Genomic DNA, 140,798 nt, shown 5'->3' on the forward strand with positions numbered 1-140,798 from the left:
GCTGGGGAGGATGCTGGGACCTCGCTCGGGGTTGCTGGGCCCCGTGCGCGCGCTGGTGAGGTGCCAGGTACAATTTGGTAAGCCGCTTGGAGCACGCGCTGGGGTTCGTGTGTGTGCTGGGGAAGTGCCAGGGATTATTTGGTGTGACGCTCGAACACTGCACGGGGTCACTGGGCCCCATGCACACGCTGGGGAGGTGCCAGCGACCTTTTGGCGAGCTACTGGGACTCCACGCGGGTTCGCTGGGGCGCATGCCCGTGTTGGTGCCGTGCCAGGGACCATTTGGCGATCCGCTGGGACTCAACACCTGGTCGCTGAGATCCGTGCGCACTCTGGGGATGTGCCAGGGACCATTTACGAGCTGCTGGGACTCCGCGTGAAGTCACTGGGGCCCGTGCGGGTGCTGGTGAGGTGGCAGGGACTATTCCACGATCCTCTGGGACGTTGCGCGAGGTTGCTTGATCACCTACGCTCGCTGGGGAGGTGCCAAGGACCATTTGCCGAGCCGCTGGGATACCACGCGAAGTCGCTGGTGCCCGTGTGCTTGCTGGGGAGGTGCCAGGGACCACTTGGCATGCCGCTGGGGGCCTGTGCGGGGTCGCTGGGGCCCGTACGCGTGTCGGTGAAGTGCCAGGGACGGTTTAGCGAGCTTTGGAACCCCGCGTGGGGTCGCTGGTACACGTGTGTGTGCTGTTGAGGTGCCAGACACCATTTCGCAAGGCACCGGGATCCCGCGCGTTGTCGCTGGACACCTTGAGCACGCTGTGGAAGTGCTAAGGACCATTTGGCGAGCCTCTTGGTCACCGCATTGTGTCGCAGTGACCAGTGTGCGTGTTGCGGAGGTGCCAGAGACAGTTTGGCGAGCCGCTGGGACCCCGTGTGGGGTCGCTAGTGTTAATGCACGTACTGGGGAGGCACCAGGGACGGATTGGAGAGCCGATGAGACCCCGTGTGGGGTCGCTGGGGACCGTGCGTGTGCTGGTGAGGTGCTAGGGACTATTCAACGAGCCTCTGGGACCTTGCGCTAGGTCGCTGGAGCACCTGCGCTCGCTGGGGAGGTGTCAGAGACCATTTGGCGAGCCGCTGGGATACCACGCGATGTCGCTGGCACCCCTGCGCGTGCTGGTAAGGTGCCAGGGACAGTTTGGCAAGCCGCCTGGTCCACGTGTTTGGTCGCTGGATCCCCTGCCTTGCTGGGGAGGGGCCAGGGACCATTTGGCGAGCCGCTGGGACACCACAGGATGTCCCTGGGGCCCCTGTGCATGCTGGGGAGGTGCCAAGGACAGTTTGGCAAGCCGCCTGGACCACGCGCGGGGTCGCTAGGCCCTGTGCGCACGCTGGTGCTGTGTCAGGGACCTTTAGGCAGGCCGCTGGGACTCCACGCCTGGTCGCCTGGAGGTGCCAGGGACCATCTGGCCAGCCAATGGGACCATGCGCGTGGTCTCTGGGGCCCGTGTGTGTGCTGGGGAGGTGCCAGGGATCATTTGGCGAGCCGGTGAGACCCTGCGCGAAGTCGCCTGGGACTGTGCACGCTAGGGATGTGCCATGTACCATTTGCAAGCCGTTGGGACACCGCGCGATGTCGCTGGTGCCTGTGCGTGCACTTGGGATGTGCCAGGGACCCTTTGGCGAGCGTCTGGGTCCCAGCGCGAGGTCGCTGGAGCCCCTGAGCTCACAGGGGAGGTGCCAGGGACCATTTGGCGAGCCACTGGGACCCCGTGCGATGTCGCTGGAGCCCCTGCTCTCACTGGGGAGGTGCCAGGGACCATTTGTCGAGCCGCTGGGACTCCACGCGGGTTCGCTGGGGCGCATGCCCGTGTTGGTGCCGTGCCAGGGACCATTTGGCGATCCGCTGGGACTCAACACCTGGTCGCTGAGATCCGTGCGCGCGCTGGGGATGTGCCAGGGACCATTTACGAGCTGCTGGGACACCACGGAATGTCGCTGGGGCCCCTGCGCGTGCTGGTGAAGTGCCAGTGACAGTTTGGCAGGCCGCTGGGCTCCACGCCTGGTCGCTGGGGTCCGTGCGCGTGCTGGGGATGTGCCAGGGACCATTTGCGAGTTGCTAGGACCCCATGTGAATTCATTGAGGCCCGTGCGATCGCTTGGGAGGTGCCAGGGACCTTTTGGCGAGCTGCTGGGACTCCACGCGGGGTCGCTGGGCCCTGTGCACGCGCTGGGGAGGTTCAAGGGACATTTTGGCGAGCCGCTGGGATACCACGTGGGGTCGCTGGGGCTTGTTTGAGCACTGGGGAGGGGCCAGGGACCATTTGTTGAGCCGCTGGGAGCCCGAGTGGGGTTGCTGTGCCCCGTGCGTGTTCTGGGGATGTGCCAGGGACCGTTTGGCATCCTGCTGGGACACCTAACGGGGTCGCTTGGCCCAGTGCGCGTGCTAGGGTGGTGCCAGGGACTGTTTGCCGAGCGGCTGGGACCCAACACGATGTCGCTGGGGCCCGTGCGCGTGCTGGGGAGGTGCCAGGGACCATTTGGCGATCCACTGGGACCCCGCGCGAAGTCGCTGGTGCCCGTGCGCTTGCTGGGGAGGTGCCAGGGACCGCTTGGCATGCCGCTGGGGGCCTGCGCGGGGTCGCTGGGGCCCGTACGCGTGTCGGTGAAGTGCCAGGGACGGTTTAGCGAGCTTTGGAACCCCGCGTGGGGTCGCTGGTACACGTGTGTGTGCTGTTGAGGTGCCAGGGACCATTTCGCAAGGCACCGGGATCCCGCGCGTTGTCGCTGGGCACGTTGAGCACGCTGTGGAAGTGCTAGGGACCATTTGGCGAGCCTCTTGGTCACCGCATTGTGTCGCAGTGACCAGTGTGCGTGTTGCGGAGGTGCCAGAGACAGTTTGGCGAGCCGCTGGGACCCCGTGTGGGGTCGCTAGTGTGAATGCACGTACTGGGGAGGCACCAGGGACGGATTGGAGAGCCGATGAGACCCCGTGTGGGGTCACTAGTGTCAATGCACGCACTGGGGAGGTGCCAGGGACCGTTTGGTGAGCCGCTGGGACTTCGCGCGGGGTCGCTGGGCCCCTTGAGCACGCTGTGGAAGTGCCAGGGACCATTTGGCGAGCCGCTCGACCCCGCGTGTGGTCGCTGGGCCCAGTGCGCATGCTGGGGAGGGACCAAGGACATTTTGGCAAGCCGCTGAGCACGCTGTGGAAGTGCCAGGGACACTTTGGTGAGCCGCTGGGACCCCACGCGGGGTCTCTGGGGTCCGTGCTCGCGCTGGGGAGGTGCCAGGGACCGTTTGGCGAGCCGCTGGGACACCGCTTTGGGTCTCTGGGCCTCGTGCGTGTGCTCGTGATGTGCTAGGGACCTTTTGGGGAGCCCTGGGACTATACGCCTGGTAACTTGGGCCCAATGCGCGCACTGGGGAGGTGCCAAGGACCATTTGGAGAGCCGCTGGAACATCGCGCAGTGTCACTGGGCCGCGTGTGTGCGCTGGGGAGTGGCCAGGGACCATTTGGCGAGCCGCTGGGACCCCGCTCGGGGTTGCTGGGCCCTGTGCATGCTCTGGTTAAGAGCCAGGGACCATTCTGGGATCCGCTGTGACCCCGCACGAGGTCGCTGGTGCCTGTGCGAGTGCTGGTGAGGAGCCAGGTACCATTTGGCGAGCTGCTGGGACACTGCACGAAGTCGCTGTGGCCCGTGCGCATGCTGTGGATGTGCCAGGGACCAATTGGTGAGCCTCTGGGACACCACGCGAGGTCAGTGTGCCCAGTGCGTGCGCTTGGGAGGTACAAGGGACCATTTAGCGAGCCGCTGGGACCCTGCTCGAAGTCGCTGGGGCCCTTGCGCGTGCTGGGGATGTGCCAGGGACAATTTGGCTAACCGCTGGGAACCCTTGCGAAGTTGCTGGCGCCCGTGCCCACTCTTGAGATGTACCAGGGACCATTTGCGAGCTGCTGGGACCATGCTCGTGGTTGCTGGGCTCTGTGCGCGCGATGGGTAGGAGCCAAGGACCATTTGGAGAGCCGCTGGAACCTCGCGCAGTGTCGCTGGGACGCGTGTGTGCGCTGGGGAGTGGCCAGGGACCATTTGGCGAGCCTCTGGGACCTCGCGCGGGGTCGCGGGGTCGCTGGGCCTTGTGCGTGAGCTGGGGAGTGGCCAGGGTTCATTTGGAAAGCTGCTGGGACCCCGCGCGAAGTTGCTGGGGCTCTGGCGCGCACTGGGGATGTGCTAGTGACTATTTGCGAGATGCTGGGACCCCGCGAAAAGTTGCTGGGGCCCGTGCGTGCACTGGAGATGTGTCAGGGACCATTTGACGAGCCACTGTACCCCCGTGTTGGGTCTCTGAGCCCCATGCGTGCGCTGGGGAGGAGCCCGGCACCATTTGACGAGCCACTTGGACCCCACGCGGGATCGCTGGGACCAGTGCGTGCACCGGGTAGGTACCAGGGACCATTTGGCGAGCCGCTGGGACCCTGCTCGATGTCGCTGGGGCACGTGTGATCTGGGGAGTGGGCAGGTACCATTTAGCGAGCCGCTGGGACCCCGCTCGGGGTTGATGTGGCCTGTGCGCACTTTGGGGAGGGGCCAGGGACCATTTGTGATCCGCTGGGACCCCGCGCGTGTTTGCTGGGCCCTGTGCAAGGTCTGGGTAAGAGCCTGTGCGAGTGCTGGTGAGGTGCCTGGGACCATTTACAGAGCAGCTGGGACCCCGCGCGTGGTTGCTGGGCCCTGTGCATGGTCTGGGTAAGAGCCAGGGACCATTCTGGGATCCGCTGTGACCCCGCACGAGGTCGCTGGTGCCTGTGCGAGTGCTGGTGAGGTGCCTGGGACCATTTGGAGAGCAGCTGGGACCCTGTGTGGGGTCGTTGTGCCCAGTGTGCGCGCTGGTGAGGAGCCAGGTACCATTTGGCGAGCTGCTGGGACACTGCACGAAGTCGCTGTGGCCCGTGCGCGTGCTGTGGATGTGCCAGGGACCATTTGGCGAGCCTCTGGGACCCCGCTTGGAGTCGCTGGAGCTTGTGCGAGTGCTGGGGATGTGGCAGGGATCATTTGGCAAGCCTCTGGGACACCACGCAAGGTCACTGGGCCCAGTGCGTGCGTTTGGGAGGTACCAGGGACCATTTGGAGAACCGCTGGGACCACGTGCGGGGTCGCTGGGCTCAATGCGCGCGTTGGGGAGGGGCCAGGGACCATTCGGCGAGCCTCTGGGACCCCGACTAGGGTCGCTGTACCCAGTGTGCGCGCAGGGGAGGAGCCAGGTACCATTTGGCGAGCTGCTGGGACCCTGCACGAAGTCGCTGTAGCCCGTGCGCGTGCTGTGGACGTACCAGGGACCATTTGGCGAGCCGCTGGAACCCCGTGCTTTTTCACTTGGCCGTGTGCGTGCGCTGGGGAGTGGCCAGGGACCATTTGGTGAGCCTCTGGGACACCACGCGAGGTCAGTGGGCCCAGTGCGTGCACTTGGGAGGTACCAGGGACCATTTGGAGAGCCGCTGGAACATCGCGCAGTGTCACTGGGCCGCGTGTGTGCGCTGGGGAGTGGCCAGGGACCATTTGGCGAGCCGCTGGGACCCCGCTCGGGGTTGCTGGGCCCTGTGCATGCTCTGGTTAAGAGCCAGGGACCATTCTGGGATCCGCTGTGACCCCGCACGAGGTCGCTGGTGCCTGTGCGAGTGCTGGTGAGGAGCCAGGTACCATTTGGCGAGCTGCTGGGACACTGCACGAAGTCGCTGTGGCCCGTGCGCATGCTGTGGATGTGCCAGGGACCAATTGGTGAGCCTCTGGGACACCACGCGAGGTCAGTGTGCCCAGTGCGTGCGCTTGGGAGGTACCAGGGACTATTTGGAGAACCGCTGGGACCACGTGCAGGGTCACTGGGCCCAATGCGCGTGATGGGGAGGTGCCAGGATCCATTTGGCAAGCCGCTGGGACCTGCGCGGGGTCGCTGGGACCCGTGCGCACACTGGGGCGGGGCCAGGGACCATTTAGCGTGCCGTAGGGACCCTACGTGAGGTCGCTGGGCCCCATGCGTATGCTGGTGAGGTGCCAGGGACCATGTACCGAGCTACTGGGACCCCGGGCGCGCGCTGGGGAGGGGCAAGGGAGCATTTGCGTGCCGCTGGGACCCTGCACGAAGTCGCTGGGGAGTGGCCAGGGACCATTTGGCGAGCCTCTGGGACCCCGCTTGGGGTCGCGGGGTCGCTGGGCCTTGTGCGTGCAGTGGGGAGTGGACAGGTTTCATTTGGAAAGCTGCTGGGACCCCGCACGAAGTTGCTGGGGCTCGTGCACTCACTGGGGATGTGCCAGTGACTATTTGCGAGATGCTGGGAACCCGCGCAAAGTCGCTGGAGCCCGTGCATGCACTGGAGATGTGCCAGGGACCATTTGCGAGGTGCTGGGACCCCGCGCGCAGTTGTTGGGCCCTGTGCGCGACTTGGGGAGGAGCCAGGCACCATTTGACGAGCCACTTGGACCCCGTGGGGGATCGCTGGGACCAATGCGTGCGCTGGGCAGGTACCAGTGACCATTTGGCGAGCTGCTGGGAACCCGCTCGAAGTTGCTGAAGCCTGTGCGAGTGTTGGGGATGTGGCAGGGATCATTTGGCAAGCCTCTGGGACACCACGCAAGGTCACTGGGCCCAGTGCGTGCGTTTGGGAGGTACCAGGGACCATTTGGAGAACCGCTGGGACCACGTGCGGGGTCGCTGGGCTCAATGCGCGCGTTGGGGAGGGGCCAGGGACCATTCGGCGAGCCTCTGGGACCCCGACTAGGGTCGCTGTACCCAGTGTGCGCGCAGGGGAGGAGCCAGGTACCATTTGGCGAGCTGCTGGGACCCTGCACGAAGTTGCTGTAGCCCGTGCGCGTGCTGTGGACGTACCAGGGACCATTTGGCGAGCCGCTGGAACCCCGCACTTTTTCGCTTGGCCATGTGCGTGCGCTGGGGAGTGGCCAGGGACCATTTGGTGAGCCGATGGAATCCTGCATGGGGTCGCGGGGTCGCTGGGCCCTGTGTGTGAGCTGGGGAGTGGCCAGGGTTCATTTGGAAAGCTGCTGGGACCCCGCGCGAAGTTGCTGGGGCTCTGGCGCGCACTGGGGATGTGCTAGTGACTATTTGCGAGATGCTGGTCTTCAGGGAACCAGGGAGAGAGGCAGATAGATAAGTTCCTGCTTTTTGTAATTTTAACCACTACATTTGGTGACATTGTAAGGTGGTGTTTGAATTGGCTGAGTTTGTGTGTGATTAGTACCAGGTGAGTGGCTAAATTGATTAGCAGTTGATTTTGCTATTTGATTGGTTTCCACACAGTTTAGTTGGTTCTTTTGCCAAGCAGGGGTAACAACATTTATTCAAGCAGCTTATTTTAGCGCCAGCACGAAGCGCCAGCCAACAGAAGAGCCTCAACAAAAGAGCCGGGAGTCTAGCTGTGGGAGTCCAGCGAGGGGAGGCCTGCGCTGAGACGCTGTTCGACTAGATCCGAACCTCCCAGCGCTCTGGAAGAAGCCATCTACTAGTCAGGTCTGTATCCTCCACCCCACTGCTCCTACTGTGCCTTTTGTCTTGCTTGTCCTGCTATGACTGTCTCTCACATCCCTGTTCTGTCCTCCCGTCCTCGTCCTCTGCCCTCCCTCCGCTGTTGCTCCTCCAACCCCTCCAACCCCTCTAACCTCATTTCTCTGCCTCTCCCCCCCTCCCGCACACTCTCTGGTGCACTCTGGAACTGTCACTCTTCTGCTAACAAAGCTGATTTCATCTCTGCCTTTGCCTCCCACCTCTCGCTCGATTTCCTTGCTCTCACTGAAACCTGGCTGTCCCCTGATAACACTGTTACTCCTGCTGCCCTGTCCTCTCTCTACGTCCTGTCCCATACCCCGCGTCTCACCGGACGGGGAGGTGGGACGGGTCTTCTCCTCTCTCCCTCCTTACTCTTTTCTGTCCCCTCTGATCTCACCTCCCTCTCTGTCACTACCTTTGAATTTCATGCAGTCCAACTAACCTCTCCCTGTCAACTCCTGCTCATTGTTTTGTACCGCCCCCCTGGGCCTCTCACTCACTTTCTGGATGAACTCGACTATCTACTCTCCTCCCTCCCCTCTCTGTCTACCCCGACTGTCCTGTTGGGTGACTTCAACATCCATCTCTCCAACCCCAGCCACTCTGCTGGATTCCTCCCTCTCCTTCACTCCTTCGACTTCTGTCTCTCTCCGTCCCCTCCTACCCACAAAGCTGGCCGTCAACTGGACCTCACCTTCTCCAGGGCCTGCTGCCCCTCCAACCTCTCTGTCACCCCCCTGGACCTCTCTGATCACTATTTCATCTCTTTTTCTCTGTCTCTCCCCCCTCTCCCTGCTCCTCCTACCCCCACTGTCACCTCTCGCCGTAACCTCCGCTCTCTCTCCCCCTCTGTCCTTGCCTCCACTGCTCTCTCTCACCTCCCTCCTATCGACTCCTTTTCACAACTCTCCGTAGACTCTGCTACCTCCACCCTCTTCTCCTCACTCACCTCCTCCCTCGACTCCCTCTGTCCCCTCACCTCCCGACCCGCTCGCCCCTCCCCTCCCCATCCCTGGCTCTCCTCTGTGCTCCGCTCGGCAAGAATCACACTGCGATCTGCTGAAAAGAAATGGAAGAGAACCAAACTCCCTGCTGCCCTAGACCTTTACCGCACTCTTCTCTCCTCCTTCTCCTCTACTCTCTCCTCTGCTAAATGTGCTTATTTCCAATCTGTAATCCAAGCCTCCACTAACAACCCACGTAAACTATTCTCTACCTTCTCCTCCCTCCTAAACCCTCCCCCCCCTCCTCCTCCCTCCTCTATCTCCCCTGACGACTTTGCCTCCTTCTTCTCTTCTAAAATCTCAGATATCCGCAAACTCTTTAACACCTCTCCCTCCCCCGCACCCCCTCCTGCTCCAACCCCTACACCCACTACATCCCCTACTAACTCGCCCTCCCTCTCCACCTTCTTGCCCCTCTCAGACTCTGACCTCTCCTCCCTGCTCCAGGGTCACAAACCCACCACGTGTGCCTTGGACCCCCTCCCCACTCACCTCTTTCAAGCTGCTGCTCCTGCTCTACTCCCCTTCATCTCCTCCCTCCTCAACACCTCTCTACTTTCTGGCATCTTCCCCTCTGCCTTCAAAAAAGCCTCTATCACTCCCCTCCTCAAAAAACCTACCCTCGACCCCACCTCCATCCAGAGCTACCGTCCTGTCTCCCTCCTACCCTTCCTCTCCAAAACCCTCGAGCGGACTGTACACCGCCAGCTCTCTGCTTTCCTGTCCAACCACTCTCTGCTTGACCCTCTCCAATCTGGCTTCCGCTCTGCTCACTCCACTGAAACCGCCCTTCTCTCTGTCACCAACTCACTTAAGTGTGCCCGAGCTGCCTCTCTCTCCTCTGTCCTAATTCTCCTCGACCTCTCTGCTGCCTTTGACACTGTTGATCACTCTATTCTACTATCATCTCTTGCTGACCTGGGGATCTCTGGCACTGCTCTGGCCTGGTTCTCCTCCTACCTCTCCAACCGCACTTACCAGGTAACCTGGCGTGGAGCAACCTCCACACCTCACCCTCTCTGGACTGGAGTCCCCCAAGGGTCAGTCTTGGGTCCTCTCCTGTTCTCTCTCTACACCCGCTCCCTGGGCCCCCTCATCGCATCCTATGGTTTCTCATACCATTTCTATGCTGATGATGCTCAGATTTTCCTCTCCTTCCCCACCTCTGACTCCACCATCTCCTCCCGTATCTCTACCTGTCTGTCTGCTATTTCCTCCTGGATGCACTCGCATCACCTCAAACTCAACCTCTCTAAATCTGACCTCCTTTTCTTTCCCTCCTCCTCCCCCTCCTCTGATCTCTCTATCTCTGTTCCTCTGGAATCTACCACACTCTCTCCCTCTTCCTCAGCTAAAAACCTTGGAGTCACCCTGGACCCCTGCCTCTCTTATTCCCAGCACATCTCCACTCTGGCACGCACTTGCAGATTCTTCCTGAGCAACATCCGAAGAATCCGACCCTTCCTCACCAACTATGCTACCCAGCTCCTGGTCCAGGCCCTGGTACTCTCCCGCCTAGACTACTGCAACTCCCTCCTGGCTGGCCTCCCTGCGTCTGCCACCCGTCCGCTCCAGCTCATCCAGAACTCTGCTGCTCGCCTGGTGTTCTCTCTACCTCGCTTCGCCCACGCTACTCCACTACTCCGCTCGCTCCACTGGCTCCCGATCACCGCTCGCATCCAGTTCAAGACTCTTGTACTAGCCTACAGATGCCTTGATCAGACTGCACCCAGCTACCTCCAGACCCTCATCTCTCCCTACACCCCCACTCGACCTCTCCGCTCCGCCTGCACTAGAAGACTGGCTCTACCTCCGCTACGCTCCCCTGCCTCCCGAGCCCGCTCCTTCTCCACCCTTGCTCCGCAGTGGTGGAACGACCTTCCTACAGATGTCAGGACTGCCCAGTCCCTGACCACATTCCGGCGCCTCCTTAAGACTCACCTCTTCAAACAGCACCTGTAGAACTCCTCTGTTGTATCCTGGGACACTATCACCCTTCATTTAAATATGCTTTATTTTGCTCTTATCTGCCCCCTATTTTACTGCATTTAATCCTGTACCTCAGAATATTGTAATCTCCCAAGTGTTTAATCTGTAGTATTTTGTACTTAATCATATCCTGATGTAACTATCACTACTTAATCATATCCTGATGTAACTTTCACTATTATCTGCTGTATTATTGAATTGTGGTTTGTCACACTTGAGAATTATTGTATTTCTTGTTCTTATTGTATGACTTATATTGTAACACTTGAATGTATTTGTATTTGCTTGCGATTGTAAGTCGCCCTGGATAAGGGCGTCTGCTAAGAAATAAATAATAATAATAATGCTGGGACCCCGCGAAAAGTTGCTGGGGCCCGTGCGTGCACTGGAGATGTGTCAGGGACCATTTGATGAGCCACTGTGACCCCGTGTTGGGTCTCTGAGCCCCATGCCTGCGCTGGGGAGGAGCCCGGCACCATTTGACGAGCCACTTGGACCCCACGCGGGATCGCTGGGACCAGTGCGTGCACCGGGCAGGTACCAGGGACCATTTGGCGAACCGCTGGGACCCTGCTCGAAGTCGCTGGGGCCTTGCGCATGCTGGGGATGTGCCCGGGATCATTTGGCGAGCCTCTGCGACCCTGTGCGAGGTCGCTGGGGCACGTGTGATCTGGGGAGGGGGCAGGTACCATTTAGCGAGCCGCTGGGACCCCGCTCGAGGTTGATGTGGCCTGTGCGCACGTTGGGGAGGGGCCAGGGACCATTTGTGATCTTCTGGGACCCCGCACGTGGTTGCTGGGCCCTGTGCATGGTCTGGGTAAGAGCCAGGGACCATTCTGGGATCCGCTGTGACCCCGCACGAGGTAGCTGGTGCCTGTGCGAGTGCTGGTGAGGTGCCTGGGACCATTTAGGGAGCAGCTGGGACCCTGTGCGGGGTCGTTGTGCCCAGTGTGCGCACTGGGGAGGAGCCAGGTACCATTTGGTGAGCCTATTGGACACCATGCGTTGTCAGTGGGCCCAGTGCGTGCACTTGGGAGGTACCAGGGACCATTTGGAGAACCACTGGGACCACGTGCAGGGTCACTGGGCCGAATGCGCGTGATGGGGAGGTGCCAGGATCCATTTGGCAAGCCGCTGGGACCTGCGCGGGGTCGCTGGGACCCGTGCGCACGCTGGGGCGGGGCCAGGGACCATTTAGCGTGCCGTAGGGACCCTACGTGAGGTCGCTGGGCCCCATGCGTGTGCTGGTGAGGTGCCAGGGACCATGTGCCGAGCTACTGGGACCCCTGGCGCGCGCTGGGGAGGGGCAAGGGAGCATTTGCGAGCCGCTTGGACCCCATGCGGGGTCGCAGGGCCCCGTACTTGTGCAGGGGCGGTGCCAGGTACCATTTGGCGAGCCATTGGGAACCCTTGCGAAGTTGCTGGCGCCCGTGCCCACTCTTGAGATGTACCAGGGACCATTTGCGAGCTGCTGGGACCATGCTCGTGCGTGCGCTGGGGAGTGGCCAGGGACCATTTGGCAAGCCACTGGGACACATCTTTGCGTCTCTGGGCCTCGTGCGTGTGCTCGTAATGTGCAAGGGACCTTTTGGGGAGCCCTTTGACTCTACGCCTGGTAACTGGCGCCCAATGCGCGTGCTGCGGAGGTGCCAAGGACCATTTTGAGAGCTGCTGGAACCTCGTGCAGTGTCGCTGGGCCGCGTGTGTGCGCTGGGGAGTGGCCAGGGACCATTTGGCGAGCCACTAGGACCCCGCGTTAGGTCTCTGGGTCCCATGCGTGTGCTGCGGAGGTGCCAGGGACCATTTGGCGAGCCGCTGGAAGCCCGCGCGGGGTCGCAGGGTCGCTGGGCCATGTGCGTGTGCTGGGGAGTGGCCAGGGTCCATTTGGTGAGCCGCTCCAACCAGACGCGGGGTCTCTGGGCCCCGTGCGCTCGCTGGGGAAGAGCCAGCCACCATTTGACGAGCCACTTGGACCCCACGTGGGATCGCTGGGACCAGTGCATGCACTGGGCAGGTACAAGGGACCATTTAGCGAGCCACTGGGACCCTGCTCGAAGTCGCTGGGGCCCTTGCGCGTGCTGGGGATGTGCAAGGGACAATTTGGCTAGCCGCTGGGAACCCTTGCAAAGTTGCTGGCACCCGTGCCCACTCTTGAGATGTACCAGGGACCATTTGCGAGCTGCTGGGACCATGCTCGTGGTTCCTGGGCCCTGTGCGCGCGATGGGTAGGAGCCAAGGACCATTTGGAGAGCCGCTGGAACCTCGCGCAGTGTCGCTGGGCCGCGTGTGTGCGCTGGGGAGTGGCCAGGGACCATTTGGCGAGCCACTGGGACCCCGTGTTGGGTCTCTGGGCCCCATGCGTGTGCTGCGGAGGTGCCAGGGTCCATTTGGCGATCCGCTGGAAGCCCGCGCGGTGTTGCAGGGTCGTTGGGCCCTGTGCGTGTGCTGGGGAGTCGCCAGGGACCATTTGCGAGGTGCTGGGACCCCGCGCGCAGTTGTTGGGCCCTGTGCGCGACTTGGGGAGGAGCCAGGCACCATTTGACGAGCCACTTGGACCCCGTGGTGGATCGCTGGGACCAATGCGTGCGCTGGGCAGGTACCAGTGACCATTTGGCGAGCTGCTGGGAACCCGCTCGATGTCGCTTGAGCCTGTGCGAGTGCTGGGGACGTGGCAGGGATCATTTGGCAAGCCTCTGGGACACCACGCAAGGTCACTGGGCCCAGTGCGTGCGTTTGGGAGGTACCAGGGACCATTTGGAGAACCGCTGGGACCACGTGCGGGGTCGCTGGGCTCAATGCGCGCGTTGGGGAGGGGCCAGGGACCATTCGGCGAGCCTCTGGGACCCTGACTAGGGTCGCTGTACCCAGTGTGCGCGCAGGGGAGGAGCCAGGTACCATTTGGCGAGCTGCTGGGACCTTGCACGAAGTCGCTGTAGCCCGTGCGCGTGCTGTGGACGTACCAGGGACCATTTGGCGAGCCGCTGGAACCCCGCACTTTTTCGCTTGGCCATGTGCGTGCGCTGGGGAGTGGCCAGGGACCATTTGGTGAGCCGATGGAATCCTCCGTGGGGTCGCGGGGTCGCTGGGCCCTGTGTGTGAGCTGGGGAGTGGCCAGGGTTCATTTGGAAAGCTGCTGGGACCCCGTGCGAAGTTGCTGGGGCTCTGGCGCGCACTGGGGATGTGCTAGTGACTATTTGCGAGATGCTGGGACCCCGCGAAAAGTTGCTGGGGCCCGTGCGTGCACTGGAGATGTGTCAGGGACCATTTGATGAGCCACTGTGACCCCGTGTTGGGTCTCTGAGCCCCATGCGTGCGCTGGAGAGGAGCCCGGCACCATTTGACGAGCCACTTGGACCTCACGCGGGATTGCTGGGACCAGTGCGTGCACTGGGCAGGTACAGGACCATTTAGCGAGCCGCTGGGACCCTGCTCGAAGTCGCTGGGGCCCTTGCGCGTGCTGGGGATGTGCCAGGGACAATTTGGCTAGCCGCTGGGAACCCTTGCAAAGTTGCTGGCACCCGTGCCCACTCTTGAGATGTACCAGTGACCATTTGCGAGCTGCTGGGACCATGCTCGTGGTTGCTGAGCCCTGTGCGCGCGATGGGTAGGAGCCAGGGACCATTTGGAGAGCCGCTGGAACCTCGCGCAGTGTCGCTGGGCCGCGTGTGTGCGCTGGGGAGTGGCCAGGGACCATTTGGCGAGCCACTGGGACCCCGCGTTGGGTCTCTGGGCCCCATGCGTGTGCTGCGGAGGTGCCAGGTACCATTTGGCGAGCTGCTGGGACCCTGCACGAAGTCGCTGTAGCCCGTGCGCGTGCTGTGGACGTACCAGGGACCATTTGGCGAGCCGCTGGAACCCCACGCTTTTTCGCTTGGCCATGTGCGTGCGCTGGGGAGTGGCCAGGGACCATTTGGTGAGCCGATGGAATCCTCCGTGGGGTCGCGGGGTCGCTGGGCCCTGTGTGTGAGCTGGGGAGGGGCCAGGGACCATTTGGCGAGCCGCTGGAACCCTGCGCGGGGTCGCGGGGTCGCTGGGCCCTGTGCGTGTGCTGGGGAGTGGCCAGGGTCCATTTGGTGAGCCGCTCCAACCAGATGCGGGGTCTCTGGGCCCCGTGCGCTCGCTGGGGAAGAGCCAGCCACCATTTGACGAGCCACTTGGACCCCACGCGGGATCGCTGGGACCAGTGCGTGCACTGGGCATGTACAAGGGACCATTTAGCGAGCCGCTTGGACCCTGCTCGAAGTCGCTGGGGCCCTTGCGCGTGCTGGGGATGTGCCAGGGACAATTTGGCTAGCCGCTGGGAACCCTTGCAAAGTTGCTGGCACCCGTGCCCACTCTTGAGATGTACCAGGGACCATTTGCGAGCTGCTGGGACCATGCTCGTGGTTGCTGGGCCCTGTGCGCGCGATGGGTAGGAGCCAAGGACCATTTGGAGAGCCGCTGGAACCGCGCGCAGTGTCCCTGGGCCGCGTGTGTGCGCTGGGGAGTGGCCAGGGACCATTTGGCGAGCCACTGGGACCCCGCATTGGGTATCTGGGCCCCATGCGTGTGCTGCGGAGGTGCCAGGGACCATTTGGCGACCCGCTGGAAGCCCGCGCGGGGTCGCGGGGTCGTTGGGCCCTGTGCGTGTGCTGGGGAGTCGCCAGGGTCCATTTGGCGAGCCGCTCCGACCAGACGCGGGGTCCCTGGGGCCGGTGCGCGCGGTGGGAGGTGCCAGGGATCATTTGGCGAGCCGCAGGGACCCCTGCTCGGGGACAATGGGCCCCGTGCGCTCGCTGGGGAAGAGCCAGCCACCATTTGACGAGCCACTTGGACCCCACGCGGGATCGCTGGGACCAGTGCGTGCACTGGGCAGGTACCAGGGACCATTTGGCGAGCCTCTGGGACCCTGCGTGGGGTCGTGGGGTCGCTGGGCCTTGTGCGTGCAGTGGGGAGTGGACAGGGTTCATTTGGAAAGCTGCTGGGACCCAGCGCGAAGTTGCTTGGGCTCGTGCACACACTGGGGATGTGCCAGTGACTATTTGCGAGATGCTGGGAACCCGCGCAAAGTCGCTGGGGCCCGTGCGTGCACTGGAGTTGTGCCAGGGACCATTTGCGAGGTGCTGGGGCCCCGCGCGCAGTTGTTGGGCCCTGTGCGCGACTTGGGGAGGAGCCAGGCACCATTTGACGAGCCACTTGGACCTGGATCGCTGGGACCAATGCGTGCGCTGGGCAGGTACCAGTGACCATTTGGCGAGCTGCTGGGAACCCGCTCGAAGTCGCTGGAGCCTGTGCGAGTGCTGGGGATGTGGCAGGGATCATTTGGCAAGCCTCTGGGACACCACGCAAGGTCACTGGGCCCAGTGCGTGCGTTTGGGAGGTCCCAGGGACCATTTGGAGAACCGCTGGGACCACATGCGGGGTCGCTGGGCCCAATGCGCGCGTTGGGGTGGGGCCAGGGACCATTCGGCGAACCTCTGGGACCCCGCGCAGGGACGCTGTGCCCAGTGTGCGCGCAGGGGAGGAGCCAGCTACCATTTGGTGAGCTGCTGGGACCTTGCACGAAGTCGCTGTGGCCCGTGCTCGTGCTGTGGACTTGCCAGGGACCATTTGGCGAGCGGCTGGAACCCCGCGCTTTTTCGCTTGGCCGCGTCCGTGCGCTGGGGAGTGGCCTGGGACCATTTGGTGAGCTGCTGTAATCCCGCGTGGGGTCGCGGGTTAGCTGGGCCCTGTGCGTGAGCTGGGGAGTGGCCAGGGTTCATTTGGAAAGCTGCTGGGACCCCGCGCGAAGTTGCTGGGGCTCTGGCGCGCACTGGGGATGTGCTAGTGACTATTTGCGAGATGCTGGGACCCCGCGAAAAGTTGCTGGGGCCTGTGCGTGCACTGGAGATGTGCCAGGGACCATTTGCGAGGTGCTGGGACCCCGAGCGCGGTTGCTGGGCCCTGTGCATGCGCTGGGGAGGAGCCAGGCACCATTTGACGAGCGACTGTGACCCCGTGTTGGGTCTCTGAGCCCCATGCGTGCGCTGGGGAGGAGCCAGGCACCATTTGACGAGCCACTTGGACCCCACGCGGGATCGCTGGGACCAGTGAGTGCACCGGGCAGGTACCAGGGACCATTTGGCGAGCCGCTGGGACCCTGCTCGAAGTCGCTGGGGTCTTGCGCATGCTGGGGATGTGGCAGGGATCATTTGGCGAGCCTCTGCGACGCTGTGCGAGGTCACTGGGGCACATGTGATCTGGGGATGGGGCAGGTACCATTTAGCGAGCCGCTGGGACCCCGCTCGGGGTTGATGTGGCCTGTGCGCACGTTGGGGAGGGGCCAGGGACCATTTGTGATCCTCTGGGTTCCCGCGCGTGGTTGCTGGGCCCTGTGCATGGTCTGGGTAAGAGCCAGGGACCATTCTGGGATCCGCTGTGACCCCACACGAGGTCGCTGGTGCCTCTGCGAGTGCTGGTGAGGTGCCTGGGACCATTTGGAGAGCAGCTGGGACCCTGTGCGGGGTCGCTGTGCCCAGTGTGCGCGCAGGGGAGAAGCCAGGTACCATTTGGCGAGCTGCTGGGACCCTGCACGAAGTCGCTGTGGCCAATGAGCGAGCTGTGGACGTGCCAGGGACCATTTGGCGAGCCGCTGGAACCCCGCGCTTTTTCGCTTGCCCGCGTGCGTGCACTGGGGAGTGGCCAGGGACCATTTGGTGAGCCGCTGGAATCCCGCGTGGGGTCGCGGGGTAGCTGGGCCCTGTGTGTGAGCTGGGGAGTGGCCAGGGTTCATTTGGAAAGCTGCTGGGACCCCGGGCGAAGTTGCTGTGGCTCTGGCGCGCAATGGGGATGTGCTAGTGACTATTTGCGAGATGCTGGGACCCTGAGAAAAGTTGCTGGGGCCCGTGTGTGCACTGGAGATGTGCCAGGGACCATTTGCGAGATGCTGGGACCCCGTGCGCGGTTGCTAGGCCCTGTGCATGCGCTGGGGAGGAGCCAGGCACCATTTGACGAGTCAATGTGACCCCGTGTTGGGTCTCTGAGCCCCATGCGTGCGCTGGGGAGGAGCCAGGCACCATTTGACGAGCCACTTGGACCCCACGCGGGATCGCTGGGACCAGTGAGTGCACCGGGCAGGTACCAGGGACCATTTGGCGAGCCGCTGGGACCCTGCTCGAAGTCGCTGGGGTCTTGCGCATGCTGGGGATGTGCCCGGGATCATTTGGCGAGCCTCTGCGACCCTGTGCGAGGTCGCTCGGTCACGTGTGATCTGGGGAGGGGCCAGGGACAATTCTGGGATCCGCTGTGACCCCGCACGAGGTCGCTGGTGCCTGTGCGAGTGCTGGTGAGGTGCCTGGGACCATTTGGAGAGCAGCTGGGACCCTGTGCGGGGTCGCTGTGCCCAGTGTGCGTGCTGGGGATGTGCCTGGGACCATTTGCGAGCCGCTAGGACCCCACTTGAAGTCTCTGGGGCCCGTGTGCGTGCTGGGAAGGTGCCAGAGACCATCTGGCCAGCCAATCAGACCACGCTCGGAGTCACTGGGCCCCGTACGCACGCTGCGGAGGTGCCTGGGACCTTTTGGCAAGCCGCTGGGACTCCACGTGGGGTCGCTGGGCCCTGTGCACGCGCTGGGGAGGTGCAAGGGACCATTTGGTGAGCCTCTGGGACCCCGCGTGGGTCGCTGGGTCCTGTTCGTGCGCTTGGGAGAGGCCAGGGAACATTTGGCATGCCCTGGGACCCCGATCGAAGTCACTGGGGCCCGTTCGCACGGTTGGGAGGTGCCAGGGACCATTTGGCGAGCCGCTGGAACCCCACACAAAGTCGCTGGGACCAGTGCGCATGCTGGGGAGGTGCCAGGGACCATTTGCGAGCTACTAGGACCCCGCGCATGGTGGCTAGGCTCTGTGCGTGTGCTGGGTATGAGCCAGGGACCATTTGGCGAGCCGCTGGGATATCACGCGATGTCGCTGGGGCCCCTGCGTGTGCTGGTGAGGAGCCAGGGATAGTTTGTCAAGCTGTCTGGACCATGAGTGTGGTCGCTGGAGCCTCTGTCTTGCTGGGGAGGTGCCATGGACCATTTGGCGAGCCACTGGGACACCACGGGATGTTGCTGGGGCCCCTGCGTGTGCTGGTGAAGTGCCAGGGACAGTTTGGCAAGCCACCTGGAGCACGCGTGGGTTCACCAGGCCCCGTGCGCACACTGGTGAGATGTCAGGGACCTTTAGGCAGGCCGCTGGGACTCCACGCCTGGTTGCCGGGGCCCGTGCGGGCGCTGGGGATGTGATAGGCACCATTTGCGAGCCGCTAGGACCCCACTTGAAGTCTCTGGGGCCCGTGCGCGTGCTGGGGAGGTGCCAGGGACCATCTGGCCAGCCAATCAGACCACGCGCGGAGTCACTGGGCCCCGTACGCACGCTGCGGAGGTGCCAGGGACCATTTGGTGAGCCTCTGGGACCACACGTGGAGTCGCTGGGCCCTGTTCACACGCTGGGGAGGGGCCAGGGAATATTTGGCAAGCTGCTGGGACCCCGATCGAAGTCACTGTGGCCCGTGCGCGTGCTGTGAATGTGCCAGGGACCATTTGGCGAGGCTCTGGGACCCCACGCAAAGCCGCAGGGGCCCATGCGCGTGCTGGGGATGTGCCAGGGACTGTTTGGCGAGCCGCTGGGAACCCCTGCGAAGTCGCTGGGCCCCGTGTGCACGCTTGGGAGGGGCCAGGGACCATTTGGGAAGTGGCTGGGACCCCGCGGAAAGTCGCTGGGGCCCGTGTGAGCGCTGGGGATGTGCCAGGGACCATTTGCAAGCCACTACGACCCCGCTTGAAGTCTCTGGGGGCAGTGCGCGTGCTGGGAAGGTGCCAGGGAACATTTGGCGAGCCTCTGGGACCCCGGGTGAAGTCGCTGGGCCCCGTGCTCACGCTTGGGATGGGCCAGGGACAATTTGGGAAGCCGCTGGAACCCCACGGAAAGTCGCTGGGGCCCTTGTGAGCGCTTGGGATGTGCCAGGGACCATTTGCAAGCCGCTAGGACACCGCTTGAAGTCGCTGGAGACCGTGCACGTGCTGGGGAGGTGCCAGGGACCATTTGCGAGCTGCTAGGACCCCGCGCGCGGTTGCTGGACTCTGTGCGCGTGCTGGGTAGGAGCCAGGGACCATTTGGCGAGCCGCTGGGACACCGCACGGGGTCGCTGGGGCCTTTGAGCGTGCTGGTGAGGTGACAGGGACTTTTCAATGAGCCGCTGGGACCTTGCGCGAGGTAGCTGGATCAGCTGCAGCTGGTATAACTCAGCATTTCTTCTTGTTACAAGAGAATTCTTCTTCTTTTAAGAATCTCAAGAAATCACTTTTAGTAGTGTAGGACCCCGCGCATGGTTGCTGGGCTCTGTGCGCGTGCTGTGTAGGAGCCAGGGACCATTTGGGAAGCCGCTGGGACCCCGCGGAAAGTCGCTGGGGCCCTTGTGAGTGCTGGGGATGTGCTAGGGACCATTTGAGAGCCTCTAGGACACCACTTGAAGTCACTGGGGTTCATGCACGCGCTGGGGAGGTTCCAGGGACCATTTGGTGTGATGCTGGGACCTGGCGCCGGGTTGCTGGGCGCCGGGTTGCTGTGCCCCGTGCGCACGCTGGTGAGGTGCCAGGTACAATTTGGGAAGCCGCTTGGACGACACGCAAGGTCGCTGGAGCCCCTGCCTTGCTGGGGAGGTGCCAGGGACAGTTTGGCAAGCCGCCTTGACCACGCGCAGGGTCGCTAGGCCCAGTGCGCACGATGGTGAGGTGTCAGGGACCTTCAAGCAGGCCGCTGGTACTCCATGCCTGGTCGCCTGGAGGTGCCAGGGACCATCTGGCCAGCCAATCGGACCACGCACGGAGTCACTGGGCCCCGTACGCACGCTGCGGAGGTGCCAGGGACCTTTTGGCGAGCTGGTGGGACTCCTTGCGGGGTCGCTGGGCCCTGTGCACGCGCTGGGGAGGTGCAAGGGACCATTTGGTGAGCCTCTGGGACCCACGTGGGGTTGCTAGTTCCCGTTTGCGCGCTTGGGAGGGGCCAGGGACCATTTGGCAAGCCGCTGGGACCCCGATCGAAGTGACTGTGGCCCTTTCGCGCGCTTGGGATTGCCAGGGACAGTTTGGCGAGCCGCTAGAACCCAACACGAAGTCGCTTGGACCCGTGCGCGTGCTGGGGAGGTGCCAGGGACCATTTGTGAGCTAGTAGGACCCCGCGTGTGGTTGCTGGGCTCTGTGCGCGTGCTGGGTATGAGCCAGGGACCATTTGGCGAGCCGCTGGGATACCACGCGATGTCGCTGGGGCCCCTGCGCGTGCTGGTGATGAGCCAGGGATAGTTTGTCAAGCTGTCTGGACCATGCGCGTGGCGGCTGGAGCCTCTGCCTTGCTGGGGAGGTGCCAGAGACCATTTGGCGAGCCACTGGGACTTCACGGGATGTTGCTGGGGCCCCTGAGTGTGCTGGTGAAGTGCCAGGGACAGTTTGGCAAGCCACCTGGAGCACGCGTGGGTTCACCAGGCCCCGTGCGCACACTGGTGAGGTGTCAGGGACCTTTAGGGACTCCACGCCTGGTTGCTGGGGCCAGTGCGGGCGCTGGGGATGTGATAGGCACCAGTTGCGAGCCGCTGGGACCCCGCAGAAATGTCGCTGTGGCCCATGCGTCCACTGGGGATGTGCCTGGGACCATTTGCGAGCCGCTAGGACCCCACTTGAAGTCTCTGGGGCCCGTGCGCGTGCTGGGAAGGTGCCAGGGACCATCTGGCCAGCCAATCAGACCACGCGCGGAGTCACTGGGCCCCGTACGCACGCTGCGGAGGTGCCAGGGACCATTTGGTGAGCCTCTGGGACCCCATGTGGGGTCGCTGGGCCCTGTTCACGCGCTGGGGAGGGGCCAGGGAACATTTGGCAAGCCGCTGGGACCCCGATCGAAGTCACTGTGGCCCGTGCGCCTGCTATGAATGTGCCAGGGACCATTTGGCGAGGCTCTGGGACCCCACGCGAAGTCACAGGGGCCCATGCGCGTGCTGGGGATGTGCCAGGGACTGTTTGGCGAGCCGCTGGGAACCCCTGCGAAGTCGCTGGGCCCCGTGTGCACGCTTGGGAGGGGCCAGGGACCATTTGGGAAGTGGCTGGGACCCCGCGGAAAGTCGCTGGGGCCCGTGTGAGCGCTGGGGATGTGCCAGGGACTATTTACGAGCTGCTTGGACCCCGCGTGAAGACACTGGGGCCTGTGCGGGCGCTGGGGATGTTCCAGGGACCTTTTGGCGAGCCGCTGGGACTCCACGCCTGGTCGCTGGGGCCCGTGCGGGCGCTGGGGATGTGTTAGGCACCGTTTGCGAGCCGCTGGGACCCCGCGCGATGTCGCTGGTGCCTGTGCGCGCACTTGGGATGTGCCAAGGACCATTTGGCGAGCGTCTGGGACCCAGCGCAAGGTCGCTGGAGCCCCTGCGCTCACTGGGGTGGTGCCAGGGACCATTTGGCGAGCCGCTGGAGCCCCTGCGCTCACTGGGGATGTGCCAGGGACCATTTGGCGAGCCGCTGGGACACCACGTTCTGTCGCTGGGGCCCCTGCGTGTGCTGGAGAGGTGCGAGGGATCGTTTGGCAAGCCGCTTGGCCCAAGCGCGAAGTCGCTGGGGTTCATGCATGCGCTGGGGAGGTTCCAGGGACCATTTGGTGTGATGCTGGGACCTCGCTCGGGGTTGCTGGGCCCCGTGCGCATGCTGGTGAGGTGCCAGGTACAATTTGGTAAGCCGCTTGGAGCATGCGCTGGGGTTCGTGTGTTTGCTGTGGAAGTGCCAGGGACCATTTGGCGAGCCGCTCGTACCCCGCGTGTGGTCGCTGGGCCCATTGCGCATGCTGGGGAGGTACCAAGGACATTTTGGCAAGCCGCTGAGCACGCTGTGGAAGTGCCAGGGACACTTTGGTGAGCCGCTGGGACCCCGCGCGGGGTCACTGGGGCCCGTGCGATCGCTTGGGAGGTGCCAGGGACCGTTTGGCAAGCCACTGGTACCCCACACAAAGTCGCTGGGGCCCGTGTGCGTGCTGGGGAGGTGCCAGGGACCATCTGGCGAGCCGCTCGGACCCCGCGTGAGGTTGCTGGAGCCCCTGTACTCACTGGGGATGTGCCAGGAATCATATGGCGAGCCGCTGGGACACCAAGCTATGTCGCTGGGGCACCTGCGCGTGCTGGAGAGATGCCAGAGACAGTTTGGCAAGCCGCTTGGACCACATGCGAAGTCGCTGGAGTTCGTGCACGCGCTGGGGAGATGCCAGGGACCATTTGGTGCGACGTTGGGACCCCCCGTGGGGTCGCTGGGCCCCGTGCGCGAACTGGGGAGGAGCCAGGTACTATTTGGCGAGCCGCTTATACCCCGCGCGAGCCGCTGGGGCACCAGGCGATGTCGCTGGGGCGCTTGCGCGTGCTGCTGAGGTGCCAGGGACAGTTTGGCAAGCCGCTTGGACCACGGGCGAAGTCTCTGGGGTTTGTGCGCACCCTGGGTAGGTGCCAGGGACCATTTGGTGTGACACTTGGACCTTGTGCGCGGTCGCTGGGCCCCGTACACACGCTGCGGAGGTGCAAGGGACCTTTTGGCGAGCCACTGGGACTACATGGAAAGTCGCTTGGGCCCGCGCGCGCGTTGGGGGGGTGGCTAGGGACCATTTGGGAAGCCGCTGGGACCCGGCGCATAGTCGCTGTGGCCCGTGTGAGTGCTGGGGATGTGCCAGGAACCATTTGCGAGCTGCTAGGATCCCACGTGTGGTTGCTGGGCCCTGTGCGCGCGCTGGATAGGTGCCAGGGACAGTTTGGCAAGCTGCTTGGAGGACGCGCGTAGTCGCGGGGGTTCGTGCGCGTGCTGGGGAGGTGCCAGGGATTATTTGGTGTGACGCTGGGACCCGGCACGGGGTCGCTGGGGGCTTGCGCACGCTGGTGAGGTGCCAGGGACCATTTGGCGAGCCGTTCGGACCACGCCTGGGAGGTGCCAGGTGCCATTTGGAGACTCGCTCGAACCCCGCACTTGGTCGCTGGGCCCCGAGCGCTCGCTGGGGAGGAGCCAGGGAACATTTGACAAGCTGCGAGCCATTGGGACCCAGCGTGGGGTCACTGGTGCACATTATTATTATTATTATTATTATTATTATTATTATTATTATTATTATTATTATTATTATTATTATTATTTATTTCTTAGCAGACGCCCTTATCCAGGGCGACTTACAATCGTAAGCAAAAGCATTTCAAGCGTTACAATACAAGTAATACAATAAGAGCACATACACATAAGAACATAAGAACATAAGAACATAAGAAAGTTTACAAACGAGAGGAGGCCATTCAGCCCATCTTGCTCGTTTGGTTGTTAGTAGCTTATTGATCCCAGAATCTCATCAAGCAGCTTCTTGAAGGATCCCAGGGTGTCAGCCTCAACAACATTACTGGGGAGTTGGTTCCAGACCCTCACAATTCTCTGTGTAAAAAAGTGCCTCCTATTTTCTGTTCTGAATGCCCCTTTATCTAATCTCCATTTATGACCCCTGGTCCTTGTTTCTTTTTTCAGGTCAAAGAAGTCCCCTGGCTCGACATTGTCTATACCTTTTAGGATTTTGAATGTTTGAATCAGATCGCCGTGTAGTCGTCTTTGTTCAAGACTGAATAGATTCAATTCGTTTAGCCTGTTTGCATACGACATACCTTTTAAACCCGGGATAATTCTGGTTTCTCTTCTTTGCACTCTTTCTAGAGTGCAATATCCTTTTTGTAACGAGGTGACCAGAACTGAACACAATATTCTAGGTGAGGTAATACTAATGCATTGTAAAGTTTTAACATTACTTCCCTTGATTTAAATTCAACACTACTCACAATATATCCGAGCATCTTGTTGGCCTTTTTTATAGCTTCCCCACATTGTCTAGAGAAAGACATTTCTGTCTTCATTATTTGAAAGACTAAATCAAGGCATGCCTCCCCTCTAGTCGGTGCCTTGACAAATTGCGTTAGGAAGCAGTCATTTGTCATTTCCACCATTTCAATTTCGTCCGTCGTGCCGCCCCATCGGGTTTTCCCATTTTATATATCCCCCATTAGTATGGCTTCTCCTTTGCTACACACATTTCGAATGTCATTGTACAACAGATTATTTTGCTCAGCGTCTGAATTTGGCAGTCTACAGCATGTTCCTATTATTATGCCCTTTGAATTCGTGTCCATTATACTGACCCATATTGATTCTGCATTGCTTTTTGTCCTGATTTTACACTTGGGCTTCAGGACTATTTCTTATGTATAGCGCTACCCCTCCGCCTCTTCTGTCCTGCCTGTCTTTCCTATACAGCGACCCCGCACAGGGTCCAAGCAGCTGGTCAAATGGTCCCTGGCACCTCACCAGCGTGCACACAGGTCCCATCGACCCCGTGCGGGGACACAGCGGATTGCCAAAGGTTCCCTGGCTCCTACCCAGCGCGTGCACAGGGCCCAGCAACCACGCGCAGGGTCCCAGCATCTCGCAAATGGTCCCTGGCCCCTCCCTAGCCCACGCACTGGGCCCAGCAGTCCCACACGGGGTCCCAGCGGCTTGTGAAATGGTCCCTGGCACCTCCCCAGTGTGCGCATGGGGCCCAGTGACCCCGCGCGGGGTCCCAGCGGCTTGCCAAATGGTCCCTGGCATCTCCGCAGCGCGCGCATGGGCTCCAGCGACTTCAGCCGGGGTCCCAGCGGCTCGCCAAATGGTACCTGGCTTCTACTCAGCGCGCACACAGGGCCCAGCAACCATGTGCGGGGTCCCAACGGATCGCAAATGGTCCCCGGCACATCCCCCGCGCTCACACATGCCCCAGGGACTTCGAGCAGGGTCCCAGCAGCTCGCAAATGGTCCCTGGCACATCCCTAGCATGCGCACAGGGCCCAACGACCCCGCACGGTGTCCCAGCGGCTCGCCAAATGGTCCCTGGCCCCTCCCCAGTGCACGCACGGGACGCAGTGACCCCGTACTGGGTTCAAGCGACTCGCCAAATGGTCCCTGGCACCTCCCCAGCGCGTGCACAGGGCCCAGCAACCACGCGTGGGGTCCCATTAGCTCGCAAATGGTCTCGCACACGCACACGGACCCCAGCGAGTTGACGCGGCATCCCAGCGGCTCGCAAATGGTCCCTGGCACATCCTCAGCGCGTGCACAGAGCCTAGTGACTTTGCACGCGGTCCGAGCGGCACGCCAAATGTTCCCTGGCCACTCCCCAGAGTGCTCACAGGGCCCAACGACCCCGCGCGGGGACCCAGCGGCTCACCAAATGGTCCCTGGCCACTCCCCAGCGCGCGAACGGGTACCAGCGACTTCGAGCGGTGTTCCAGCAGGTCGCCAAATGGTCCCTGGCCCCTCCCCAGCGCGCGCACCAGGCCCAACGACTTCGCGTAGGGTCCCAGCAGCTCGCCACATGGTCCCTGGCGCCTACCCAGCACGCGCACACTGCCCAGCAACCACGCGCAGGGTCCCAGAGGCTCACCAAATGGACCCTGGCACATCCCCATCGCACGCACATGCACCAGCTACTTTGTGCGGGGTCCCAGCGGCTCGCCAAATGGTACCTGGCTCCTCCCCAGTGTGCGCAAGGGGCCCAACGACCCCACGTGCGGGGTCCCAGCGGATTGCCAGATTGTCCCTGGCCCCTCCCTAGCGCGCCCACGGAGGCCAGCGGCTCGCAAATAATCCCTGGCACATCCCCACTGCGTGCAGGGGCCCCAGTGGCTTTCCATGGGGTCCCCAGCACGCGCACGGGACCCAGCGACCACGTGCGGCGTCCCAGCTGCTCGCCAAATCATCCCTGGCACCTCCCCAGCACGCGCACGAACACCAGCTACCCCATGCGGGGTACCAGCTGCACGCCAAATGGTCCATGGCACCTCCCCATCAAACGCACAGGCCCTAGCGACTTCGTGTTGGGTCCCAGCAGCTCACCAAATGTTCCCTGGTACATCCCCAGCACGCGCACGGGGCCTAGCGACACCGCGCGGGTTCCCAGCAGCACGCCAAGCGGTCCCTGGCGCCTCCCCAGCATGCGCACGGGGCCCAGCAACCCCGCGACCCCACGCGGTGTCCAAGCTGCTCGCCAAATGGTCCCTGGTAACTCCCAAGTGCGTGCACGTGCACCAGCTACCCCACACGGGGTCCCAAAGGCTCGCCAAACCGTCCATGGCGCCTCCCCAGCATGCGCACGGGACACAGCTACCCCGCACGGCGTCCCAGCTGCTCGTCAAATGGTCCCTGGCACCTCCCCAGCACGCGCACTGGGACCAGCGACCCTGCGCGGGGTCCCAGCTGCATGCCAAACTGTCCTTAGCTCCTCACCAGCACACGCACGGACCCCAGCAACTTCACACGGGGTCTCAGCGGCTCGCCAAATGGTCTGTGGCCCCTCCCCAGCGCACGCACTGGCTTCAGAGACTCTGCGCGGGATTTGTGCGCCTCGCCAAACGGTCCCACATTCAAAATCCTAAAAGGTATAGATAATGTCAACCCGGGGGACTTCTTTGACTTGAAAAAAGAAAAAAGGACCAGGGGTCATAAATGGAGATTAGATAAAGGGGCATTCAGAACAGAAAATAGGAGAATTTTGAGGGTCTGGAACCAACTTCCCAGTAATGTTATTGAAGCTGACACCCTGGGATCCTTCAAGAAGCTGCTTGATGAGATTCTGGGATCAATAAGCTACTAACAATCAAACGAGCAAGATGGGCTGAATGGCCTCCTCTCATTTGTAAACTTTCTTATGTTCTTATGTTCTTATGTTCTTATGTTCTTATGTTCTTATGTTCTTATGTTCTTATGTCCCTGGCACCTCCCCAGCACATGCACGGGCCCCAGCGAATTCGCGTGGGGTCCCAGAGAGCTCGCCAAATGTTCCCTGGCACATCCCTAGCGCGCATGGGCCCCAGCGACTTCGCACGGAGTCCCAGCGGCTCGCCAAATGGTCCCTGGCACCTCACCAGCGCACGCATGGGGACAGGCGACTTCGTGCGGGATCCCAGCAGCTCACCAAATGATCCCTGGCACATCCCCAGCATGCACACAGGCCCCAGAGACCCCAGACGTGGTCCGAGTGGCTCGCCAAATGGTCCCTGGCACCTCACCAGCGTGCGCATGCGCCCCAGCGACCCCATGCCGGGTCCCAGCATCACACCAAATGTTCCCTGGCACCTCCTCAGCACGTGCACGGGCCCCAACAACTTCAAGCGGGGTCCTAGCGGCTCGCTAATGGACCCTGGCACATCACCAGCGGACGCACGGGCCCCAGCGACCCCAGGCATGGTCTGAGTGGCTCGTCAAATGGTCCCTGGCACCTCACCAGCGTGCGCACACCGCCCAGCGACCCCGTGTGGAGTCCCAGCGGCTTGCCAAATGGTCCCTGGCACCTCACCAGCGTGCGCACGCGCCCCAGCGTCCCTGTGCCGGGTCCCAGCGTCACACCAAATGGTCCCTGGCACCTCCCCAGCACGAGCACGAACCCCAGTGACTTTGCGCGTCCTCCAAGCGGCTTGCCAAACTGTCCCTGGCACCTCACCAGCATGCACAGGGAACTCAGCGACATCACGTGGTGTCCCAGCGGCTCGCCAAATGGTACCTGGCACCTCACCAGCACGCGCATGGGCCCCAGCGACCCCGTGTGCAGTCCAAGTGGCTTACCAAAAGGTCCTTGATACCTCCCCAGCGTGCACACGGGGCCCAGTGACCACTCGCGAGGATGCAGCCTCACACCAAATGTTCCCTGGAACCTCCTCAGCACGTGAACGAACCCCAGCGACTTCGGTAGTGGTCCCACAGGAACGCCAAATGGTCCCTGGCACATACCCAGCATGTGCACGGGCCCAAGCGACCCCGTGTGCAGTCCAAGTGGCTTGCCAAAAGGTCCTTGATATCTCCCCAGCGTGCGCACGGGCCCAGTGACCACTCGCGAGGTCCCAGAGGCACGCCAAATGGTCCCTGGCACATCCCCAGCACGGGCACGGGCCCCAACAACTTCAAGCGGGGTCCTAGCGGCTCACAAATGGAACCTGGCACATCCCCAGCGCGTGCATGGGCCCCATTGACTTCGCGTGGGGTCCAACCAGCTCGCCAAATGATCCTAGGCACATCCCCAGCAAGCGCACAAGCCCCAACAACTTCAAGCGGGGACATAGAGGCTCGCAAATGCTCCCTGGCACATCACCAGCGCACGCACGGGCCCCAGCGACTTCAAGTGGGGTCTAGCGGCTCGCAAATGGTCCCTGGAATGTCCCCTAGTAACTGGGGCCCAATGCGCGCACTGGGGAGGTGCCAAGGACCATTTGGAGAGCTGCTGGAACCTCGCGCAGTGTCACTGGGCCACGTGTGTGCGCTGGGGAGTGGCCAGGGACCATTTGGCGAGCCACTGGGACCCCGCGTTGGGTCTCTGGGCCCCATGCGTGTGCTGTGGAGGTGCCAGGGACCATTTGGCGAGCCGCTGGAACCCCGCGCGGGGTCGCGGAGTCGCTGGGCCCTGTGCGTGTGCTGGGGAGTGGCCAGGGTCCATTTGGTGAGCCGCTCCAACCAGACGCGGGGTCTCTGGGCCCCGTGCGCTCGCTGGGGAAGAGCCAGCCACCATTTGATGAGCCACTTGGACCCCACGCGGGATCGCTGGGACCAGTGCGTGCACTGGGCAGGTACAAGGGACCATTTAGCGAGCCGCTGGGACCCTGCTTGAAGTCGCTAGGGCCCTTGCGCGTGCTGGGGATGTGCCAGGGACAATTTGGCTAGCCGCTGGGAACCCTTGCGAAGTTGTTGGCACCCGTGCCCACTCTTGAGATGTACCAGGGACCATTTGCGAGCTGCTGGGACCATGCTCGTGGTTGCTGGGCCCTGTGCGCGCGATGGGTAGGAGCCAGGGATCATTTGGCGAGCCGCTGGGACCCCGCGCGGGATCGCTGGACCACGTGCGTGCGCTGGGGAGTGGCCAGGGACCATTTGGCAAGCCACTGGGACACCGCTTTGGGTCTCTGGGCCTCGTGCGTGTGCTCGTGATGTGCTAGGGACCTTTTGGGGAGCCCTGGGACTCTACGCCTGGTAACTGGGGCCCAATGCGCGCACTGGGGAGGTGCCAAGGACCATTTGGAGAGCCGCTGGAACATCGCGCAGTGTCGCTGGGCAGCGTGTGTGCGCTGGGGAGTGGCCAGGGACCATTCTGGGATCCGCTGTGACCCCGCACGAGGTCGCTGGTGCCTGTGCGAGTGCTGGTGAGGTGCCTGGGACCATTTGGAGAGCAGCTGTGACCCTGTGCGGGGTCGTTGTGCCAGTGTGCGTGCTGGGGAGGAGCCAGGTACCATTTGGTGAGCTGCTGGGACACTGCACGAAGTCGCTGGGCCCGTGCGCATGCTGGGGAGGTGCCAAGGACCATTTGACGAGCCACTTGGACCCCACGCGGGATCGCTGGGACCAGTGCGTGCACTGGGCAGGTACAAGGGACCATTTAGCGAGCCGCTGGGACCCTGCTCGAAGTCGCTGGGGCCCTTGCGCGTGCTGGGGATGTGCCAGGGACAATTTGGCTCGCCTCTGGGAACCCTTGCGAAGTTGTTGGCACCCGTGCCCACTCTTGAGATGTACCAGGGACCATTTGCGAGCTTCTGGGACCATGCTCGTGGTTGCTGGGCCCTGTGCGCGCGATGGGTAGGAGCCAGGGACCAATTGGCGAGAAGCTGGGACCCCGCGCGGGATTGCTGGGCCACGTGCGTGCGCTGGGGAGTGGCCAGGGACCATTTGGCAAGCCACTGGGACACCGCTTTGGGTCTCTGGGCCTCGTGCGTGTGCTGTTGATGTGCTAGGGACCTTTTGGGGAGCCCTGGGACTCTACGCCTAGCAACTGGGGCCCCATGCGTGTGCTGCGGAGGTGCCAGGGACAATTTGGCGAGCCGCTGGAAGCCCACCCGGGGTCGCGGGGTTGCTGGGCCCTGTGCGTGTGCTGGGGAGTCGCCAGGGTCCATTTGTTGAGCCGCTCCGACCAGACGCGGGGTCTCTGGGGCCGGTGCGCGCGGTGGGAGGTGCCAGGGATCATTTGGCGAGCTGCAGGGACCCCTGCTCGGGGACATTGGGCCCCGTGCGCTCGCTGGGGAAGAGCCAGCCATCATTTGACGAGCCACTTGGACCCCACGCGGGATCGCTGGGACCAGTGCGTGCACTGGGCAGGTACCAAGGACCATTTGGCGAGCCTCTGGGACCCCGCGCGGGGTCGCGGGGTCGCTGGGCCTTGTGCGTGCAGTGGGGAGTGGACAGGGTTCATTTGGAAAGCTGCTGGGACCCAGTGTGAAGTTGCTGGAGCCTGTGCGAGTGCTGGGGATGTGGCAGGGATCATTTGGCAAGCCTCTGGGACACCACGCAAGGTCACTGGGCCCAGTGAATGCACTGGGGATGTGCCAGGGACCATTTGCGAGGTGCTGGAACCCCGCGCGCAGTTGCTGGGGCTCTTGTGTGCACTGGGGATGTGCTAGTGACTATTTGCGAGATGCTGGGACCCCGCGCAAAGTCGCTGGGGCCCGTGCGTGCACTGGAGATGTGCCAGGGACCATTTGGCGAGCCGGAGGGACCCCGCGTGGGATCGCTGGGCCACATGCATGCGCTGGGGAGTGGCCAGGGACCATTTGGCGAGCCGCTGGGACACCGCGTGGGATCGCTGGGACCAGTGCGTGCACTGGGCAGGTATCAGGGACCATTTGGCGAGCCGCTGGGATCCTGCTCGAAGTCTCTGTTGAGGTGCTAGGGACGATTTGGCGAGCAGCTGGGACACCGCGTGGGGTCGCTGGGCCTCATGCGCACGCCTGAGAGGTGTCAGGCACCATTTGGCTAGCCGCTGGGAACCCTCGCGAAGTTGCTGGGGCCCGTGCCTGCGCTGGGGATAGGACAGGGACCATGTGCGAGCCACTTGAACACTACGCAAGATCGCTGGGGCCAGTGCTTGCGCTTGGGAGGTACCAGGGACCATTTGACGAGCCGCTGGGTCCCCTCTCGGGGTCGCTGGGCACTATGCGTGCGCTAGAGAGGCGGTGCCAGGTACCATTTGGCGAGCCATTGGGAACCCTTGCGAAGTTGCTGGTGCCCGTGCCCACTCTTGAGATGTACCAGGGACCATTTGCGAGCTGCTGGGACAATGCTCGTGGTTGCTGGGCCCTGTGCGCGCGATGGGTAGGAGCCAGGGACCATTTGGCGAGCCGGTGGGACCCCGCGTGGGATCGCTGGGCCACTTGCCTGCGCTGGGGAGTGGCCAGGGACCATTTGGCGAGAAGCTGGGACCCTGCTCGAAATCGCTGGGGCCCTTGTGCGCGCTGGAGAGGTGCCATGGACCATTCGGCAAGCCACTGGGACCCCGTGCGGGGTCGCTGGGTCCCATGCCCGCGCTGGGGATGAGCCAGGTACCATTTGGCGAGACGCTGGGGCACTTCGCAAAGTTGCTGGGGCCCGTGCCAGCGCTGGGGAGGGTCAAGGGACTATTTAGCGAGCCGCTGGGACCCCGCTCAGGGTTGATGTGGCCAGTGCGCGTACTGATAATGTGCCAGGGACCATTTGGCGAGCTCATGGGACCCCGCGCGGAGTCGCTGGGACCAGTGCGCGTGTTGGGGAGGGGCCAGGGACCATTTATAATCCGCTGGGACCCCGCGCGTAGTTGCTGGGCCCTGTGCGTGCACTGGGTAAGAGCCAGGGACCATTTGGGGAGCTGCTGGGAACCTGCACGTGATTGCTGGGGCCCGTGCACATGCTGGGGAGGGTCAAGGGACTATTTAGCGAGCCTCTGGGAACCTGCACGTGATCGCTGGGGCCCGTGCACGCGCTGGGGGTATCCTCTGGGATACCGCGTGTGGTCGCTGGGCCGAGTGTGTGCGCTGGGCAGGTACCATGGACAATTTGGGGAGCCTCTGGGACCCTGTGTGAGGTCGCTGGGGCACGTGTTTCTGGGGAGGGGGCAGGTACTATTTCACGAGCCGCTGGGACCCTGCTCGAAGTTGCTGGGGCTCTGGCGCGCACTGGGGATGTGCTAGTGACTATTTGCGAGATGATGGGACCCCGCGAAAAGTTGCTGGGGCCCGTGCGTGCACTGGGGAGGAGCCAGGCACCATTTGACTAGCCACTGTGACCCAGTGTTGGGTCTCTGAGCCCCATGCGTGCGCTGGGGAGGAGCCAGGCACCATTTGACGAGCCACTTGGACCCCACGCGGGATCGCTGGGACCAGTGCGTGCACCGGGCAGTCTACCAGGGACCATTTGGCGAGCCGCTGGGACCCTGCTCGAAGTCGCTGGGGTCTTGCGCATGCTGGGGATGTGCCCGGGATCATTTGGCGAGTCAGGTACCATTTGGCTAGCCGCTGGGAACCCTCGCGAAGTTGCTGGGGCCCGTGCCTGCGCTGGGGATAGGACAGGGACCATGTGCGAGCCTCTTGAACACTGCGCGAGATCGCTGGGGCAAGTTCGTGCGCTTGGGAGGTACCAGGGACCATTTGACGAGATGCTGGGTCCCCACTCGGGGTCGCTGGGCATTATGAGTGCGCTGGAGAGGTGCCCGGGACAATTTGGCGAGCAGCTGGGACCCCGCGCGGGATCGCTGGTCCGCATGCGTGCGCTGGGGAGTGGCCAGGGACCATTTGGCAAGCCACTGGGTAACCGCGTTGGGTCTCTGGGCCAGGTGTGTGTGTTCGTGATGTGCTAGGGACCTTTAGGGGAGCCCTGGGACTCTACGCCTGGTAACTGGGGCCCATGCGCGTGCTGGGGAGGTGCCAAGGACCATTTGGAGAGCCGCTGGAACCTCGTGCAGTGTTGCTGGGCCACGTGCGATCGCTGGGGAGGTGACATGGACCATTCGGCGAGCCACTGGGACCCCGTGCGGGGTCGCTGGGTCCCATGCCCGCGCTGGGGATGAGCCAGGTACCATTTGGCGAGATGCTGGTAACCCTCGCACAGTTGCAGGGGCCCGTGCCTGCGCTGGGGAGGGTCAAGGGATTATTTAGCGAGCCGCTCGGACCCCTCTCGGGGTTGATGTGGCCAGTGCGCGCGCCGGGGATGTGCCAGGCACCATTTGACGAGCCACTTGGACCCCACGTGGGATCGCTGGGACCAGTGCGTGCGCTGGGCAGGTACCAGCGACCATTTGGCGAGCCGCTGGGACCCTGCTCGAAGTCGCTGGGGCCCTTGCGCTTGCTGGGGATGTGCCAGGGACAATTTGGCGAGCCTCTGGGACCCTGCGCGAGGTCGCTGGGGCACGTGTGATCTGGGGAGAGGGCGGGTACTATTTCACGAGCCGCTGGGACCCCGCTCGAAGTCGCTGGGGCCAGTCCGTGCATTGGGGATTTCCCAGGGACCATTATGCGAGACTCTGGGTCACTGCATGAGGTCGCTGGGCCTCATGCTCGCGCCTGAGAGGTGTCAGGTACCATTTGGCGAGCCGCTGGGAAACATCACGAAGTCGCTGTGGCCCGTGCCTGCACTAGGGATGTGCCAGGGATGTAATAGGGACCATATGTGAGCCGCTGGGTCCCCGCGCGTGGTCGCTGGTCCCACTGTGCGTGCTGGGGAGGTAGCAGGGACCATTGGGCGTGATGTTGGGACCCCGCACGCGGGGGAGCAGGGGCCCCTGCGCGCGCTGGGGAGGTGCCAGGGATAATTTGGCGAGCCGCTGGGACCCCACACGATTAGCTCTGGCCTGTAAGCATGCTGCGGAGATGCCAGGGACCATTTGGCGAGCCGCTCGGACCCCGCTCAGGGTCTCTGGGGCCCGTGCGCTCACTGGGGAGGGGCCATGGACCATATGGTGAGCCGCTGGGACCCCGTGGGAAGTAGCTGGGGCCAATGCGCACGCTGGGGATGTCCCAGGGACCATATGCGAGCCGCTAGGTCCCCGCGCTGGGTCGCTGGGCCCAGTGTGCGTGCTGGGGAGGTGCCAGGGACCGTTTGCAGAGCCGCTGGGAACCCCCGCGGGGTCGCGGTGCCCTGTTCGCATGCTGGGGAGGGGCCAGGGACCATTTGGCGAGCCGTTGGGACCACTTGCGAAGTCGCTGGGCCCTGTGCACGTGCTGCATTGGTGCCAGAGCCCGTTTGGTGTGCCGCTCGGATCGAGCTTGTGGTCGATGGGGCCCGTGCGCATACTGGGGAGGTGCCAGGGACCATTTGGCGAGCCGCTCGGACCCAGCGCGGGGTCTCTGGGGCCCGTGCTTGCGCTGGGGACATGCCAGGAACCATTAAGCGAGCCGCTGGGACTCGACTGCGAAGTTGCTGGGGACCATGCGCACGCTGGGGATGTCCCAGCGACCATTTGTGAGCCGCTCGGTCCCGACAGGGGGTCGCTGGGGCCCGTGCTTGTGCTGGGGAGGTGCCAGGACTCCGGGTGAAGTCGCCGCGGCCCGTGCATGTGCTGCGGAGGTGCCAGGGACCATTTGGGGGGCCGCCCGGACCACGCGCGGGATCGCTGGGCCGTGTGCGTGCGCTGGGGAGTGGCCAGGGACCATTTGGCAAGCCACTGGGACACTGCGTTGGGTCTCTGGGCGTCGTGCGTGTGCTCGTGATGTGCTAGGGACCTTTTGGGGAGACCTGGGACTCTACGCCTGGTAACTGGGGCCCATGCGCGCGCTGGGGAGGTGACAAGGACCATTTGGAGAGCCACAGGAACCTCGTGCAGTGTCGCTGGGCCCCGTGCGCTCGTTGGGGAGGTGACATGGACCATTCGGCGAGCCACTGGGACCCCGTGCGGGGTCGCTGGGTCCCATGCCCGAACTGGGGATGAGCCAGGTACCATTTGGCGAGACGCTGGGACCCCTCGCAAAGTTGCAGGGGCCCGTGCCCGTGCTGGGGAGGGTCAAGGGATTATTTAGCGAGCCGCTGGGACCCCTCTCTAGGTTGATGTGGCCAGTGCGCGCGCCGGGGATGTGCCAGGCACCATTTGACGAGCCACTTGGACCCCGCGCGGGATCGCTGGGACCAGTGCGTGCACTGGGCAGGTATCAGGGACCATTTGGCGAGCCGCTGGGATCCTGCTCGAAGTTGCTGTTGAGATACTAGGGACGATTTGGCGAGCAGCTGGGACACCGCGTGGGGTCGCTGGGCCTCATGCGCACGCCTGAGAGGTGTCAGGTACCATTTGGCTAGCCACTGGGAATCCTTGCGAAGTTGCTGGCGCCCGGGCCCACTCTTGAGATGTGCCAGGGACCATTTGCGAGCTGCTGGGACCATGCTCGTAGTTGCTGGGCCCTGTGCGCGTGCTGGGTAGGAGCCAGGGACCATTTGGCGAGCCTCTGGGACCCCGCGCGGTGTCGCTGGGCCCCGTGCACTAGCTGGGGAGGTGACATGGACCATTCGGCGAGCCACTGGGACCCTGTGCGGGGTCGCTGGGTCCCATGCCCTCGCTGGGGATGAGCCAGGTACCATTTGGCGAGCCGCTGGGAAACATCACAAAGTCGCTGGGGCCCGTGCGCATGCTGTGGACGTGCCAAGGACCATTTGGCGAGCCGCTGGAACCCCGCGCTTTTTTTGCTTGGCCGCGTTCATGCACTGGGGAGTGGCCAGGGACCATTTGGTGAGCCGCTGGAACCCCGCGTGGGGTCGTGGGGTGGCTGGGCCCTGTGCATGCACTGGGGAGTGGCCAGGGTTCATTTGGAAAGCTGCTGGGACCCCGCGCGAAGTTGCTGGGGCTCTGGCGCGCACTGGGAATGTGCTAGTGACTATTTGCGAGATGCTGGGACCCCGCACAAAGTTTCTGGGGCCCATGCGTGCACTGGAGATGTGCTAGGGACCATTTGCGAGGTGCTGGGACCCCGCGCGCGGTTGCTTTGCCCTGTGCGCCCGCTGGGGAGGAGCCAGGCACCATTTGACGAGCCACTGTGACCCCGTGTTGGGTCTTTGAGCCCCATGCGTGTGCTGGGGAGGAGCCAGGCACCATTTGTCGAGCCACTTGGACCCCACGCGGGATCGCTGGGACCAGTGCATGCACCGGGCAGGTACCAGGGACCATTTGGCGAGCCGCTGGGACCCTGCTCGAAGTTGCTGGGGCCTTGTGCATGCTGGGGATGTGCTCGGGATCATTTGGCGAGCCTCTGTCGTTGTGCCCAGTGTGCGCGTGCTGGTGAGGAGCCAGGTACCATTTGGCGATTTTGTAATAGGGACCATATGCGAGCCGCTGGGTCCCCGCGCGTGGTCGCTGGGCCCACTGTGCGTGCTGGGGAGGTAGCAGGGACCATTGGGCGATATGTTGGGACCCCGCGCGCGGGGGTGCAGGGGCCCCTGCGCGTGCTGGGGAGGTGCCAGGGATCATTTGGCGAGCCGCTGGGACCCCACACGATTAGCTCTGGCCTGTAAGCGTGCTGCGGAGATGCCAGGGACCATTTGGCGAGCCGCTCGTTCCCCGTGCGAAGTTGCTGGGGCCAATGCGCACGCTGGGGATGTCCCAGGGACCATATGCGAGCCGCTAGGTCCCCGCGCTGGGTCGCTGGGCCCACTGTTCGTGCTGGGGAGGTAGCAGGGATCACGTGCCACTTGGACCCTGCCCGGGGTTGCTGGCGCTCTTGCGCGTGCTAGGTAGGTGCCAGGGACCGTTTGCAGAGCCGCTGGGAACCCCCGCGGGATCGTGGTGCCCTGTTCGCATGCTGGGGAGGGGCCAGGGACCATTCAGTGAGCCACTCGGACCCTGCGCGGGGTCTGTGGGGCCCGGGCGCATGCTGGGGAGGGGCCATGGACCATATGGCGAGCTGCTGGGACCCCGTGCGAAGTTGCTGTGGCCCATGCGTGTGCTGGGGATGTCCCAGGGACCATATGTGAGCCGCTGTGTCCCCGTGCGGGGTCGCTGGGCCCCGTGCGCATGCTGGGGAGGTGACAGGGACAGTTTGGCGAGTCGTTGGGATCCAGCGCGGGGGTGCTACGGCCCCTGCGCTTGCTGGGGAGGTGCCAGGGAGCATTTGGCGAGCCGCTCGGATCCCGCGTAGGGTCTCTGTGGCCTGTGCTTCCGCTGGGCATGTGCCAGGGACCATTTAGGGATCCGCAGGTACCACGCACTGGATCGCTGGGGCCCATGTGCGTGGTGCGGAGGCACCAGGGACCTTTTGGCGGGCCACCCGGAACCCGCGCGGGGTCACTGGGGCCCATGCGTGCGCTGCGCGAGGGGCCAGGGACCATTTGGTGAGCTGTTGGGATCCGGCGCAGGGATGCTGCTGCCCCTGCGCTTGCTGCAGAGGTGCCAAGGACCATTTGCGAGCCGTTCGGGGTTGCTGGGCCCACTGCGCCCGCTGGGGAGGTTGCAGGGATCGTTTGGCGACTCGCTGGGACCCGTGCGCATGCTCGGGATGTGCCAGGGACCATTTGGCGAGCAGTTGGGATCCCGCGCGGAGGTGTCTGGGCCCCGTGCGCTCGCTGGGGAAGAGCCAGCCACCATTTGACGAGCCACTTGGACCCCACGCGGGATCGCTGGGACCAGTGCGTGCACTGGGCAGGTACAAGGGACCATTTAGCGAACCGCTGGGACCCTGCTCGAAGTCGCTGGGGCCCTTGCGCGTGCTGGGGATGTGCCATGGACAATTTGGCTAGCCGCTGGGAACCCTTGCGAAGTTGCTGGCACCCGTGTCCACTCATGAGATGTACCAGGGACCATTTGCGAGCTGCTGGGACCATGCTCGTGGTTGCTGGGCCCTGTGCGCGCGATGGGTAGGAGCCAGGGACGATTTGGCGAGCCGCTGGGACCCCGCGCGGGATCATTCGGCCCTGTGCGTGTGCTGGGGTGTCGGCAGGGTCCATTTTGTGAGCCGCTCCGACCAGACGCGGGGTCTCTGGGGCCGGTGCGCGCGGTGGGAGCTGCCAGGGATCATTTGGCGAGCCGGTGGGACCCCGCATGGGATCGCTGGGCCACGTGCGTGCGCTGGGGAGGAGCCAGGAACCATTTGGCAAGCTGCTGGGACACTGCACGAAGTCGCTGGGCCCGTGCGCGTGCTGTGGATGTGCCAGGGACCATTTGGTGAGCCTCTGGGACACCACGCGAGGTCACTGGGCCCAGTGCGTGCGCTTGGGAGGTACCAGGGACCATTTGGAGAACCGCTGGAACCACGTGCAAGGTCACTGGGCCCAATGCGCGTGATGGGGAGGTGCCAGGATCCATTTGGCAAGCCGCTGGGACCTGCGCGGGGTCGCTGGGACCCGTGCGCACGCTGGGGCGGGGCCAGGGACCATTTAGCGTGCCGTAGGGACCCTACGTGAGGTCGCTGGGCCCCATGCGTGTGCTGGTGAGGTGCCAGGGACCATGTGCCGAGCTACTGGGACCCCGCGCGCGCGCTGGGGAGGGGCAAGGGAGCATTTGCGAGCCGCTTGGACCCCATGCGGGGTCGCAGGGCCCCGTACTTGTGCAGGGGCGGTGCCAGGTACCATTTGGCGAGCCATTGGGAACCCTTGCGAAGTTGCTGGGGCCCGTGCCCACTCTTGAGATGTACCTGGGGTCGCGGGGTCGCTGGGCCTTGTGTGTGCAGTGGAGAGTGGACAGGGTTCATTTGGAAAGCTGCTGGGACCCAGCGCGAAGTTGCTGGAGCCTGTGCGAGTGCTTGGGATGTGGCAGGGATCATTTGGCAAGCCTCTGGGACACCACGCAAGGTCACTGGGCCCAGTGAGTGCACTGGAGATGTGCCAGGGACCATTTGTGAGGTGCTGGGACCCCGCGCGCAGTTGTTGGGCCGTGTGCGCGACTTGGGGAGGAGCCAGGCACCATTTGACGAGCCACTTGGATCCCGTGTGGGATCGCTGGGACCAATGTGTGCGCTGGGCAGGTACCAGTGACCATTTGGCGAGCTGCTGGGAACCCGCTCGAAGTCGCTGGAGCCTGTGCGAGTGCTGGGGGTGTGGCAGGGATAATTTGGCAAGCCTTTGGGACACCACGCAAGGTCACTGGACCCAGTGAGTGCTTTTGGGAGGTACCACGGACCATTTGGAGAACCGCTGGGACCACGTGCGGGGTCGCTGGGCCCATTGCGCGCGTTGGGGAGGGGCCAGGGACCATTCGGCGAGCCTCTGGGACCCCGCGCGGGGTCGCTGGGCCCAATGCGCGTGCAGGGGAGGAGCCAGGTACCATTTGGCGAGCTGCTGGGACCCTGCACGAAGTCGCTGTGGCCCGTGCGCGTGCTGTGGACGTACCAGGGACCATTTGGCGAGCCGCTGGAACCCCGCGCTTTTTCGCTTGGCCGCGTGCGTGCGCTGGGGAGTGGCCAAGGACCATTTGGTGAGCCGCTGGAATCCCCCGTGGGGTCACGGAGTCGCTGGGCCCTGTGCGTGAGCTGGGGAGTGGCCAGGGTTCATTTGGAAATCTGCTGGGACCCCGCACGAAGTTGCTGGGGCTCTGGCGCGCACTGGGGATGTGCTAGTGACTATTTGCGAGATGCTGGGACCCCGCGAAAAGTTGCTGGGGCCCGTGCGTGCACTGGAGATGTGCCAGGGACCATTTGCGAGGTGCTGGGACCCCGCGCGCGGTTGCTAGGCCCTGTGCATGCGCTGGGGAGGAGCCAGGCACCATTTGACGAGCCACTATGACCCCGTGTTGGGTCTCTGAGCCCCATGCGTGCGCTGGGGAGGAGCCATGCACCATTTGACGAGCCACTTGGACCCCACGCGGGATCGCTGGGACCAGTGCGTGCACCTGGCAGGTACCAGGGACCATTTGCCGAGCCGCTGGGACCCTGCTCGAAGTCGCGGGGGTCTTGCGCATGCTGGGGATGTGCCCGGGATCATTTGGCGAGCCTCTGCGACCCTGTGCGAGGTCGCTGGGGCACGTGTGATCTGGGGAGGGGGCAGGTACCATTTAGCGAGCCGCTGGGACCCCGCTCGGGGTTGATGTGTACTTGTGCAGTGGAGGTGCCAGGTACCATTTGGCGAGCCATTGGGAACCCTTGTGAAGTTGCTGGCGCCCGTGCCCACTCTTGAGATGTACCAGGGACCATTTGCGAGCTGCAGGGACCATGCTCGTGGTTCCTGGTCCCTGTGTGCGCGCTGGGTAGGAACCAGGGACCATTTGGCGATCCGGTGGGACCCCGCGTGGGATCGCTGGGCCACGTGCGTGCGCTGGGGAGTGGACAGGGACCATTTGGCAAGCCACTGCGACACCGCTTTGGGTCTCTGGGCCTCGTGCGTGTGCTCGTGATGTGCTAGGGACCTTTTGGGGAGCCCTGGGACTCTACGCCTTGTAACTGGCGCCCAATGCCCGTGCTGGGGAGGTGCCATGGACCATTTGGAGAGCTGCTGGAACCTCGCGCAGTGTTGCTGGGCCGCGTGTGTGCGCTGGGGAGTGGCCAGGAACCATTTGGCGAGCCACTGGGACCCCGCGTTGGGTCTTTGGGTCCCATGCGTGTGCTGCGGAGGTGCCAGGGACCATTTGGCGAGCCGCTGGAAGCCCGCGCGGGGTCGCGGAGTCGCTGGGCCCTGTGCGTGTGCTGGGGAGTGGCCAGGGTCCATTTGGTGAGCCGCTCCAACCAGACGCGGGGTCTCTGGGCCCTGTGCGCTCGCTGGGGAAGAGCCAGCCACCATTTGACGAGCCACTTGGACCCCACGCGGGATCGCTGGGACCAGTGCGTGCACTGGGCAGGTACAAGGGACCATTTAGCGAGCCGCTGGGACCCCGCGCGTGGTTGCTGGGCCCTGTGCATGCTCAGGTTAACAGCCAGGGACCATTCTGGGATCTGCTGTGACCCCGCACAAGGTCGTTGGTGCCTGTGCGAGTGCTGGTGAGGTGCCTGGGACCATTTGGAAAGCAGCTGGGACCCTGTGCGGGGTTGTTGTGCCCAGTGTGCGCGCTGGGGAGGAGCCAGGTACCATTTGGCGAGCTGCTGGGACACTGCACGACGTCGCTGTGGCCCGTGTGCGTGCTGTGGATGTGCCAGGGACCATTTGGTGAGCCTCTGGGACACCACGCGAGGTCAGTGGGCCCAGTGCGTGCACTTGGGAGGTACCAGGGACCATTTGGAGAACCGCTGGGACCACGTGCAGGGTCACTGGGCCCAATGCGCGTGATGGGGAGGTGCCAGGATCCATTTGGCAAGCCGCTGGGACCTGCGCAGGGTCGCAGGGACCCGTGCGCACGCTGGGGCGGGGCCAGGGACCATTTAGCGTGCCATAGGGACCCTACGTGAGGTCGCTGGGCCCTATGCGTGTGCTGGTGAGGTGCCAGGGACCATGTGCCGAGCTACTGGGACACCGCGCGTGCGCTGGGGAGGGCCAAGGGAGCATTTGCGAGTCGCTTGGACCCCATGCGGGGTCGCAGGGCCCCGTACTTGTGCAGGGGCGGGGCCAGGTACCATTTGGCGAGCCATTGGGAACCCTTGCGAAGTTGCTGGCGCCCGTGCCCACTCTTGAGATGTACCAGGGACCATTTGCGAGCTGCTGGGACCATGCTCGTGGTTCCTGGGCCCTGTTCGCGCGCTGGGGAAGAGCCAGCCACCATTTGACGAGCCACTTGGACCCCACGCTGGATCGCTGGGACAAGTGCCTGCACTGGGCAGGTACAAGGGACCATTTAGCGAGCCGCTGGGACCCTGCTCGAAGTCGCTGGGGCCCTTGCGCGTGCTGGGGATGTGCCAGGGACAATTTGGCTAGCCGCTGGGAACCCTTGCAAAGTTGTTGGCACCCGTGCCCACTCTTGAGATGTACCAGGGAACATTTGAGAGCTGCTGGGACCATACTCGTGGTTGCTGGGCCCTGTGCGCGCGATGGGTAGGAGCCAGGGACCATTTGGAGAGCCGCTGGAACCTCGCGCAGTGTCGCTGGGCCGCGTGTGTGCGCTGGGGAGTGGCCAGGGACCATTTGTGGAGCCGCTGGGATCCCGCACGAGGTCGCTGGTGCCTGTGCGAGTGCTGGTGAGGTTCCTGTGACCATTTGGAGAACAGCTGGGACCCCGCGCGGGGTCGCTTGGCCCAATGAGCTCACTGAGGAGGTGCCAGGGACCATTCGGCGAGCCTCTGGGACCCCGCGCTGGGTCGCTGTGCCCAGTGTGCGTGCAGGGGAGGAGCCAGGTACCATTTGGCGAGCTGCTGGGACCCTGCACGAAGTCGCTGTGGCCCGTGCGCGTGCTGGGGAGTGGACAGGGACCATTTGGCGAGCCGCTGGAACACCGCGCTTTTTTGCTTGGCAGCGTACGTGCGCTGGGGAGTGGCCAGGGACCATTTGGTGAGCCGCTGGAAAATCTCGTGGGGTCGCGGGGTCGCTGGGCCCTGTGGGTGCGCTGGGGACTGGCCAGGGTTCATTTGGAAAGCTGCTGGGACCCCGCGCGAAGTTGCTGGGGCTCTTGCGTGCACTGGGGATGTGCTAGTGACTATTTGCGAGATGCTGGGACCCCGCGCAAAGTCGCTGGGGCCCGTGCGTGCACTGGAGATGTGCCAGGGACCATTTGCGAGGTGCTGGGACCCTGCGCGCGGTTGCTGGGCCCTGTGCGCGCGATGGGGAGGAGCCAGGCACCATTTGACGAGCCACTGTGACCCCGTGTTGGGTCTCTGAGACCCATGCGTGCGCTGGGGAAGAGCCAGGCACAATTTGACGAGCCACTTGGACCCCACGCAGGATCGCTGGGACCAGTGCGTGCACTGGGCAGGTATCAGGGACCATTTGGCAAGCTGCTGGGATCCTGCTCGAAGTCGCTGTTGAGGTGCTAGGGACGATTTGGCGAGCTGCTGGGACACCGCGCAAAGTCGCTGGGCCTCATGCGCACGCCTGAGAGGTGTCAGGTACCATTTGGCTAGCCGCTGGGAACCCTCGCGAAGTTGCTGGGGCCCGTGCCTGCGCTGGGGATAGGACAGTGACCATGTGCGAGCATCTTGAACACTGCGAGAGATCGCTGGGGCCAGTGCGTGCGCTTGGGAGGTACCAGGGACCACTTGACGAGACGCTGGGTCCCCACTCGGGGTCGCTGGGCACTATGCGTGCGCTGGAGAGGTACCAGGGACCATTTGGCGAGCCTCTGGGACCCCGCGCGGGATCGCTGGGCCCTGTGCGTTTGCTGGGTATGTGCCAGGGACCATTTAGCGAGCCTCTTGGACACTGCGTGAGGTCGCTGGGACCAGTGCGTGCGCTTGAGAGGTATCAGGGACCATTTGGCGAGCTGCTGGGTCCCCACTAGGGGTCGCTGGGCCCTATGCGCGCGCTGGAGAGGTGCCATGGACCATTCGGCGAGCCACTGGGACCCCGTGCGGGGTTGCTGGGTCCCATGCCCGCGCTGGGGATGAGCCAGGTACCATTTGGCGAGACGCTGGGACACCTCGCAAAGTTACTGAGGCCCGTGCCCGCGCTGGGGAGGGTCAAGGGACTATTTAGCGAGCCGCTGGGACCCCGCTCAGGGTTGATGTGGCCAGTGCGCGCGCTGATAATGTGCCAGGGACCATTTGGCGAGCTGCTGGGACCCCGCGCGGAGTCGCTGGGCCCAGTGCGCGTGTTGGGGAGGGGCCAGGACCATTTATAATCTGCTGGGACCCCGCGCGTAGTTGCTGGGCCCTGTGCGTGCGCTGGGTAAGAGCCAGGGACCATTTGGGGAGCCGCTGGGACCCCGCACGAGGTCGCTGGTGCCTGTGCGCGCGCTGGGCATATGCCAGGGACCATTTGTCGAGATGCTGGGATCCTTCACGTGATCGCTGGGGCCCGTGCACGCGCTGGGGAGGGTCAAGGGACTATTTAGCGAGCCTCTGGGAACCTGCACGTGATCGCTGGGCCTGTTCACGCACTGTGGAGGTGCCAGGGACCATTTGTCGAGACGCTGGGACCCCGCGCAAAGTCGCTGGGGCCCGTGCGTGTGCTGGGGATGTGACAGGGACCATTTGGCGAGCCTCTGGGAACCTGCACGTGATCGCTGGGGCCCATGCACGCGCTGGGGAGGTGCCAGGGACCATTTAGCGAGCCTCTGGGATACCGCACGTGGTCGCTGGGCCGAGTGTGTGCGCTGGGCAGGTACCATGGACAATTTGGCGAGCCTCTGGGACCTTGCGCGAGGTCGCTGGGGCACGTGTGTTCTGGGGAGGGGGCAGGTACTATTTCACGAGCCGCTGGGACCCTGCTCGAAGTCGCTGGGGCCAGTCCGTGCACTGGGGATTTCCCAGGGACCATTATGCGAGCCGCTGGGAAACATCACGAAGTCGCTGGGGCCCGTGCCTGCACTAGGGATGTGCAAGGGACCATTTACGAGTCTCTGGGACAATGTGCGAGGTCACTGGGCCCAGTGCGTGTGCTTGGGAGATACCAGGGACCATTTGGCGAGATGCTGGGACCCCTCGCAAAGTTGCTGGGGCCCGTGCCCACGCTGGGGACGGTCAAGGGACTATTTAGCAAGCCGCTGGGACCCTGCTCGGGGTTGATGTGGCCTGTGCGCGTGCTGGTAAGGTGCCAGAGCCCGTTTGGTGTGCCACTCGGATCGAGCTTGTGGTCGATGGGGCCCGTGCGCATACTGGGGAGGTGCCAGGGACCATTCAGTGAGCCACTCGGACCCTGCACGGGGTCTGTGGGGCCCGTGCGCATGCTGGGGAGGGGCCATGGACCATATGGCGAGCTGCTGGGACCCCGTGCGAAGTTGCTGTGGCTCATGCGCGTGCTGGGGATGTCCCAGGGACCATATGTGAGCTGCTGTGTCCCCTGCGGGGTCGCTGGGCCCCGTGCGCATGCTGTGGAGGTGCCAGGGACAGTTTGGCGAGCCGTTGGGATCCAGCGCGGGGTCACTGGGGCCCATGCGTGCGCTGGGGGAGGGGCCAGGGACCATTTGGTGAGCTGTTGGGATCCGGCACAGGGATGCTGCTGCCCCTGCGCTTCCTGCGGAGGTGCCAATGACCATTTGCGAGCCGTGCGGGGTTGCTGGGCCCACTGCGCGTGCTGGGGAGGTTGCAGGGATCGTTTGGCGAGCAGTTGGGATCCCGCGCGGAGGTGCTGCGGCCCCTGCGCTTGCTGGGGAGTGGCCAGGGTCCATTTGGTGAGCCGCTCCAACCAGACGCGGGGTCTCTGGGCCCCGTGCGCTCGCTGGGGAAGAGCCAGCCACCATTTGACGAGCCACTTGGAACCCACGCGGGATCGCTGGGACCAGTGCGTGCACTGGGCAGGTACAAGGGACCATTTAGCGAGCCGCTGGGACCCTGCTCGAAGTCGCTGGGGCCCTTGCGCGTGCTGGGGATGTGCCAGGGACAATTTGGCTAGCCGCTGGGAACCCTTGCGAAGTTGCTGGCACCCGTGCCCACTCTTGAGATGTACCAGGGACCATTTGCGAGCTGCTGGGACAATGCGCGGGATCGCTGGGCCACGTGCGTGCACTGGGGATTTCCCAGGGACCATTATGCAAGACTCTGGGTCACTGCGTGAGGCCGCTGGGCCTCATGCTCGCGCCTGAGATGTGTCAGGTACCATTTGGCGAGCCGCTGGGAAATATCACGAAGTCGCTGGGGCACGTGCCTGCACTAGGGATGTGCCAGGGACCATTTACGAGTCTCTGGGACAATGTGCGAGGTCACTGGGCCCAGTTTGTGTGCTTGGGAGATACCAGTGACCATTTGGCAAGCCGCTGGGACCCCTCGCTAAGTTGCTTGGGCCCGTGCCCGCGCTGGGGACGGTCAAGGTCCTATTTAGCGAGCCGCTGGGACCCCACTCGGGGTTGATGTGGCCTGTGCGCGCACTGGTAAGGTGCCAGGGACCATTTGGCGAGCTGCTGGGACCCCGCACGGAGTCGCTGGGCCCAGTGCGCACGTTGGGGACGGGCCAGGGACCATTTGTGATCCGCTGGGACCCCGCGCGTGGTTGCTGGGACCTGTGCATGCTCTGGGTAAGAGCCAGGGACCATTTGGGGAGCCGCTGGGATTCCTCACGAGGTCGCTGGTGCCTGTGCGAGTGCTGGTGAGGTTCCTGGGACCATTTGGAGAGCAGCTGGGACCCCGCGTGGGGTCGCTAGGCCCAATGAGCTTACTGGGGAGGTGCCAGGGACCATTCGGCGAGCCTCTGGGACCCAACGCAAGGTCCCTGGGCCCAGTGCGTGCGTTTGGGAGGTACCAGGGACCAATTTGAGAACCGCTGGGACCACGTGCGGGGTCGCTGGGCCCAATGCGCGCATTGGGGAGGGGCCAGGGACCATTCGGCGAGCCTCTGGGACCCCGCGCGGGGTCGCTGTGCCCAGTGTGCGCGCAGGGGAGGAGCCAGGTACCATTTGGCGAGCTGCTGGGACCCTGCACGAAGTCGCTGTGGCCCGTGCGCGTGCTGTGGACGTGCCAGGGACCATTTGGCGAGCCTCTGGAACCCCGCGCTTTTTCGCTTGGCCGCGTGCGTACGCTGGGGAGTGGCCAGGGACCATTTGGTGAGCCACTGGAATCCCGCGTGGGGTCGCGGGGTCGCTGGGCCCTGTGCGTGAGCTGGGGAGTGGCCAGCGTTCATTTGGAAAGCTGTTGTGACCCCGCGCAAAGTTGCTGGGGCTCTGGCGCGCACTGGGGATGTGCCAGGGACAATTTGGCTAGCCGCTGGGAAACCTTGCGGAATTGCTGGCACCCGTGCCCACTCTTGAGATGTACCAGGGACCATTTGCGAGCTGCTGGGACCATGCTCGTGGTTGCTGGGCCCTGTGCGCGCGATGGGTAGGAGCCAGGGACCATTTGGTGAACCTCTGGAACCTCGCGCAGTGTCGCTGGGCCGCGTGTGTGCGCTGGGGAGTGGCCAGGGACCATTTGGCGAGCCACTGGGAACCCGCGTTGGGTCTCTGGGCCCCATGCGTGTGCTGCGGAGGTGCCAGGGACCATTTGGCGAGCCGCTGGAACCCCGCGCAGAGTCGCGGGGTCGCTGGGCCACGTGCGTGCGCTGGGGAGTGGCCAGCCACCATTTGACGAGCCACTTGGACCCCGTGGGGGATCGCTGGGACCAATGCGTGCGCTGGGCAGGTACCTGTGACCATTTGGCGAGCTGCTGGGAACCTGCTCGAAGTCGCTGGAGCCTGTGCGAGTGCTGGGGATGTGGCAGGGATCATTTGGCAAGCCTCTGGGACACCACGCAAGGTCGCTGTGCCCAGTGTGCGCGCAGGGGAGGAGCCAGGTACCATTTGGTGAGCAGCTGGGACCCCGCGCTTTTTCGCTTGGCCGCGTGCGTGCGCTGGGGAGTGGCCAGGGAAAATTTGGCAAGCCACTGGGACACCGCGTTGGGTCTCTGGGCGTCGTGCGTGTGCTCGTGATGTGCTAGGGACCTTTTGGGGAGCCCTGGGACTCTACGCCTGGTAACTGGGGACCATGCGCGTGCTGGGGAGATGCAAAGGACAATTTGGAGAGCCGCTGGAACCTCGTGCAGGGTCGCTGGGGAGGTGACATGGACCATTCGGCGAGCCACTGGGACCACGTGCGGGGTTGCTGGGTCCCATGCCCGCGCTGGGGATGAGCCAGGTACCATTTGGGGAGACGCTGGGACACCTCGCAACGTTACTGGGGCCCGTGCCCGCGCTTGGGAGGGTCAAGGGACTATTTAGCGAGCCGCTGGGACCCCGCACGGAGTCACTGGGCCCAGTGCACGTGTTGGGGAGGGGCCAGGACCATTTATAATCTGCTGGGACCCCGCGCGTAGTTGCTGGGCCCTGTGCGTGCGCTGGGTAAGAGCCAGGGACCATTTGGGGAGCCGCTGGGACCCCGCACGAGGTTGCTGGTGCCTGTGCGCGCGCTGGGCATGTGCCAGGGACCATTTGTCGAGATGCTGGGAACCTTCACGTGATCGCTGGGGCCCGTGCACGCGCTGGGGAGGGTCAAGGGACTATTTAGCGAGCCTCTGGGAACCTGCACGTGATCGCTGGGCCTGTTCACGCACTGTGGAGGTGCCAGGGACCATTTGTCGAGACGCTGGGACCCCGCGCAAAGTCGCTGGGGCCCGTGCGTGTGCTGGGAATGTGACAGGGACCATTTGGCGAGCCTCTGGGAACCTGCACGTGATCGCTGGGGCCCATGCACGCGCTGGGGAGGTGCCAGGGACCATTTAGCGAGCCTCTGGGATACCGCACGTGGTCGCTGGGCCGAGTGTGTGCGCTGGGCAGGTACCATGGACAATTTGCCAAGCCTCTGGGACCTTGCGCGAGGTCGCTGGGGCACGTGTGTTCTGGGGAGGGGGCAGGTACTATTTCACGAGCCGCTGGGACCCTGCTCGAAGTCGCTGGGGCCAGTCCGTGCACTGGGGATTTCCCAGGGACCATTATGCGAGCCGCTGGGAAACATCACGAAGTCGCTGGGGCCCGTGCCTGCACTAGGGATGTGCCAGGGACCATTTACGAGTCTCTGGGACAATGTGCGAGGTCACTGGGCCCAGTGCGTGTGCTTGGGAGATGCCAGGGACCATTTGGCGAGATGCTGGGACCCCTCGCAAAGTTGCTGGGGCCCGTGCCCACGCTGGGGACGGTCAAGGGACTATTTAGCAAGCCGCTGGGACCCTGCTCGGGGTTGATGTGGCCTGTGCGCGTGCTGGTAAGGTGCCAGAGCCCGTTTGGTGTGCCACTCGGATCGAGCTTGTGGTCGATGGGGCCCGTGCGCATACTGGGGAGGTGCCAGGGACCATTTGGCGAGCCGCTCGGACCCAGCGCGGGGTCTCTGGGGCCCGTGCTTGCGCTGCGGACATGCCAGGGACCATTAAGCGATCCGCTGGGACTCCGTGCGAAGTTGCTGGGGCCCATGCACACGCTGGGGATGTCCCAGGGACCATTTGTGAGCCGCTCGGTCCCGACAGGGGGTCGCTGGGGCCCGTGCTTGTGCTGGGGAGGTGCCGGGACCCCGGGCGAAGTCGCCGCGGCCCGTGCGCGTGCTGTAGAGGCACCAGGGACCATTTGGTGGGCCGCCCAGAACCCACGCAGGGTCACTGGGGCCCATACGTGCGCTGGGGTAGGGGCCAGGGACCATTTGTCGAGCCGCTCGGACCCCGCGGAGGGTCTCTGGGGACCGCGCACGTGCTGGGGAGGGGCCAGGGAACATTTGGCGAGCCGCTTGGACCCCGCGCGGGGTCGCTGGGCCCCGTACGTGTGGTGGGGAGGTGCCAGGGACCATTCAGTGAGCCACTCGGACCCTGCGCGGGGTCTGTGGGGCCTGTGCGCATGCTGGGGAGGGGCCATGGACCATATGGCGAGCTGCTGGGACCCCGTGCGAAGTTGCTGTGGCCCATGCGCGTGCTGGGGATGTCCCAGGGACCATATGTGAGCTGCTGTGTCCCCGTGCGGGGTCGCTGGGCCCCGTGCGCATGCTGTGGAGGTGCCAGGGACAGTTTGGCGAGCCGTTGGGATCCAGCGCGGGGTCACTGGGGCCCATGCGTGCGCTGGGGGAGGGGCCAGGGACCATTTGGTGAGCTGTTGGGATCCGGCACAGGGATGCTGCTGCCCCTGCGCTTCCTGCGGAGGTGCCAATGACCATTTGCGAGCCGTGCGGGGTTGCTGGGCCCACTGCGCGTGCTGGGGAGGTTGCAGGGATCGTTTGGCGAGCAGTTGGGATCCCGCGCGGAGGTGCTGCGGCCCCTGCGCTTGCTGGGGAGTGGCCAGGGTCCATTTGGTGAGCCGCTCCAACCAGACGCGGGGTCTCTGGGCCCCGTGCGCTCGCTGGGGAAGAGCCAGCCACCATTTGACGAGCCACTTGGAACCCACGCGGGATCGCTGGGACCAGTGCGTGCACTGGGCAGGTACAAGGGACCATTTAGCGAGCCGCTGGGACCCTGCTCGAAGTCGCTGGGGCCCTTGCGCGTGCTGGGGATGTGCCAGGGACAATTTGGCTAGCCGCTGGGAACCCTTGCGAAGTTGCTGGCACCCGTGCCCACTCTTGAGATGTACCAGGGACCATTTGCGAGCTGCTGGGACCATGCACGGGATCGCTGGGCCACGTGCGTGCACTGGGGATTTCCCAGGGACCATTATGCAAGACTCTGGGTCACTGCGTGAGGCCGCTGGGCCTCATGCTCACGCCTGAGATGTGTCAGGTACCATTTGGCGAGCCGCTGGGAAATATCACGAAGTCGCTGGGGCACGTGCCTGCACTAGGGATGTGCCAGGGACCATTTACGAGTCTCTGGGACAATGTGCGAGGTCACTGGGCCCAGTTTGTGTGCTTGGGAGATACCAGGGACCATTTGGCAAGCCGCTGGTACCCCTCGCTAAGTTGCTTGGGCCCGTGCCCGCGCTGGGGACGGTCAAGGTCCTATTTAGCGAGCCGCTGGGACCCCGCTCGGGGTTGATGTGGCCTGTGCGCGCGCTGGTAAGGTGCCAGGGACCATTTGGCGAGCTGCTGGGACCCCGCGCGGAGTCGCTGGGCCCAGTGCGCACGTTGGGGACGGGCCAGGGACCATTTGTGATCCGCTGGGACCCCGCGCGTGGTTGCTGGGACCTGTGCATGCTCTGGGTAAGAGCCAGGGACCATTTGGGGAGCCGCTGGGATTCCTCACGAGGTCGCTGGTGCCTGTGCGAGTGCTGGTGAGGTTCCTGGGACCATTTGGAGAGCAGCTGGGACCCCGAGCGGGGTCGCTAGGCCCAATGAGCTCACTGGGGAGGTGCCAGGGACCATTCGGCGAGCCTCTGGGACCCAACGCAAGGTCCCTGGGCCCAGTGCGTGCGTTTGGGATGTACCAGGGACCAATTTGAGAACCGCTGGGACCACGTGCGGGGTCGCTGGGCCCAATGCGCGCATTGGGGAGGGGCCAGGGACCATTCGGCGAGCCTCTGGGACCCCGCGCGGGGTCGCTGTGCCCAGTGTGCGCGCAGGGGAGGAGCCAGGTACCATTTGGCGAGCTGCTGGGACCCTGCACGAAGTCGCTGTGGCCCGTGCGCGTGCTGTGGACGTGCCAGGGACCATTTGGCGAGCCTCTGGAACCCCGCGCTTTTTCGCTTGGCCGCGTGCGTATGCTGGGGAGTGGCCATGGACCATTTGGTGAGCCACTGGAATCCCGCGTGGGGTCGCGGGGTCGCTGGGCCCTGTGCGTGAGCTGGGGAGTGGCCAGCGTTCATTTGGAAAGCTGTTGTGACCCCGCGCAAAGTTGCTGGGGCTCTGGCGCGCACTGGGGATGTGCCAGGGACAATTTGGCTAGCCGCTGGGAAACCTTGCGGAGTTGCTGGCACCCGTGCCCACTCTTGAGATGTACCAGGGACCATTTGCGAGCTGCTGGGACCATGCTCGTGGTTGCTGGGCCCTGTGCGCGCGATGGGTAGGAGCCAGGGACCATTTGGTGAACCGCTGGGACACCGCTTTGGGTCTCTGGGCCTCGTGCGTGTGCTCGTGATGTGCTAGGGACCATTTGCGAGGTGCTTGGACCCCGTGCGCGGTTGCTGGGCCCTGTGCGTGCGCTGGGGAGGAGCCAGGCACCATTTGACGAGCCACTGTGACCCCGCTTGGGGTTGATGTGGCCTGTGCGCACGTTGGGGAGGGGCCAGGGACCATTTGTGATCCGCTGTGACCCCGCACGAGGTTGCTGGTGCCTGTGCGAGTGCTGGTGAGGTGCCTGGGACCATTTGGAGAGCAGCTGGGACCCTGTGCGGGGTCGTTGTGCCCAGTGTGCGTGCTGGGGAGGAGCCAGGTACCATTTGGCGAGCTGCTGGGACACTGCACGAAGTCGCTGTGGCCCGTGTGCGTGCTGTGGATGTGCCAGGGACCATTTGGTGAGCCTCTGGGACACCACACGAGGTCAGTGGGCCCAGTGATTGCGCTTGGGAGGTACCAGGGACCATTTGGAGAACCGCTGTGACCACGTGCAGGGTCACTGGGCCCAATGTGCGTGATGGGGAGGTGCCAGGATCCATTTGGCAAGCCGCTGGGACCTGGAGCGGGGTCGCTGGGACCAGTGCGCACGCTGCGGCAGGGCCAGGGACCATTTAGCGTGCCGTAGGGACCCTACGTGAGGTCGCTGGGCCCCATGCGTGTGCTGGTGAGGTACCAGGGACCATGTGCCGAGCTACTGGGACCCCGCGCGCACGCTGGGGAGGGTCAAGGGAGCATTTGCGAGCCGCTTGGACGCCATGCGGGGTCGTAAGGCCCCGTACTTGTGCAGGGGCGGTGCCAGGTACCATTTGGCGAGCCATTGGGAACCCTTGCGAAGTTGCTGGCGCCCGTGCCCACTCTTGAGATGTACCAGGGACCATTTGCGAGCTGCTCGGACCATGCTCGTGGTTCCTGGGCCCTGTGCGCGTGCTGGGTAGGAGCCAGGGACAATTTGGCGAGCCATTGGGACCCCGCGTGGGATCGCTGGGCCACGTGCGTGCGCTGGGGAGTGGCCAGGGACCATTTGGCAAGCCACTGGGACACCGCATTGGGTCTCTGGGCCTCGTGCGTGTGCTCGTGATGTGCTAGGGACCTTTTGGGGAGCCCTGGGACTCCACGCCTGGTAACTGGGGCCCAATGCACGCACTGGGGAGGTGCCAAGGACCATTTGGAGAGCCGCTGGAACCTCACGCAGTGTCGCGGGGTCGCTGGGCCCTGTGCGTGTGCTGGGGAGTCGCCAGGGTCCATTTGGTGAGCCGCTTTGACCAGACGCGGGGTCTCTGGGGCCGGTGCGCGCGGAGGGTGGTGCCAGGGATCATTTGGTGAGCCGCAGGCACTCCTGCTCGGGGACATTGGGCCCCGTGCGCTCGCTGGGGAAGAGCCAGCCACCATTTGACGAGCCACTTGGACCCCACGCGGGATCGCTGGGACCAGTGCGTGCACTGGGCAGGTACCAGGTACCATTTGCAAGCCGCTGGGACCCCGCGCGCGGTCTCTGTGGCTCGTGCACACGCTGGGGATGTGCCACGGACCATTTGTGAGCCGCTGGAGCCCCTGCGCTCACTGGGGAGGTGCCAGGGACCATTTGGCGAGCCGCTGGGACACCGCGTTCTGTCGCTGGGGCCCCTGCGTGTGCTGGAGAGGTGCGAGGGATCGTTTGGCAAGCCACTTGGCCCAAGCGCGAAGTCGCTGGGGTTCATGCATGCACTGGGGAGGTTCCAGGGACCATTTGGTGTGATGCTGGGATCTCGCTCGGGATTGCTGGGCCCCGTGCGCACGCTGGTGAGGTGCCAGGTACAATTTGGTAAGCCACTTGCAGCACGCGCTGGGGTTCGTGCGTGTGCTGGGGAAGTGCCAGGGATCATTTGGTGTGACGCTCGAACACCGCACGGGGTCGCTGGGCCCCATGCGCACGCTGGGGAGGTGCCAGCGACCTTTTGGCGAGCCACTGGGACGCCACACGGGTTCGCTGGGGCGCATGCCCATGTTGGTGCCGTGCCAGGGACCATTTGGCGATCCGCTGGGACTCAACACCTGGTCGCTAAGATCCGTGCGCGCTCTGGGGATGTGCCAGGGACCATTTTAAATTACTTTAGCATAACAGAGGCAGAAGTGTTAAAGGGACTAGGAGCTCTTAAAATAAACAAGTCCCCTGGGCCGGATGAGATCCTCCCAATAGTACTCAAAGAAATGAAAGAAGTTATTTACAAACCGCTAACCAAGATCATGCAACAGTCTCTTGACACAGGGGTTGTACCAACAGACTGGAAAATAGCAAATGTAATACCAATCCACAAAAAGGGAGACAAAACCGAACCAGGTAACTACAGACAATAAGCCTGACTTCTATTATATGTAAACTTATGGAAACTATAATAAGATCCAAAATGGAAAATTACTTATATGGTAACAATATCCTGGGAGACAGCCAGCATGGTTTTAGGAAAGGGAGACCATGTCTAACTAACCTGCTTGACTTTTTTGAGGATGCAACATTGAAAATGGATAACTGCAAAGCATACGACATGGTTTATTTAGATTTCCAGAAAGCTTTTGACAAAGTCCCGCATAAAAGATTAATTCTCAAACTGAACGCAGTAGGGATTCAAGGAAATGCATGCACATGGATTAGGGATTGGTTAACAGGTAGAAAACAGAAAGTACTGATTAGAGGAGAAACCTCAAAATGGAGTGAGGTAACCAGTGGTGTACCACAGGGATCAGTAGGTCCTCTGCTATTCCTAATCTACATTAATGATTTAGACTCTGATATAGTAAGCAAACTCGTTAAATTTGCAGACGACACAAAAATAGGAGGAGTGGCAGACACTGTTGAAGCAGCAAAGGTCATTCAAAATGATCTAGACAGCATTCAAAATTGGGCAGACACATGGCAAATGAAATTTAATAGAGAAAAGTGTAAAGTATTGCATGCGGGCAGTAAAAATGTGCATTATAAATATTATATGGGAGATAGTGAAATTGAAGAAGGGAACTATGAAAAAGACCTAGGAGTTTATGTTGACTCAGAAATGTCTTCATCTAGACAACGTGGGGAAGCTATAAAAAAGGCTAACAAGATGCTTGGATATATTGTGAGAAGTGTTGAATTTAAATCAAGGGAAGTAATGTTAAAACTCTACAATGCATTAGTAAGACCTCACCTAGAATATTGTGTTCAGTTCTGGTCACCTCGTTACAAAAAGGATATTGCTGCTCCAGAAAGAGTGCAAAGAAGAGCAACCAGAATTATCTCAGGTTTAAAAGGCATGTCGTATGCAGACAGGCTAAAATAATTGAATCTATTCAGTCTTGAACAAAGTAGACTACGCGGCGATCTGATTCAAACATTCAAAATCCTAAAAGGTATAGACAATGTCAACCCGGGGGACTTCTTTGACTTGAAAAAAGAAAAAAGGACCAGGGGTCATAAATGGAGATTAGATAAAGGGGCATTCAGAACAGAAAATAGGAGGCACTTTTTTACACAGAGAATTGTGAGGGTCTGGAACCAACTCCCCAGTAATGTTGTTGAAGCTGACACCCTGGGATCCTTCAAGGAGCTGCTTGATGAGATTCTGGGATCAATAAGCTACTAACAACCAAACGAGCAAGATGGGCTGAATGGCCTCCTCTCGTTTGTAAACTTTCTTATGTTCTTATGTTCTTATGTTTACGAGCTGCTGGGACTCCGCGTGAAGTCACTGGGGCCCGTGCGGGTGCTGGTGAGGTGGCAGGGACTATTCCACGATCCTCTGGGACGTTGCGCGAGGTTGCTTGATCACCTACGCTCGCTGGGGAGGTGCCAAGGACCATTTTCCGAGCCGCTGGGATACCACGCGATGTCGCTGGTGAGGTGCCAGGGACAGTTTGGCAATTCGCCTGGACGACGCGCAGGGTCGCTAGGCCCCGTGCGCACGATGGTGATGTGTCAGGGACCTTCAGACAGGCCGCTGGTACTCCATGCCTGGTCGCCTGGAGGTGCCAGGGACCATCTGGCCAGCCAATCGGACCACGAGCGAAGTCACTGGGCCCCGTACGCATGCTGCGGAGGTGCCAGGTACCTTTTGGCGAGCCTCTGGGACCCCACGTGGGTCGCTGGTTCCCGTTCGCGCGCTTGGGAAGGGCCAGGGACCATTTGGCAAGCCGCTGGGACCCCGATCGAAGTCACTGTGGCCCGTTCGCGCGCTTGGCAGGTGCCAGGGACAGTTTGGCGAGCTGCTGGAACCCAACACGATGTCGCTGGGGCCCGTGTGCGTGCTGGGGAGTTGCCAGGGACCATTTGGCGATCTACTGGGACCTCGCATGGGGTCGCTGGGTCCTGTGCGCGTGCTGGTGAGGTGCCAGGGAGTATTCGACGAGCGGCTGCGAACCGGCGCGACGTCACTGGGGCCCGTGCGCGTGCTGTGTAGGAGCCAGGGACCATTTGGGAAGCCGCTGGGACCCCGCGGAATGTCGCTGGGGCCCTTGTGAGTGCTGGGAATGAGCTAGGGACCATTTGCGAGCCTCTAGGACACCACCTGAAGTCGCTGGGGACTGTGTGTGTGCTGGTGAGGTGCCAGGTACCATTTGGTGTGATGCTGGGATCTCGCGCGGGGTTGCTGGGCCCCGTGCGCACGCTGGTGAGGTTCCAGGTACAATTTAGGAAGCCGGTTGGAGCACGCGCTGGGGTTCGTGCGTGTGCTGGGGAAGTGCCAGGGACCATTTGGCAAGCCGCTGGGACCCCGATCGAAGTCACTGGGGCCTGTGCGATCGCTTGGGAGGAGCCAGGGACCATTTGACGAGACGCTGGAACCCCACACGAAGTCGCTGGGACCTGTGCGCGTGCTGGGGAGGTGCCAGGGACCATTTGCGAGCTACTAGGACCCCGCGCGTGGTTGCTGGGCTCTGTGCGCGTGCTGTGTAGGAGCCAGGGACCATTTGGGAAGCCGCTGGGACCCCGCGGAAAGTCGCTGGGGCCCTTGTGAGTGCTGGGGATGTGCCAGGGACCATTTGCGAACCGCTAGGACACCACTTGAAGTCGCTGGGGCCCGTGCACTTGCTGGGGAGGTGTCAGGGACCATTTACGAGCTGCTAGGACCCCTGCGCGTGGTTGCTGTGCTCTGTGCACTTGCTGGGTAGGAGCCAGGGACCATTTGGCGAACAGCTGGGACCCCGCACGGGGTCGCTGGGGACTGTTAGTGTGCTGGTGAGGTGCCAGGGACTATTCAACGAGCCTCTGGGACCTTGCGCGAGGTCGCTGGAGCACCTGCGCTCGCTGGGGAGGTTTCAGAGACCATTTGGCGAGCCGCTGGGATACCACGCGATGTCGCTGGCACCCCTGCGCGTGCTGGTAAGGTGCCAGGGACCTTTAGGCAGGCCGCTGGGACTCCACGCCTGGTCGCCTGGAGGTGCCAGGGACCATCTGGCCAGCCAATGGGACCATGCGCGTGGTCTCTGGGGCCCGTGTGTGTGCTGGGGAGGTGCCAGGGATCATTTGGCGAGCCGGTGGGACCCTGCGCGAAGTCGCCGGGGACCGTGCACGCTAGGGATGTGCCAGGTACCATTTGCAAGCCGTTGGGACCCCTCGCGATGTCGCTGGTGCCTGTGAGCGCACTTGGGATGTGCCAGGGACCCTTTGGCGAGCGTCTGGGTCCCAGCGCGAGGTCGCTGGAGCCCCTGCGCTCACAGGGGAGGTGCCAGGGACCATTTGGCGAGCCACTGGGACACCACGCGCTGTCGCTGGGGCCCCTGCGTGTGCTGGAGAGGTGCTAGGGATAGTTTGGCAAGCCGCTTGGACCACGCGCGACGTCGCTGGTGTTCATGCGCGAGCTGGGGAGGTGCCAGTGACCTTTTGGCGAGCGGCTGGGACTCAACACCTGGTAGCTGAGATCCGTGCGCGCGCTGGGGATGTGCCAGGGACCATTTACGAGCTGCTTGGACCCCGCGTGAAGACACTGGGGCCTGTGCGGGCGCTGGGGATGTTCCAGGGACCTTTTGGCGAGCCGCTGGGACTCCACGCCTGGTCGCTGGGGCCCGTGCGGGCGCTGGGGATGTGTTAGGCACCGTTTGCGAGTCGCTGGGACCCCACGCGAAGTCGCTGCGGCCCGTGCGTATGCTGTGGCACATGCGCGTGCTGCAGAGGCACCAGAGACCATTTCGCGAGACGCTCGGACACCCCGCAAGGTCTTTGGGGCCCGTGCTCGCGACGGGGATTTGCCAGGGACTATTTGGCGAGCCGCTCGTACCCCACGCGGAGTCGCTGGCATTTGTGCGTGCGCTGGAGTGCTTCCAGGGACCATTTGGCGAGCCACTAGGACCCCGCCTGGGGTTGCTGGGCCCCCTGCGCGTGCTGGGGAGGGGCCAGGGACCGTTTCGCGAGCTGCTCAGACAACACACGGGGTCTCTGGGGCCCATGCTCGCGCTGGGGATGTGCCAGGGACCATTTGGCGAGCTGCTGGGACCTCGCCTGGGGTCGCTGGGCCAACAGCGTGCGCTGTGGAGGGGCCAGGGACAATTTGGCAAGCCGCTGGGACCCTGGGCGAAGTCGCTGGGATCCGTGCGTCTGCTACGATCCGTGCGCGTGCTGCGGTGGCACCAGGGAGCGTTTTGCGAGCCGCTCGGACCCCGTGCGGGGTCTCTGGGGCCTGTGCTCGCGCTGGGGAGGTGCCAGGGACCATTTGGTGAGCCACTGGGACCCCAGGCGAAGTCGCTGGGACCCATGTGCGCGCTTGTGCGGTGCCAGAAACCATTTGGCGAGCCGCTGTGACCCCACGCGGGGTTGCTGGGGCCTGTGCGCGCACTGGGAAAGTGCCAGGGACTATTTGGCGAGCCGCTGGGACCCTGCACGGGGTCGCTGGGGGCCGTGCACGTGCTGGGGAGGTGCCAGGGACAACTTGGTGAGCCACTGGGAACCCGCCTGGGGTCGCTTGGCCCCCTGTGCCCGCTTGGGAGGTGCCAGGGACCATTTGTCTAGCCGCTCGGAACCCGTGCAAGTTTCTGGGGCCCTTGCTTGCGCTGGGGAGGTGCCAGTTACCATTAGGCGAACCGCTGGACCCCGCCTGGGGTCGCTGGGCCCCGTGCGCACGCTGGGGAGTGGCCATTGACCATATGGCGAGCCGCTGGGACCCCGTGCGAAGTTGCTGGGGCCCGTGCGCTCTGCGGGTGTGCCAGGGACTATTTGGCGAGCCGTTCGAATCCCGCGTGTGGTCGCTGGGCCCAGTGCGCATGCTGGGGAGGTGCCAAGGACATTTTGGCGAGCCGCTGTTACCCCACGCGGAGTCGCTGGCGTTTGTGTGTGCGCTTGGGAGGTTCCAGGGACCATTTGGCGAGCCGCTGGGACCCTGGGCGAAGTCGCTGGGACCCATGCATGAGCTTGTGAGGTGCCAGGGACACTTTGGCGAGCAGCTGGGATCCCATGCGGGGTCGCTGGGGCCTGTGCATGTGCTGGGGAGGTGACAGGGACCATTTGGCGTGCCGCTGGGATCCCGCGCGCGTTAGCTGGGCCCAGTGCCCGTGCTGTGGAGGTGACAGGGATCATTTGTGCGAGACACTGGGACCCCGCACGAAGTCGCTGGTGCCCGTGCGCTTGCTGGGGAGGTGCCAGGGACCATTTGGCATACCGCTGGGGCCCTGCGCGAGGTCGCTGGGGCCCGTACACGTGTCGGTGAAGTGCCAGGGACGGTTTAGCGAGCTTTGGAACCCCGTGCGGGGTCTCTGGGGCACATGCGCGCGCTGGTGAGGTGCCAGGGACCATTTCGTGAGCCGCTTGGACCCCGGGCAAAGTCGCTGGGACCCATGCGCGTGCTGGGGAGGTGCCAGGGACATTTTGTCGAGTGGCTGGGACCCCACACGGGGTCTCTGGGGAATGTGTGTGCGCTGGGGAGGCCCCAGGGACCATTTGGCGAGCCACTGGGACCCTTAGCGGGGTCACTGGGCCAAATGCGAGTGCTGGGGAGGCACAAGGGACGAGGGTTTGACGAGCCGCTGGGGCCCCACGCAGGCTTGCTAATGCCTGTGCGCGTGATTGGGAGGTGCCAGGGACCGTTTACCGAGCCGCTGGGACCCAGCTCGGGTCGCTGGCCCCGTGCGCGCGCTGTGGAGGGGCCAGTGACTATTTGTCTAGCCGCTCTGACCCTGTGCGGGGTCTCTGGGGCAAATGCGTGCGCTGGTGAAGTGCCTGGGAGTATTTGGCGAGCCACTCATACCCCGCGTGTGGTCACTGGGCCCAGTGCACGCGCTGGGGAGGGGCCAGGGACCATTTGGCGAGCCGCTGGGACCCCGCGCAGAGTTGCTGGGGCCCGGGCTCACGCTGGGGATGTGCCAGAGACCATTTGCGAGCTGCTGGGACCCCGCGCGCGTTAGCTGGGCCCAGTGCCCGTGCTGTGGAGGTGCCAGGGACCATTTGTGCGAGACACTGGGACCCCGCGTGTGGTCACTGGGCCCAGTGCATGCGCTGGGGAGGGGCCAGGAACCATTTGTCGAGCAGCTGGGATGCCACACGGGGTCTCTGGGGCCCGTGCTCATGCTGGGGAGGTGCCAAGGACCATTTGGCGTGCCGCTGGGACCCCACGCGGGTTAGCTGGGCCCAGTGCATGTGCTTTGGAGGTGCCAGGGAGCATTTGTCTAGCCGCTTGGACCCCGCGCAAGTTTCTGGGGCTCTTTCTTGCGCTGGGGAGGTGCCAGTTACCATTAGGCGAACCGCTGGACCCCGCCTGGGGTCGCTGGGCCCCGTGCGCACGCTGGGCAGTGGCCATTGACCATATGGCGAGCTGCTGGGACCCTGTGCGAAGTTGCTGGGGCCCGTGCGCGCTGCGGATGTGCCAGGGACTATTTGGCGAGCCGTTCGAACCCCGCGTGTGGTCGCTGGGCCCAGTGCGCATGCTGGGGAGGTGCCAAGGACATTTCGGCGAGCCGCTGTTACCTCACGCGGAGTCGCTGGCGTTTGTGCGTGCGCTTGGGAGGTTCCAGGGACCATTTGGCGAACCCCAGGGACCCCGCACGGGGTCGATGGGCCCCCTTCGCTCGCTGGGTAGGGGCCAGGGACCATTTGGCGAGCCGCTGGAACCCTGGGCGAAGTCGCTGGGACCCATGCATGAGCTTGTGGGGTGCCAGGGACCATTTGGCGAGCAGCTGGGATCCCACGTGGGGTCGCTGGGGCCTGTGCACGTGCTGGGGAGGTGACAGGGACCATTTGGCGTGCCGCTGGGACCCCGCGCGTGTTAGCTGGGCCCAGTGCCCGTGCTGTGGAGGTGCCAGGGACCATTTGTGCGAGACACTGGGACCCCGCATGAGGTCGCTGGGGCCCGTGCGCGTGCTGGGGAGGTGCCAAGGATAATTTGGCAAGCCAATGGGATCCCTGGCGAAGTCGCTGGGACCCATGCGCGTGCTGGGGAGGTGCCAGGGACACTTTGGTGAGCCGCTGGGACCCCACGCGGGATCTCTGGGTCCTGTGCGCGCACTGGGAAGGTGCCAGGGACCATTTGGCGAGCCGCTGGGACCCCACACGGGGTCGTTGGGGAATGTGCGCGCAGGGGAGGTGCCAGGGACCATTTGGCGAGACGTTGGGACCCCGGCAAAGACGCTGCGGCCCGTTCGCGTGCTGTGGAGGCACCAGGGACTGTTTGGCGAGCCACTGGAACCCCACGCGGGGTCTCAGGGGCCCGTGCCCGTGCAGGGGCGCATTTGGCGACCCGCTGGGACCTCGCGTACTGTCTTTGGGCACTGTGCTTGTGCTGGGGAGGTGCCAGGGACATTTTGGCGAGCCGCTGGGATCCCACGTGGTGTCGCTGGGGCTTGTGCTCGCGCTGGGGTTGTGCCAGGGATCAGTTGGCGAGCTGCTCTGACCCCACGCTGGGTCTCTGGTGCATGTGCGCGTGCTGGGGAGGCACAAGGGACGGTTTGACGAGCCGCTGGGGCCCCGCACAGGCTTCCTGATGCCTGTGCGTATGATTGGGAGGTGCCAGGGACCGTTTACCGAGCCGTTGGGACCCCGCTCGGGTAGCTGGCCCTGTGCGCGCTGTGGAGGGGCCAGTGACCATTTGGCTAGCCGCTCTGACCCCGTGCGGGTCCTCTGGGGCACATGCGCACGCTGGTGAGGTGCCAGGGAGTATTTGGTGAGCCGCTCGTACCCCGCATGTGGTCACTGGGCCCAGTGCGCGTGCTGGGGAGGTGCCAGGGACTGTTTGCCGAGCGGCTGGGACCCCGCATGTTGTCACTGTGCCCCGTGCACATGCTGGGGAGGGACCAGGGACCATTTGGCGAGCCGCTGGGACCCCGCGCGAAGTCGCTGGTGCCCGTACACGTGTCTGTGAAGTGCCAGGGACGGTTTAGCGAACTTTGGAACCCCGTGTGTCCCTGGGAGTCCCCGTGTGGGACTGTTTGGTATGCCGCTGGGATCTCGAGTGGGGTCGCTGGGCCCAGAGCGCGTGCTGGGGAGGTGCCAGGGACCGTTTGGCGATCCGCTGGGGCCCAGCGCAGGCTCACTAAGGCTTGTGCGCGTGCTGGGTTGCTGCCAGGGACCATTTGCCTGGCGGCTGGGACACCACGTGGGGTCGCTGGGGACTGGGCACGTGGTGGGGAGGTGCCAGGGACCATTTGGAGAGCAGATGGGACCCCATGTGGGGTCGCTGGGGCCCGAGCGCACGCTGGTCAGGCGCCAGGGATAATTTGTCGAGCCACTGGGACCCCACACGGTGTCGCTGGGGCGCTTGAGCGTGCTGCTGAGGTGCCAGGGACAGTTTGGCAAGCCGCTTGGACCACGGGCGAAGTTGCTGGGGTTTGTGCACGCCCTGGGACCATTTGGTGTGAAGCTTGGACCACGCGCTTGGTCGGTGGGCCCTGTACGCATGCTGTGGAGTTGCCAGGGACCATTTGGAGAGCCACTGGGACTCCACGCGAAGTCACTGGGACCCGTGCGCGTGCGGGGAGGTGCCAGGGAACATTTGGCGAGCCGCTGGGACCCCGGGCAAAGTCGCTGGGCCCCTTTTGCGCGCTTGGGAGGGGCCTGGGACCATATGGGAAGCCGCTGGGACCCCGCGCAAAGTCACAGGGGCCCGTGCACGTGCTGGGGAGGTGCCAGGGACCATTTGCGAGCTGCTATGACCCCGCCTGTGGTTGCTGGGCTCTGTGTGCGTGCTGGGTAGGAGTCAGGGATGCGCGGGGTCGCTAGGGACTGGGCGCGCGCTGGGGAGGTACCAGGGACCATTTGGCGATCCCCAGGGACCCTGCACGGGGTATCTGAGCCCTGTGTGCGTGCTGGGGAGGTGCCAGGGATCATTTGGTGTGAGGCTGGGACCTCGGGCGGGGTCGCTGGGGTGCGTGCGCACGCTGGTGAGGTGCCCGGGACCATTTGGCAAGCAACTGGGACTCCACGCGGGGTCGCTGGGTGCTGTGCACGCACTGGGGACGTTCCAGGCACCATTTGGTGAGCCGCTGGGAACCCACGTGGGGTCGCTGGTGCCCGTGCGTGCACTGTGGATGTGCCAGGGACCATTTGCGAGCTGCTGCGACCCGTGCGATGTCGTTGGTGCCCGTGCGCGCGCTGGGGATGTGCCAGGGGCCATTTGCGAGCCGCTAGGACCCCGCTTGAAGTCGCTGGGGCCCATGCATGCGCTGGTGATGTGCCAGGGACCATTTGCGAGCCTCTAGGTCCCCGCTTGAAGTTGTTGGGGCTCGTGCGCTTGCTGGGGATGTGCCAAGGATCATTTGGCGAGCTGGTGGGACCCCGCGCGAAGTCAATGGGGCCCATGCACGCGCTGGGGATGTGCCAGGGTCCATTTGTGAGCCGCTAGGACCCCGCTTGAAGTTGTTGGGGCCCGTGCCCATGCTGGGGATGTGCCAGGAACCATTTGGCGTGCCTCTGGGACCTCGCGAGTGGTCACTGGGCCCCGTGCGCACGCTGGGGAGATATCAAGGACCTTTTGGCAAGCCACTTGGACTGCACACGGGGTCGCTTGGGCCCGTGCACATGCTGGGTATGTGCCAGGGACCATTTGGCGTTCCTCTGGGACCACTACCGAAGTTGCTGGGGTTCGTGCACGTGCTGGGGAGGTTCCAGGGAACATTTGGTGTGACGCTGGGTCCTCGCGAGTGGTCACTGGGCCCCGTGTGCACGCTGGGGAGGTATCAAGGACCTTTTGGTAAGCCACTTGGACTGCACACGGAATAGCTGGGGCCCATGCGCGTGCTGGTGAGGTGCCAGGTACCATTTGGCGAGCCGCTGGGACACCAGGTGATGTCGCTGGGTTCCCTGTGCATTCTGGTGAGGTGCCAGGGACAGTTTGGCAAGCCGCTTGGAGGACGCGCAAAGTCGCTGGGGTTCGTGCGCGTGCTGGGGAGGTGCCAGGGACCATTTGGTGTGACGCTGGGACCCGGCACAGGGATGCTGGGGCGCGTGGCAACACTGGTGAGGTGCCAGGGACCATTTGGCAAGCCGCTGGGACTCCACACGGGGTCGCTGGGCGGTGTGCACACGCTGGTGAGGTGCCAGGGACCATTTGGCGAGCCACTCGGACTACGCCAGGGGTCTCTGGGGCCCGTGTGCGTGCTGGGGATGTGTGGCAAAGTGCCCCGCCCCTGTGTGCATTTGTGTGTTTTGTGTATGTATGCGTGTGTATGTTAATGTTGGTGTATAGATTGGTACACGGGATATAAACGGGTCTGTGTTTCACGTGTGTTTAAATTGTATATTTGTATTTAGGCACGGGATTGCACATCACGCACGTGCATTTAAAATATAATGTGAACACGGGGTTGCACAGAATTAATTCACGTGCTGGGATTCAAGTGAATAATTAATTAGTAATTGAATCCCAGCACAACAGTATAAATAGGCACATTTTTAGTCACTCGGGGTTGGTGTTCGGTGAGTGGAGAACGGGTTAGGAGACGGAGGGTATTGTAAAAATAATAATAGTAATTAGTGTTTTCACTCACCGTGTTTGTCCGTTTGTCTGTTCACTGTTTAGTCTGTTTTGTTTGTCTCTTTATTTTGGCGTATAGTGCCGTGTCCCGTGTTTTTGTGCTGTTTGAAACCTTTTATTTTGTTAATAAGCGCTGAGTGCAGCCATTGCACTCAGCTCATCACCGTCTGTCTGTGTTTGAATTCCTTCCTGCTTCCGGTCTGACGCCACCCACTCTGGCCGTCTTTGTGATAGGATGTTACAGGGATTATTTGGCGAGCGGCTGGGACCCTGCGCGAAGTCGCTGGTCCCCATGCGCGCGCTGGGGAGGGGCCAGGGATCATTTGGGAAGCTGCTGTTACCCCGCGGGAAGTCGCTGGGGCCCGTGCACCCGCTGGGGATGTGCCAGGGACGATTTGCGAGCCGCTAGGACCTCGCTTGAAGTTGTTGGGGCTCGTGCGCTTGCTGGGGAGTTGCTAGGGACCATTTGTGAGCCGCTAGGACCCCTTGCAAGTCCCCAGCACGCACACGGGCCACAGCGACCACGCATGGGGTCACGGCGGCTTACCAAATGGTCCCTTACCCCTCCCCAGAGCGCGCAAAAGGCCCAGTGACTTTGCGTGGGGTCCCAGCGGCTCGTGAAATGGTCCCTGGCACCTCCCCAGGGCACGCACAGGGCCCAGCGAACCCACGCGGGGTCCCAACAGCCCCCCAAATGGTCCCTGGTACCCCCTGCAGCTTGCACACAGGCCCCAGCTACCAGACGTGGAGTCCCAGCGGCACGCCAAACGGTCCCTGACGCCTCCCCAGCACGGGACCCAGCGACCCTGCGCGTGGTTCCAGCGGCTCACCAAACGGTCTCTACCACCTCCCCAGCATGCGCACGGGACCCAGCAACCCCGTGACCCCACGCGGTGTCCAAGCTGCTCGCCAAACGGTCCCTGGTAACTCCCAAGCGCGCACACGTGCACCAGCTACCCCACGCGCGGTCCCAGCGGCTCGCCAAAATGTCAAAGGCACCTCCCCAGCACGAGCACGTGCCTCAACGACTTCACGTGGGGTCCCAGCGCCTCACCAAAATGTCCCTGGCACCTCCGCAGAGAGCGCACTGGACGAAGCGACCGCATGCAGGGTCACAGCGACTCGCCAAACGGTCCTTGGCATCTCCCCAGCGTGCGCACGGGGCCCAGCGTCCCCGCTCGGGGTCCCATCGATTCGCGAAAGGGTCCCTGGCACCTCCCCAGCGCGAGCACGGGCCCCAGCGACTTCTTGCGGGTTCCCAGCAGCTCACGAAACGGTCCCTGGCACATTCCCAGCGAGTGCAGGGGCACCAGAGACCTCGAGCAGGGTCCCAGCGGCTAACCAAATGGTCCCTGGCATCTCCCCAGCACTCGCACGGGGCCCAGCATCCCTGCGCGGGGTCCCATCGACTCGCCAAATGGTCCCTGGCACCTCCCCAGCGTGAGCATGGACCCCAGCGACTTCTCGTGGGGTCCCAGCCGCTCTCCAAATGGTCCCTGGCACCTCCCAAGCAAGCGCAGGGGCACCAGCGACCTCACGCAATGTCCAATCAGCTCGCCAAATGTACCTTGGCACCGCCACAATGCGCACACATGCCCCAGCGACCCCGCTTGGTGTCCCAGCAGCTCGCCAAAATATCAAAGGCACCTCTCCAGCACACGCATGTGACTCAACGACTTCGTGTGGGGTCCCAGCGGCTCACCAAAATGTCCCAGGCACCTCCCCAGAGCGCGCACTGGGCGGAGCGACCGCACACGGGGTCCAAGCGGCTCGCCAAATGGTCCTTGGCATCTCCCCAGCGCGCGAACGGGGCAGATCGACCCAGCGCGGGGTCCCACCTACTCGTCAAATGGTCCCTGGCACCTCCCCAGTGCGAGCAAGGGGCCCAGCGACTTTGCGCGGGGTCCAAGCATCTCGGCAAATGGTCCCTGGCACCTTCCCAGTGAGCGCAAAAGGCCCAGTGACTTTGTGCGGGGTCCCAGCGACTCGCGAAATGGTCCCTGGCACCTCCACAGCACGCTCACTGGCCCCAACGACCCCATTTGGGGATCCCTGAGGCTGGCCAAGCATTCCCTGGCACCTCCCAAGCACATGCAAGGGCCCCAGCTACACCACACTGTGTCCTAATGGCTCGCCAAACGGTCTCTAGCACCTCCCCAGCATGCGCACGGGGCCCAGCAACCCCACGACCCCACGCGGTGTCCAAGCTGCTCGCCAAACGGTCCCAGCGAGCTCGCCAAATGTTCAATGGCACATCCCTAGTGCGCACGGGCCCCAGTGACTTCGCACGGGGTCCTAGCGGCTCGCGAAATGATACCTGGCCCCTCCCCAGCGCGCACGGATTCCAGCGACCCCGTGCGGTGTCCCAGCAGCACGCCAAACGGTCCCTGGCACCCCCACAGCACGCGCACGGGCCCCAGCGACCCCATGCGGGGTCCCTGAGGCTCGCCAAATGATGCCTGGCACCTCCCCAGCACGCGCACTGGCCCCAGCGACTTTGCACGTGGTCCCAGCTGCTCGTCAAATGGTCCCTGGCACCTCACCAGCATGCGCACTGGGCCTAGCGACCCCGCACGGGTTCCCAGCGGCACACCAAACGGTCCCTGGCAACTCCCCAGCACGCGGACGGGACCCAGCGACCCCGTACAGCTTCCCAGCTGCTCGCCAAATGATCCCTGGCGCCTCTCGAGTAAGCTTGGTCGCTGGGGCACATGCACGTGCTCGGGAGGTTCCAGGGACCATTTGGTGTGATGCTGGGACCTCGCGCGGGGTTGCTGGGCCCCGTGCGCACGCTGGTGAGGTGCCAGGTACAATTTGGGAAGCCGCTTGGAGCACGCGCTGGAGCCCGTGCACGTGCTGGGTAGGAGCCAGGGACCATTTGGTGAGCCTCTGGGACCCCACGTGGAGTCGCTGGGCCCTGTTCACGCGCTGGGGAGGGGCCAGGGAACATTTGGCAAGCCGATCGAAGTCACTGTGGCCCGTGCGCGTGCTGTGAATGTGCCAGGGACCATTTGGCGAGGCTCTGGGACCCCACGCAAAGTCGCAGGGGCCCATGCGCGTGCTGGGGATGTGCCAGGGACTGTTTGGCGAGCCGCTGGGAACCCCTGCGAAGTCGCTGGGCTCCGTGTGCATGCTTGGGAGGGGCCAGGGACCATTTGGGAAGTGGCTGGGACCCTGCGGAAAGTCGCTGGGGCCCGTGTGAGCGCTGGGGATGTGCCAGGGACCATTTGCAAGCCGCTAGGACCCCGCTTGAAGTCTCTGGGACCAGTGCGCGTGCTGGGGAGGTGCCAGGGAACATTTGGCGAGCCTCTGGGACCCCGGGCGAAGTCGCTGGGCCCCGTGCTCACACTTGGGATGGGCCAGGGACCATTTGGGAAGCCGCTGGAACCCCACGGAAAGTCGCTGGGGCCCTTGTGAGCCTTTGGGATGTGCCAGGGACCATTTGCAAGCCGCTAGGACACCGCTTGAAGTCGCTGGAGCCCGTGCACATGCTGGGGAGGTGCCAGGGACCATTTGCGAGCTGCTAGGACCCCGCGCGTGGTTGCTGGACTCTGTGCGCGTGCTGGGTAGGAGCCAGGGACCATTTGGTGAGCCGCTGGGACACCGCACGGGGCCGCTGGGACCTTGCGTGAGTTAGCTGGATCACCTGCGCCTGCTGGGGAGGTGCCAGGCACCATTTGGCGAGACGCTTGGACCCCACGCGGTCTCTGGGGTCCGTGCCATCGGTGGGGAGGTGCCAGGCACCATTTGGCGAGCCGCTGGGACCCCGCCTGAGGTTGATGGGCCGCCTTCGCGCGTTGGGGAGGTGTCAGGGACCATTTGGGATGCCGCTGGGACCCCGCTCGAAGTCGCTGGGGCACGTGTGCATGCTGGGGATTTTCCAGGGTCCATTTGCGAGCCGCTAGACCCCGCGTGAAGTCGCTGGGGCCTGCACACGTGCCAGGGACTATCTGGCCAGCCAATCGGACCTTGTGCAGCGTCTCTGGGGCCTGTGTGTGTGCTGGGGAGGTGCCAGGGATCATTTGGTGAGATGCTGGGATCCCGCGCGGATTAGTTGGGCCCTGTGAGCACACTGGGGAGGTGCCAGGGACCATTTGGCGAGCTGCTGGGACCCCATGCGGGGTCGCTGGGCCACGTGCGCATGCTGGGGATTTTCCAGGGTCCATTTGTGAGCCGCTAGGACCCCGCGTGAAGTCGCTGGGGCCTGCACACGTGCCAGGGACTATCTGGCCAGCCAATCGGACCTTGTGCAGCATCTCTGGGGCCTGTGTGCGTGCTGGGGAGGTGCCAGGGATCATTTGGTGAGATGCTGGGATCCCGCGCGGATTAGTTGGGCCCTGTGAGCACACTGGGGAGGTGCCAGGGACCATTTGGCGAGCTGCTGGGACCCCATGCGGGGTTGCTGGGCCACGTGCGCATGCTGGGGAGAGGCCAGGGACCATTTGGCATGCCGCTCTGACCCCGCGCGGTGTCTCTGGGGCCCGTGTGCATGCTGGGGATGTGTCAGGGATCATATGGCAGGACGCTGGGACCCCACGCGGGGTCGCTGGGCACCGTGCACATGCTGGGGATGTGCCAAAGACCATTTGTCGAGCCGCTGGGACCCCGCGCTGGGTCTTGGGCCCCTTGCATGTGCTGGGGAGGGGCCAGGGACCATTTTGCGAGCTATTAGGACCCCGCGCGAAGTCGTTGTGGCCCGTGCGCACTCTGTGGATGTGCCAGGGACCATTTGCGAGCCGCAGGGACCCCGCGCAGGGTCGCTGGGCCACATGCGTGAGCTGGGGATGTGCCATGGATCATTTGGCAAGCCGCTGGGACCCTGTGCGAGGTCACTGGTGCCCTTGCGATCAGTTGGGAGGTGCCAGGGACCATTTGACGAACCGCTGGAACCCCACACGAAGTCGCTGGTGTCCGTGCGCGTGCTGGGGATGTGCCAGGGACCATCTGGCGAGCCGCTGGGACCCTGCGTGGGGTCTCTTTGGCATGATTGCTGGGCTCTGTGCGCGTGCTGGGTAGGAGCTGGGATCAATTTGGCGAGCCGTTGGGAGACCGCACGGTTCCGCTGGGGCCCGTGTGCATGCTGGGGAGTTGCCAGGGATCATTTGGGAAGCCGCTGGGACCCCGCACGAAGTTGCTGGGGCAGGTGCGCGTTCTGGAGAGGTGCAAGGGACCATCTGGCCAGCCGATCGGACCCCGCGCGGGGTCTCTGGGGCCCGTGTGCATGCTGGGGAGTTGCCAGGGATCATTTGGGAAGCCGCTGGGACCCCGCACGAAGTTGCTGGGGCAGGTGCGCGTTCTGGAGAGGTGCAAGGGACCATCTAGTCAGCCAATCGGACCCCGTGCGAAGTCGCTGGGCCCTGTGCGCCCGCTGGGGAGGTGCCACGGAACATTTGGCGAGCCGGTGGGACCCCGCGCGAAGTCGCTGGGCACCGTGCGCACACTAGGGAAGGGCCAGGGACCATTTGGGAACCTGCTGGGACCCCGCTTAAAGTCGCTGGGGCCTGTGCTCGTGCTGGGGAGGTGCCAGGGACCATCTGGTGAGCAGCTCGGACCCTGCGCAATGTTGCTGGGGCGCGTGCGAGCGCTGGGGTTGTGCCAGGGACCATTTGGCGATGCTCTGGGACCCTGCGCGATGTCGCTGGGGCACCTGTGCGTGCTAGAGAGGTGCCAGGGACCATTTGCGAGCTGCTGGGACCCTGCGCAATGTCCCTGGGGCGCGTGCAAGCGCTGGGGATCTGCCAGGGACCATTTGGTGAGGCTCTGGGACCCTGCGCGATGTCGCTGGGGCCTGTGCGATCGCTGGGGATGTGCCATGGACCATTTGCGCGCCTCTAGGACACCGTGTGAAGTCGCTGGGGCCCGTGTGCGTGCTGGAGAGGTGCCAGGGATAATTTGTCGAGCTGCTGGGACCCCACATGAAGTCGCTGGTGCCCGCGTGCATGCTGGCGAGGTTCCAGGGATCTTTTGGCGAGACGGTGGAAACCCACACGAAGTTGCTTGGGCCCGTGAGCGTGCTGGGGAGGTGTCAGGGACCATTTGTGAGCTGCTGGGACCCTGCGCAATGCCGTTGGGGTGCGTCCGAGCGCTGGGGATGTGCCAGGGACCATTTGGCGAGGCTCTGTGACCCTACACGATGTCGCTGGTGCCTGTGCGATCAGTGGGGATGTGCCATGGATCATTTGCGCGCCGCTAGGACACCGTGCGAAGTCTCTGGGGCCCGTGTGCATGCTGGAGAGGTGCCAGGGATCATATTGCAGGACGCTGGGACCCCACGCGGGGTCGCTGGGCACCGTGCACACGCTGGGGAATGGGCCACAGACCATTTGTCGAGCCGCTGGGACCCCGCGCTGGGTCTTGGGCCCCTTGCATGCGCTGGGGAGGGGCAAGGGACCATTTGTCGAGCCACTGGGACCCCATGCGGGGTCGCTGGGCCACGTGCGTGTGCTGGGGAGAGGCCAGGGACCATTTGGCATGCCGCTAGGACACCGTGTGAAGTCGCTGGGGCCCGTGTGCATGCTGGAGAGGTGCCAGGGATGATTTGTCGAGCTGCTGGGACCCCACGCAAAGTCGCTGGTGCCCGTGTGCGTGCTTGGGAGGTTCCAGGGATCATTTGGTGAGCCGGTGGAAACCCACACAAAGTTGCTTGGGCCCGTGCGCGTGCTGGGGAGGTGTCAGGGACCATTTGTGAGCTGATGTGACCCTGCGCAATGTCGCTGGGGTGCGTGCGAGCGCTGGGGATGTGCCATGGACCATTTGCGAGCCGCTACGACCCAGCACAGGGTCGCTGGGGTCCGTTTGCGTGCTGAGGAGGTGCCAGGGACCATCTGGCGAGACGCTCGGTCCCCACGCGGAGTCACTGGGGCCCGTTTTCGTGCTAAGGAGGTGCCAGGGATCAATTGGCGAGCCACTGGGACCCCGCACGATATCGCTGGGGTCCGTGCCATCGGTGGGGAGGTGCCAGGCACCATTTGGCGAACCGCTGAGACCCCGCCTGAGGATGATGGGCCCCCTTCGCGCGCTGGGGAGGTGCCAGGGACCATTTGTCGAGCCGCTCGGACCCCGCGCGGTGTCTCTGGGGCCCGTGTGCATGCTGGGGATGTGTCAGGGATCATATGGCAGGACGCTGGGACCCCATGCGGGGTCGCTGGGCACCGTGCACACGCTGGGGATGTGCCAAAGACCATTTGTCGAGCCGCTGGGACCCCGCGCTGGGTCTTGGGCCCCTTGCATGTGCTGGGGAGGGGCCAGGGACCATTTTGCGAGCTATTAGGACGCCGCGTGAAGTCGTTGTGGCCCGTGCGCACTCTGTGGATGTGCCAGGGACCATTTGCGAGCCGCAGGGACCCCGCGCAGGGTCGCTGGGCCACATGCGTGAGCTGGGGATGTGCCATGGATCATTTGGCAAGCCGCTGGGACCCTGTGCGAGGTCACTGGTGCCCTTGCGATCAGTTGGGAGGTGCCAGGGACCATTTGACGAACCGCTGGAACCCCACACGAAGTTGCTGGTGTCCGTGTGCGTGCTGGGGATGTGCCAGGGACCATCTGGCGAGCCGCTGGGACCCCGCACGAAGTCGCTGGGGCAGGTGTGCGTTCTGGGGAGGTGCAAGGGACCATCTGGCGAGCCGCTCGGACCCTGCGCAATGTCGTTGGGGCGCGTGCGAGCGCTGGGGATGTGCCAGGGACCATTTGGCGAGGCTCTGGGACCCTGCGCGATGTCGCTGGGGCACCTGTGCATGCTAGAGAGGTGCCAGGGACCATTTGCGAGCTGCTGGGACCCTGCGCAATGTCACTGGGGCCTGTGCGATCGCAGGGGATGTGCCATGGACCATTTGCGAGCCACTAGGACACCGTGCAAAGTCACTGGGGCCTGTGTGCGTGCTGGAGAGGTGCCAGGGATGATTTGTTGAGCTGCTGGGACCCCACGCGAAGTCGCTGGTGCCCGTGTGCATCCTGGGGAGGTTCTAGGGATCATTTGGCGAACCGTTGGGACCCCGCGAGAAGTCGCTGGTGCCCGCTTGCGTGCTGGGGAGGTTCCAGGGATCTTTTGGCGAGACGGTGGAAACCCACACGAAGTTGTATGGGCCCGTGCGCGTGCTGGGGAGGTGCCAGGGACCATTTGTGAGCTGCTGGGACCCTGCGCAATGTCGTTGGGGTGTGTCCGAGCGCTGGGGATGTGCCAGGGACCATTTGGTGAGACTCTGTGACCCTGCACGATGTCGCTGGGGCCTGTGCGATCACTGGGGATGTGCCATGGATCATTTGCGTGCCGCTAGGACACCGTGTGAAGTCTCTGGTGCCCATGTGCGTGCTGTAGAGGTGCCAGGGATGATTTGTCGAGCTGCTGGGACCCCACGCGAAGTCGCTTGTGCCCGTGTGCGTGCTGGAGAGGTTCCAGGGATCATTTGGTGAGCCGGTGGAAACCCACACAAAGTTGCTTGGGCCCGTGCGCGTGCTGGGGAGGTGTCAGGGACCATTTGCGAGCTGATGTGACCCTGCGCAATGTCGCTGGGGTGCGTGCGAGCGCTGGGGATGTGCCAGGGACCATTTTTGAGGCTCTGTGACCCTGCGCGATGTCGCTGGGGCCTGTGCGATCGCTGGGGATGTGCCATGGACCATTTGCGAGGCGCTACAACCCAGCACAGGGTCGCTGGGGCCCGTGCGCATGCTGAGGAGGTGCCAGGGACCATTCGACAAGCTGCTGGGACCCTGCATGAGGTCACTGGAGCCCGTGCGATCGCTTGGGAGGTGCCAGGGACCGTTTGGGGACCAGCTGGAACCCCACACGGAGTCGCTGGGCCCTTGTGCATGCTGGGGGGGTGCCAGGGACCATCTGGCGAGCCGCTCGGACCCCGCACGGGGTCTCTGGGGCCAGTGTACACACTGGATATGTGCCAGGGACCATTTGGCGAGGCTCTGGGACCCTGCGCGTTGTCACTGGGGCCCGTGCGATCGCTTGGGAGGTGCCAGGGACCGTTTGGGGACCAGCTGGAACCACACACGAAGTCGCTGGGGCCCGTTTGCGTGCTGATGAGGTGCCAGGGACCATTTGGCGAGCCACTGGGACCCCATGCGGGGTCACTGGGCCACGTGCGCGTGCTGGGGAGAGGTCAGGGACCATTTGGCATGCCGCTCGGACTCCGCGCGGTGTCTCTGGGGCAAGTGTGCATGCTGGGGATGTGTCAGGGATCATAAGGCAGGACGCTGGGACACCACGCGGGGTCGCTGGGCACCGTGCACACGCTGGGGAGGGGCCACAGACCATTTGTCGAGCCGCTGGGACCCCGCGCTGGGTCTAGGGCCTTGCATGCGTTGGGGAGGGGCCAGGGACCATTTTGCGAGCTGCTAGGACCCCGCGCGAAGTCATTGTGGCCCGTGCGCACTCTGTGGATGTGCCAGGGTCCATTTGCGAGCCGCTAGGACCCCGCGTGAAGTTGCTGGGGCCTGCACACGTGCCAGGGACCATCTGGCCAGCCAATCGGACCTTGTGCAGCGTCTCTGGGGCCTGTGTGCGTGCTGGGGAGGTGCCAGGGATCATTTGGTGAGATGCTGGGATCCCGCGCGGATTAGCTGGGCCCTGTGAGCACGCTGGGGAGGTGCCAGGGACCATTTGGCGAGCCGCTGGGACCCCATGCGGGGTCACTGGGCCACGTGCGCGTGCTGGGGAGAGGCCAGGGACCATTTGGCATGCCGCTCGGACCCCGCGCGGTGTCTCTGGGGCAAGTGTGCATGCTGGGGATGTGCCAGGGACCATTTGACGAACCGCTGGAACCCCACACGAAGTCGCTGGTGTCCGTGCGCGTGCTGGGGATGTGCCAGGGACCATCTGGCGAGCCGCTGGGACCCTGCATGGGGTCGCTGTGGCATGATTGCTGGGCTCTGTGCGCGTGCTGGGTAGGAGCTGGGATCAATTTGGCGAGCCGTTGGGAGCCCGCACGGGGCCGCTGGGGCCCGTGTGCATGCTGGGGAGGTGCCAGGGATCATTTGGGAAGCCGCTGGGACCCCGCACGAAGTCGATGGGGCAGGTGCGCGTTCTGGGGAGTTGGCAGGAACCATCTAGTCAGCCAATCGGACCCCGTGCGAAGTCGCTGGGCCCTGTGCGTCCGCTGGGGAGGTGCCACAGAACATTTGGCGAGCCGGTTGGAAACCGCGCGAAGTCGTTGGGCACCGTGCGCACGCTAGGGAAGGGCCAGGGACCATTTGGGAACCCTCTGGGACCCCGCTTAAAGTCGCTGGGGCCTGTGCTCGTGCTGGGGAGGTGCCAGGGACCATCCGGCGAGCCGCTCGGACCCTGCGCAATGTCGCTGGGGCGCGTGCGAGCGCTGGGGATGTGCCAGGGACCATTTGGCGAGGCTCTGGGACCCTGCGCGATGTCGCTGGGGCACCTGTGCGTGCTAGAGAGGTGCCAGGGACCATTTGCGAGCTGCTGGGACCCTGCGCAATGTCGCTGGGGCGCGTGCGAACGCTGGGGATGTGCCAGGGACCATTTGGCGAGGCTCTGGGACCCTGCGCGATGTCGCTGGGGCCTGTGCGATCGCTGGGGATGTGCCATGGACCATTTGCGAGCCGCTAGGACACCGTGCAAAGTCACTGGGGCCTGTGTGCGTGCTGGAGAGGTGCCAGGGATGATTTGTTGAGCTGCTGGGACCCCACGTGAAGTCGCTGGTGCCCGTGTGCATCCTGGGGAGGTTCCAGGGATCATTTGGCGAACCGGTGGGACCCCGCGAGAAGTCGCTGGTGCCCGCGTGCGTGCTGGGGAGGTTCCAGGGATCTTTTGGCGAGACGGTGGAAACCCACACGAAGTTGCTTGGGCCCGTGCGCGTGCTGGGGAGGTGTCAGGGACCATTTGTGAGCTGCTGGGACCCTGCACAATGTCGTTGGGGTGCGTCCGAGCGCTGGGGATGTGCCAGGGACCATTTGGTGAGACTCTGTGACCCTGCACAATGTCGCTGGGGCCTGTGCGATCACTGGGGATGTGCCATGGATCATTTGCGCGCCGCTAGGACACCGAGCGAAGTCTCTGGGGCCCGTGTGCGTGCTGGAGAGGTGCCAGGGATCATTTGGTGTGAGGCTGGGACCTCGGGCGGGGTCGCTGGGGTGCGTGCGCACGCTGGTGAGGTGCCCGGGACCATTTGGCAAGCAACTGGGACTCCACGCGGGGTCGCTGGGTGCTGTGCACGCACTGGGGACGTTCCAGGGACCATTTGGTGAGCCGCTGGGAACCCACGTGGGGTCGCTGGTGCCCGTGCGTGCGCTGTGGATGTGCCAGGGACCATTTGCGAGCTGCTGCGACCCGTGCAATGTCGTTGGTGCCCGTGCGCGCGCTGGGGATGTGCCAGGGACCATTTGCGAGCCGCTAGGACCACGCTTGAAGTCGCTGGGGCCCATGCATGCGCTGGTGATGTGCCAGGGACCATTTGCAAGCCTCTAGGTCCCCGCTTTGAAGTTGTTGGGGCTCGTGCGCTTGCTGGGGATGTGCCAAGGATCATTTGGCGAGCTGGTGGGACCCCGCGCGAAGTCAATGGGGCCCATGCACGCGCTGGGGATGTGCCAGGGTCCATTTGTGAGCCGCTAGGACCCCGCTTGAAGTTGTTGGGGCCCGTGCCCATGCTGGGGATGTGCCAGGAACCATTTGGCGTGCCTCTGGGACCTCGCGAGTGGTCACTGGGCCCCGTGCGCACGCTGGGGAGATATCAAGGACCTTTTGGCAAGCCACTTGGACTGCACACGGGGTCGCTTGGGCCCGTGCACATGCTGGGTATGTGCCAGGGACCATTTGGCGTTCCTCTGGGACCACTACCGAAGTTGCTGGGGTTCGTGCACGTGCTGGGGAGGTTCCAGGGAACATTTGGTGTGACGCTGGGTCCTCGCGAGTGGTCACTGGGCCCCGTGTGCACGCTGGGGAGGTATCAAGGACCTTTTGGTAAGCCACTTGGACTGCACACGGAATAGCTGGGGCCCATGCGCGTGCTGGTGAGGTGCCAGGTACCATTTAGCGAGCCGCTGGGACACCACGTGATGTCGCTGGGTTCCCTGTGCATTCTGGTGAGGTGCCAGGGACAGTTTGGCAAGCCACTTGGAGGACGCGCAAAGTCGCTGGGGTTCGTGCGCGTGCTGGGGAGGTGCCAGGGACCATTTGGTGTGACGCTGGAACCCGGCACAGGGACGCTGGGGCGCGTGCGCACGCTGGTGAGGTGCCAGGGACCATTTGGCAAGCCGCTGGGACTCCACACGGGGTCGCTGGGCGGTGTGCGCACGCTGGTGAGGTGCCAGGGACCATTTGGCGAGCCACTCGGACCACGCCAGGGGTCTCTGGGGCCCGTGTGCGTGCTGGGGATGTTCCAGGGATTATTTGGCGAGCGGCTGGGACCCTGCGCGAAGTCGCTGGTCCCCATGCGCGCGCTGGGGAGGGGCCAGGGATCATTTGGGAAGCAGCTGTTACCCCGCGGTAAGTCGCTGGGGCCCGTGCACCCGCTAGGGATGTGCCAGGGACGATTTGCGAGCCGCTAGGACCTCGCTTGAAGTTGTTGGGGCTCGTACGCTTGCTGGGGAGTTGCTAGGGACCATTTGTGAACGGCGGCTTACCAAATGGTCCCTGGCCCCTCGCCAGAGCGCGCAAAAGGCCCAGTGACTTTGCGTGGGGTCCCAGCGGCTCGTGAAATGGTCCCTGGCACCTCCCCAGGGCACGCACAGGGCCCAGCGAACCCACGCGGGGTCCCAACAGCCCCCCAAATGGTCCCTGGTACCCTCTGCAGCTTGCACACAGGCCCCAGCTACCAGACGTGGAGTCCCAGCGGCTCCCCAAAAGGTCCCTGGCATCTCCTCAGCGCGCGCTCTGGGCAACGACTTCGCACTGGGTCTCAGCGGCTCGCCAAATCATCCCTAGTACCTCCCCAGCGCACACACTGGGCCCAGCGACCCCACGTGGGGTCCAGCGGCTCAGGAAATGGTCCCTGACATCTCCCCAGTGCGCACACGGGGCCCAACGACCTTGTGCGGGGTCCCAGCGGCTCGCCAAATGGTCCCTACCACCTCCCCAGCACGCACACTGGGCCCAGCGTACCCGCACTGGGGCCACAGTGGCTCACTAAATGGTCGCTGGGACCTCCCCAGTACGAGCATGGACCACAGCTACCCCATGCGGGGTCCCAATCGTTCGCCAAATGGTCCCTGGCACCTCCCCAGCACACGCACGGGACCCAGCGACTTCGTGTTGGGTCCCAGTGGCTCACCAAATGTTCCCTGGTACATCCCCAGCACGCGCACGGGGCCTAGCGACCCCGCGTGGGTTCCCAGCGGCACGCCAAACGGTCCCTGACGCCTCCCCAGCACACGCACGGGACCCAGCGACCCTGCGCGTGGTTCCAGCGGCTCACCAAACGGTCTCTACCACCTCCCCAGCATGCGCACGGGACCCAGCAACCCCGTGACCCCACGCCGTGTCCAAGCTGCTCGCCAAACCGTCCCTGGTAACTCCCAAGCGCGCGCACGTGCACCAGCTACCCCACGCGGGGTCCCAAAGGCTCCCCAAACCGTCCGTGGCGCCTCCCCAGCATGCGCACGGGCCACAGCTACCCCACGTGGGATCCCAACAGCTCGCCAAATGGTCCCTGGCTCGTCAAAATATTCCTGGCACCTCCACAGCACGAGCACGGGCCCCAGTGACTTCTTGCGCGGTCCCAGCGGCTCTCCAAAATGTCAAAGGCACCTCCCCAGCACGAGCACGTGCCTCAACGACTTCACGTGGGGTCCCAGCGCCTCACCAAAATGTCCCTGGCACCTCCGCAGAGAGCGCACTGGACGAAGCGACCGCATGCAGGGTCCCAGCGACTCGCCAAACGGTCCTTGGCATCTCCCCAGCGTGCGCACGGGGCCCAGCGTCCCCGCTCGGGATCCCATTGATTCGCGAAAGGGTCCCTGGCACCTCCCCAGCGCGAGCACGGGCCCCAGCGACTTCTTGCGGGTTCCCAGCGGCTCACGAAACGGTCCCTGGCACATTCCCAGCGAGTGCAGGGGCACCAGAGACCTCGAGCAGGGTCCCAGCGGCTAACCAAACGGTCCCTGGCATCTCCCCAGCACTCGCACGGGGCCCAGCATCCCTGCGCAATGTCCAATCAGCTCGCCAAATGTACCTTGGCACCTCCACAATGCGCACACATGCCCCAGCGACCCCGCTTGGTGTCCCAGCAGCTCGCCAAAATATCAAAGGCACCTCTCCAGCACACGCATGTGCCTCAACGACTTCGTGTGGGGTCCCAGCGGCTCACCAAAATGTCCCAGGCACCTCCCCAGAGCGCGCACTGGGCGGAGCGACCGCACACGGGGTCCAAGCGGCTCGCCAAATGGTCCTTGGCATCTCCCCAGCGCGCAAACGGGGCAGATCGACCCAGTGCGGGGTCCCACCTACTCGTCAAATGGTCCCTGGCACCTCCCCAGTGCGAGCAAGGGGCCCAGCGACTTTGCGCGGGGTCCAAGCGTCTCGGCAAATGGTCCCTGGCACCTTCCCAGTGCGCGCAAAAGGCCCAGTGACTTTGTGCGGGGTCCCAGCGACTCGCGAAATGGTCCCTGGCACCTGCACAGCACGCTCACTGGCCCCAACGACCCCATTTGGGGATCCCTGAGGCTGGCCAAGCATTCCCTGGCACCTCCCAAGCACGTGCAAGGGCCCCAGCTACACCACACTGGGTCCTAACGGCTCGCCAAACGGTCCCAGCGAGCTCGCCAAATGTTCAATGGCACATCCCTAGCGCGCACGGGCCCCAGTGACTTCGCACGGGGTCCTAGCGGCTCGCGAAATGATACCTGGCCCCTCCCCAGCGCGCACGGATTCCAGCGACCCCGTGCGGTGTCCCAGAGACTCGCCAAATGGTCCCTGGTACCTCCCCAGAGCACGCACTGGGCCCAGTGACCCCACACGGAGTCCCAGCGGCTTGCAAAACAGTTCCTGGCACCTCCCCAGCGATCGCACGGACACCAGTGACCTCGCGCAGGGTCACAGAGGCTCGCCAAATGGTCCCTGGCACTTCTTCAGCGCGCGCACGGGCCCCAGCGACTTTAAGCGGGGTCCCAGTGGCTCGGCAAATACTCCCTGGCCCCTTCCCAGAGCGCGCAAAAGGCACAGTCACTTTGCATGGGGTCCCAGCGGCACGCGAAATGGTCCCTGGCACCTCCCCAGGGCGCGCACAGGGCCCAGCGAACCCACGCAGGGTCCCAACAGCCCCCAAATGGTCCCTGGTATCCCCTGCAGCTTGCACACAGGCCCCAGCTACCAGACGTGGAGTCCCAGCGGCTCCCCTGGCATCTCCTCAGCGCGCGCTCTGGGCAGCGACTTTGCGCTGGGTCTCAGCGGCTCGCCAAATCATCCCTAGTACCTCCCCAGCGCACACACTGGGCCCAGCGACCCCACGTGGGGTCCAGAGGCTTGGGAAATGGTCCCTGGCACCTCCCCAGCACGCGAACGGGACCCAGCGACATCGCACAGGATCCCAATGGTTCGCCAAATGGTCCCTGGCACCTCCCCAACACACGCACTGGGCTCAGCGACCCCGCACGTGGTCCCAGTTGATCGCCAAATGGTCCCTGGCACCTCCCCAGCATGAGCACAGGGCCTAGTGACCCCGCGTGCGGTACCAGCGACATGCCAAACGGTCCCAGGCCCCTACCCAACACGCGCACAGGGCCCAGCTACTCTGCAAGGGGTCTGAGTGGCTCACCAAATGGTCCCTGGCCCTGCCCCAGCACGCACACAGAGCCCAGCGTCCCCGCACGGGGTCCCAGTAGCATTCCAAACGGACCCTGGCACCTCCCCAGCACGCACACCGGGCCCAGCGTCACTGCGCGGGGTCCCAGCAGCTCGCCAAATGGTCCCTGTCACCTCTCCAGCACGCAGACGGGCAACAACGACTTCATTCGGAGTCCCAGGGGCTCACCAAATTGTCCCTGGCCCATCTCTAGCACACGCACGGGGCCCAGTGACTGCGGGTGGGGTCCCAGAGGCACGCCAAACAGTCACTGGCATCTTCACAGCACGCGCACGGGTCCCAGCGACCCAGCCCGGGGTCTCTGCAGCTCGCCAAATGGTCCCTGGAACCTCCCCAGCGGGTGCACAGGGCCCAGCGACCCAGCTTGGGGTCCCAGTGGCTCGCCAAACGGTCCCTGGCGCCTCCCCAGGGCGCACGGGCCCCAGCGACCCTCCACGGGATCCCAGAGGCTTGCCAAATGGTTCCTCGCACCTCCCCAGCGCGCACGGGCCACAGCGACTTCGCGGTGGATCCCAGCGGCTCGCCAAACGGACCTCACCAGCACGCGCACGGGGCATAGCAACCACACTCGGGGTCCCAGCGGCACAAAAAAACGGTCCCTGGCACCTACCCAGCGAGCGCCCTGGACCCAGCGACCTTGCGCGGGGACCCAGTGGCTCGCCAAATGGTCCCTGGCACCTCCCCAACGAACAAACTGGGCACAGCGACATCGCACGGCGTCCCAGTGGCTCGCCAAATACTCCCTGGCACCTCCACAGCATGTCCATGTGCCCCAGAGGCCCCGTGCGGGGTCAGAGCGGCTAGCCAAATGGTCACTGGCCCCTCCCCAGCACGCGCACGCGTCCCAGTGACCCCACTCGGAGTCCCAGCGGCTCACCAGATGGTCCCTGGCCCATACCCAGCGCGTGCACGTGGCCCCAGCGACCCTGTGCGTGGTCCTAGCGGCTCGCCCAATTGTCCCTGGCACCTCCCCAGTGCGTGCACAAGCCCCAGCCACCCCACATGGGATCCAAACGGCTCGCCAAATAGTCCTTGGCACCTCCCCAGCACATGCGCAGCTGCGTTCAGGACTGCGCAGCCCTTTTATATTTGGTGACGTTTTGCGCATATGAATGGTAAAATGCAGTTTTGAACGGCGAACGCATACACATGCGCAGCTGCGTAGTTTTAGCCGAATTGCTGCTCATGCGCAGCTGCGTTCAGGATTACGCAGGCCATTCATTTTTGGTGTTGTTTTGCGCATATAAATGTTAAAATGCAGTTTTGAACGGCGAACGCATATGCATGCGCAGCTGCGTAGTTTTAGCAGAGGTGCTGCGCATACGCAGCTGCGTAGTCTTAACCGAGGTGCTGCGCATGCGCAGCTGCGTTCAAGACTGCGCAGACCTTTCATATTTGGTGACGTTTTGCGCATATGAAAGGTAAAATGCAGTTTTGAATGGCGAACGCATACGCATGCACAGCTAGGTAGTTTTAGCCGAGTTTCTGTGCATGCGCAGCTGTGTAGTTTTAGCCGAGTTGCTGCGCATGCGCAGCTGTGTTCAGGATTGCGCAGGCCATTCATTTTTGGTATCATTTTGCGCATATAAATGTTAAAATGCAGTTTTGAACGGCGAACGGGGAAGTGCAAGGGGCTGGGAAGTCGCTGGGGCCCATGTGCGTGCTGGAGAGGTGCCAGGGACCATTTGACGAGTCGCTGGGCCCCGTGCGCGCGCTGGGGTGATGGCAGGGACCATTTGGCAAGCCGCTTTGACCCTGCGCGATGTCGCTGGGGCCCGTGCGTGCGCTGTGGATGTGCCAGGGACCATTTGCGATCTGTTGGGACACCGCGCGATGTCGCTGGGGACTGTGTGCATGCTGGGGATGTGCCAGGGATCATTTGGTGAACCTCTGGGACTTTGCGTGAGGTTGCTGCGGCTCGTGCGATCGCTGGGGGGTGTCTGGGACCGTTTGGTGGGCCGCTGGAACCCCATGCGAAGTCGCTGGGGCCCGTGCACGCGCTGGGGTGTTGCCAGGGACCATTTGGCAAGCCACTTTGACCCCACGCGAAGTCACAGGGGTCCGTGCCTGCGCTGGGCATGTGTCACGGACCATTTGCGAGCCGTTGGGGCCCCCGTGAGTTGTCACTGGGAACCCGTGCTTGCGCTGGGGGGGGACCAGGGACCATTTGGCGAGCCTCTGGGACCCTGCCCGAGGTCGCTGGGGCTTGTGTGATCGCTGGGGAGATGTCAGGGACCATTTTGCGAGCCGCTCTGTCCCCGCGGGGGGTCTCTGGGCCCCGTGCACGCGCTGGGGAGGTGCCAGGGATCATTTGGCGAGACGCTGGCACCCTGCGCTGGGTCGCTGGGGCCCGTGCACGTGCTGGGGAGGTGCCAGGGTTCTTTTGGCGAGCTGCTGGCACCCTGCGCTGGGTCCCTGGGCACCGTGCGCGAGCTGTGGAGGTGTCAGGGACCATTTGCGAGCAGTTGGGACCACACGCGATGTCGCTGGGGCCCGTGTGCCTGCTGGGGATGTTCCAGGGACCATTTGGCGAGCCTCTGGGACCCTGCGTGAGGTCGCTGGGGCTTGTGCGCGAGCTGTGGAGGTGTCAGGGACCATTTGCGAGCAGTTGGGACCACACGCGATGTCGCTGGTGCCCGTGTGCCTGCTGGGGATGTTCCAGGGACCATTTAGCGGGCCGCTGGAACCCCATGCGAAGTCGCTGGGGCCTGAGCGTGTGCTTGGTAGGTTCCAGGGACCATTTCGCAAACCGCTCTTGCCCCGTACGGGGTCTCTGGGGCCCGTGTTACGAGCCGCTGGCATCCCGCGCCTGGTCGCTGGGCCCCGTGAGCATGCTGGTGAGGTGCCAGGGACCATTTGATGAGCCGCTGGGACCCCGCGCGGGGTCGCTGGGCCCCGTGCACTCGCTGGGGAGTTGCAAGGGATCATTTGGCGAGCAGCTGGGACCCCGCGTGAAGTCCCTGGGACCAAGGCGCGCGCTGGGGAAGGGCCAGGGACCATTTGGGAAGATGCCGGGACCCTGCGCAAATTCACGGGGGTCGGTAAACACGCTGGGGATGTGTCAGGGATCATTTGCGAGCCACTGGGACCCAGCGCAAAGTTGCTGGGGCCCGTGTGTGCACTGTGGACGTGCCAGGGACAATTTGTGAGCAGTTAGGACCCCGCGCGATGTCGCTGGGGCCCAGTGCTTGCGCTGGGGAGGGAGCAGGGACCATTTGGCGAGCCTCTGGGACCCTGCAAGAGGTCATTGGGGCTCGTGCGATCGCTGGGGAGGTGTCAGGAACCATTTGGTGGGCCGCTGGAACCCCACGCGAAGTCGCTGGGGCCCGTGCGTGTGCTGAGGATGTGCCAGGGACCATTTGCGAGCTGTTGGGACACACCGCGCTGTCGCTGGGGCCCCTATGCGTGCTGGGGATGTGCCACAGATCATTTGGCGAACCTCTGGGACCGTGCGCGAGGTCGGTGGGGCTCGTGCGATCGCTGGGGAGGTGTCAGGGACTGTTTGGCGGGCCACTGGAACCCCACGCGAAGTCGCTGGGGCCCGTGTGCATGCTGGGGAGGAGCAAAGGACCATTTGGCAAGCCACTCGGACCCAGAGCGGGGTCGCTGGGCCCAATGCGCGCTCTGGGGAGGTGTCAGGGTCCATTTGGCAAGCCGCTCTGACCCCGTGTGAAGTCGCTGTTCCACGTGCGCGCGCTGGGGAGGGGCCAGGGACCATTTGGGAAGCCGCTGGGATCCCGCGCGAATTCGCTGGGGCCTGTGCGCGTGTTGGGGAGGTGCCAGGGAACATTTGGCGAGCCGCCTGGGCCCAATGCAAAGTCGCTGGGCCCGTGCACGTGCTGGGGAGGTGCCAGGGACCATTTGGCGAGCCGCTGGGACCCCGCACGGGGTCGCTAGGGCCCTTGCGCATGCTGGTGAGGTGACAGAGACTATTCAATGAGCCGCTGGAACCACGCGCGAGGTCGCTGGAGCTCCTGCCTTGCTGGGGAGGTGCCAGGGACCATTTGGCAAGCCGCTGGGACACCACGGGATGTCGCTGGGGCCTCTGCGCGTGCTTTTGAAGTGCCAGAGACAGTTTGGCAAGCCGCCTGGACCACGCGCGGGGACGCTATGCCCCGTGCGCACGCTGGTGAGGTGTCAGGGACCTTTAGGCAGGCCGCTGGGACTCCACGCCTGGTCGCTGGAGTCCGTGCGCGCGCTGGGGATGTGCCAGGGACAATTTGCGAGTTGCTGTGACCCCGTGTGAATTCACTGGGGCCCGTGCGAGTGCTGGGGATGTGCCAGGCACCATTTGTGATCCGCTGGGACCCTGCGCGTGGTTGCTGGGCTCTGTGCGCTTGCTGGGTAGACGCCAGGGACCATTTGGCGAGCGGCTGGAACCCCGCGCGGGGTCGCTGGGGCCCATACGCGTGCTGCTGAGGTGCCAGGGAGTATACGACAAGCGGCTGGGACCCGGCGCGACGTCACTGGGGCCTGTGCGCGTGCTGGGGTGGTGCCAGGGACCATTTGGGAAGCCGCTGGGACCCCGCGGACAGTCGCTGGGGCCCTTGTGAGTGCTGGGGAGGTGCCAGGGACCATTTACGAGCTGCTAGGACCCCGCGCGTGGCTGCTGTGCTCTGTGCACTTGCTGGGTAGGAGCCAGGGACCATCTGGCCAGCCAATCGGACCACGCGTGGAGTCACTGGGTCCCGTACGCACGCTGCGGAGGTGCCAGGAATCTTTTGGCGAGCCGCTGGGACTCCACGTGGGATCGCTGGGCCCTGTGCACGCGCTGGGGAGGTGCAAGGGACCATTTGGTGAGCCTCTGGGACCCCGCGTGGGTCGCTGGGTCCCTTTCGTGCGCTTGGGAGGTGCCAGGGACCATTTGCGACCTACTAGGACCCCGCGCTTGGTTGCTGGGCTCTCTGTGCGTGCTGTGTAGGAGCCAGGGACCATTTGGAAGCTGCTGGGACCCCGCGGAAAGACGCTGGGGCCCTTGTGAGTGCTGGGGATGTGCTAGGGACCATTTGCAAGCCTCTAGGACACCACTTGAAGTCGCTGGGGACTGTGCGTGTGCTGGTGAGGTGCCAGGTACCATTTGCAAGCGGCTGGGACCCCGAGCGCGGTCTCTGTGGCTCGTGCACACGCTGGGGATGTGCCAGGGACCTTTTGCGAGCCGCTGGGACCCCGCGCGATGTCGCTGGTGCCTGTGCGCACACTTGGGATGTGCCAGGGACCATTTGGCGAGCGTCTGGGACCCAGCGCAAGGTCGCTGGAGCCCCTGAGCTCACTGGGGTGGTGCCAGGGACCATTTGGCGAGCCGCTGGAGCCCCTGCGCTCACTGGGGATGTGCCAGGGACCATTTGGCGAGCCGCTGGGACACCACGTTCTGTCGCTGGGGCCCCTGCGTGTGCTGGAGAGGTGCGAGGGATCGTTTGGCAAGCCGCTTGGCCCAAGCGCGAAGTCGCTGGGGTTCATGCATGCGCTGGGGAGGATGCTGGGACCTCGCTCGGGGTTGCTGGGCCCCGTGCGCACTCTGGTGAGGTGCCAGGTACAATTTGGTAAGCAGCATGGAGCACGCGCTGGGGTTCGTGTGTGTGCTGGGGAAGTGCCAGGGATTATTTGGTGTGACGCTCGAACACTGCACGGGGTCGCTGGGCCCCATGCACACGCTGGGGAGGTGCCAGCGACCTTTTGGCGAGTTACTGGGACTCCACACGGGTTCGCTGGGGCACATGCCCGTGTTGGTGCTGTGCCAGGGACCATTTGGCGATCCGCTGGGACTCAACACCTGGTCGCTGAGATCCGTGCGCACCCTGGGGATGTGCCAGGGACCATTTACGAGCTGCTGGGACTCCGCGTGAAGTCACTGGGGCCCGTGCGGGTGCTGGTGAGGTGGCAGGGACTATTCCACGATCCTCTGGGACGTTGCGCGAGGTTGCTTGATCACCTACGCTCGCTGGGGAGGTGCCAAGGACCATTTGCCGAGCCGCTGGGATACCACGCGAAGTCGCTGGTGCCCGTGCGCTTGCTGGGGAGGTGCCAGGGACCGCTTGGCATGCCGCTGGGGGCCTGCGCGGGGTCGCTGGGGCCCGTACGCGTGTCGGTGAAGTGCCAGGGACGGTTTAGCTAGCTTTGGAACCCCGCGTGGGGTCGCTGGTACACGTGTGTGTGCTGTTGAGGTGCCAGGGACCATTTCTCAAGGCACCGGGATCCCGCGCGTTGTCGCTGGGCACCTTGAGCACGCTGTGGAAGTGCTAAGGACCATTTGGCGAGCCTCTTGGTCACCGCATTGTGTCGCAGTGACCAGTGTGCGTGTTGCGGAGGTGCCAGAGACAGTTTGGCGAGCCGCTGGGACCCCGTGTGGGGTCGCTAGTGTGAATGCACATACTGGGGAGGCACCAGGGACGGATTGGAGAGCCGATGAGACCCCGTGTGGGGTCGCTGGGGACCGTGCGTGTGCTGGTGAGGTGCTAGGGACTATTCAACGAGCCTCTGGGACCTTGCGCTAGGTCGCTGGAGCACCTGCGCTCGCTGGGGAGGTGTCAGAGACCATTTGGCGAGCCGCTGGGATACCACGCGATGTCGCTGGCACCCCTGCGCGTGCTGGTAAGGTGCCAGGGACAGTTTGGCAAGCCGCCTGGTCCACGTGTTTGGTCGCTGGATCCCCTGTCTTGCTGGGGAGGGGCCAGGGACCATTTGGCGAGCCGCTGGGACACCACAGGATGTCCCTGGGGCCCCTGTGCATGCTGGGGAGGTGCCAGGGACAGTTTGGCAAGCCGCCTGGACCACGCGCGGGGTCGCTAGGCCCTGTGCGCACGCTGGTGCTGTGTCAGGGACCTTTAGGCAGGCCGCTGGGACTCCACGCCTGGTCGCCTGGAGGTGCCAGGGACCATCTGGCCAGCCAATGGGACCATGCGAGTGGTCTCTGGGGCCCGTGTGTGTGCTGGGGAGGTGCCAGGGATCATTTGGCGAGCCGGTGAGACCCTGCGCGAAGTCGCCGGGGACCGTGCAGGCTAGGGATGTGCCAGGTACCATTTGCAAGCCGTTGGGACACCGCGCGATGTCGCTGGTGCCTGTGCGCGCACTTGGGATGTGCCAGGGACCCTTTGGCGAGCGTCTGGGTCCCAGCGCGAGGTCGCTGGAGCCCCTGCGCTCACAGGGGAGGTGCCAGGGACCATTTGGCGAGCCACTGGGACCCCGCGCGATGTCGCTGGAGCCCCTGCTCTCACTGGGGAGGTGCCAGGGACCATTTGTCGAGCCGCTGGGACTCCACGCGGGTTCGCTGGGGCGCATGCCCGTGTTGGTGCCATGCCAGGGACCATTTGGCGATCCGCTGGGACTCAACACCTGGTCGCTGAGATCCGTGCGCGCGCTGGGGATGTGCCAGGGACCATTTACGAGCTGCTGGGACACCACGGAATGTCGCTGGGGCCCCTGCGCGTGCTGGTGAAGTGCCAGTGACAGTTTGGCAGGCCGCTGGGACTCCACGCCTGGTCGCTGGGGTCCGTGCGCGTGCTGGGGATGTGCCAGGGACCATTTGCGAGTTGCTAGGACCCCATGTGAATTCATTGAGGCCCGTGCGATCGCTTGGGAGGTGTCAGGGACCTTTAGGCAGGCCGCTGGTACTCCATGCCTGGTCGCCTGGAGGTGCCAGGGACCATCTGGCCAGCCAATCAGACCACGCGCGATGTCACTGGGCCCCGTATGCACGCTGCGGAGGTGCCAGGGACCTTTTGGCGAGCTGCTGGGACTCCACGCGGGGTCGCTGGGCCCTGTGCACGCGCTGGGGAGGTGCAAGGGACATTTTGGCGAGCCGCTGGGATACCACGTGGGGTCGCTGGGGCTTGTTTGAGCACTGGGGAGGGGCCAGGGACCATTTGTTGAGCCGCTGGGAGCCCGAGTGGGGTCGCTGTGCCCCGTGCGTGTTCTGGGGATGTGCCAGGGACCGTTTGGCATCCTGCTGGGACACCTAACGGGGTCGCTTGGCCCAGTGCGCGTGCTGGGGAGGTGCCAGGGACCATTTGGCGATCCACTGGGACCCCGCGCGAAGTCGCTGGTGCCCGTGCGCTTGCTGGGGAGGTGCCAGGGACCGCTTGGCATGCCGCTGGGGGCCTGCGCGGGGTCGCTGGGGCCCGTACGCGTGTCGGTGAAGTGCCAGGGACGGTTTAGCGAGCTTTGGAACCCCGCGTGGGGTCGCTGGTACACGTGTGTGTGCTGTTGAGGTGCCAGGGACCATTTCGCAAGGCACCGGGATCCCGCGCGTTGTTGCTGGGCACCTTGAGCACGCTGTGGAAGTGCTAGGGACCATTTGGCGAGCCTCTTGGTCACCGCATTGTGTCGCAGTGACCAGTGTGCGTGTTGCGGAGGTGCCAGAGACAGTTTGGCGAGCCGCTGGGACCCCGTGTGGGGTCGCTAGTGTGAATGCACGTACTGGGGAGGCACCAGGGACGGATTGGAGAGCCGATGAGACCCCATGTGGGGTCACTAGTGTCAATGCACGCACTGGGGAGGTGCCAGGGACCGTTTGGTGAGCCGCTGGGACTTCGCGTGGGGTCGCTGGGCCCCTTGAGCACGCTGTGGAAGTGCCAGGGACCATTTGGTGAGCCGCTCGTACCCCGCGTGTGGTCGCTGGGCCCAGTGCGCATGCTGGGGAGGTACCAAGGACATTTTGGCAAGCCGCTGAGCACGCTGTGGAAGTGCCAGGGACACTTTGGTGAGCCACTGGGACCCCACGCGGGGTCTCTGGGGTCCGTGCTCGCGCTGGGGAGGTGCCAGGGACCGTTTGGCGAGCCGCTGGGATACCACGTGGGGTCGCTGGGGCTTGTTTGCGCACTGGGGAGGGGCCAGGGACCATTTGTTGAGCCGCTGGGAGCCCGAGTGGGGTCACTGCGCCCCGTGCGTGTTCTGGGGATGTGCCAGGGACCGTTTGGCATCCTGCTGGGACCCCTAGCGGGTCGCTTGGCCCAGTGCGCGTGCTGGGGAGGTGCCAGGGACTGTTTGCCGAGCGGCTGGGACCCCGCATATTGTCGCTGGGCCCCGTGCATGCAATGGGGAGGGGCCAGGGACCATTTGGCTAGCCGCTGGGACCCCGCGCGAAGTCGCTGGTGCCCGTGCGCTTGCTGGGGAGGTGCCAGGGACTGCTTGGCGTGCCACTTGGGCCCGTATGCGTGTCGGTGAAGTGCCAGGGACGGTTTAGCGAGCTTTGGAACCCCGCGTGGGGTCGCTGGTACACGTGTGTGTGCTGTTGAGGTGCCAGGGACCATTTCGCAAGGCGCTGGGATCCCGCGCGGGGTCGCTGGGCACCTTGAGCACGCTGTGGAAGTGCTAGGGACCATTTGGCGAGCCTCTTGGTCACTGCATTGTGTCGCAGTGGCCAGTGTGCGTGTTGCGGAGGTGCCAGAGACAGTTTGGCGAGCCGCTGGGACCTCGTGTGGGGTCGCTAGTGTCAATGCACGTACTGGGGAGGCGCCAGGGACAGATTGGAGAGCCGCTGGGACCCCGTGTGGGGTCACTAGTGTCAATGCACGCACTGGGGAGGTGCCAGGGACATTTCGGCGAGCTGCTGGGACCCCACACGGGGTCTCTGGGGAATGTGTGCGCACTGGGGAGGTGCCAGGGACCATTTGGCGAGCCACTGGGACCCCAGGCTTAGTCGCTGCGGCCCGTTCATGTGCTGCGGAGGTGCCAGGGACCATTTGGTGAGCTGCTGGGACCCCGCGCGGGGTCTCAGGGACCCGTGCTCGCGCTGGCCAGTTGCCAGGGACCATTTGGCGAGCTGCTGGGACCTTGCGTGCGGTCTTTGGGCCCTGTGCTTGTGCTGGGGAGGTGCCAGGGACCATTTGGCATGCCGCTGGGACCCCGAGCAGAGCCGCTGGGGCCTGTGCGTGAGCTGGGGAGGGGCTAGTGACAATTTGGCTATCCGCTCTGACCCCACGCGGGGTCTCTGGTGCACGTGCGCGTGCTGGGGAGGTGCTAGGTGGTATTTGGCGAGCCGCTCGTACCACTGTGCTGTCACTTGTCCAAGAGCGTGCGCTGGGGATATGCCAGGGACAGTTTGGCGAGCTGCTTGGACCCCGCGTGAAGTCGCTGGGGCCTGTGCGCGTGCTGGGGAGGTGCCAGTGACCATTTGGCGAGCAGCTGGGACCCTGTGCAGTGTCTCTGGGTCCCATGAGCATGCTGGGGATGTGTCAGGGACGGATTGGCGAGCCGCTGGGACGACGCGTGGGATAGTTTGTGTCCATACGCGCGCTGGGGTGTGCCAGGGACTGTTTAGCGAGCCGCTGTGACCCAATGCGAAGTCGCTGGGGCCCGTGTACGTGCCGGGGGAGGTGCCAGGGACCATTTGGTAAGCCGCTCGGAACCCACGCGGGGTCGCTGGGGCCCTCCGCGTGTTGGTGAGGTGCCAGGGACCATTCGACGAGCCGCTGGGACCTTGCGCGAGGTCACTGGGGCCCATGCGATCGCTTGGGAGGTGCCAGGGACCGTTTGGCAAGCCACTGGTACCCCACACAAAGTCGCTGGGGCCCGTGTGCGTGCTGGGGAGGTGCCAGGGACCATCTGGCGAGCCGCTCGGACCCCGCGTGAGGTTGCTGGAGCCCCTGTACTCACTGGGGATGTGCCAGGAATCATATGGCGAGCCGCTGGGACACCAAGCTATGTCGCTGGGGCACCTGCGCGTGCTGGAGAGATGCCAGAGACAGTTTGGCAAGCCGCTTGGACCACATGCGAAGTCGCTGGAGTTCGTGCACGCGCTGGGGAGATGCCAGGGACCATTTGGTGCGACGTTGGGACCCCCCGTGGGGTCGCTGGGCCCCGTGCGCGAACTGGGGAGGAGCCAGGTACTATTTGGCGAGCCGCTTATACCCCGCGCGAAGTCACTGGGGACCATGCGCGCGCTGGGGATGTGCCATGGACCATTTGGGAAGCCGTTGGTACCCCGCTCGGGGTCTCTGAGGCCCGTGTGCATGCTGGGGAGGTGCCAGGGATCATTTGGCGAGCCGCTGGGGCACCAGGCGATGTCGCTGGGGCCAGGCGAAGCCGCTTGGACCACGGGCGAAGTCTCTGGGGTTTGTGCGCACCCTGGGTAGGTGCCAGGGACCATTTGGTGTGACACTTGGACCTTGTGCGCGGTCGCTGGGCCCCGTACACACGCTGCGGAGGTGCAAGGGACCTTTTGGCGAGCCACTGGGACTACATGGAAAGTCGCTTGGGCCCGCGCGCGCATTGGGGGGGTGGCTAGGGACCATTTGGGAAGCCGCTGGGACCCGGCGCATAGTCGCTGGGGCCCGTGTGAGTGCTGGGGATGTGCCAGGAACCATTTGCGAGCTGCTAGGACCCCACGTGTGGTTGCTGGGCCCTGTGCGCGTGCTGGATAGGTGCCAGGGACAGTTTGGCAAGCTGCTTGGAGGATGCGCGTAGTCGCGGGGGTTCGTGCGCGTGCTGGGGAGGTGCCAGGGATTATTTGGTGTGACGCTGGGACCCGGCACGGGGTCGCTGGGGGCTTGCGCACGCTGGTGAGGTGCCAGGGACCATTTGGCGAGCCGTTCGGACCACGCCTGGGAGGTGCCAGGTGCCATTTGGAGACTCGCTCGAACCCCGCACTTGGTCGCTGGGCCCCGTGCGCTCGCTGGGGAGGTGCCAGGGAACATTTGACAAGTTGCTTGGACCCCGCGTGGGGTCGCTAGTGTCCGTGCGCGCACTGAGGAGCTGCCAGGGACCGTTTTTGCGAGTCGCTGGGGCCCTGTGCTCGCTGGTGAGGTGCCAGGGACCAATTGGCGCGCCGATGGGACCCCGCGGGGGTGGCTGGGGCCTATGCTCACGCTGGGGAGGTGCCAGGGACCAGTTGGCGAGCCACTGGGACCCTGCGGGGGTGGCTGGGCCCCGTGCGCGTGATGGAGAGGTGCCAGGGACGATTTGCCTAGTCGCTTGTACCCCGCGTGTGGTCACTGGGGAGGTGCCAGGGACATTTTGGCGAGCCGCTGGGATGACACGCAGAGTCGCTGTGGCCTGTTTGCGCGATGGGGATTTGCCAGGGATTATTTGACGAACCGCTTGGAACCTGCGTGGTCGCTGGGCCCAGTGCGCGCGCTGGGGAGATGCCAGGAACCATTTAGCGAGCCGCGGGGACCCTGCGTGAGGTCGCTGGGGCCTGTGCATGCGCTTTGGCGGTGCCAGGGATAGTTTGGCGAGCCATTGGGACCCAGCGTGGGGTCACTGGTGCACATTATTATTATTATTATTATTATTATTATTATTATTATTATTATTATTATTATTTATTTCTTAGCAGACGCCCTTATCCAGGGCGACTTACAATCGTAAGCAAAAGCATTTCAAGCGTTACAATACAAGTAATACAATAAGAGCACATACACATAAGAACATAAGAACATAAGAACATAAGAAAGTTTACAAACGAGAGGAGGCCATTCAGCCCATCTTGCTCGTTTGGTTGTTAGTATCTTATTGATCCCAGAATCTCATCAAGCAGCTTCTTGAAGGATCCCAGGGTGTCAGCCTCAACAACATTACTGGGGAGTTGGTTCCAGACCCTCACAATTCTCTGTGTAAAAAAGTGCCTCCTATTTTCTGTTCTGAATGCCCCTTTATCTAATCTCCATTTATGACCCCTGGTCCTTGTTTCTTTTTTCAGGTCAAAGAAGTCCCCTGGCTCGACATTGTCTATACCTTTTAGGATTTTGAATGTTTGAATCAGATCGCCGTGTAGTCTTCTTTGTTCAAGACTGAATAGATTCAATTCGTTTAGCCTGTATGCATACGACATACCTTTTAAACCCGGGATAATTCTGGTTTCTCTTCTTTGCACTCTTTCTAGAGTGCAATATCCTTTTTGTAACGAGGTGACCAGAACTGAACACAATATTCTAGGTGAGGTAATACTAATGCATTGTAAAGTTTTAACATTACTTCCCTTGATTTAAATTCAACACTACTCACAATATATCCGAGCATCTTGTTGGCCTTTTTTATAGCTTCCCCACATTGTCTAGAGAAAGACATTTCTGTCTTCATTATTTGAAAGACTAAATCAAGGCATGCCTCCCCTCTAGTCGGTGCCTTGACAAATTGCGTTAGGAAGCAGTCATTTGTCATTTCCACCATTTCAATTTCGTCCGTCGTGCCGCCCCATCGGGTTTTCCCATTTTATATATCCCCCATTAGTATGGCTTCTCCTTTGCTACACACATTTCGAATGTCATTGTACAACAGATTATTTTGCTCAGCGTCTGAATTTGGCAGTCTACAGCATGTTCCTATTATTATGCCCTTTGAATTCGTGTCCATTATACTGACCCATATTGATTCTGCATTGTTTTTTTGTCCTGATTTTACACTTGGGCTTCAGGACTATTTCTTATGTATAGCGCTACCCCTCCGCCTCTTCTGTCCTGCCTGTCTTTCCTATACAGCGACCCCGCACAGGGTCCAAGCAGCTGGTCAAATGGTCCCTGGCACCTCACCAGCGTGCACACAGGTCCCATCGACCCCGTGCGGGGACACAGCGGATTGCCAAAGGTTCCCTGGCTCCTACCCAGTGCGTGCACAGGGCCCAGCAACCACGCGCAGGGTCCCAGCATCTCGCAAATGGTCCCTGGCCCCTCCCTAGCCCACGCACTGGGCCCAGCAGTCCCACACAGGGTCCCAGCGGCTTGTGAAATGGTCCCTGGCACCTCCCCAGTGTGCGCATGGGGCCCAGTGACCCCGCGCGGGGTCCCAGCGGCTTGCCAAATGGTCCCTGGCATCTCCGCAGCGCGCGCATGGGCTCCAGCGACTTCAGCCGGGGTCCCAGCGGCTCGCCAAATGGTACCTGGCTTCTACTCAGCGCGCGCACAGGGCCCAGCAACCATGTGCGGGGTCCCAACGGATCGCAAATGGTCCCCGGCACATCCCCCGTGCTCACACGTGCCCCAGGGACTTCGAGCAGGGTCCCAGCAGCTCGCAAATGGTCCCTGGCACATCCCTAGCATGCGCACAGGGCCCAACGACCCCGCACGGTGTCCCAGCGGCTCGCCAAATGGTCCCTGGCCCCTCCCCAGTGCACGCACGGGACGCAGTGACCCCGTACTGGGTTCAAGCGACTCGCCAAATGGTCCCTGGCACCTCCCCAGCATGTGCACATGCCCAGCGACCTCGCAGTGTCCCAGAGGCTCGCCAAATGGTCCCTGGCTCCTTCCCAGCGCGCGCACAGGGCCCAGCAACCACGCGTGGGGTCCCATTAGCTCGCAAATGGTCCCTGGCACATCCCCAGCTCGCACACGGACCCCAGCGAGTTGACGCGGCATCCCAGCGGCTCGCAAATGGTCCCTGGCACATCCTCAGCGCGTGCACGGAGCCTAGTGACTTTGCACGCGGTCCGAGCGGCACGCCAAATGTTCCCTGGCCTCTCCCCAGAGTGCTCACAGGGCCCAACGACCCCGCGCGGGGACCCAGCGGCTCACCAAATGGTCCCTGGCCACTCCCCAGCGCGCGAACGGGTACCAGCGACTTCGAGCGGTGTTCCAGCAGGTCGCCAAATGGTCCCTGGCCCCTCCCCAGCGCGCGCACCAGGCCCAACGACTTCGCGTAGGGTCCCAGCAGCTCGCCACATGGTCCCTGGCGACTACCCAGCACGCGCACACTGCCCAGCAACCACGCGCAGGGTCCCAGAGGCTCACCAAATAGACCCTGGCACATCCCCATCGCGCGCACATGCACCAGCTACTTTGTGCGGGGTCCCAGCGGCTCGCCAAATGGTACCTGGCTCCTCCCCAGTGTGAGCAAGGGGCCCAACGACCCCACGTGCGGGGTCCCAGCGACTCTCAAATGGTCCCTGGCACCTCCCCAGAGCGCGCATGGGGCACAGAGATCTCGCCAAATGTTCCCTGGCACATCCCTAGAGCGCATGGGCCCCAGCGACTTCGCACGGGGTCCCAGCGGCTCGCCAAATGGTCCCTGGCACCTCACCAGCGCACGCATGGGGACAGGCGACTTCGCGCGGGATCCCAGCGGCTCGCCAAATGATCCCTGGCACATCCCCAGCATGCACACAGGCCCCAGAGACCCCAGACGTGGTCCGAGTGGCTCGCCAAATGGTCCCTGGCACCTCACCAGCGTGCGCACGCGCCCCAGAGACCCCGCGTGGAGTCCCAGCAGCTTGCCAAATGGTCCCTGGTACCTCACCAGCGTGCGCATGCGCCCCAGCGACCCCATGCCGGGTCCCAGCATCACACCAAATGTTCCCTGGCACCTCCTCAGCACGTGCACGGGCCCCAACAACTTCAAGCGGGGTCCTAGTGGCTCACAAATGGTCCCTGGCAACTCCCCCAGCAAGTACACGAGCCCCAACAACTTCAAGAGGGGTCCTAGCGGCTCGCAAATGGACCCTGGCACATCACCAGCGGACGCACGGGCCCCAGCGACTTCAAGCGAGGTCCTAGCGGCTCACAAATCGTCCCTGGCACATCCCCAGCGACTTTGCGCAGGGTCCCAGCGGCTCGCCAAATAATCCCTGGAACATCCCCAGCACGAGCACGAACCCCAGTGACTTTGCGTGTCCTCCAATCGGCTTGCCAAACTGTCCCTGGCACCTCACCAGCATGCACAGGGAACACAGCGACATCACGTGGTGTCCCAGCGGCTCGCCAAATGGTACCTGGCACCTCACCAGCACGCGCATGGGCCCCAGCGACCCCGTGTGCAGTCCAAGTGGCTTACCAAAAGGTCCTTGATACCTCCCCAGCGTGCACACGGGGCCCAGTGACCACTCGCGAGGACCCAGCGTCACACCAAATGATCCCTGGAACCTCCTCAGCACGTGCACGAACCCCAGCGACTTTGGTAGTGGTCCCAGAGGAACGCCAAATGGTCCCTGGCACATACCCAGCATGTGCACGGGCCCAAGCGACCCCGTGTGCAGTCCAAGTGGCTTGCCAAAAGGTCCTTGATATCTCCCCAGCGTGCGCACGGGGCCCAGTGACCACTCGCGAGGTCCCAGAGGCACGCCAACTGGTCCCTGGCACATCCCCAGCACGTGCATGGGCCCCATTGACTTCGCGCGGGGTCCCACCAGCTCGCCAAATGATCCTAGGCACATCCCCAGCAAGCGCACGAGCCCCAACAACTTCAAAGCGGGGACCTAGAGGCTCGCAAATGCTCCCTGGCACATCACCAGCGCACGCACGGGCCCCAGCGACTTCAAGTGGGGCCTAGCGGCTCGCAAATGGTCCCTGGAATGTCCCCTAGTAACTGGGGCCCAATGCGCGCACTGGGGAGGTGCCAAGGACCATTTGGAGAGCTGCTGGAACCTCGCGCAGTGTCACTGGGCCGCGTGTGTGCGCTGGGGAGTGGCCAGGGACCATTTGGCGAGCCACTGGGACCCCGCGTTTGGTCTCTGGGCCCCATGCGTGTGCTGCGGAGGTGCCAGGGACCATTTGGCGAGCCGCTGGAACCCCGCGCGGGGTCGCGGTGTCGCTGGGCCCTGTGCGTGTGCTGGGGAGTGGCCAGGGTCCATTTGGTGAGCCGCTCCAACCAGACGCGGGGTCTCTGGGCCCCGTGCGCTCGCTGGGGAAGAGCCAGCCACCATTTGATGAGCCACTTGGACCCCACGCGGGATCGCTGGGACCAGTGCGTGCACTGGGCAGGTACAAGGGACCATTTAGCGAGCCGCTGGGACCAGGCTCGAAGTCGCTGTGGCCCTTGCGCGTGCTGGGGATGTGCCAGGGACAATTTGGCTAGCCGCTGGGAACCCTTGCGAAGTTGTTGGCACCCGTGCCCACTCTTGAGATGTAACAGGGACCATTTGCGAGCTGCTGGGACCATGCTCGTGGTTGCTGGGCCCTGTGCGCGCGATGGGTAGGAGCCAGGGACCATTTGGCGAGCCGCTGGGACACCGCTTTGGGTCTCTGGGCCTCGTGCGTGTGCTCGTGATGTGCTAGGGACCTTTTGGGGAGCCCTGGGACTCTACGCCTGGTAACTGGGGCCCAATGCGCGCACTGGGGAGGTGCCAAGGACCATTTGGAGAGCCGCTGGAACATCGCGCAGTGTCACTGGGCCGCGTGTGTGCGCTGGGGAGTGGCCAGGGTCCATTTGGCGAGCCGCTGGGACCCCGCTCGGGGTTGCTGGGCCCTGTGCATGCTCTGGTTAAGAGCCAGGGACCATTCTGGGATCCGCTGTGACCCCGCACGAGGTCGCTGGTGCCTGTGCGAGTGCTGGTGAGGAGCCAGGTACCATTTGGCGAGCTGCTGGGACACTGCACGAAGTCGCTGTGGCCCGTGCGCATGCTGTGGATGTGCCAGGGACCAATTGGTGAGCCTCTGGGACACCACGCGAGGTCAGTGTGCCCAGTGTGTGCGCTTGGGAGGTACCAGGGACCATTTGGAGAACCGCTGGGACCACGTGCAGGGTCACTGGGCCCAATGCGCGTGATGGGGAGGTGCCAGGATCCATTTGGCAAGCCGCTGGGAACTGCGCGGGGTCGCTGGGACCCGTGCGCACGCTGGGGCGGGGCCAGGGACCATTTAGCGTGCCGTAGGGACCCTACGTGAGGTCGCTGGGCCCCATGCGTGTGCTGGTGAGGTGCCAGGGACCATGTGCCGAGCTACTGGGACCCCACGTGCGCGGTGGGGAGGGGCAAGGGAGCATTTGCGAGCCGCTTGGACCCCATGCGGGGTCGCAGGGCCCCGTACTTGTGCAGGGGAGGTGCCAGGTACCATTTGGCGAGCCATTGGGAACCCTTGCGAAGTTGCTGGCGCCCGTGCCCACTCTTGAGATGTACCAGGGACCATTTGCGAGCTGCTGGGACCATGCTCGTGGTTCCTGGGCCACGTGCGTGCGCTGGGGAGTGGCAAGGGACCATTTGGCAAGCCACTGGGACACCGCTTTGCGTCTCTGGGCCTCGTGCGTGTGCTCGTGATGTGCTAGGGACCTTTTGGGGAGCCCTTTGACTCTACGCCTGGTAACTGGCGCCCAATGCGCGCACTGGGGAGGTGCCAAGGACCATTTTGAGAGCTGCTGGAACCTCGTGCAGTTTCGCTGGGCCGCGTGTGTGCGCTGGGGAGTGGCCAGGGACCATTTGGCGAGCCACTGGGACCCCGCGTTGGGTCTCTGGGTCTCATGCGTGTGCTGGGGATGTGCCAGGGACCATTTGGCGAGCCTCTGGGACCTCGCGCGGGGTCGCGGGGTCGCTGGGCCTTGTGCGTGTGCTGGTGAGGTGCCAGGGACCATGTGCCGAGCTACTGGGACCCCGGGCGCGCGATGGGGAGGGGCAAGGGAGCATTTGCGAGCCACTTAGACCCCACGCGGGATCGCTGGGACCAGTGCGTGCACTGGGCAGGTACAAGGGACCATTTAGCGAGCCGCTGGGACCCTGCTCGAAGTCGCTGGGGCCCTTGCGCGTGCTGGGGATGCGCCAGGGACAATTTGGCTAGCCGCTGGGAACCCGCTTGGGGTCGCGGGGTCGCTGGGCCTTGTGCGTGCAGTGGGGAGTGGACAGGGTTCATTTGGAAAGCTGCTGGGACCCAGCACGAAGTTGCTGGGGCTCGTGCACTCACTGGGGATGTGCCAGTGACTATTTGCGAGATGCTGGGAACCCGCGCAAAGTCGCTGGGGCCCGTGCATGCACTGGAGATGTGCCAGGGACCATTTGCGAGGTGCTGGGACCCCGCGCGCAGTTGTTGGGCCCTGTGCGCGACTTGGGGAGGAGCCAGGCACCATTTGACGAGCCACTTGGACCCCGTGGGGGATCGCTGGGACCAATGCGTGCGCTGGGCAGGTACCAGTGACCATTTGGCGAGCTGCTGGGATCCCGCTCGAAGTCGCTTGAGCCTGTGCGAGTGCTGGGGACGTGGCAGGGATCATTTGGCAAGCCTCTGGGACACCACGCAAGGTCACTGGGCCCAGTGCGTGCGTTTGGGAGGTACCAGGGACCATTTGGAGAACCGCTGGGACCACGTGCGGGGTCGCTGGGCTCAATGCGCGCGTTGGGGAGGGGCCAGGGACCATTCGGCGAGCCTCTGGGACCCCGACTAGGGTCGCTGTACCCAGTGTGCGCGCAGGGGAGGAGCCAGGTACCATTTGGCGAGCTGCTGGGACCCTGCACGAAGTCGCTGTAGCCCGTGCGCGTGCTGTGGACGTACCAGGGACCATTTGGCGAGCCGCTGGAACCCCGCGCTTTTTCGCTTGGCCATGTGCGTGCGCTGGGGAGTGGCCAGGGACCATTTGGTGAGCCGATGGAATCCTGCGTGGGGTCGCGGAGTCGCTGGGCCCTGTGTGTGAGCTGGGGAGTGGCCAGGGTTCATTTGGAAAGCTGCTGGGACCCCGCGCGAAGTTGCTGGGGCTCTGGCGCGCACTGGGGATGTGCTAGTGACTATTTGCAAGATGCTGGGACCCCGCAAAAAGTTGCTGGGGCCCGTGCGTGCACTGGAGATGTGTCAGGGACCATTTGATGAGCCACTGTGACCCCGTGTTGGGTCTCTGAGCCCCATGCGTGCGCTGGAGAGGAGCCCGGCACCATTTGACGAGCCACTTGGACCCCACGCGGGATCGCTGGGACCAGTGCGTGCACTGCGCAGGTACAAGGGACCATTTAGCGAGCCGCTGGGACCCTGCTCGAAGTCGCTGGGGCCCTTGCGCGTGCTGGGGATGTGCCAGGGACAATTTGGCTAGCCGCTGGGAACCCTTGCAAAGTTGCTGGCACCCGTGCCCACTCTTGAGATGTACCAGGGACCATTTGCGAGCTGCTGGGACCATGCTCGTGGTTGCTGGGCCCTGTGGGCGCAATGGGTAGGAGCCAGGGACCATTTGGAGAGCCGCTGGAACCTCGCGCAGTGTCGCTGGGCCGCGTGTGTGCGCTGGGGAGTGGCCAGGGACCATTTGGCGAGCCTCTGGGACCTCGCGCGGGGTCGCGGGGTCGCTGGGCCTTGTGCGTGAGCTGGGGAGTGGCCAGTGTTCATTTGGAAAGCTGCTGGGACCCCGCGCGAAGTTGCTGGGGCTCTGGCGCGCACTGGGGATGTGCTAGTGACTATTTGCGAGATGCTGGGACCCCGCGAAAAGTTGCTGGGGCCTGTGCGTGCACTGGAGATGTGCCAGGGACCATTTGCGAGGTGCTGGGACCCCGAGCGCGGTTGCTGGGCCCTGTGCATGCGCTGGGGAGGAGCCAGGCACCATTTGACGAGCGACTGTGACCCCGTGTTGGGTCTCTGAGCCCCATGCGTGCGCTGGGGAGGAGCCAGGCACCATTTGACGAGACACTTGGACCCCACGCGGGATCGCTGGGACCAGTGAGTGCACCGGGCAGGTACCAGGGACCATTTGGCGAGCCGCTGGGACCCTGCTCGAAGTCGCTGGGGTCTTGCGCATGCTGGGGATGTGCCTGGGATCATTTGGCGAGCCTCTGCGACGCTGTGCGCGGTCACTGGGGCACGTGTGATCTGGGGAGGGGGCAGGTACCATTTAGCGAGCCGCTGGGACCCCGCTCGGGGTTGATGTGGCCTGTGCGCACGTTTGGGAGGGGCCAGGGACCATTTGTGATCCTCTGGGTTCCCGCGCGTGGTTGCTGGGCCCTGTGCATGGTCTGGGTAAGAGCCAGGGACCATTCTGGGATCCGCTGTGACCCCACACGAGGTCGCTGGTGCCTCTGCGAGTGCTGGTGAGGTGCCTGGGACCATTTGGAGAGCAGCTGGGACCCTGTGCGGGGTCGCTGTGCCCAGTGTGCGCGCAGGGGAGAAGCCAGGTACCATTTGGCGAGCTGCTGGGACCCTGCACGAAGTCGCTGTGGCCAATGAGCGAGCTGTGGACGTGCCAGGGACCATTTGGCGAGCCGCTGGAACCCCGCGCTTTTTCGCTTGCCCAGTGCGTGCACTGGGGAGTGGCCAGGGACCATTTGGTGAGCCGCTGGAATCCCGCGTGGGGTCGCGGGGTAGCTAGGCCCTGTGTGTGAGCTGGGGAGTGGCCAGGGTTCATTTGGAAAGCTGCTGGGACCCCGGGCGAAGTTGCTGTGGCTCTGGCGCGCAATGGGGATGTGCTAGTGACTATTTGCGAGATGCTGGGACCATGAGAAAAGTTGCTGGGGCCCGTGCGTGCACTGGAGATGTGCCAGGGACCATTTGACGAGCTGCTGGGACCCCGCGCGCGGTTGCTAGGCCCTGTGCATGCGCTGGGGAGGAGCCAGGCACCATTTGACGAGTCAATGTGACCCCGTGTTGGGTCTCTGAGCCCCATGCGTGCGCTGGGGAGGAGCCAGGCACCATTTGACGAGCCACTAGGACCCCACGCGGGATCGCTGGGACCAGTGAGTGCACCGGGCAGGTACCAGGGACCATTTGGCGAGCCGCTGGGACCCTGCTCGAAGTCGCTGGGGTCTTGCGCATGCTGGGGATGTGCCCGGGATCATTTGGCGAGCCTCTGCGACCCTGTGCGAGGTCGCTGGGTCACGTGTGATCTGGGGAGGGGCCAGGGACCATTTGTGATCCGCTGGGACCCCGCGCGTGGTTGCTGGGCCCTGTGCATGGTCTGGGTAAGAGCCAGGGACCATTCTGGGATCCGCTGTGACCCAGCACGAGGTCGCTGGTGCCTGTGTGCGTGCTGTGGATGTGCCAGGGACCATTTGGTGAGCCTCTGGGAGCCCACGCGAGGTCAGTGGGCCCAGTGCATGCGCTTGGAAGGTACCAGGGACCATTTGGAGAACCGCTGGGACCACGTGCGGGGTCGCTGGGCCCAATGCGCATGATGGGGAGGTGCCAGGATCCATTTGGCAAGCCGCTGGGCCCCCGCGCGGGGTCGCTGGGCCACGTGCACTCACTGGGGAGTTGCAAGGGATCATTTGGCGTGCAGCTGGGACCCCGCGTGAAGTCCCTGGGACCAGGGCGCACGCTGGGGAAGGGCCAGGGACCATTTGGGAAGATGCCGGGACCCTGCGCAAATTCACGGGGGTCGGTACACACGCTGGGGATGTGTCAGGGACCATTTGCGAGCCACTGGGACCCAGCGCAAAGTTGCTGGGGCCCGTGTGTGCACTGTGGACGTGCCAGGGACCATTTGTGAGCAGTTAGGACCCCGCGCGATGTCGCTGGGGCCCAGTGCTTGCGCTGGGGAGGGAGCAGGGACCATTTGGCGAGCCTCTGGGACCCTGCAAGAGGTCACTGGGGCTCATGCGATCGCTGGGGAGGTGTCAGGAACCATTTGGCGGGCCGCTGGAACCCCACGCTAAGTCGCTGGGGCCCGTGCGCGTGCTGGGGAGGTGACAGTGAACATTCGGCGAGCTGCTTTGACCCCACGCGGGGTCGCGGGGTCGCTGGGCCCCGTGCGTGCGGTGGGGAAGTGCCAGGGACAGTTTGGCAAGCCGCTTTTACCCCGCGCGAAGTCACTGGGGCCCGCACGTGTGCTGAGGATGTGCCAGGGACCATTTGCGAGCTGTTGGGACACACCGCGCTGTCGCTGGTGCCCCTATGCGTGCTGGGGATGTGCCACAGATCATTTGGCGAACCTCTGGGACCGTGCGCGAGGTCGTTGGGGCTCGTGCGATCGCTGGGGAGGTGTCAAGGACTGTTTGGGAAGCCGCTGGGATCCCGCGCTAAGTCGCTGGGGCCTGTGCGCGTGCTGGGGAGGTGCCAGGGAACATTTGGCGAGCCGCCTGGGCCCAATGCAAAGTCGCAGGGCCCGTGCACGTGCAGGGGAGGTGCCAGGGACCATTTGCGAGCTGCTAGGATCCCGCGCGTGGCTGCTGGGCTCTGTGCGCGTGCTGCGTAGGAGCCAGGGACCATTTGGCGAGCCGCTGGGACACCACGGTATGTCGCTGGGGTCTCTGCGCGTGCTTTTGAAGTGCCAGGGACAGTTTGGCAAGCCACCTGGACCACGCGCGGGGACGCTATGCCCCGTGCGCACGCTGGTGAGGTGTCAGGGACCTTTAGGCAGGCCGCTGGGACTCCACGCCTGGTCGCTGGAGTCCGTGCGCGCGCTGGGGATGTGCCAGGGACAATTTGCGAGTTGCTGTGACCCCGTGTGAATTCACTGGGGCCCGTGCGAGTGCTGGGGATGTGCCAGGCACCATTTGTGATCCGCTGGGACCCTGCGCGTGGTTGCTGGGCTCTGTCCGCTTGCTGGGAAGGAGTCAGGGACAATGAGGCGAGCGGCTGGGACCCGGCACGAGGTCACAGGGGCCTATGCGATCGCTTGGGAGGTGCCAGGGACAGTTTAGCAAGCCAATCGAACCCCGCGCGGGGTTGCTGGGCACCATACGCACTCTGAGGAGGTGCCAGGGACCATTTGGCGAGTGGCTGGGACCCGGCGCGTCCGCTTGCTGGGAAGGAGTCAGGGACCATGTGGCGAGCGGCTGGGACCCGGCACGAGGTCACAGGGGCCTATGCGATCGCTTGGGAGGTGCCAAGGACAGTTTGGCAAGCCGCCTGGACCACGCTCAGGGTCGCTAGGCCCCGTGCGCACGATGGTGAGGTGTCAGGGACCTTTAGGCAGGCCGCTTTGACTCCACGCCTGGTCGCCTGAAGGTGCCAGGGACCATCTGGCCAGCCAATCGGACCACACGCGGAGTCACTGGGCCCAGTACGCACGCTGCGGAGGTGCCAGGGACGTTTTGGCGAGCCGCTGGGACTCCACGCAGGGTCGCTGGGCTCTGTGCACGCGCTGGGGAGGTGCAAGGGACCATTTGGCGAGCCTCTGGGACCACACGAGGGGTCTCTGGAATCAGTGTGCGTGCTGGGGATGTGCCAGGGACTGTTTGGCGAGCCGCTGGGAACCCCTGCGAAGTCGCTGGGCCCCGTGTGCACGCTTGGGAGGGGCCAGGGACCATTTGGGAAGTGGCTGGGACCCCGCGAAAAGTCGCTAGGGCCCGTGTGAGTGCTGGGGATGTGCCAGGGACCATTTGCGAGCCACTAGGACACTGCTTGAAGTCGCTGGGGCCCGTACTTTTGCTGGGGAGGTTCCAGGGACCATTTGCGAGCTGCTAGGACCCCGCGCGTGGTTGCTGGGCTCTGTGCGCGTGCTGGGGATGTGCCAGGGACCATTTGCGAGCCACTAGGACACTGCTTGAAGTCGCTGGGGCCCTTACTTTTGCTGGGGAGGTGCCAGGGACCATTTGCGAGCTGCTAGGACCCCGCGCGTGGTTGCTGGGCTCTGTGCGCGTGCTGGGTAGGCGCCAGGGACCATTTGGCGAGCCGCTGGAACCCCGCGCGGGGTCGCTGGGGCACATGCGCGTGCTGGTGAGGTGTCAGGGAGTATTCGACAAGCGGCTGGGACCCGGCGCGACGTCACTGGGGCCTGTGCGATCGCTTGGGAGGTGCCAGGGACCATTTGGCGAGACGCTGGAACCCCCCACGAAGTCGCTGGGTCCCGTGCGCGTGCTGGGGAGGTGCCAGGGACCATTTGCGAGCTACTAGGACCCCGCGCGTGGTTGCTGGGCTGTGTGCGCATGCTGTGTAGGAGCCAGGGACCATTTGGGAAACCGCTGGGACCCCGCGGACAGTCGCTGGGGCCCTTGTGAGTGCTGGGGATGTGCCTGGGACCATTTGCGAACCGCTAGGACACCACTTGAAGTCGCTGGGGACTGTTAGTGTGCTGGTGAGGTGCCAGGGACTATTCAACGAGCCTCTGGGACCTTGCGCGAGGTCGCTGGAGCACCTGCGCGTGCTGGTAAGGTGCCAGGGACAGTTTGGCAAGCCGCCTGGACCACGTGTTTGGTCGCTGGATCCCCTGCCTTGCTGGGGAGGGGCCAGGGACCATTTGGAGAGCCGCTGGGACACCACAAGATGTCCCTGGGGCCCCTGTGCATGCTGGTGAAGTGCCAGGGACAGTTTGGCAAGCCGCTGGGTCTCCACGCCTGGTCACCTGGAGGTGCCAGGGACCATCTGGCCAGCCAATGGGACCATGCGCGGGGTCTCTGGGGCCCGTGTGTGTGCTGGGGAGGTGCCAGGGATCATTTGGCGAGCCGGCTGGACCCTGCGCGAAGTCGCCGGGGACCGTGCGTGCTAGGGATGTGTCAGGTACCATTTGCAAGCCGTTGGGACCCCGCGCGCGGTCTCTGTGGCTCGTGCACACACTGGGGATGTGCCAGGGACCATTTGGCGAGCCGCTGGGTCCCAGCGCGAGGTCGCTGGAGCCCCTGCGCTCACTGGGGAAGTGCCAGGGACCATTTGGCGAGCCGCTGGGACACCACGCGCTGTCACTGGGGCCCCTGCGTGTGCTGGAGAGGTGCTAGGGATAGTTTGGGAAGCCGCTTGGACCACGCGCGACGTCGCTGGGGTTCATGCGCGCGCTGGGGAGGTTCCAGGGACCATTTGGTGTGATGCTGGGACCTCGCGCGGGGTTGCTGGGCCCCGTGCGCACGCTGGTGAGGTGCCAGGTACAATTTGGGAAGCCGCTTGGAGCACGTGCTGGGGTTCGTGCGTGTGCTGGGGAGGTGCCAGGGATCATTTGGTGTGACGCTCGAACACCGCGCTTGGTCGCGGGGCCCCATGCGTACGCTGGGGAGGTGCCAGTGACCTTTTGGCGAGCGGCTGGGACTCAACACCTGGTCGCTGATATCCGTGCGCGCGCTGGGGATGTGCCAGGGACCATTTACGAGCTGCTTGGACCCCACGTGAAGACACTAGGGCCCGTGCGGGCGCTGGGGATGTTCCAAGGACCTTTTGGCGAGCCGCTGGGACTCCACGCCTGGTCGCTGGGGCCCGTGCGGGTGCTGGGGATGTGTTAGGCACCGTTTGCGAGCTGCTGGGACCCCGCACGAAGTCGCTGTGGCCCATGCGTCCGCTTGGGATGTGCCTGGGACCATTTGCGAGCTGCTAGGACCCCGCTTGAAGTCTCTGGGGCCCGTGCGCGTGCTGGGGAGGTGCCAGGGACCATCTGGCCAGCCAATCGGACCACGCGTGGAGTCACTGGGCCCCGTACGCACGCTGCGGAGGTGCCAGGGACCTTTTGGCAAGCCGCTGGGACTCCACGTGGGGTCGCTGGGCCCTGTGCACGCGCTGGGGAGGTGCAAGGGACCATTTGGTGAGCCTCTGGGACCCCGCGTGGGTCGCTGGGTCCTGTTCGTGCGCTTAGGAGAGGCCAGGGAACATTTGGCATGCCCTGGGACCCCGATCGACGTCACTGGGGCCCGTTCGCACGGTTGGGAGGTGCCAGGGACCATTTGGCGAGCTGCTGGAACCCCACACAAAGTCGCTGGGACCAGTGCGCGTGCTGGGTATGAGCCAGGGACCATTTGGCGAGCCGCTGGGATATCACGCGATGTCGCTGGGGCCCCTGCGCGTGCTGGTGAGGAGCCAGGGATAGTTTGTCAAGCTGTCTGGACCATGAGTGTGGTCGCTGGAGCCTCTGTCTTGCTGGGGAGGTGCCATGGACCATTTGGCGAGCCACTGGGACACCACGGGATGTTGCTGGGGCCCCTGCGTGTGCTGGTGAAGTGCCAGGGACAGTTTGGCAAGCCACCTGGAGCACGCGTGGGTTCACCAGGCCCCGTGCGCACACTGGTGAGATGTCAGGGACCTTTAGGCAGGCCGCTGGGACTCCACGCCTGGTTGCCGGGGCCCGTGCGGGCGCTGGGGATGTGATAGGCACCATTTGCGAGCCGCTAGGACCCCACTTGAAGTCTCTGGGGCCCGTGCGCGTGCTGGGGAGGTGCCAGGGACCATTTGGTGAGCCTCTGGGACCACACGTGGAGTCGCTGGGCCCTGTTCACACGCTGGGGAGGGGCCAGGGAATATTTGGCAAGCCGCTGGGACCCCGATCGAAGTCACTGTGGCCCGTGCGTGTGCTGTGAATGTGCCAGGGACCATTTGGCGAGGCTCTGGGACCCCACGCAAAGCCGCAGGGGCCCATGCGCGTGCTGGGGATGTGCCAGGGACTGTTTGGCAAGCCGCTGGGAACCCCTGCGAAGTCGCTTGGCCCCGTGTGCACGCTTGGGAGGGGCCAGGGACCATTTGGGAAGTGGCTGGGACCCCGCGGAAAGTCGCTGGGGCCCGTGTGAGCGCTGGGGATGTGCCAGGGACCATTTGCAAGCCACTAGGACCCCGCTTGAAGTCTCTGGAGGCAGTGCGCGTGCTGGGAAGGTGCCAGGGAACATTTGGCGAGCCTCTGGGACCCCGGGTGAAGTCGCTGGGCCCCGTGCTCACGCTTGGGATGGGCCAGGGACCATTTGGGAAGCCGCTGGAACCCCACGGAAAGTCGCTGGGGCCCTTGTGAGCGCTTGGGATGTGCCAGGGACCATTTGCAAGCCGCTAGGACACCGCTTGAAGTCGCTGGACTCTGTGCGCGTGCTGGGTAGGAGCCAGGGACCATTTGGCGAGCCGCTGGGACACCGCACGGGGTCGCTGGGGCCCGTGCTCACGCTTGGGATGGGCCAGGGACCATTTGGGAAGCCGCTGGAACCCCACGGAAAGTCGCTGGGGCCCTTGTGAGCGCTTGGGATGTGCCAGGGACCATTTGCGAGCTGCTAGGACCCCGCGCGCGGTTGCTGGACTCTGTGCGCGTGCTGGGTAGGAGCCAGGGACCATTTGGCGAGCCGCTGGGACACCGCACGGGGTCGCTGGGGCCTTTGCACGTGCTGGTGAGGTGACAGGGACTTTTCAATGAGCCGCTGGGACCTTGCGCGAGGTAGCTGGATCAGCTGCAGCTGGTATAACACAGCATTTCTTCTTGTTACAAGAGAATTCTTCTTCTTTTAAGAATCTCAAGAAATCACTTTTAGTAGAATTCTTACACCAAATGAAATTAAGATTTTTTTTATTGTGCAGCTGGTATAACTCAGCATTTTTTTCTTGTTACAATAGAATTCTTCTTCTTACAAGAATCTCAAGAAATCACTTTTGGTAGTGTAGGACCCCGCGCATGGTTGCTGGGCTCTGTGCGCGTTCTGTGTAGGAGCCAGGGACCATTTGGGAAGCCGCTGGGACCCCGCGGAAAGTCGCTGGGGCCCTTGTGAGTGCTGGGGATGTGCTAGGGACCATTTGAGAGCCTCTAGGACACCACTTGAAGTCGCTGGGGTTCATGCACGCGCTGGGGAGGTTCCAGGGACCATTTGGTGTGATGCTGGGACCTGGCGCCGGGTTGCTGGGCCCCGTGCGCACGCTGGTGAGGTGCCAGGTACAATTTGGGAAGCCGCTTGGAGCACGCGCTGGGGTTCGTGCGCGTGCTGGGAAGGTGCCAGGGACCATCTGGCCAGCCAATCAGACCACGCGCGGAGTCACTGGGCCCCGTACGCGCGCTGCGGAGGTGCCAGGGACCATTTGGTGAGCCTCTGGGACCCCATGTGGGGTCGCTGGGCCCTGTTCACGCGCTGGGGAGGGGCCAGGGAACATTTGGCAAGCCGCTGGGACCCCGATCGAAGTCACTGTGGCCCGTGCGCCTGCTATGAATGTGCCAGGGACCATTTGGCGAGGCTCTGGGACCCCACGCGAAGTCACAGGGGCCCATGCGCGTGCTGGGGATGTGCCAGGGACTGTTTGGCGAGCCGCTGGGAACCCCTGCGAAGTCGCTGGGCCCCGTGTGCACGCTTGGGAGGGGCCAGGGACCATTTGGGAAGTGGCTGGGACCCCGCGGAAAGTCGCTGGGGCCCGTGTGAGTGCTGGGGATGTGCCAGGGACTATTTATGAGCTGCTTGGACCCCGCGTGAAGACACTGGGGCCTGTGCGGGCGCTGGGGATGTTCCAGGGACCTTTTGGCGAGCAGCTGGGACTCCACGCCTGGTCGCTGGGGCCCGTGCGGGCGCTGGGGATGTGTTAGGCACCGTTTGCGAGCCGCTGGGACCCCGCGCGATGTCGCTGGTGCCTGTGCGCGCACTTGGGATGTGCCAAGGACCATTTGGCGAGCGTCTGGGACCCAGCGCAAGGTCGCTGGAGCCCCTGCGCTCACTGGGGTGGTGCCAGGGACCATTTGTCGAGCCGCTGGAGCCCCTGCGCTCACTGGGGATGTGCCAGGGACCATTTGGCGAGCCGCTGGGACACCACGTTCTGTCGCTGGGGCCCCTGCGTGTGCTGGAGAGGTGCGAGGGATCGTTTGGCAAGCCGCTTGGCCCAAGCGCGAAGTCGCTGGGGTTCATGCATGCGCTGGGGAGGTTCCAGGGACCATTTGGTGTGATGCTGGGACCTCGCTCGGGGTTGCTGGGCCCCGTGCGCACGCTGGTGAGGTGCCAGGTACAATTTGGTAAGCCGCTTGGAGCACGCGCTGGGGTTCGTGTGTTTGCTGGGGAAGTGCCAGGGAACATTTGGTGTGACGCTCGAACACTGCACGGGGTCGCTGGGCCCTGTGCACGCGCTGGGGAGGTGCAAGGGACATTTTGGCGAGCCGCTGGGACTCCACGCGGGTTCGCTGGGGCGCATGCCCGTGTTGGTGCCATGCCAGGGACCATTTGGCGATCCGCTGGGACTCAACACCTGGTCGCTGGGGTCCGTGCGCGTGCTGGGGATGTGCCAGGGACCATTTGGCGAGGCTCTGGGACCCCACGCAAAGCCGCAGGGGCCCATGCGCGTGCTGGGGATGTGCCTGGGACCACTTGCGAGCTCCTAGGACCCCGCTTGAAGTCTCTGGGGTCCATGCGCGTGCTGGGGAGGTGCCAGGGACCATCTGGCCAGCCAATCGGACCACGCGTGGAGTCACTGGGTCCCGTACGCACGCTGCGGAGGTGCCAGGAACCTTTTGGCGAGCCGCTGGGACTCCACGTGGGATCGCTGGGCCCTGTGCACGCGCTGGGGAGGTGCAAGGGACCATTTGGTGAGCCTCTGGGTCCCCGCGTGGGTCGCTGGGTCCCGTTCGTGCGCTTGGGAGGTGCCAAGGACCATTTGGCGAGCCGCTGGAAGACACCACGGAATGTCGCTGGGACCCGTGCGTGTGCTGGGGAGGTGCCAGGGACCATTTGCGACCTACTAGGACCCCGCGCATGGTTGCTGGGCTCTGTGTGCGTGCTGTGTAGGAGCCAGGGACCATTTGGGAAGCTGCTGGGACCCCGCGGAAAGACGCTGGGGCCCTTGTGAGTGCTGGGGATGTGCTAGGGACCATTTGCAAGCCTCTAGGACACCACTTGAAGTCGCTGGGGACTGTGCGTGTGCTGGTGAGGTGCCAGGTACCATTTGCAAGCCGCTGGGACCCCGAGCGCGGTCTCTGTGGCTCGTGCACACGCTGGGGATGTGCCAGGGACCATTTGCGAGCCGCTGGGACCCCCCGCGATGTCGCTGGTGCCTGTGCGCGCACTTGGGATGTGCCAGGGACCATTTGGCGAGCGTCTGGGACCCAGCGCAATGTCGCTGGAGCCCCTGCGCTCACTGGGGTGGTGCCAGGGACCATTTGGCGAGCCGCTGGAGCCCCTGCGCTCACTGGGGATGTGCCAGGGACCATTTGGCGAGCCGCTGGGACACCACGTTCTGTCGCTGGGGCCCCTGCGTGTGCTGGAGAGGTGCGAGGGATCGTTTGGCAAGCCGCTTGGCCCAAGCGCGAAGTCGCTGGGGTTCATGCATGCGCTGGGGAGGTTCCAGGGACCATTTGGTGTGATGCTGGGACCTCGCTCGGGGTTGCTGGGCCCCGTGCGCACGCTGGTGAGGTGCCAGGTACAATTTGGTAAGCCGCTTGGAGCACGCGCTGGGGTTCGTGTGTTTGCTGGGGAAGTGCCAGGGAACATTTGGTGTGACGCTCGAACACTGCACGGGGTCGCTGGGCCCTGTGCACGCGCTGGGGAGGTGCAAGGGACATTTTGGCGAGCCGCTGGGACTCCACGCGGGTTCGCTGGGGCGCATGCCCGTGTTGGTGCCGTGCCAGGGACCATTTGGCGATCCGCTGGGACTCAACACCTGGTCGCTGGGGTCCGTGCGCGTGCTGGGGATGTGCCAGGGACCATTTGCGAGTTGCTAGGACCCCATGTGAATTCATTGAGGCCCGTGCGATCACTTGGGAGGTGTCAGGGACCTTTAGGCAGGCCGCTGGTACTCCATGCCTGGTCGCCTGGAGGTGCCAGGGACCATCTGGCCAGCCAATCAGACCACGCGCGAAGTCACTGGGCCCCGTACGCACGCTGCGGAGGTGCCAGGGACCTTTTGGCGAGCTACTGGGACTCTACGCGGGGTCGCTGGGCCCTGTGCACGCGCTGGGGAGGTGCAAGGGACATTTTGGCGAGCCGCTGGGATACCACGTGGGGTCGCTGGGGCTTGTTTGAGCACTGGGGAGGGGCTAGGGACCATTTGTTGAGCCGCTGGGAGCCCGAGTGGGGTCGCTGTGCCCCGTGCGTGTTCTGGGGATGTGCCAGGGACCGTTTGGCATCCTGCTGGGACCCAACACGATGTCGCTGGGGCCCGTGCGCGTGCTGGGGAGGTGCCAGGGACAATTTGGCGATCCACTGGGACCCCGCGCGAAGTCGCTGGTGCCCGTGCGCTTGCTGGGGAGGTGCCAGGGACCGCTTGGCATGCTGCTGGGGGCCTGCGCGGGGTCGCTGGGGCCCGTACGCGTGTCGGTGAAGTGCCAGGGACGGTTTAGCGAGCTTTGGAACCCCGCGTGGGGTCGCTGGTACACGTGTGTGTGCTGTTGAGGTGCCAGGGACCATTTCGCAAGGCACCGGGATCCCGCGCGTTGTCTCTGGGCACCTTGAGCACGCTGTGGAAGTGCTAGGGACCATTTGGCGAGCCTCTTGGTCACCGCATTGTGTCGCAGTGACCAGTGTGCGTGTTGCGGAGGTGCCAGAGACAGTTTGGCGAGCCGCTGGGACCCCGTGTGGGGTCGCTAGTGTGAATGCACGTACTGGGGAGGCACCAGGGACGGATTGGAGAGCCGATGAGACCCCGTGTGGGGTCACTAGTGTCAATGCACGCACTGGGGAGGTGCCAGGGAACGTTTGGTGAGCCGCTCGTACCCCGCGTGTGGTCGCTGGGCCCAGTGCGCATGCTGGGGAGGTACCAAGGACATTTTGGCAAGCCGCTGAGCACGCTGTGGAAGTGCCAGGGACACTTTGGTGAGCCGCTGGGACCCCGCGCGGGGTCTCAGGGACCCGTGCTCGCGCTGGCCAGTTGCCAGGGACCATTTGGCGAGCTGCTGGGACCTTGCGTGCGGTCTTTGGGCCCTGTGCTTGTGCTGGGGAGGTGCCAGGGACCATATGGCGTGCCGCTGGGACCCCGAGCAGAGCCGCTGGGGCCTGTGCGTGAGCTGGGGAGGGGCTAGTGACAATGTGGCTATCCGCTCTGACCCCACGCGGGGTCTCTGGTGCACGTGCGCGTGCTGGGGAGGTGCTAGGTAGTATTTGGCGAGCCGCTCGTACCACTGTGCTGTCACTTGTCCAAGAGCGTTCGCTGGGGAGGTGCCAGGGACAGTTTGGCGAGCTGCTTGGACCCCGCGTGAAGTCGCTGGGGCCTGTGCGCGTGCTGGGGAGGTGCCAGTGACCATTTGGCGAGCAGCTGGGACCCTGCGCGAGGTCGCTGGGGCCTGTGCATGCGCTTTGGCGGTGCCAGGGATAGTTTGGCGAGCCATTGGGACCCAGCGTGGGGTCACTGGTGCACATTATTATTATTATTATTATTATTATTATTATTATTATTATTATTATTATTATTATTATTATTTATTTCTTAGCAGACGCCCTTATCCAGGGCGACTTACAATCGTAAGCAAAAGCATTTCAAGCGTTACAATACAAGTAATACAATAAGAGCACATACACATAAGAACATAAGAACATAAGAACATAAGAACATAAGAAAGTTTACAAACGAGAGGAGGCCATTCAGCCCATCTTGCTCGTTTGGTTGTTAGTAGCTTATTGATCCCAGAATCTCATCAAGCAGCTTCTTGAAGGATCCCAGGGTGTCAGCCTCAACAACATTACTGGGGAGTTGGTTCCAGACCCTCACAATTCTCTGTGTAAAAAAGTGCCTCCTATTTTCTGTTCTGAATGCCCCTTTATCTAATCTCCATTTATGACCCCTGGTCCTTGTTTCTTTTTTCAGGTCAAAGAAGTCCCCTGGCTCGACATTGTCTATACCTTTTAGGATTTTGAATGTTTGAATCAGATCGCCGTGTAGTCGTCTTTGTTCAAGACTGAATAGATTCAATTCGTTTAGCCTGTTTGCATACGACATACCTTTTAAACCCGGGATAATTCTGGTTTCTCTTCTTTGCACTCTTTCTAGAGTGCAATATCCTTTTTGTAACGAGGTGACCAGAACTGAACACAATATTCTAGGTGAGGTAATACTAATGCATTGTAAAGTTTTAACATTACTTCCCTTGATTTAAATTCAACACTACTCACAATATATCCGAGCATCTTGTTGGCCTTTTTTATAGCTTCCCCACATTGTCTAGAGAAAGACATTTCTGTCTTCATTATTTGAAAGACTAAATCAAGGCATGCCTCCCCTCTAGTCGGTGCCTTGACAAATTGCGTTAGGAAGCAGTCATTTGTCATTTCCACCATTTCAATTTCGTCCGTCGTGCCGCCCCATCGGGTTTTCCCATTTTATATATCCCCCATTAGTATGGCTTCTCCTTTGCTACACACATTTCGAATGTCATTGTACAACAGATTATTTTGCTCAGCGTCTGAATTTGGCAGTCTACAGCATGTTCCAATTATTATGCCCTTTGAATTCGTGTCCATTATACTGACCCATATTGATTCTGCATTGTTTTTTTGTCCTGATTTTACACTTGGGCTTCAGGACTATTTCTTATGTATAGCGCTACCCCTCCGCCTCTTCTGTCCTGCCTGTCTTTCCTATACAGCGACCCCGCACAGGGTCCCAGCATCTCGCAAATGGTCCCTGGCCCCTCCCTAGCCCACGCACTGGGCCCAGCAGTCCCACACGGGGTCCCAGCGGCTTGTGAAATGGTCCCTGGCACCTCCCCAGTGTGCGCATGGGACCCAGTGACCCCGCGCGGGGTCCCAGCGGCTTGCCAAATGGTCCCTGGCATCTCCGCAGCGCGCATGGGCTCCAGCGACTTCAGCCGGGGTCCCAGTGGCTCGCCAAATGGTACCTGGCTTCTACTCAGCGCGCGCACAGGGCCCAGCAACCATGTGCGGGGTCCCAACGGATCGCAAATGGTCCCCGGCACATCCCCCGTGCTCACACGTGCCCCAGGGACTTCGAGCAGGGTCCCAGCAGCTCGCAAATGGTCCCTGGCACATCCCTAGCATGCGCACAGGGCCCAACGACCCCGCACGGTGTCCCAGCGGCTCGCCAAATGGTCCCTGGCCCCTCCTCAGTGCACGCACGGGACGCAGTGACCCCGTACTGGGTTCAAGCGACTCGCCAAATGGTCCCTGGCACCTCCCCAGCATGTGCACATGCCCAGCGACCTCGCAGTGTCCCAGAGGCTCGCCAAATGGTCCCTGGCTCCTTCCCAGCGCGTGCACAGGGCCCAGCAACCACGCGTGGGGTCCCATTAGCTCGCAAATGGTCTCGCACACGCACACGGACCCCAGCGAGTTCACGCGGCATCCCAGCGGCTCGCAAATGGTCCCTGGCACATCCTCAGCGCGTGCACGGAGCCTAGTGACTTTGCACGCGGTCCGAGCGGCACGCCAAATGTTCCCTGGCCACTCCCCAGAGTGCTCACAGGGCCCAACGACCCCACGCGGGGACCCAGCGGCTCACCAAATGGTCCCTGGCCACTCCCCAGCGCGCGAACGGGTACCAGCGACTTCGAGCGGTGTTCCAGCAGGTCGCCAAATGGTCCCTGGCCCCTCCCCAGCGCGCGCACCAGGCCCAACGACTTCGCGTAGGGTCCCAGCAGCTCGCCACATGGTCCCTGGCGCCTACCCAGCACGCGCACACTGCCCAGCAACCACGCGCAGGGTCCCAGAGGCTCACCAAATGGACCCTGGCACATCCCCATCGCACGCACATGCACCAGCTACTTTGTGCGGGGTCCCAGCGGCTCGCCAAATGGTACCTGGCTCCTCCCCAGTGTGCGCAAGGGGCCCAACGACCCCACGTGCGGGGTCCCAGCGACTCTCAAATGGTCCCTGGCACCTCCCCAGAGCGCGCATGGGGCACAGAGATCCCGTGCGAGGTCCCAGCGGATTGCCAGATTGTCCCTGGCCCCTCCCTAGCGCGCCCACGGAGGCCAGCGGCTCGCAAATAATCCCTGGCACATCCCCACTGCGTGCAGGGGCCCCAGTGGCTTTGCATGGGGTCCCCAGCACGCGCACGGGACCCAGCGACCACGTGCGGCGTCCCAGCTGCTCGCCAAATCATCCCTGGCACCTCCCCAGCACGCGCACGAACACCAGCTACCCCATGCGGGGTACCAGCTGCACGCCAAATGGTCCATGGCACCTCCCCATCAAACGCACAGGCCCTAGCGACTTCGTGTTGGGTCCCAGCAGCTCACCAAATGTTCCCTGGTACATCCCCAGCACGCGCACGGGGCCTAGCGACACCGCGCGGGTTCCCAGCAGCACGCCAAGCGGTCCCTGGCGCCTCCCCAGCATGCGCACGGGGCCCAGCAACCCCGCGACCCCACGCGGTGTCCAAGCTGCTCGCCAAATGGTCCCTGGTAACTCCCAAGTGCGTGCACGTGCACCAGCTACCCCACACGGGGTCCCAAAGGCTCGCCAAACCGTCCATGGCGCCTCCCCAGCATGCGCACGGGACACAGCTACCCCGCACGGCGTCCCAGCTGCTCGTCAAATGGTCCCTGGCACCTCCCCAGCACGCGCACTGGGACCAGCGACCCTGCGCGGGGTCCCAGCTGCATGCCAAACTGTCCTTAGCTCCTCACCAGCACACGCACGGACCCCAGCAACTTCACACGGGGTCTCAGCGGCTCGCCAAATGGTCTGTGGCCCCTCCCCAGCGCACGCACTGGCTTCAGAGACTCTGCGCGGGATTTGTGCGCCTCGCCAAACGGTCCCACATTCAAAATCCTAAAAGGTATAGATAATGTCAACCCGGGGGACTTCTTTGACTTGAAAAAAGAAAAAAGGACCAGGGGTCAAATGGAGATTAGATAAGGGGGCATTCAGAACAGAAAATAGGAGAATTTTGAGGGTCTGGAACCAACTTCCCAGTAATGTTATTGAAGCTGACACCCTGGGATCCTTCAAGAAGCTGCTTGATGAGATTCTGGGATCAATAAGCTACTAACAATCAAACGAGCAAGATGGGCTGAATGGCCTCCTCTCATTTGTAAACTTTCTTATGTTCTTATGTTCTTATGTTCTTATGTTCTTATGTTCTTATGTTCTTATGTCCCTGGCACCTCCCCAGCACATGCACGGGCCCCAGCGAATTCGCGTGGGGTCCCAGAGAGCTCGCCAAATGTTCCCTGGCACATCCCTAGCGCGCATGGGCCCCAGCGACTTCGCACGGAGTCCCAGCGGCTCGCCAAATGGTCCCTGGCACCTCACCAGCGCACGCATGGGGACAGGCGACTTCGTGCGGGATCCCAGCGGCTCGCCAAATGATCCCTGGCACATCCCCAGCATGCACACAGGCCCCAGAGACCCCAGACGTGGTCCGCGTGGCTCGCCAAATGGTCCCTGGCACCTCACCAGCGTGCGCACGCGCCCCAGCGACTTCCCGCGGGGTAACAGCGGCTTCCCAAATGGTCCCTGGCCCCTCCCCAGCGCGCGCACAGGCCCCAGAGACCCCAGGCGTGGTCCGAGTGGCTCGCCAAATGGTCCCTGGCACCTCACCAGCGTGCGCACGGGCCCCAGAGACCCCGCGTGGAGTCCCAGCAGCTTGCCAAATGGTCCCTGGTACCTCACCAGCGTGCGCATGCGCCCCAGCGACCCCATGCCGGGTCCCAGCATCACACCAAATGTTCCCTGGCACCTCCTCAGCACGTGCACGGGCCCCAACAACTTCAAGCGGGGTCCTAGTGGCTCACAAATGGTCCCTGGCAACTCCCCCAGCAAGCACACAAGCCCCAACAACTTCAAGAGGGGTCCTAGCGGCTCGCTAATGGACCCTGGCACATCACCAGCGGACGCACGGGCCCCAGCGACCCCAGGCATGGTCTGAGTGGCTCGCCAAATGGTCCCTGGCACCTCACCAGCGTGCGCACACCGCCCAGCGACCCCGTGTGGAGTCCCAGCGGCTTGCCAAATGGTCCCTGGCACCTCACCAGCGTGCGCACGCGCCCCAGCGTCCCTGTGCCGGGTCCCAGCGTCACACCAAATGGTCCCTGGCACCTCCCCAGCACGAGCACGAACCCCAGTGACTTTGCGCGTCCTCCAAGCGGCTTGCCAAACTGTCCCTGGCACCTCACCAGCATGCACAGGGAACCCAGCGACATCACGTGGTGTCCCAGCGGCTCGCCAAATGGTACCTGGCACCTCACCAGCACGCGCATGGGCCCCAGCGACCCCGTGTGCAGTCCAAGTGGCTTACCAAAAGGTCCTTGATATCTCCCCAGCGTGCACACGGGGCCCAGTGACCACTCGCGAGGTCCCAGAGGCACGCCAAATGGTCCCTGGCACATCCCCAGCACGGGCACGGGCCCCAACAACTTCAAGCGGGGACATAGAGGCTCGCAAATGGTCCCTGGAATGTCCCCTAGTAACTGGGGCCCAATGCGCGCACTGGGGAGGTGCCAAGGACCATTTGGAGAGCTGCTGGAACCTCGCGCAGTGTCACTGGGCCGCGTGTGTGCGCTGGGGAGTGGCCAGGGACCATTTGGTGAGCCGCTCCAACCAGACGCAGGGTCTCTGGGCCCCCTGCGCTCGCGGGTGAAGAGCCAGCCACCATTTGATCTGCCACTTGGACCCCACGCGGGATCGCTGGGACCAGTGCGTGCACTGGGCAGGTACAAGGGAGCCGCTGGGACCCTGCTTGAAGTCGCTGGGGCCCTTGCGCGTGCTGGGGATGTGCCAGGGACAATTTGGCTAGCCGCTGGGAACCCTTGCGAAGTTGTTGGCACCCATGCCCACTCTTGAGATGTACCAGGGACCATTTGCGAGCTGCTGGGACCATGCTCGTGGTTGCTGGGCCCTGTGCGCGCGATGGGTAGGAGCCAGGGATCAATTGGCGAGCCGCTGGGACCCCGCGCGGGATCGCTGGGCCACGTGCGTGCGCTGGGGAGTGGCCAGGGACCATTTGGCAAGCCACTGGGACACCGCTTTGGGTCTCTGGGCCTCATGCGTGTGCTCGTGATGTGCTAGGGACCTTTTGGGGAGCCCTGGGACTCTACGCCTGGTAACTGGGGCCCAATGCGCGCACTGGGGAGGTGCCAAGGACCATTTGGAGAGCCGCTGGAACATCGCGCAGTGTCGCTGGGCCGCGTGTGTGCGCTGGGGAGTGGCCAGGGACCATTCTGGGATCCGCTGTGACCCCGCACGAGGTCGCTGGTGCCTGTGCGAGTACTGGTGAGGTGCCTGGGACCATTTGGAGAGCAGCTGTGACCCTGTGCGGGGTCGTTGTGCCAGTGTGCGTGCTGGGGAGGAGCCAGGTACCATTTGGCGAACTGCTGGGACACTGCACGAAGTCGCTGTGGCCCGTGCGCGTGCTGTGGATGTGCCAGGGACCAATTGGTGAGCCTCTGGGACACCACGCGAGGTCAGTGGGCCCAGTGCGTGCGCTTGGGAGGTACCAGGGACCATTTGGAGAACCGCTGGGACCACGTGCAGGGTCACTGGGCCCAATGCGTGTGATGGGGAGGTGCCAGGATCCATTTGGCAAGCCGCTGGGACCTGCGCGGGGTCGCTGGGACCCGTGCGCATGCTGGGGCGGGGCCAGGGACCATTTAGCATGCCGAAGGGACCCTACGTGAGGTCGCTGGGCCCCATGCGTGTGCTGGTGAGGTGCCAGGGACCATGTGCCGAGCTACTGGGACCCCGCGCGCGCGCTGGGGAGGGGCAAGGGAGCATTTGCGAGCCGCTTGGACCCCATGCGGGGTCGCAGGGCCCCGTACTTGTGCAGGGGAGGTGCCAGGTACCATTTGGCGAGCCATTGGGAACCCTTGCGAAGTTGCTGGCACCCGTGCCCACTCTTGAGATGTACCAGGGACCATTTGCGAGCTGCTGGGACCATGCTCATGGTCCATGCTCATGGACCCCGTGGGGGATCGCTGGGACCAATGCGTGCGCTGGGCAGGTACCATTGACCATTTGGCGAGCTGCTGGGAACCCGCTCGAAGTCGCTGGAGCCTGTGCGAGTGCTGGGGATGTGGCAGGGATCATTTGGCAATCCTCTGGGACACCACGCAGGGTCGCTGGGCCTTGTGCGTGCAGTGGGGAGTGGACAGGGTTCATTTGGAAAGCTGCTGGGACCCAGTGCGAAGTTGCTGGAGCCTGTGCGAGTGCTGGGGATGTGGCAGGGATCATTTGGCAAGCCTCTGGGACACCACGCAAGGTCACTGGGCCCAGTGAATGCACTGGAGATGTGCCAGGGACCATTTGCGAGGTGCTGGGACCCCGCGCGCAGTTGTTGGGCCCTGTGCGCGACTTGGGGAGGAGCCAGGCACCATTTGACGAGCCACTTGGACCCCGTGGGGGATCGCTGGGACCAATGCGTGCGCTGGGCAGGTACCAGGGACCATTTGGTGAGCCGCTGGAGCCCCGCGCGAAGTTGCTGGGGCTCTTGTGTGCACTGGGGATGTGCTAGTGACTATTTGCGAGATGCTGGGACCCCGCGCAAAGTCGCTGGGGCCCGTGCGTGTACTGGAGATGTGCCAGGGACCATTTGGCGAGCCGGAGGGACCCCGCGTGGGATCGCTGGGCCACTTGCATGCGCTGGGGAGTGGCCAGGGACCATTTGGCGAGCCGCTGGGACACCGCGTGGGATCGCTGGGACCAGTGCGTGCACTGGGCAGGTATCAGGGACCATTTGGCGAGCCGCTGGGATCCTGCTCGAAGTCTCTGTTGAGGTGCTAGGGACGATTTGGCGAGCTGCTGGGACACCACGTGGGGTCGCTGGGCCTCATGCGCACGCCTGAGAGGTGTCAGGCACCATTTGGCTAGCCGCTGGGAACCCTCGCGAAGTTGCTGGGGCCCGTGCCTGCGCTGGGGATAGGACAGGGACCATGTGCGAGCCACTTGAACACTACGCAAGATCGCTGGGGCCAGTGCTTGCGCTTGGGAGGTTCCAGGGACCATTTGACGAGCCGCTGGGTCCCCGCTCGGGGTCGCTGGGCACTATGCGTGCGCTAGAGAGGCGGTGCCAGATACCATTTGGTGAGCCATTGGGAACCCTTGCGAAGTTGCTGGTGCCCGTGCCCACTCTTGAGATGTACCAGGGACCATTTGCGAGCTGCTGGGACAATGCTCGTGGTTGCTGGGCCCTGTGCGCAAGATGGGTAGGAGCCAGGGACCATTTGGCGAGCCGGTGGGACCCCGCGTGGGATCGCTGGGCCACTTGCCTGCGCTGGGGAGTGGCCAGGGACCATTTGGCGAGAAGCTGGGACCCTGCTCGAAATCACTTGGGCCCTTGTGCGCGCTGGAGAGGTGCCATGGACCATTCGGCAAGCCACTGGGACCCCGTGCGGGGTCGCTGGGTCCCATGCCCGCGCTGGGGATGAGCCAGGTACCATTTGGCGAGACGCTGGGACACTTCGCAAAGTTGCTGGGGCCCGTGCCAGCGCTGGGGAGGGTCAAGGGACTATTTAGCGAGCCGCTGGGACCCCGCTCAGGGTTGATGTGGCCAGTGCGCGTACTGATAATGTGCCAGGGACCATTTGGCGAGCTCATGGGACCCCGCGCGGAATCGCTGGGACCAGTGCGCGTGTTGGGGAGGGGCCAGGGACCATTTATAATCCGCTGGGACCCCGCGCGTAGTTGCTGGGCCCTGTGCGTGCACTGGGTAAGAGCCAGGGACCATTTGGGGAGCTGCTGGGAACCTGCACGTGATCGCTGGGGCCCGTGCACGTGCTGGGGAGGGTCAAGGGACTATTTAGCGAGCCTCTGGGAACCTGCACGTGATCGCTGGGGCCCGTGCACGCGCTGGGGAGGTGCCAGGGACCATTTAGCGACCCTCTGGGATACCGCGTGTGGTCGCTGGGCCGAGTGTGTGCGCTGGGCAGGTACCATGGACAATTTGGGGAGCCTCTGGGACCCTGTGTGAGGTCGCTGGGGCACGTGTTTCTGGGGAGGGGGCAGGTACTATTTCACGAGCCGCTGGGACCCTGCTCGAAGTTGCTGGGGCTCTGGCGCGCACTGGGGATGTGCTAGTGACTATTTGCGAGATGATGGGACCCCGCGAAAAGTTGCTGGGGCCCGTGCGTGCACTGGGGAGGAGCCAGGCACCATTTGACTAGCCACTGTGACCCAGTGTTGGGTCTCTGAGCCCCATGCGTGCGCTGGGGAGGAGCCAGGCACCATTTGACGAGCCACTTGGACCCCACGCGGGATCGCTGGGACCAGTGCGTGCACCGGGCAGTCTACCAGGGACCATTTGGCGAGCCGCTGGGACCCTGCTCGAAGTCGCTGGGGTCTTGCGCATGCTGGGGATGTGCCCGGGATCATTTGGCGAGTCTCTGCGACCCTGTGCGAAGTCGCTGGGGCACGTGTGATCTGGGGAGGGGGCAGGTACCATTTAGCGAGCCACTGGGACCCCGCTCGGGGTTGATGTGGCCTGTGCGCACGTTGGGGAGGGGCCAGGGACCATTTGTGATCCGCTGGGACCCCACGCGTGGTTGCTGGGCCCTGTGCATGGTCTGGGTAAGAGCCAGGGACCATTCTGGGATCCGCTGTGACCCCGCACGAGGTCGCTGGTGCCTGTGCGAGGGCTGGTGAGGTTCCTGGGACCATTTGGAGAACAGCTGGGACCCCGCGCGGGGTCGCTACGCCTAATGAGCTCACTGGGGAGGTGCCAGGGACCATTCGGCGAGCCTCTGGGACCCCGCGCAGGGTCGCTGTGCCCAGTGTGCGTGCAGGGGAGGAGCCGGGTACCATTTGGCGAGCTGCTGGGACCCTGCACGAAGTCGCTGTGGCCCGTGCGCGTGCTGTGGATGTGCCAGGGACCAATTGGTGAGCCTCTGGGACACCACGCGAGGTCAGTGGGCCCAGTGCGTGCACTTGGGAGGTACCAGGGACCATTTGGAGAACCGCTGGGACCACGTGCAGGGTCACTGGGCCCAATGCGTGTGATGGGGAGGTGCCAGGATCCATTTGGCAAGCCGCTGGGACCTGCGCGGGGTCGCTGGGACCCGTGCGCATGCTGGGGCGGGGCCAGGGACCATTTAGCGTGCCGTAGGGACCCTACGTGAGGTCGCTGGGCCCCATGCGTGTGCTGGTGAGGTGCCAGGGACCATGTGCCGAGCTACTGGGACCCCGCGCGCGCGCTGGGGAGGGGCAAGGGAGCATTTGCGAGCCGCTTGGACCCCATGCGGGGTCGCAGGGCCCCGTACTTGTGCAGGGGAGGTGCCAGGTACCATTTGGCGAGCCATTGGGAACCCTTGCGAAGTTGCTGGCACCCGTGCCCACTCTTGAGATGTACCAGGGACCATTTGCGAGCTGCTGGGACCATGCTCATGGTTCCTGGGCCCTGTGCACGCGCTGGGTAGGAGCCAGGGACCATTAGGCGAGCCGGTGGGACCCCGCGTGGGGTCGCTGGGCAACGTGCGTGCGCTGGGGAGTGGCCAGGGACCATTTGGCAAGCCACTGGGACACCGCTTTGGGTCTCTGGGCCTCGTGCGTGTGCTCGTGATGTGCTAGGGAACTTTTGGGGAGCCCTGGGACTCTACGCCTAGCAACTGGGGCCCAATGCGCGCACTGGGGAGGTGTCAAGGACCATTTGGAGAGCCGCTGGAACCTCGCCCAGTGTCACTGGGCCGCGTGTGTGCGCTGGGGAGTGGCCAGGGACCATTTGGCGAGCCACTGGGACACCGCGTTGTGTCTCTGGGCCCCATGCGTGTGCTGCGGAGGTGCCAGGGACAATTTGGCGAGCCGCTGGAAGCCCACCCGGGGTCGCGGGGTTGCTGGGCCCTGTGCGTGTGCTGGGGAGTCGCCAGGGTCCATTTGTTGAGCCGCTCCGACCAGACGCGCGGTCTCTGGGGCCGGTGCGCGCGGTGGGAGGTGCCAGGGATCATTTGGCGAGCTGCAGGGACCCCTGCTCGGGGACATTGGGCCCCGTGCGCTCGCTGGGGAAGAGCCAGCCATCATTTGACGAGCCACTTGGACCCCGTGGGGGATCGCTGGGACCAGTGCGTGCACTGGGCAGGTACCAAGGACCATTTGGCGAGCCTCTGGGACCCCGCGCGGGGTCGCGGGGTCGCTGGGCCTTGTGCGTGCAGTGGGGAGTGGACAGGGTTCATTTGGAAAGCTGCTGGGACCCAGTGTGAAGTTGCTGGAGCCTGTGCGAGTGCTGGGGATGTGGCAGGGATCATTTGGCAAGCCTCTGGGACACCACGCAAGGTCACTGGGCCCAGTGAATGCACTGGAGATGTGCCAGGGACCATTTGCGAGGTGCTGGGACCCCGCGCACAGTTTTGGGCCCTGTGCGCGACTTGGGGAGGAGCCAGGCACCATTTGACGAGCCACTTGGACCCCGTGGGGGATCGCTGGGACCAATGCGTGCGCTGGGCAGGTACCATTGACCATTTGGCGAGCTGCTGGGAACCCGCTCGAAGTCGCTGGAGCCTGTGCGAGTGCTGGGGATGTGGCAGGGATCATTTGGCAATCCTCTGGGACACCACGCAAGGTCACTGGGCCCAGTGCGTTCGTTTGGGAGGTACCAGGGACCATTTGGTGAGCCGCTGGAGCCCCGCGCGAAGTTGCTGGGGCTCTTGTGTGCACTGGGGATGTGCTAGTGACTATTTGCGAGATGCTGGGACCCCGCGCAAAGTCGCTGGGGCCCGTGCGTGTACTGGAGATGTGCCAGGGACCATTTGGCGAGCCGGAGGGACCCCGCGTGGGATCGCTGGGCCACTTGCATGCGCTGGGGAGTGGCCAGGGACCATTTGGCGAGCCGCTGGGACACCGCGTGGGATCGCTGGGACCAGTGCGTGCACTGTGCAGGTATCAGGGACCATTTGGCGAGCCGCTGGGATCCTGCTCGAAGTCTCTGTTGAGGTGCTAGGGACGATTTGGCGAGCTGCTGGGACACCACGTGGGGTCGCTGGGCCTCATGCGCACGCCTGAGAGGTGTCAGGCACCATTTGGCTAGCCGCTGGGAACCCTCGCGAAGTTGCTGGGGCCCGTGCCTGCGCTGGGGATAGGACAGGGACCATGTGCGAGCCACTTGAACACTATTCAAGATCGCTGGGGCCAGTGCTTGCGCTTGGGAGGTACCAGGGACCATTTGACGAGCCGCTGGGTCCCCGCTCGGGGTCGCTGGGCACTATGCGTGCGCTAGAGAGGCGGTGCCAGATACCATTTGGCGAGCCATTGGGAACCCTTGCGAAGTTGCTGGTGCCCGTGCCCACTCTTGGGATGTACCAGGGACCATTTGCGAGCTGCTGGGACAATGCTCGTGGTTGCTGGGCCCTGTGCGCGCGATGGGTAGGAGCCAGGGACCATTTGGCGAGCCGGTGGGACCCCGCGTGGGATCGCTGGGCCACTTGCCTGCGCTGGGGAGTGGCCAGGGACCATTTGGCGAGAAGCTGGGACCCTGCTCGAAATCACTTGGGCCCTTGTGCGCGCTGGAGAGGTGCCATGGACCATTCGGCAAGCCACTGGGACCCCGTGCGGGGTCGCTGGGTCCCATGCCCGCGCTGGGGATGAGCCAGGTACCATTTGGCGAGACGCTGGGACACTTCGCAAAGTTGCTGGGGCCCGTGCCAGCGCTGGGGAGGGTCAAGGGACTATTTAGCGAGCCGCTGGGACCCCGCTCAGGGTTGATGTGGCCAGTGCGCGTACTGATAATGTGCCAGGGACCATTTGGCGAGCTCATGGGACCCCGCGCGGAGTCGCTGGGACCAGTGCGCGTGTTGGGGAGGGGCCAGGGACCATTTATAATCCGCTGGGACCCCGCGCGTAGTTGCTGGGCCCTGTGCGTGCACTGGGTAAGAGCCAGGGACCATTTGGGGAGCTGCTGGGAACCTGCACGTGATCGCTGGGGCCCGTGCACGTGCTGGGGAGGGTCAAGGGACTATTTAGCGAGCCTCTGGGAACCTGCACGTGATCGCTGGGGCCCGTGCACGCGCTGGGGAGGTGCCAGGGACCATTTAGCGACCCTCTGGGATACCGCGTGTGGTCGCTGGGCCGAGTGTGTGCGCTGGGCAGGTACCATGGACAATTTGGGGAGCCTCTGGGACCCTGTGTGAGGTCGCTGGGGCACGTGTTTCTGGGGAGGGGGCAGGTACTATTTCACGAGCCGCTGGGACCCTGCTCGAAGTTGCTGGGGCTCTGGCGCGCACTGGGGATGTGCTAGTGACTATTTGCGAGATGATGGGACCCCGCGAAAAGTTGCTGGGGCCCGTGCGTGCACTGGGGAGGAGCCAGGCACCATTTGACTAGCCACTGTGACCCAGTGTTGGGTCTCTGAGCCCCATGCGTGCGCTGGGGAGGAGCCAGGCACCATTTGACGAGCCACTTGGACCCCACGCGGGATCGCTGGGACCAGTGCGTGCACCGGGCAGTCTACCAGGGACCATTTGGCGAGCCGCTGGGACCCTGCTCGAAGTCGCTGGGGTCTTGCGCATGCTGGGGATGTGCCCGGGATCATTTGGCGAGTCTCTGCGACCCTGTGCGAAGTCGCTGGGGCACGTGTGATCTGGGGAGGGGGCAGGTACCATTTAGCGAGCCACTGGGACCCCGCTCGGGGTTGATGTGGCCTGTGCGCACGTTGGGGAGGGGCCAGGGACCATTTGTGATCCGCTGGGACCCCACGCGTGGTTGCTGGGCCCTGTGCATGGTCTGGATAAGAGCCAGGGACCATTCTGGGATCCGCTGTGACCCCGCACGAGGTCGCTGGTGCCTGTGCGAGTGCTGGTGAGGTTCCTGGGACCATTTGGAGAACAGCTGGGACCCCGCGCGGGGTCGCTACGCCTAATGAGCTCACTGGGGAGGTGCCAGGGACCATTCGGCGAGCCTCTGGGACCCCGCGCAGGGTCGCTGTGCCCAGTGTGCGTGCAGGGGAGGAGCCGGGTACCATTTGGCGAGCTGCTGGGACCCTGCACGAAGTCGCTGTGGCCCGTGCGCGTGCTGTGGATGTGCCAGGGACCAATTGGTGAGCCTCTGGGACACCACGCGAGGTCAGTGGGCCCAGTGCGTGCGCTTGGGAGGTACCATGGACCATTTGGAGAACCGCTGGGACCACGTGCAGGGTCACTGGGCCCAATGCGTGTGATGGGGAGGTGCCAGGATCCATTTGGCAAGCCGCTGGGACCTGCGCGGGGTCGCTGGGACCAGTGCGCATGCTGGGGCGGGGCCAGGGACCATTTAGCGTGCCGTAGGGACCCTACGTGAGGTCGCTGGGTCCCATGCGTGTGCTGGTGAGGTGCCAGGGACCATGTGCCGAGCTACTGGGACCCCGCGCGCGCGCTGGGGAGGGGCAAAGGAGCATTTGCGAGCCGCTTGGACCCCATGCGGGGTCGCAGGGCCCCGTACTTGTGCAGGGGAGGTGCCAGGTACCATTTGGCGAGCCATTGGGAACCCTTGCGAAGTTGCTGGCACCCGTGCCCACTCTTGAGATGTACCAGGGACCATTTGCGAGCTGCTGGGACCATGCTCATGGTTCCTGGGCCCTGTGCGTGCGCTGGGAAGGAGCCAGGGACCATTTGGCGAGCCGCTGGGACCCCGCGCAGGGTCACTGTGCCCAGTGTGCGTGCAGGGGAGGAGCCGGGTACCATTTGGCGAGCTGCTGGGACCCTGCACGAAGTCGCTGTGGCCCGTGCGCATGCTGGGGACGTGCCAGGGACCATATGTTACTTGTATTGTAACGCTTGAAATGTTTTTGCTTACGATTGTAAGTCGCCCTGGGTAAGGGCATCTGCTAAGAAATAAATAATAATAATATGGCGAGCAGCTGGAACACCGCGCTTTTTTGCTTGTCCGCGTACGTATGCTGGGTAGTGGCCATGGACCATTTGGTGAGCCGCTGGAACCCCGCGCAAAGTCGCTGGGGCCCGTGCGTGCACTGGAGATGTGCCAGGGACCATTTGCGAGGTGCTGGGACCCTGCGCGCGGTTGCTGGGCCCTGTGCGCGCGATGGGGAGGAGCCAGGCACCATTTGACGAGCCACTGTGACCCCGTGTTGGGTCTCTGAGCCCCATGCGTGCGCTGGGGAAGAGCCAGGCACCATTTGACGAGCCACTTGGACCCCGCGCGGGATCGCTGGGACCAGTGTGTGCACTGGGCAGGTATCAGGGACCATTTGGCGAGCCGCTGGGATCCTGCTCGAAGTCGCTGTTGAGATACTAGGGACGATTTGGCGAGCAGCTGGGACACCGCGTGGGGTTCGCTGGGCCTCATGCGCACGCCTGAGAGGTGTCAGGTACCATTTGGCTAGCCGCTGGGAACCCTCGCGAAGTTGCTGGGGCCCGTGCCTGCGCTGGGGATAGGACAGGGACCATGTGCGAGCCTCTTGAACACTGCGCGAGATCGCTGGGGCAAGTTCGTGCGCTTGGGAGGTACCAGGGACCATTTGACGAGATGCTGGGTCCCCACTCGATATCGCTGGGCACTATGAGTGTGCTGGAGAGGTGCCCGGGACAATTTGGCGAGCAGCTGGGACCCCGCGCGGGATCGCTGGTCCGCATGCGTGCGCTGGTACCATTTGGCGCCAGTCCGTGCACTGGGGATTTCCCAGGGACCATTATGCGAGACTCTGAGTCACTGCGTGAGGTCGCTGGGCCTCATGCTCGCGCCTGAGAGGTGTCAGGTACCATTTGGCGAGCCGCTGGGAAACATCACGAAGTCGCTGTGGCCCGTGCCTGCACTAGGGATGTGCCAGGGATGTAATAGGGACCATATGTGAGCCGCTGGGTCCCCGCGCGTGGTCGCTGGGCCCACTGTGCGTGCTGGGGAGGTAGCAGGGACCATTGGGCGTGATGTTGGGACCCCGCACGCGGGGGAGCAGGGGCCCCTGCGCGCGCTGGGGAGGTGCCAGGGATAATTTGGCGAGCCGCTGGGACCCCACACGATTAGCTCTGGCCTGTAAGCATGCTGCGGAGATGCCAGGGACCATTTGGCGAGCCGCTCGGACCCCGCTCAGGGTCTCTGGGGCCTGTGCGCTCACTGGGGAGGGGCCATGGACCATATGGTGAGCCGCTGGGACCCCGTGGGAAGTAGCTGGGGCCAATGCGCACGCTGGGGATGTCCCAGGGACCATATGCGAGCCGCTAGGTCCCCGCGCTGGGTCGCTGGGCCCAGTGTGCGTGCTGGGGAGGTGCCAGGGACCGTTTGCAGAGCCGCTGGGAACCCCCGCGGGGTCGCGGTGCCCTGTTCGCATGCTGGGGAGGGGCCAGGGACCATTTGGCGAGCCGTTGGGACCACGGGCGAAGTCGCTGGGCCCTGTGCACGTGCTGCATAGGTGCCAGAGCCCGTTTGGTGTGCCGCTCGGATCGAGCTTGTGGTCGATGGGGCCCGTGCGCATACTGGGGACATGCCAGGAACCATTAAGCGATCCGCTGGGACTCGACTGCGAAGTTGCTGGGGCCCATGCGCACGCTGGGGATGTCCCAGGGACCATTTGTGAGCCGCTCGGTCCCGACAGGGGGTCGCTGGGGCCCGTGCTTGTGCTGGGGAGGTGCCAGGACTCCGGGTGAAGTCGCCGCGGCCGTGTGCGTGCGCTGGGGAGTGGCCAGGGACCATTTGGCAAGCCACTGGGACACTGCGTTGGGTCTCTGGGCGTCGTGCGTGTGCTCGTGATGTGCTAGGGACCTTTTGGGGAGACCTGGGACTCTACGCCTGGTAACTGGGGCCCATGCGCGCGCTGGGGAGGTGACAAGGACCATTTGGAGAGCCACAGGAACCTCGTGCAGTGTCGCTGGGCACCGTGCGCTCGTTGGGGAGGTGACATGGACCATTCGGCGAGCCACTGGGACCCCGTGCGGGGTCGCTGGGTCCCATGCCCGCGCTGGGGATGAGCCAGGTACCATTTGGCGAGACGCTGGGACCCCTCGCAAAGTTGCAGGGGCCCGTGCCCGCGCTGGGGAGGGTCAAGGGATTATTTAGCGAGCCGCTGGGACCCCTCTCTGGGTTGATGTGGCCAGTGCGCGCGCCGGGGATGTGCCAGGCACCATTTGACGAGCCACTTGGACCCCGCGCGGGATCGCTGGGACCAGTGCGTGCACTGGGCATGTATCAGGGACCATTTGGCGAGCCGCTGGGATCCTGCTCGAAGTCGCTGTTGAGATACTAGGGACGATTTGGCGAGCAGCTGGGACACCGCGTGGGGTCGCTGGGCCTCATGCGCACGCCTGAGAGGTGTCAGGTACCATTTGGCTAGCCGCTGGGAACCCTCGCGAAGTTGCTGGGGCACGTGCCTGCGCTGGGGATAGGACAGGGACCATGTGCGAGCCTCTTGAACACTGTGCGAGAGCGCTGGGGCAAGTTCGTGCGCTTGGGAGGTACCAGGGACCATTTGACGAGACGCTGGGTCCCCACTCGGGGTCGCTGGGCACTATGAGTGCGCTGGAGAGGTGCCCGGGACAATTTGGCGAGCAGCTGGGACCCCGCGCGGGATCGCTGGTCCGCATGCTTGCGCTGGGGAGTGGCCAGGGACCATTTGGCAAGCCACTGGGTAACCGCGTTGGGTCTCTGGGCCAGGTGTGTGTGCTCGTGATGTGCTAGGGACCTTTAGGGGAGCCCTGGGACTCTACGCCTGGTAACTGGGGCCCATGCGCGTGCTGGGGAGGTGCCAAGGACCATTTGGAGAGCCGCTGGAACCTCGTGCAGTGTCGCTGGGCCACGTGCGATCGCTGGGGAGGTGACATGGACCATTCGGCGAGCCACTGGGACCCCGTGCAGGGTCGCTGGGTCCCATGCCCGCGCTGGGGATGAGCCAGGTACCATTTGGCGAGACGCTGGGACCCCTCGCAAAGTTGCAGGGGCCCGTGCCCGCGCTGGGGAGGGTCAAGGGATTATTTAGCGAGCCGCTGGGACCCCTCTCTGGGTTGATGTGGCCAGTGCGCGCGCCGGGGATGTGCCAGGCACCATTTGACGAGCCACTTGGACCCCGCGCGGGATCGCTGGGACCAGTGCGTGCACTGGGCAGGTATCAGGGACCATTTGGCGAGCCGCTGGGATCCTGCTCGAAGTCGCTGTTGAGATACTAGGGACGATTTGGCGAGCAGCTGGGACACCGCGTGGGGTCGCTGGGCCTCATGCGCACGCCTGAGAGGTGTCAGGTACCATTTGGCTAGCCGCTGGGAACCCTCGCGAAGTTGCTGGGGCACGTGCCTGCGCTGGGGATAGGACAGGGACCATGTGCGAGCCTCTTGAACACTGTGCGAGATCGCTGGGGCAAGTTCGTGCGCTTGGGAGGTACCAGGGACCATTTGACGAGACGCTGGGTCCCCACTCGGGGTCGCTGGGCACTATGAGTGCGCTGGAGAGGTGCCCGGGACAATTTGGCGAGCAGCTGGGACCCCGCGCGGGATCGCTGGTCCGCATGCTTGCGCTGGGGAGTGGCCAGGGACCATTTGGCAAGCCACTGGGTAACCGCGTTGGGTCTCTGGGCCAGGTGTGTGTGCTCGTGATGTGCTAGGGACCTTTAGGGGAGCCCTGGGACTCTACGCCTGGTAACTGGGGCCCATGCGCGTGCTGGGGAGGTGCCAAGGACCATTTGGAGAGCCGCTGGAACCTCGTGCAGTGTCGCTGGGCCACGTGCGATCGCTGGGGAGGTGACATGGACCATTCGGCGAGCCACTGGGACCCCGTGCGGGGTCGCTGGGTCCCATGCCCGCGCTGGGGATGAGCCAGGTACCATTTGGCGAGACGCTGGTACCCCTCGCACAGTTGCAGGGGCCCGTGCCTGCGCTGGGGAGGGTTAAGGGATTATTTAGCGAGCCGCTGGTACCCCTCTCGGGGTTGATGTGGCTAGTGCGCGCGCCGGGGATGTGCCAGGCACCATTTGACGAGCCACTTGGACCCCACGTGGGATCGCTGGGACCAGTGCGTGCACTGGGCAGGTACCAGCGACCATTTGGCGAGCCGCTGGGACCCTGCTCGAAGTCGCTGGGGCCCTTGCGCTTGCTGGGGATGTGCCAGGGACAATTTGGCGAGCCTCTGGGACCCTGCGCGAGGTCGCTGGGGCACGTGTGATCTGGGGAGGGGGCAGGTACCATTTAGCGAGCCGCTGGGACCCCGCTCGGGGTTGATGTGTACTTGTGCAGGGGAGGTGCCAGGTACCATTTGGCGAGCCATTGGGAACCCTTGTGAAGTTGCTGGCGCCCGTGCCCACTCTTGAGATGTACCAGGGACCATTTGCGAGCTGCAGGGACCATGCTCGTGGTTCCTGGGCCCTGTGTGCGCGCTGGGTAGGAGCCAGGGACCATTTGGCGATCCGGTGGGACCCCGCGTGGGACCCCGCGTGGGACCCCGCGTGGGATCGCTGGGCCACGTGCGTGCGCTGGGGAGTGGACAGGGACCATTTGGCAAGCCACTGCGACACCGCTTTGGGTCTCTGGGCCTCGTGCGTGTGCTCGTGATGTGCTAGGGACCTTTTGGGGAGCCCTGGGACTCTACGCCTTGTAACTGGCGCCCAATGCGCGTGCTGGGGAGGTGCCATGGACCATTTGGAGAGCTGCTGGAACCTCGCGCAGTGTTGCTGGGCCGCGTGTGTGCGCTGGGGAGTGGCCAGGAACCATTTGTGATCCGCTGGGACCCCGCGCGTGGTTGCTGGGCCCTGTGCATGCTCAGGTTAACAGCCAGGGACCATTCTGGGATCTGCTGTGACCCCGCACAAGGTCGTTGGTGCCTGTGCGAGTGCTGGTGAGGTGCCTGGGACCATTTGGAGAGCAGCTGGGACCCTGTGCGGGGTCGTTGTGCCCAGTGTGCGCGCTGGGGAGGAGCCAGGTACCATTTGGCGAGCTGCTGGGACACTGCACGACGTCGCTGTGGCCCGTGTGCGTGCTGTGGATGTGCCAGGGACCATTTGGTGAGCCTCTGGGACACCACGCGAGGTCAGTGGGCCCAGTGCGTGCACGTGGGAGGTACCAGGGACCATTTGGAGAACCGCTGGGACCACGTGCAGGGTCACTGGGCCCAATGCGCGTGATGGGGAGGTGCCAGGATCCATTTGGCAAGCCGCTGGGACCTGCGCAGGGTCGCAGGGACCCGTGCGCACGCTGGGGCGGGGCCAGGGACCATTTAGCGTGCCATAGGGACCCTACGTGAGGTCGCTGGGCCCCATGCGTGTGCTGGTGAGGTGCCAGGGACCATGTGCCGAGCTACTGGGACACCGCGCGCGCGCTGGGGAGGGCCAAGGGAGCATTTGCGAGTCGCTTGGACCCCATGCGGGGTCGCAGGGCCCCGTACTTGTGCAGGGGCGGGGCCAGGTACCATTTGGCGAGCCATTGGGAACCCTTGCGAAGTTGCTGGCGCCCGTGCCCACTCTTGAGATGTACCAGGGACCATTTGCGAGCTGCTGGGACCATGCTCGTGGTTCCTGGGCCCTGTGCGCGCGCTGGGGAAGAGCCAGCCACCATTTGACGAGCCACTTGGACCCCACGCGGGATCGCTGGGACCAGTGCCTGCACTGAGCAGGTACAAGGGACCATTTAGCGAGCCGCTGCGACCCTGCTCGAAGTCGCTGGGGCCCTTGCGCGTGCTGGGGATGTGCCAGGGACAATTTGGCTAGCCGCTGGGAACCCTTGCGAAGTTGTTGGCACCCGTGCCCACTCTTGAGATGTACCAGGGAACATTTGCGAGCTGCTGGGACCATACTCGTGGTTGCTGGGCCCTGTGCGCGCGATGGGTAGGAGCCAGGGACCATTTGGAGAGCCGCTGGAACCTCGCGCAGTGTCGCTGGGCCGCGTGTGTGCGCTGGGGAGTGGCCAGGGACCATTTGGCGAGTCACTGGGACCCCGCACAAGGTCGCTGGTGCCTGTGCACCTGCTGTGCATGTGCCAGGGACCATTTGTGATCCGCTGGGACCCCGCGCATAGTTGCTGGGCCCTGTGCATGCTCTGGGTAGGAGCCAGGGACCATTTGTGGAGCCGCTGGGATCCCGCACGAGGTCGCTGGTGCCTGTGCGAGTGCTGGTGAGGTTCCTGTGACCATTTGGAGAACAGCTGGGACCCCGCGCGGGGTCGCTTGGCCCAATGAGCTCACTGAGGAGGTGCCAGGGACCATTCGGCGAGCCTCTGGGACCCCGCGCTGGGTCGCTGTGCCCAGTGTGCGTGCAGGGGAGGAGCCAGGTACCATTTGGCGAGCTGCTGGGACCCTGCACGAAGTCGCTGTGGCCGTGCGCGTGCTGGGGAGTGGACAGGGACCATTTGGCGAGCCGCTGGAACACCGCGCTTTTTTGCTTGGCAGCGTACGTGCGCTGGGGAGTGGCCAGGGACCATTTGGTGAGCCGCTGGAAAACTTCGTGGGGTCGCGGGGTCGCTGGGCCCTGTGCGTGCGCTGGGGACTGGCCAGGGTTCATTTGGAAAGCTGCTGGGACCCCGCGCGAAGTTGCTGGGGCTCTTGCGTGCACTGGGGATGTGCTAGTGACTATTTGCGAGATGCTGGGACCCCGCGCAAAGTCGCTGGGGCCCGTGCGTGCACTGGAGATGTGCCAGGGACCATTTGCGAGGTGCTGGGACCCTGCGCGCGGTTGCTGGGCCCTGTGCGCGCGATGGGGAGGAGCCAGGCACCATTTGACGAGCCACTTGGACCCCGCGCGGGATCGATGGGACCAGTGCGTGCACTGGGCAGGTATCAGGGACCATTTGGCGAGCTGCTGGGATCCTGCTCGAAGTCGCTGTTGAGGTGCTAGGGACGATTTGGCGAGCTGCTGGGACACCGCGCAAAGTCGCTGGGCCTCATGCGCACGCCTGAGAGGTGTCAGGTACCATTTGGCTAGCCGCTGGGAACCCTCGCGAAGTTGCTGGGGCCCGTGCCTGCGCTGGGGATAGGACAGGGACCATGTGCGAGCCTCTTGAACACTGCGAGAGATCGCTGGGGCCAGTGCGTGCGCTTGGGAGGTACCAGGGACCATTTGACGAGACGCTGGGTCCCCACTCGGGGTCGCTGGGCACTATGCGTGCGCTGGAGAGGTGCCAGGGACCATTTGGCGAGCCTCTGGGACCCCGCGCGGGATCGCTGGGCCCTGTGCGTTTGCTGGGTATGTGCCAGGGACCATTTAGCGAGCCTCTTGGACACTGCGTGAGGTCGCTGGGACCAGTGCGTGCGCTTGGGAGGTATCAGGGACCATTTGGCGAGCTGCTGGGTCCCCACTAGGGGTCGCTGGGCCCTATGCGCGCGCTGGAGAGGTGCCATGGACCATTCGGCGAGCCACTGGGACCCCTTGCGGGGTTGCTGGGTCCCATGCCCGCGCTGGGGATGAGCCAGGTACCATTTGGCGAGACGCTGGGACACCTCGCAAAGTTACTGGGGCCCGTGCCCGCGCTGGGGAGGGTCAAGTTACTATTTAGCGAGCCGCTGGACCCCGCTCAGGGTTGATGTGGCCAGTGCGCGCGCTGATAATGTGCCAGGGACCATTTGGCGAGCTGCTGTGACCCCGCGCGGAGTCGCTGGGCCCAGTGCGCGTGTTGGGGAGGGGCGAGGACCATTTATAATCTGCTGGGACCCCGCGCGTAGTTGCTGGGCCCTGTGCGTGCGCTGCGTAAGAGCCAGGGACCATTTGGGGAGCCGCTGGGACTCCGCACGAGGTCGCTGGTGCCTGTGCGCGCGCTGGGCATGTGCCAGGGACCATTTGTCGAGCTGCTGGGAACCTTCACGTGATCGCTGGGGCCCGTGCACGCGCTGGGGAGGGTCAAGGGACTATTTAGCGAGCCTCTGGGAACCTGCACGTGATCGCTGGGCCTGTTCACGCACTGTGGAGGTGCCAGGGACCATTTGTCGAGACGCTGGGACCCCGCGCAAAGTCGCTGGGGCCCGTGCGTGTGCTGGGGATGTGCCAGGGACCATTTGGCGAGCCTCTGGGAACCTGCACGTGATCACTGGGGCCCGTGCACGCGCTGGGGAGGTGCCAGGGACCATTTAGCGAGCCTCTGGGATACCGCACGTGGTCGCTGGGCCGAGTGTGTGCGCTGGGCAGGTACCATGGACAATTTGGCGAGCCTCTGGGACCTTGCGCGAGGTCGCTGGGGCACGTGTGTTCTGGGGAGGGGGCAGGTACTATTTCATGAGCCGCTGGGACCCTGCTCGAAGTCGCTGGGGCCAGTCCGTGCACTGGGGATTTCCCAGGGACCATTATGTGAGCCGCTGGGAAATATCACAAAGTCGCCGGGGGCCCGTGCCTGCACTAGGGATGTGCCAGGGACCATTTACGAGTCTCTGGGACAGTGTGCGAGGTCACTGGGCCCAGTGCGTGTGCTTGGGAGATACCAGGGACCATTTGGCGAGATGCTGGGACCCTTCGCAAAGTTGCTGGGGCCCGTGCCCACGCTGGGGACGGTCAAGGGACTATTTAGCAAGCCGCTGGGACCCTGCTCGGGGTTGATGTGGCCTGTGCGCGTGCTGGTAAGGTGCCAGAGCCCGTTTGGTGTGCCACTCGGATCGAGCTTGTGGTCGATGGGGCCCGTGCGCATACTGGGGAGGTGCCAGGGACCATTTGGCGAGCCGCTCGGACCCAGCGCGGGGTCTCTGGGGCCCGTGCTTGCGCTGCAGACATGCCAGGGACCATTAAGCGATCCGCTGGGACTCCGTGCGAAGTTGCTGGGGCCCATGCACACGCTGGGGATGTCCCAGGGACCATTTGTGAGCCGCTCGGTCCCGACAGGGGGTCGCTGGGGCCCGTGCTTGTGCTGGGGAGGTGCCGGGACCCCGGGCGAAGTCGCCGCGGCCCGTGCGCGTGCTGTAGAGGCACCAGGGACCATTTGGTGGGCCGCCCAGAACCCACGCAGGGTCACTGGGGCCCATACGTGCGCTGGGGTAGGGGCCAGGGACCATTTGTCGAGCCGCTCGGACTCCGCGGAGGGTCTCTGGGGACCGCACATGTGCTGGGGAGGGGCCAGGGAACATTTGGCGAGCCGCTTGGACCCCGCGCGGGGTCGCTGGGCCCCGTACGTGCGGTGGGGAGGTGCCAGGGACCATTCAGTGAGCCACTCGGACCCTGCGCGGGGTCTGTGGGGCCCGTGCGCATGCTGGGGAGGGGCCATGGACCATATGGCGAGCTGCTGGGACCCCGTGCGAAGTTGCTGTGGCCCATGCGCGTGCTGGGGATGTCCCAGGGACCATATGTGAGCTGCTGTGTCCCCGTGCGGGGTCGCTGGGCCCCGTGCGCATGCTGGGGAGGTGCCAGGGACAGTTTGGCGAGCCGTTGGGATCCAGCGCGGAGTCACTGGGGCCCATGCGTGCGCTGGGGGAGGGGCCAGGGACCATTTGGTGAGCTGTTGGGATCTGGCACAGGGATGCTGCTGCCCCTGCGCTTCCTGCGGAGGTGCCAATGACCATTCGGCGAGCCTCTGGGACCCAACGCAAGGTCCCTGGGCCCAGTGCGTGCGTTTGGGAGGTACCAGGGACCAATTTGAGAACCGCTGGGACCACGTGCGGGGTCGCTGGGCCCAATGCGCGCATTGGGGAGGGGCCAGGGACCATTCGGCGAGCCTCTGGGACCCCGCGCGGGGTCGCTGTGCCCAGTGTGCGCGCAGGGGAGGAGCCAGGTACCATTTGGCGAGCTGCTGGGACCCTGCACGAAGTCGCTGTGGCCCGTGCGCGTGCTGTGGACGTGCCAGGGACCATTTGGCGAGCCTCTGGAACCCCGCGCTTTTTCGCTTGGCCGCGTGCGTACGCTGGGGAGTGGCCAGGGACCATTTGGTGAGCCACTGGAATCCCGCGTGGGGTCGCGGGGTCGCTGGGCCCTGTGCGTGAGCTGGGGAGTGGCCAGCGTTCATTTGGAAAGCTGTTGTGACCCCGCGCAAAGTTGCTGGGGCTCTGGCGCGCACTGGGGATGTGCCAGGGACAATTTGGCTAGCCGCTGGGAAACCTTGCGGAGTTGCTGGCACCCGTGCCCACTCTTGAGATGTACCAGGGACCATTTGCGAGCTGCTGGGACCATGCTCGTGGTTGCTGGGCCCTGTGCGCGCGATGGGTAGGAGCCAGGGACCATTTGGCGAACCGCTGGGACACCGCTTTGGGTCTCTGGGCCTCGTGCGTGTGCTCGTGATATGCTAGGGACCTTTTGGGGAGCCCTGGGACTCTACGCCTGGTAACTGGGGCCCAATGCGTGCAATGGGGAGGTGCCAAGGACCATTTGGAGAGCCGCTGGAACCTCGCGCAGTGTCGCTGGGCCGCGTGTGTACGCTGGGGAGTGGCCAGGGACCATTTGGCGAGCCACTGGGAACCCGCGTTGGGTCTCTGGGCCCCATGCGTGTGCTGCGGAGGTGCCAGGGACCATTTGGCGAGCCGCTGGAACCCCGCGCAGAGTCGCGGGGTCGCTGGGCCACGTGCGTGCGCTGGGGAGTGGCCAGCCACCATTTGACGAGCCACTTGGACCCCGTGGGGGATCGCTGGGACCAATGCATGCGCTGGGCAGGTACCAGTGACCATTTGGCGAGCTGCTGGGAACCCGCTCGAAGTCGCTGGAGCCTGTGCAAGTGCTGGGGATGTGGCAGGGATCATTTGGCAAGCCTCTGGGACCCTGCACGAAGTCGCTGTGGCCCGTGCGTGTGCTGTGGACGTGCCAGGGACCATTTGGCGAGCCGCTGGAACCCCGCGCTTTTTCGCTTGGCCGTGTGCGTGCGCTGGGGAGTGGCCAGGGAAAATTTGGCAAGCCACTGGGACACCGCGTTGGGTCTCTGGGCGTCGTGCGTGTGCTCGTGATGTGCTAGGGACCTTTTGGGGAGCCCTGGGACTCTACGCCTGGTAACTGGGGACCATGCGCGCGCTGGGGAGGTGCAAAGGACAATTTGGAGAGCCGCTGGAACCTCGTGCAGGGTCGCTGGGGAGGTGACATGGACCATTCAGCGAGCCACTGGGACCACGTGCGGGGTCGCTGGGTCCCATGCCCGCGCTGGGGATGAGCCAGGTACCATTTGGCGAGACGCTGGGACCCCTCGCAAAGTTGCAGGGGCCCATGCCCACGCTGGGGAGGGTCAAGGGATTATTTAGCGAGCCGCTGGGACCCCTCTCGGGGTTGATGTGGCCAGTGCGCGTGCTGGGGATGTGCCAGGGACAATTTGGCGAGCCTCTGGGACCCTGCGCGAGGTCGCTGGGGCACGTGTGATCTGGGGAGAGGGCGGGTACTATTTCACGAGCCGCTGGGACCCCGCTCGAAGTCGCTTGGGCCAGTCCGTGCACTGGGGATTTCCCAGGGACCATTATGCGAGACTCTGGGTCACTGCATGAGGTCGCTGGGCCTCATGCTTGCGCCTGAGAGGTGTCAGGTACCATTTGGCGCCAGTCCGTGCACTGGGGATTTCCCAGGGACCATTATGCGAGACTCTGGGTCACTGTGTGAGGTCGCTGGGCCTCATGCTCGCGCCTGAGAGGTGTCAGGTACCATTTGGCGAGCCGCTGGGAAACATCACGAAGTCGCTGTGGCCCGTGCCTGCACTAGGGATGTGCCAGGGATGTAATAGGGACCATATGTGAGCCGCTGGGTCCCCGCGCGTGGTCGCTGGGCCCACTGTGCATGCTGGTGAGGTAGCAGGGACCATTGGGCGAGATGTTGGGACCCCGCGCGCGGGGTTGCAGGGGCCCGTGCGCGTGCTGGGGAGGTGCCAGGGATCATTTGGCGAGCCGCTGGGACCCCACACGATTAGCTCTGGCCTGTAAGCGTGCTGCGGAGATGCCAAGGACCATTTGGCGAGCCGCTCGGACCCCGCGCGAAGTTGCTGGGGCTCGTGCGAGCGCTGGGGAGGTGCCAGGCACCATTTGACGAGCGACTCGCGACTCGCTGGGACCCGTGCGCATGCTCGGGATGTGCCAGGGACCGTTTGGCGAGCAGTTGGGATACCACGTGGAGGTGCTGCAGCCCCTGCGCTTGCTGCGGAGGTGCCAGGGACCATTTGGAGAGCCGCTCGGATCCCGCGCAGGGTCTCTGTGGCCTGTGCTTCCGCTGGGGATGTGCCAGGGACCATTTGACGATCAGCAGGTACCCCGCACTGGGTCGCTGAGGCCCGTGCGCATGCTGGGGAGGTGCCAGTGACCGCTTTGTGAGCTGCTGGGACCCCGTGCAGGGTTGCTGGGCCCCGTGCCTGTGCTGGGGAGGTGCCAGGGACCATTCAGTGAGCCGCTCGGACCCTGCGTGGGGTCTTTGGGGCCCGTGCGAGCGCTGGGGAGGTGCCAGGGATCATTTGGCGTGCCGCTGGGATCCTGCGAGTGGTCCCTTGGGCCTCATGCTCGCGCCTGAGAGGTGTCAGGTACCATTTGGCGCCTGTCCGTGCACTGGGGATTTCCCAGGGACCATATGCGAGCCGCTAGGTCCCCGCGCTGGGTCGCTGGGCCCACTATGCGTGCTGGGGAGGTAGCAGGGATCACGTGCCACTGGGACCCTGCCCGGGGTTGCTGGTGCCCTTGCGCGTGCTAGGTAGGTGCCAGGGACCGTTTGCAGAGCCGCTGGGAACCCCCGCGGGGTCGCGGTGCCCTGTTCACATGCTGGGGAGGTGCCAGAGACCGTTTGTTGTGCCGCTCGGATCAAGCGCGTGGTCAATGGGTCCCGTGCGCGTGCTGTAGAGGCACCAGGGACCATTTGGTGGGCCGCCCAGAACCCACGCAGGGTCACTGGGGCCCATACGTGCGCTGGGGTAGGGGCCAGGGGGCATTTGGCGAGCCGCTCGGACTCCGCGGAGGGTCTCTGGGGCCCGTGCATGTGCTGGGGAGGGGCCAGGGAACATTTGGCGAGCCGCTTGGAACCCGCGCGGGGTCGCTGGGCCCCGTACGTGTGGTGGGGAGGTGCCAGGGACCATTCAGTGAGCCACTCGGACCCCGTGCGGGGTCGCTGGGCCCCGTGCGCATGCTGGGGAGGTGCCAGGGACAGTTTGGCGAGCAGTTGGGATCCAGCGCAGGGGTGCTACGGCCCCTGCGCTTGCTGGGGAGGTGCCAGGGACCATTTGGCGAGCCGCTCGGATCCCGCGTAGGGTCTCTGTGGCCTGTGCTTCCGCTGGGCATGTGCCAGGGACCATTTAGGGATCTGCAGGTACCCCGCACTGGATCACTGGGGCCCTTGTGCGTGGTGCGGAGGCGCCAGGGACCATTTGGTGAGCTGTTGGGATCCGGCGCAGGGATGCTGCTGCCCCTGCGCTTGCTGCGGAGGTGCCAGGGACGATTTGCGAGAAGTGCGGGGTTGCTGGGCCCAATGCGCGTGCTGGGGATGTGCCAGGGACCATTTGGCGAGCAGTTGGGATCCCGCGCGGAGGTGCTGCAGCCCCTGCGCTTGCTGCGGAGGTGCCAGGGACCATTTGGCGAGCCGCTCGGATCCCGCGCAGGGTCTCTGTGGCCTGTGCTTCCGCTGGGGATGTGCCAGGGACCATTTGACGATCAGCAGGTACCCCGCACTGGGTCGCTGGGGCCCGTGCGCATGCTGAGGAGGTGCCAGTGACCGTTTTGTGAGCCACTGGGACCCCGTGCAGTGTCGCTGGTGAACATGCGTGCTGGGGAGGTGCC

The sequence above is a fragment of the Acipenser ruthenus genome, chromosome 56 (genome assembly GCF_902713425.1).
Source record: "Acipenser ruthenus chromosome 56, fAciRut3.2 maternal haplotype, whole genome shotgun sequence".
In the NCBI taxonomy this organism is placed as follows: domain Eukaryota; kingdom Metazoa; phylum Chordata; class Actinopteri; order Acipenseriformes; family Acipenseridae; genus Acipenser; species Acipenser ruthenus.